Source organism: Dromiciops gliroides, chromosome 1, assembly GCF_019393635.1.
Source record: "Dromiciops gliroides isolate mDroGli1 chromosome 1, mDroGli1.pri, whole genome shotgun sequence".
NCBI classification, from domain to species: domain Eukaryota; kingdom Metazoa; phylum Chordata; class Mammalia; order Microbiotheria; family Microbiotheriidae; genus Dromiciops; species Dromiciops gliroides.
The window spans coordinates 367,218,003-367,362,181 of NC_057861.1; the positions used below are offsets into that span (position 1 = coordinate 367,218,003).

Genomic DNA, 144,179 nt, shown 5'->3' on the forward strand with positions numbered 1-144,179 from the left:
AGAATCAGCAGCTTGGAAAAGGAAGCTGAAGAAAACAAAGCCTTAAAAAATTCATTTGGCCAAATGGAAAAAAAGCTGCATAATCTCACTGAAGAAAACAATACCTTAAAAAATTAACTTGGCCAAATGGAAAAAAGGTGCATAATCTCACTGAAGAAAACAATACCTTAAAAAATTCACTTAGCCAAATGGAAAAAAAAGGTACATAATCTCACTGAAGAAAACAATGCCTTAAAAATTAAAGTGGGACAGTTGGGAGATAAGGAATCCATGAGACACCAAGAATCCGTCAAGCAAAATTAAAAAAATGAAAAAATAGAAGAAAATGTGAAATACCTCATTGGAAAGACACCTGATCTGGAAAACAGATCGAGGAGAGACAATCTGAGAATCATTGGACTGCCTGAAAGCCATGACCAGAAAAAGAATCTAGACACCATATTCCAGGAAATTATTAAGGAGAACTGCCCTGATATCTTAGAATCAGAGGATAAAATCATCATTGAAAGAATCCACCGATCACCTCCTGAAAGAGACCCCAAAAGGAAAACTCCAAGCAATATTGTAGCCAAATTCCAGAATTATCAGGTGAAGGAGAAAATACTCCAAGCAGCCAGAAAGAAGCAATTTAAATATCATGGAGCCACAGTCAGGATTGCTCAGGACGTGGCAGCTTCAACATTAAAGGACCGCAAGGCTTGGAATATGATATTCCGGAAGGCAAAGGAGCTTGGATTGCAGCCGAGAATCTATTACCCAGCAAAAATGTGCATTTTCTTTCAGGGGAAAAGATGGACATTTAATGACATTGGGGACTTTCAATCTTTCCTGGTGAAAAGACCAGAACTGAATAGAAAATTTGATCTCAACATACAAGACTCAAGAGAAGTTTAAAAAGGTAAACAGAGGGGGAAAAAAAAGTTACCCTATTAGGTTAAACTGTTTATATCTCTACACAGGAAGATAATACTCATAACTCTTAAGAACTGTAAATGTATTTGGGCAGAGAGAAGGACTTTATATAGAGGGTATAAATATAAATTGTCTTTGATGTGATGATACAAAAGAATTAAGGGGATAAAAAGGGAGTCTTTGGGGAGGAGAGGAAAGGGGAGGTGGAATGGGATGAATTGTATCATATGAAGAGGTGGAAAAAAACCTATTACAATAGAGGGAAAGAAAGGAGGGGGGACATGGTTTCAACCCTATTCTCATTAGATTTGACTCAAAGAGGGAATAGCATATACGTTCATTGGGATAAAGAAACTTAACTCATTCTTAAGGGAAACAAAAGGGGAAGGGAAAGGGGGGGACTGATAGAAGGGAGGACAAAAGCAAGGGAGAAAAGGGTAAAGAAAAGAGAGGGGGGTGATAAAAAGGGAGGGCAGATTGGGGGAGGCAGGGGTAAGAAGTAAAACGTCGGTGAGGAGGAATAGGGTGAAAGAAGGGGGGAAAAGTACAAAGGGGGTAAATAGAATGGAGGGGAATAGACAGTAATAATAACTGTGAATGTGAATGGGATGAACTCTGCTATAAAACGGAAGCGAATTGCAGAGTGGATTAAAAACCAGAACCCTACAATATGCTGTTTACAAGAAACACATTTGAAGCAGAGAGATACACACAGAGTAAAGGTAAAAGGCTGGAGCAGAATATATTATGCCTCAGCTAAAGTAAAAAAGGCAGGGGTAGCAATCCTTATCTCAGACAAAGTGCAGGCAAAAATAGATCTCATTAAAAGAGATAAGGAAGGAAATTACATCTTACTTAAAGGTACTATAGATAATGAAGTAATATCAATATTGAATATGTATGCACCAAGTGGTATAGCATCCAAGTTCTTAGAGGAGAAGTTAAATGAGTTACAAGAGGAATTAGATAGTAATACTATACTAGTGGGGGATCTGAATCTCCCCCTCTCAGAATTAGATAAATCTAGCCAAAAAATAAATAAGAAAGAAGTGAAAGAGGTGAATAGATTACTAGAAAAGTTAGACATGATAGATGTCTAGAGAAAAGTCAATGGGGATAGAAAGGAATATACCTTTTTCTCAGCAATACATGGCACATTTTCAAAAATTGACCATGTATTAGGGCACAAAAACATCATAGTCAAATGTAGAAAGGCAGAAATAGTAAATGCATCCTTCTCAGATCATGATGCAATAAAAATTACATGTAAGAAAGAGCCAGGGAAAAGTAGAATAAAAATCAATTGGAAACTAAATAATTTCATTCTAAAGAATGAATGGGCCAAACAAGAAATCATAGAAACAATCAATAACTTTATCCAAGAGAATGACAATAATGAGACAACATACCAAAATCTATGGGATGCAGCCAAAGCAGTGCTTAGGGGAAATTTTATAGCTCTAAATGCTTACATGAATAAAAAAGAGAAAGAGGAGATTAATGAATTGGGCATGCAACTTAAAAAGTTAGAAAAAGAACAAATTAGAAATCCCCAATTAGACACTAAATTAGAGATCCTGAAAATTAAAGGAGAAATTAATAAGATTGAAAGCAAAAAAACCTATAGAATTAATCAATAAAAGTAAGAGCTGGTTTTATGATAAAACCAATAAAATAGATAAAATATTGGTTAATTTGATTAAAAAAAAGAAAGAAGAAAACCAAATTACCAGTATCAAAAATGAAAAGGGTGAGGTTACCACCAATGAAGTGGAAATTAAAGCAATAATTAGGAAATATTTTGCCCAACTGCATGCCAATAAATTTGACAATCTAAATGAAATGGATGAATATTTACAAAGATACAAACTGCCCAGGTTAACTGAAGAGGAAATAAAATCCTTAAATAAACCCATATTAGAAAAAGAAATTGAACAAGCTATTAATGAACTCCCTAAGAAAAAATCCCCAGGGCCAGATGGGTTTACGGGTGAATTTTACCAAACATTTAAAGAACAATTAATTCCAATATTATACAAATTATTTGGAAAAATAGGTGAAGAAGGAGTTCTACCAAATTCGTTTTATGACACAAATATGGTGGTGATACCAAAACCAGGCAAAGCAAAAACAGAGAAAGAAAATTATAGACCAATCTCCCTAATGAATATTGATGCTAAAATCTTAAATAAGATATTAGCAAGGAGATTACAGCAAGTGATCACCAGGATAATACACTATGACCAGGTGGGATTTATACCAGGAATGCAGGGCTGGTTCAACATTAGGAAAACTATTAACATAATCAACCACATCAATAAGAAAACCAACCAAAATCATATGATTATCTCAATAGATGCAGAGAAAGCTTTTGACAAAGTACAGCACCCATTCCTAATCAAAACACTAGAGAGTTTAGGAATAGGGGGAGCTTTCCTTAGAATAATAAACAGTATCTACCTAAAGCCATCAGCAAGTATTATATGCAATGGAGATAAATTAGAGGCCTTCCCAATAAGATCAGGGGTGAAACAGGGATGTCCATTATCACCCCTATTATTTAATATTGTTCTAGAAATGTTAGCTTTAGCAATCAGAGAAGAGAAGGGAATTAAAGGAATTAGAATAGGCAAGGAGGAAACAAAACTATCACTCTTTGCAGATGATATGATGGTATACTTAAGGAATCCTCGAGAATCAAGTCAAAAATGACTTGAAACAATTAACAACTTTAGCAAAGTAGCAGGATATAAAATAAATCCACATAAATCATCAGCATTTCTATATGACCAACAAAGTCCAGCAGCAAGAGATAGAAAGAGAAATTCCATTTAAAGTAACGGTAGATAATATAAAATACTTGGGAGTCTACTTGCCAAGACAAACCCAGGAACTCTATGAACACAACTACCAAACACTCTTCACACAAATCAAATCAGATCTAAATAATTGGAAAGATATCAATTGCTCATGGATAGGCAGAGCTAATATAGTAAAAATGACAATACTGCCTAAATTAATTTACTTATTCAGTGCCATACCAATCAGACTACCTAAAAATTATTTTATACAGCTAGAAAAAATAATAACAAAATTCATCTGGAAAAACAAAAAATCAAGAATATCCAGGGAAATAATGAAAAAAAATTCACAGGAAGGTGGGTTACCAGTACCAAACCTGGAGCTTTACTATAAAGCGGCAGTCATCAAAACTATCTGGTACTGGCTAAAAAATAGAGTGGTAGATCAATGGAATAGGCTAGGCTCAGGAAATACAGTAGTAAATGACACTAGTAATGTAGTGTTTGATAAACCCAAAGACTCCAGCTTCTGGAATAGGAACTCAGTATTTGACAAAAACTGCTGGGAAAACTGGAAGATAGTATGGCAGAAATTAGGCATAGACCAACATCTTACACCTTATACTAAAATAAGGTCAAAATGGATACATGATTTAGACATAAGAGGTGATACCATAGGTAAATTAGGAGAGAAAGGAATAGTGTACCTATCAGATCTTTAGAAAGGAAAACAGTTTTTGACCAAACAAGAGATAGAGTATATTATAAAATACAAAATGGATGATTTTGATTATATTAAATTAAAAAATTCTTGTACTAACATAAGCAATGCATCCAAAATTAGAAGGGAGGCAGAAAGCTGGGAAACAATTTTTGAGGCCAGTGCTTCTGATAAAAGCCTCATCTCTAAAATATATAGGGAATTAAATCAAATTTATAAGAATCCAAGTCATTCCCCAATTGAGAAATGGTCAAAGGATATGACCAGGCAGTTTTCTGATGAAGAAACCAAAGCTATCTATTCCCATATGAAAAAATGCTCTAAATCTCTAATGATTAGAGAGATGCAAATTAAAACAACTCTGAGGTACTACCTGACACCTATCAGATTGGCTAAAATGACAAAAAAGGAAGATAATAAATTTTTGAGAGGCTGTGGGAAAATTGGAACACTAATGCATTGTTCGTGGAGCTGTGAGCTGATCCAACCATTCTGGAGAGCAATTTAGAATTATGCCCAAAGGGCTATAAAGCTGTGCATAACCTTTGACCCAGCAATCCCACTTTTAGGTCTTTTGCCCAAAGAAATCATGGAAGGGGGAAAGGGACCCACATGTACAAAAATATTTCTAGCTGCTCTTTACGTGGTAGCAAGGAATTGGAAGTTGAGGGGATGCCCATCAATTGGGGAATGGCTGGACAAGTTGTGGTATATGAATACACTGGAATACTATTGTGCTGTAAGAAATGATGAGCAGGAAGAGTTCAGAGAAACCTGGAGGGTCTTACGTGAGCTGATGAGTGAGATGAGCAGAACCAGAAGAACATTGTACACAGTATCATCAACATTGAGTGTTGACCTCCTGTGATGGACTATATTCTTCTCACCAATGCAATGGTACAGAAGAGTTCCAGGGAACTCATGATAGAAGAGGATCTCCAAATCCAAGAAAAAAAAAAGAAAGAAAGAACTGTGGAGTATAGATGCTGATTGAACCATATTATTTCTTTTGTTTTGGGTGCTGTTGTTTTTTTTTTTTTTCTTTCTATTTTGAGGTTTTGCATCACTGCTCTGATTCTTTCTCTTGTAACAGGATTAATGCAGAAATAGGATTAATGTTATTATGTGTATATATATGTGTGTGTGTATATATATATCTATATGTATATATATAGAGATATATAGATATAACCTATATCAGATTACCTGCTGTCTAGGGGAGGGTGGAGGGAGGGGTGGGAGGGAGAAAAATCTGAAATTGTAAAGCATGTATAAACAAAAGTTGAGAACTATCTTTACATGTAATGGAAAAAATAAAATACCTCATACATAAAAAAAAAAAAGAAGAATGCCCTCCAAACCCAACTCCACTTTTTAGCTGTGTCACTTAATCTGTGGTCACTTAATCTCTTTTAACTTCAGTTTAAAATAGGAATAATAAGGCCTGCTCGACCCTAACATAATAATAAGAGACACCTCCATTCCTATCGAAAACACTAGAGACAGGGGCAGCTAGGTGGCACAGTGGATAGAGCACTGGCCCTGGAGTCAGGAAAACCTGAGTTCAAATCTGGCCTCAAACACTTAACACTTACTAGCTGTGTGAACCTAGACAAGTCACTTAACCCCAATTTCAGTTGATTGCTTCATAGTGATCCCAATACGTGGTGTTTATGTGACTAATTTTTTAAGTACCATGGTTGCAGCAAAATTTTAAAGGCATTTTAAAATTAAACATTATATTCCAAAACATAAATCTACCAAAAAAGATATAAAAGTTTATTTCTTAAATTTAAACAGAAATGTGATTTTTAAATTCCCCCCCCCAAAGGGGAAGATTCACATCATTGTGAATCATCTTAAAAGATGAACTATTGCATTCAGTATTGTTGTAAATTACAAAATGCTTTCTGATATTGTAGAGATGACACTGGATTTACATTCAGAAGGTTTGGGTTCAAATTCTATTTGTTCCATTTACTACCAGTGTGATCCTTAGGAAAGTCACTTTGTATATTTCTGACCTTTGGTTTCTTCTTTGAAAAATGAGGGGAGTCATAAGATTTCCCCTGAAGATTAGAAACTACTTGAGAACAAAGACTATATCCTTTGTATCTTTGTATGTCCAGTGTCCAATGCAGCATTTTACCTGGAGTAAGAATTTAATAAATATTGAGAATTGATCACAATAACATGCTTCTCTTTGCAAGATTGTCAGATTCATGATGAGATTGACCTGAAAATGGAAGGTTTTAAATCAATCTCATGTCATTTGGTGCCATTAGTAATAGACATTGAACAAAATAAATTAAAAATATTTCACTGCAAAAAAAAAAGAGAGATAAGGAAGGAAATTACATCTTGTTAAAAGATATGATAGCTAATGAAGTAATATCAATACTAAACATGTATGCAACAATTGTTATAGCATCCAAATTCTTAGAGGAGAAGTTAAAGGAGTTACAATAGGAAATAGATAGGAAAACTATACTAGTGGAGGACCTGAACCGCCCCCCTGCCTCAGAATTATATAAATCTAACCACAAAACAAATAAGAAAGAAGTTAAAGATGTGAATAGAATGTTAGAAGAGTTAGATATGATGGATGTCTGGAGAAAAGTAAATAGAGATAGAAAGGAATATACTTTTTCTAAGTGGTACATGGCACATATTCAAAAACTAACTATGTATTAGGGCACAAAAACCTCACAATCAAATGTAGAAAGGCAGAAATAGTAAATATATCCTTCTCATATAATGATGCAATAAAAATCATATGTAATAAAGAGCCATGAAAAAGTAGACTGAAAATTAAATGAAAACTAAATCATCTCATCCTAAAGAATGAGAGGGTCAAACAAGAAAGCATAGAAACAATCAATAACTTTATCCAAGAGAATAACAATAATGAGACAACTTGCCAAAACCTATGGGATGCAGCCAAAGCAGTGCATAGGGGAAATTTTATAACTCTAACTGTTTACATCAATAAAAAAGAGAAAGAGGAGATCAATGAACTGGACATGCAACTAAAAAAGCTAGAGAAAGAACAAATTAAAAATCCCCAATCAAAAACTAAATTAGAAATCCTGAAAATCAAAGTAGAAATTATTAAAATTGAAAGCAAGAGAACTATAGATTTAATCAATAAAACTAAGAGCTGGTTTTATGAAAAGAAATAATAAAATAGATAAACCTTTGGTTCATTTGACTTAAAAAAAAGAAAGAAAACCAAATTACAAGTATCAAAAATGAAAGAGTTTAACTAACCACAAATGAAGTGGAAATTAAAGCAATAACTAGGAACTGTTTTGCCCAACTGTATGACAATAAATTTGACAATCTAAATGAAATGGATGAATATTTACAAAAATACAAATTGCCTAGGTTAATTGAAGAGAAAATAAAATCCTTAAAAAGGCGCATTTTAGAAAAAAGAAATTGAACAAGCTATCAATGAACTCCCTAAGAAAAACTCTCCAGGACCAGATGGGTTTACAAGTGAATTCTACCAAACATTTAAAGAACAATTAATTCCAATTCTACAAAAAAACTATTTGGAAAAATACACCATATTTGTGTTGTAAAAGTAATTTGGGAGAACTCCTTCTTCATGTATTTTTCCAAATTAAACCAGGCAGAGCCAAAACAGAATGAAAATTCCAGACCAATTTCCCTAATGAATATCCTTGCAAAAATCTTAAATAAAATATTAGCAAGGAGATCACAGCAAATGATCACCAGTATAATACAGTATGACCAGATGGGATTTATACCAGGAATGCAAGGCTGGTTCAACATTAGAAAAACTAATAATATAATGAACCACATCAATAACAAAACTAATCAAAATTATATGGTTATCTCAAGAGATGAAGAGAAAGAGTTTAACAAAATACAAAACTCATTCCTCTTAAATACACCACAGAACATAGGAATAGGTGGATTTTTCTTTAAAATAATAAGCAGTATCTAGCTAAAACCATTAGCAAATATTATATGTAACAGGCATAAGTTAGAGGCATTCCCCGTAAGATCAGGGGTGAAATAGGGATGTCCCTTGTCACCTCTATTATTTAATATTGTACTAGAAATATTAGCTATAGCAATAAGAAAAGAAAAGAGGATTGAAGGAATTAGAATAGGCAAGGAGTAAACAAAAAATTCACTTTTTGCAGATAATATGATAGTATACTTAAAGAATCCTAAAGAATCATCTAAAAAACTTCTTGAAACAATTAAATTTAGCAAAGTTGGAGGATATGAAATAAACCCACATATATCATCAGCATTTCAATATGTGACCAACAAAGCTCAGCAGCAAGAGATAGAAAGAAAAATTCCTTTTAAAATAATGGTAGATAATATAAAATACTTGGGAGTCTACCTGCCAAGACAAACCCAGGAACTCTTTGAACACAATCAGAAAATACTGTTCACACAAATAAAATCAGATCAATGTAATTGGAAAAAATACCAATTGCTCATGGATAAGCTGAGCTAATATAATAAAAAATGATAATTCTACCTCAATTAATTTACTTATTCAGTGTCATACCAATCAGACTACCTAAAAATATTTTATAGAGCTAGAAAAAATAAGAAAATTCATCTGGAAGAACAAAAAATCAAGAATATCAAGGGACCTAATGAAAAAAATGCACAGGAAGGTGGGCTAGACATACCAAATTTGAAGCTATACTATAAAGAGGCAGTCATCAAACTATTTCATACTAGCTAAGAAATAGAGTGTTGGATCAATGGAATAGGGTAAGCACAGGAGAAACTGACTATAGTAATCTGCTGTTTGATAAACCCAAAGACTCCAGCTTCTGGGATTGGAACTCAATATTTGACAAAAACTGCTGAGAAAACTGAAAGATAGTATGGCAGCAATTAGGCATAGACCAACATCTTACACCATATATGAAAATAAGGTCAAAATAGGCACAAGATTAAACATAAAGGGTGATGCTGTAGATAAATTAGGAGAAGGAATAGTCTAACTCTCACATCTATAGACAGGAAAACAATTTATGTACAAACAAGAGATAGAGAATATTAGGACATGCAAGATGGATGACTTTGATTACATTAAATTAAAAAGGTTTTGTATAAACATAAGGAATGCAGACAAAATTAGAAGGGATACAGAAAGCTGGGAACCAATTTTTATAGCCAGTATTTCTGATAAAGGCCTCATTTCTAAAATATATTAGGAACTAAGTCAAATTTATAAGAATGTGGTGACTCCCCAGTTGAGAAATGGTCAAAGGATATGAACAGGCATTTTTCTGATGAAGAAATCAGTTATCTATTATCATATGAAAAAATGTTCTAAATCACTATTGATCAGAGAAATGCAAATTAAAACAACTCTGAGGTACCATCTTACACCTATCATGTTGGCTAATGTGGTAAAAATTATTTCTGGTTTAGGCAGCTTTTGAAGCACCTCCCCTTTGGGGGGAGAAAAGATTGAATGCTCCCTGAAGGGAGGTTAGAGGGCACTTCCAGAATGCTAGCTCTGGAGTCACTTCTGGAATGCTAGTTCACGCTCTCGGTTTGGCAACTGCTGACCTAGTGGTATGTCCTGGTTCTTGGTCTGGCAGACTGTTCAGGTGTTTGGTGAGTTTAATTACCAAAAACCCTAAATTCCTTTGAACTAGCTAAATGAGAAATGGCCTGGGTTTTGAATAGGTTAAGTTCAGAGTTAAGAGTATTTATCTGTATTTCTATTTTCCTATTTCCTTATCTTTAATTTTTATTAGTTTCACCTTTGTTGTTTAATTAATTCCCAAGTAATAAAATCTGATCCTTTTGTGGACTAAAGCTTCGGGGCTCCTTTCTTATTGTCCTAGGAGAAATGTCTAAAAAGGGCAGTTCATAGGGGAGTGTTAAACCTAAAAGGTCCCTCATATTTCTGGGACCCCAATATTAAGGCGAGTCACCCAAATAATGCTCTGTATATCAAATTTTGGCCCTCACACTAATATGACAACAAAGAAAAATAATAAATGTTGGAGAAGCTTTGGAAAAATTGGAACACTAATGCATTGTTGGTGGAGCTGTGAACTGATCCAACCATTCTCGAGAACAATTTTTGAACTATTCCCAAAGAGGTATGGGACTGTTTGACCCAGTGTTACCAACGCTGGGTCTATATCCCAAAGAGATCATAGAGAAGGGAAAATGATGTAAAATTTGCAAAAATATTTATTGCAACTCTCTTTGTGGTGGCAAAGGATTGGAAATCAAGGAAATGCCCTTCAGTTTCACAATGGCTAAAAAGTTTTGTTAAATGAATGTAATAGAATATTATTGTGCTGTAAAAAACAATGAGCAGGATGAGTTCAGATAAACCTAGAAGGACTTACATGAACTGATGGTGACTGAGAGGAGCAGAACCAGGAGAACATTTTACCAGTAATAGCAGCATTGTGTGATGAATAATGGTGATAGACTTTGCCTTTCTCAACAGTGCAAAGATCCTAAACAGTTTCAAAAACTCATGTAAGAAAATGTTCTCAAAATCCAGAAAAAAGAACAGATTGAACCATATTGTTCTACTTTGGTGGCTTTTAAACAATTTTCCTTTTATTTTTTGGAAGTTTTTCCCTTATGCTCTGATTCTTTTTTCAAAATATAACTAATGCAGAAATATGCTTAATGTGATTTTACATATATAAACTATATCAGATTGCTTTCTGTAATGGGGAGGAGGAAAGGAATGGAGGCTAGGAGAAAAATTTAGAACTAAAAATCCTATGAAAATGAATGTTGAAAACTATCCTTATATGTAACTGGAAAATAATAAAACATTTTTACTAAAAAAAAAAAAAAAAAGGTTTAATGAAAATTGAAACCCATGGAATGAACTGAACAAAATAGTAAAAACTTAGCATTGAGAAGATAAGCTCAATGGCCTTTTAAACTGTTTGCATATTTAATATCTTATTCATAAAAAATTGAGTTCACACTTTACAAAATGATAAAGTAAAATGAGGAGAACCAATGTTTCTATAATCCTGATGTCACTGAAAACCCTTCAGTGTGGTGATGTACTAGATCAGAAGATATACATAATCACTTATTTGGAAGAAATAAGTAACAGCCATACATTAGTAATGTATTTTGGGGCTATATATTTCTCTTGAAATAGCCCAACTGCCCTCCTCTATTCTATTCATTCTTGTATCCTGCATTTCACATTAAATTTGTAAAGCACAGTACTCTACCCGTTGAATATGTAAGTATGGCAGGACATTTTAAAGGCATACTTAATTGAATTTATATTTCATAATTAAACACTTCAATAGATGGAAACTAATTTTAAGAAAAAGAAGTTTCACAATTTAAAAAAGATAGTCCATTGTATTTTAATCGTGACTCCCTTAATATAGTTCAAAACTTGCTTATAATCTTTGTGAAAAACGTTCTTTAAGGCATAGTGAAGATAATAAAAAGTAAGTTGCCTTTGATTGTGATTATTGTGCTGATGAATGAAAATCACATCTTGGATTTGTTTTTGGGTGGTGAGAAAAAGTAGGACTCGTAAAAGCTAAATAATGTATTAAGAAAAAAACAACTGTCATCATACTTTATTAATAACATTTAGGTTTACCTGCACTAACTAATGGGTTTACAAAGAGGCAAATAGAACTGAAATGACTAAACAACAATACAAGGAAGGTTAGCATTATGGTAACTTTGGCATTCATATTAAAAACGATGATTATATTGGTATTTTTGTGTGATATATGCCATGTTTGACTCCCCATGACAATCTTGCCCAATAGTTAGTAGTTGTGATACAAGCTTGCTCTTTCTCATGCTCTTTAAGATGTTATGAATAGTAGTTCCAAATTAAAAGTAACTTGGTGAGCTGTCAATCCCAGGTATCCATTCTATTTACTGTCATGGAGGTCCAGATGCCAGTGTTATGATGGTTAATTCCCCTTTAGCAAACTTGAATTGAGATCTTACATTGTCACATTTTAATATTTCTAGAAAGCACCAAAAACATGATTAACAAGAGTTATATTGAGTCCTTCAACTAGTAAACCATTTCTCTACTATTATATTTATTCTATCACTGAAAGCATTCACTTGACGTTATAGTCATCAAATTAATTATTAAAATTTTCTCTTTCCTTTTTTAAGAAAGGTATTGAGAATAACGGTATTTCCATCTGAAAAAAAATGAATGTTAAAGGAAACCATCTAGACATCTCCAGCTAAAAAGTTTAGGGAATGATAATGAAATATAAATAAGATGTGGAGTATCAGTTATTGTCTTTGTTTTTGTTTTTGAGAAAGAATATCTAACTTGACCAGGCTGGAAATGCAACAATTATCCAAAGCCCAATCCCAAAACAGATTGGCACACAAGCTTTATGCTTTTCTTTACTTACTTGAGCTGTTTAATCCCTCCTTTAGCAGCCTAGTAACACTGTGCCCCTGGGGCTTATCATATTGGTACCAGATTTTATGTGAATAACTGATCAGTTTTAGCTTTACTATACCTCAGAGCACTCTAATTCAGTCAATCCACCATCCTTACCTTCCCCAACAATAGTCTATACAACTGCCCATGACTAAGATTTCCTTTCAGTATTGATAAATATTTTCTTCCTTTTGAACACTGCATTGCATGAATATATGTGAGAAATCATTTGAGCTGTTACCATAAATAACCCTAGGGGCTAGAATTTCCATGCAATTTAGTGTGGTACAATTAAACCAACTGTTTTGGCAATTGCATTATGAAAGAGGAAGATCAACATAGGTGTGACTATTTAAAGGTGTGTATCAAGTACAAAAGCACTGAGGAAGTTACATGCATTTAAACATCTGCAAAATCTGGAGTTCTATAACTCTGGTTATACCACTTGTTCAGTCTTAGTTTATTTATGAAGCAGAAATTGCTACATTTGTATTATATAGCTAACAGGGCTATTGTGAGAAAAGTCCTTTGCAAAACATTAATCATGTTATAAGTGATAGGTGTTACAGTTGATCTTATTATTATAATTATACATAATAAGGATTGTAATTATAATTATTACTATTATTATTTCTAGTTGGATGACTCAACTAATATAGAACTCCCTTCCCTTCAATAATAACCTCTAGAGACATATATATAGCTTTATGATTTTTTTACTGTGCAGACGACCTGAAGTATTCCATTTCATTGGAAGAAGGGGCTAGTTATTACAAAATACTTATTTATCTTTAATTAAAGGCTTCCTTCCTTAACTTTTACCTATTAATCTTAATTTTATGCTCTTCAGGAAAAATAAATTAATTCGTTTCCCTTCCCATAGAAGGACCATTCAAATACTTGAAGCAAAGTTAATGCCTCCCCCCTGTATTGATACTATACAAATGTAGTTAGGTTCAATGTCAATTAATGACTAATAGTCTTGCTTATAATTTTAGAAGTATGTGGCTTTTTATTATTAATATATTTCCTAGAGTTTTCACATTCCTACAAAAAAATCACAATAGAGCTTCAGGGTGTATGGGGAAGAGAGAAAGTACCTGGGCTGGTAGTCACTTCTCCAAAGTTAGATTAATAAAAATTTCCTAGCTAAGATATTCACCAGCCTTCCACCAATATTCTATGTTTTCTTATGGTAAGAGATAACAACAAATGGTCAAGATAACTCTTTTAAATCTGAAAACTTAGCTAGCTGATAATGCTGATATTCAGCAAAAGAAAGACGATTCAGGCAGTTCTAATTATATGATGATGGCCCAATATGTAAAGTACAGTTTTCCATTCTTTCATCTGTCTGTAAATAAAAATAATCTAGATGTTCATAGACTATACACTATAATTCCTACACTTGGAAACCAACCATTTTATGTTCCATTTTCTCTATACTACTAGAGGACATAGAATCATTTAACTCAAATAACTTAAATTATCTTAATTAAAATATATGAAATATTCAACCTTGTTTAATAACAGCAGAATCCTTCTTTCACTAATGTTTCAAAAGCATTTTCATCCAATGAGCGAAAATGAAATTATCTGGATCATCAGCACAACAAATTCTAATATAATTTCTTTGATTCATTGTCATTGGTTCTCATAAGAATTTTACTGACAAGGGACTCCTGTTCCTCACTTGGTATCTGAAGAATGCATACATTTAATATGATAAAATATTACCTTAGTGAAGAACTATCATTACTTTGTATCACACATCACAAACTTTAAAATAAATTTTTGATATTGAAAATATAGCAAAGTTCCTAAAGTGAAAGGAAAAGTACCTACATGTACAATAATATTTATAGCTGCTCTTTCTGTGATGGAAAACAATTGGGTATTAAGGGAATGCCCATCAATTGGAGAATGGATAAGCAAGTTGTGGAATATGAATTAATGGAATATTATTGTGCTATGAGAAAAGCTGAGTAAGTAGTTCTCTGAAAAAATCTTTTGAGACTTATATGAAATTATGCTGAGTGAAGTGAGCAGAAGCAGAATATTCTACACAGTTAGATCTTCTCAGCAATACAATTATCCAAGACAATTACAAAAGATTCATGTATATATGTATGTATATATGCATACTATATATTATGCATGTGTATATACATGTATATACATGTATATATGTATGTATACATATACATACATACATACATACACACACATATATATACATATATGTATATGTATGAGAGAGTCAGTTTTCTTATTAATATCTTCACTTATGTTGATAGGATTTAGTTTTTTAATTGAACCAGCCTGGCAATTTCAGGTATAATTGCTACCTAGTCATAGCATGATTTTTGTGATATAATGCTGTAATTTCCTTGCTAGTATGTTAATTTTTTTACCAATATTCAATTTCATTAATAATTGCTTTACAGTTTACTTTCTCTGCTTTTGCTGTCTTAAGTTTAGATATGTGCACAATATTTGTGTCATAAAAGGAATTTGGTAGGATTATTTCTATTTTTTCCAAAAGAAAAATATATATAGTATTGAAGTTCATTGTTCTTAAAATATTTGGTTGAATTCACTAGTGAATCTATCTAGTGATAAGGATTTTTTTGTTAGGGAGCTCATTGATTACTTGTTCAATGTATTTTTCTAAGATGCAGTTATTTAAATATTCTATATTCTGGGATGGAGCCAAATTGGCAATGGGAAGCCAGTGAGTTTCCTGAGTTCTCCTCTGATTCCATGAGAAACAACATTATATATAGCATTTGAATTGTTTCTGGAATGACAGAATCTAAAAGACAGAGTGAAACAAATTTTCAGCTTAAGATAACTTAGAACTTCAGAAAACGCCAGTCTAATTTGGGAAAAAAGGGAATGCAACCCAGCATAGGTGGTATCCAGAAAAGCCAGCAGGCTCCTTGGTCCTGGTTTAGCAGGCTAGCTGTTAGACCTCCAGCCCCATCACCGAAGGCAAATTGCCATCCCCAGAACCTCATCATAACAGGTGTGACTAGGTCAGGAGACCCCACCACAATTGGCAAGCCTCAAACCCTGGAGGCCCCAAAGCTGAAAATCAGTAATCAGACCCCTAGCCCACAATGCACAAAGTTTTGGACAGTGCCCCCTAAGACCCAAGAGCAGAGTTCAAATTTTTAGAAATGAGTAAAAAACAGAAGAGTATCCTAGCCATAGAGAGGTACTAAGGTGACAGGGAAGATCAAAACACAAATTCAGATTAGGACAATATTGTCAAAATGCCTGTATGTGAAGCTCAAAAGGGGAATCTGACTTTGTCTCAAGCCAAAAATACCTTCTTATAAGAACTCAAAAATGATTTTAAAGATAAAATAAGAAAAGTAAAAGAAAAAACATTGAAAATAATGTGAGTTACACAAGATAGAGTGAATAGCTTAGAAAAAGAAGGATACAGAGAAGTGAGGAAAAAAATACCTTTTATGACATAAATATTGTGCAGATACCTAAAATTAAGACTGAGTGCCCTAAATACAATTGAAAATAAGGGAAAAATCCACTGAAGAAACTATTCTTTTAAACTACGTACAGGTATATCTCAGAAAAATCTAAAAAGACTTAGGTGGACTGATGCTGAGGCTTTCTAGGATCAGTTTTTTTTTTTTCCTGTTTGCTCATTTTGCCAGCCTATTTCTTGACTGTTAACTCCTTCTTAAACTGGGGCATTGTTTCCAGGGTACGCTGTCTCAAGCTTCTGGAAGGTCAAGGTAGTACAATTTTAGGAGAGGTACATTTACCACTCCCCTTGCCTGTACACTGGTCTACAAGAAACCACAGCCTGCTTGCCCTCTGACCCAAAAGAGAATCCTGTTCTACTATGTTTGCAAGCTCAGGCAAGCCTGAACGCCTCCCCCATCTGGGCCACCACTCAAAACTGTGACCTGGATCTTAGCTCTGGAAAAACAACAGAGTCCTGCCTCAGCACCAGGCAAGACTCCTGCAAACTCCCCCTGGACAGCTGCTTGATCTCTTCATCGTCCATGAGCTGAGTTCCAGAATCAGCCATATCCACAGCCAAGAGGATCCTCTGGAGTGGCCTGCCTGGGGCTTGATTTGCATGGCATAGCCTGGAGCTGGATCTGCATGGCAAGTCCATGGGGCTTGTGCTTCACTCTCAGCCAGGAACAACGGATCATTCCTATCGACCTTCTAAGCTGTGTTTGGATGGAAAATGTTCTCACCCCATCCTTTTCTGTGTTCTGCTGCTCCTGGAATTGTCTTATGGCCTTATTTGAAAGAATTTGGAGGGGTTTGGGGGGATTTCTCTGGAAGTCTATGCCTTTCCTCTGCCATTTTGGTTCAATCCCCAGAAGTTCTGGATAATAACTTTCATGCAACTTCCAAATTCAGGTCATCATTAATAAGTCTTTTAATTCCATACGCGACACTCATTCTTACAAGATTGTAGTGGTTCATTTCAGCTACGTAGAAATAATTTTAAATTCATAAATTTGAATGACTATATATGTGTGTGTGTATATATATATGTATATATATATATATATACACACATATATTATATATATGTATATATACCTGTATACTTGGTAATAAATGAGGGCTATTACACAACAGAAATCTATACTTATATGTCTCACTATAAGAATTTTATTCATCCATTCAGATAAGCTCAATTGAATTGACTAAGGCCAAGAAATGGACATGAAAATAAATGAATGATATTGAAAAGTCTTCACAATAGGAATGCCCAAATTTGATTACTTATTTCTAAGAAGCAGAGGAAATTATTATATTAAAGATAATTCTAATTTTTTAGCCCTAGATGAATATAACCACAGTGTTATCAATGAGAAAAATGGAGAATTCAAGATAGGGAATTAATAACCTCCCAAATAAAGAAATGTTTAATCTTAATGTGAAGAAGGCAAGACAAACACTTTTAAAATGAAAAGACTTTTATTATAATTTTTCCTTTGTTCTTAATGTTCTATTAAGTTTTTCAGAGAGATCTGTATAAAGACATTAACTTTTTAATAACTGGTTTGTGACTGGTGGACTAGTAAAAATATATCTTTTCTCAAATATCTATAAATTTACAAAATTTCCAAGAATCTTATCACATGAATATTCTACCAGTGAATTGTAGCACAGTCCATTTCCCTTCATTGATCAAGGCAAAAGGCATGACTAAGGGTGAGAAAACTGGAAATTAATTTGAAGGAGCAGAAGTGTCTTCCTTTCTTGTTTCCTATTTTAGGTAAAGAGTGTATGCATATGTCTCCATCTTTCACTTAGAAATTAGAAGTGGTATCAGGATTAGGCGCTCATACTTCTAGTAGAAAATAATTTCTTATTAGGAGTTTAGCAAGAATCATTAAACCATCCTCCATATACCTTAAAGAATATCACTTTTTGAGCCTATGTCCTACAAAAAGCAAGTTTAAGTTTATATTGTTATGTTCAACTTTGTATAACTAAACAAATATGGTCTTTACTGTGCTTGCTTGGTAGCTCAAAATGATACCAGTTAAAGTTGAATGAGCAATGCATGCTCAGTACTTTGACAAAAATTGCAGACTAAGGCTGTTCAAGTATTGCCTTAGTAGACAATTTTCCTCTCAAAATGTTTGTAAACCAACATTTTATATAAGAGATCTTAAATTTCAATTGTTTCTATCAACAGTGCTCTGCTTTTATGTTAGTATGGTAGTAGGAAAATAGGTCCATTATTTAATAAAAATTAAATCCCATCCAATTGTAATTCTTTAATACAAACATCTCAAGATATGTCATCCAGCATCTCTGTAAACACAGTGGCTGCCAATTCAATTTACTTAGTCATTTTAACATCCATTTTTCTCCCCAAGTGTATCAAGTAAACTATTTTTTAGAAGTACAATCCTTAATCAGCAAACTGTGTTGAATAATTTTATAGTCCTTAGGAAGTATGAGAAGAGTGTGCTATATTACCTAGGTGTGTCTTTGGATAAAATTGAACCCTAAAACACTATCAAATTTTGGAAGCTTCTTGAAAAGTAGTATCATGTCTTGCTTATAATATCAGGCATTACTGATTTGAACACCTTTTCAATGGAACCCTTTATTTTTCTTATTTTTTATTATAGAGAAAAACGTGGTATCATATAGTGTTTAATTTAAATTGATGGATAATAAGTTTTTGGATTGTTAATCATTAGCAATTTAATTTTTTTTCTCATACTTGCAAATGCTTTCCAGTAGAAAATGTTATATTTGAGTCCTCTCTATTAAATTCACCCTTTTCACAAATAACCTGCTTTTTTATCATTTTATTTCCCTCCTTTTTAGATGCATATTTATACTTTGAAATAAATAGTTAAAAGTTAATATTCTAGTTATCCCAATGGGAATTAAACTAGCAGCTTCCTTGACACACCTTGGATAGGTATTTCCTTTTGAACTTCTCTGACACAACAAAATTAACCCAATCTTTGAGTTCTTTATTCCCAGGCACAAAGGCACATGTATTGCACATATATCTCATTCTTCCTTTTTCACCCAATGACAAAAAATATAATGAAATATATAGTGCATTAGTTAATAGTTGAAAATGACTCTCATGAATATTTCCTTAGAATGGAGTAAAATGTGTTTGTTTTGATACTTGTTTCAACAAGCCTTCTAAAATGGTGAGTGACCTATACTGAACTCATTGCCAAAATAAACTGTGGAAAGCACTGTTACACAAGCCATGCTGAAGCTATCTTACAAAAACTAATAATTGATTTGTCTGACTTTGTCCTTCTCTCCTTTGGATGAAAGTGTTCCGGTACTGACTTTGTAACTGCAAAAGAGTCTTGCAGAAAGCTCTGTCCAGAGAGCCATGTTCTTCTGCAAATGTGATAATTGTCCCCATTTGAATACTCATTCATTTGGCCTTCATATGGATAATTAAGAACCACAGGACTGTGGTAATCACCTAACCACATGGTGCTCTAAACATTTGTAACATCCTGTTCTAATCTGATCAAGTAAATTGAATTAATTACCAGCTGGAGAAAGTATTTTTACAAAGAGAAAAAATCATTTGTGTTCTTCTATATTTAAAGGGGAGTGTCTATAATACAGCAGTTCAGTCAATAACTATTCTATTTTTAAATAAAATGTTGTAATTAGTGAGAAATGGCATATTGTGAGTTAATAGCTTGCTTTGAGATGAATTTGATTAAAATGTTATGATGTTTGAATGGAAGGCTTGATTTTTGCAGGAAAAACAAAATTACTGGAATAGATTTTCATTTTTAAGCAAATTTTATGCAATAGAAAGAGACTTTTGATATAGATCAGAAACAGGAAGAAAAATCAGTATTTGCTGTGCATGACTGATTAGGAAAAATAATTCTTTTGAATTTAAATAATTGACTGTTGAGCCAATGTTTACATTGAAATTAAATTGAATAATTCTAAAATTATTTTAATAATTCTCAGTTACAAAAGTAGGAGGATAGTCCTCATAATGTAAAGATGAAATTATGTAATATTTGAATTATTATTAAAATATCATAATTTTCCATGAAAGTTCTCCGAGGAACATTAAACTTCAAGGGACCAAAGAACTCAAATTGGTGCAAGTATATATATATATATATATATATATATATATATATATATATCTCCCAGTGAGAATAATACAATGAGCTGCTGCTCAGATGGTCAAATTGTTCTCTTTCTGCCACAGTCAAGTGGTTGTTGCCATATTTGAGTTTTATATTAGGGTGGTAATCCTTTTATAAAAGGTATGCCTTGAGAAACATCTCTCAGGTATAGATTAAAAGGAAGATAGTTGTGTTTCATTTTTTAAAAAGGAAAATGGGGCTTAAAAATGTAAACATCTGAAATGTCAAAGGTCAATGACAGATCTAATGGAAAGAGGAAAATCAATGATGTTGAAAACATTGAGACTTGGAGAGAGGAAAATTTTGACTAAAATATAGCACTGGAAAATAAACTTTTTTCAAAGAAATAGAATTTGTAAAAGATTGGAGTTGGGGAATATTAGAGGAGCAGACTAGTTTTGATTATTTCTAATATATGGTCATAGAAGGATTTACAATGAGCAGAAAAAGGAAAAATGGTCAAGATCATTTGAGTAAATGCAAAAACAAAAGTAATTTTTATCAGTGGAATATATACACAAATGTATGTACTTATACCTATATATTAATATATCTATACATATATATAGAGAGATACATATACATGTAGACAAACATCATGTATTTTTATATGTGTGTACATCAATTAATGTAAACACAAATTAGTAGTGTGAGATATAGACCCAGTAGGACAGTATGCATGCAATAGGACTGATGGAGAATTCAGTTTTTCATACTTTTACTGGAGTTTTCTCTATCTGAGCCCTATAGAGCCATTAATAATTTCTCAACTTTCCTAATGATAATTTCATATTTCAGAAGGTATAGGACCCAAGAAGATAAATCCTAGTCTAGACCTGAGTCTTACAAATGAAAAGGAACTTGTTTCTGTAGAAGAGATTACAAGAACCATGAGAGGAAGTGACCAGTTTACTTTAAATTTATGATAGAGAAGTACAGGTTAGCTGGGAATAGTATGACAGGTACAGTAGATTTCAGGAGACCGCATTTTAAAGGGGGCAGAGAAATAATGTCTAGGTCCACACAGAGTAAAATTGTATAAAAGTTAGTCCAGGAGGTCAGATAAACTCTCAATCATAAAAATCTGCAGACACAAATCAAAAGATTTCAATAGAACCTGAAAAAAGGAGAGGATCTCTCTAAAGACACATGTAGTTACTGAATAAATTCAACAACTAATTTACATTTTGAAAAGACACTATAGAAAATAAATGAATAATGAACAGTGGATGAACAAAAAAGCATGGGGTGGTTCCATAAAAGACTATCAAGAATATTAAGACTTAGAAGGATCAAGGAAAACAAGATAACAAACAAGAGAAAGGGTAAAAAACCCAACATATTGGTGGGGAAATAGAAAAGGATCTAAGAAGGGATTATATAGGAGGAGGCTGAAACAATGATGACAAGTAAAAGAAATAAAGTAGAAATATCCAACTTATCATATTCTGATTTCTTTTTGCCTACTAGAATGATACTTGAACTGGAAAGGATATGGGAAATGTGTCAAATAGGGAGCTGATAGTATTGAGGTAGTGATAAAGAATTAGTTGCCATTGATTAGTCTAAGTCATTAGGCTGAAATGAATTAAATCCTAGCATGGTAGTGATAACAGTAGTAGTAGTAGTAGTAATAGTAGTAGTAGGAAGAGGAGGAGGAGGAGGGAGAGGAGGAGAGTTATAATAATTCAAATATTAATAAATATTTTAGTGCTTTTTTGTAAACAATTTGCCATTCAATACACAGAAACAGGGAATTCAGGAAATAGAAAAAGAAAAGGATATCAAAGGGAAGAAACACTTGTTAGACACCTAATATGTACTAGGCATTGTGCTAAGGTGCATTAAACTTATTATCTCATTTGTTGCCTCCATATAGCTTTAGTCTTAGAGAGTTGTTGTCATGAATTTGGCTAGGATCACATAGATAGTGATATATCAAAAAGAGGACATGAACCACATTTTTCTGATCTCAAAGCTAGGTCTCTATCAATTATGCCATGCTGCCTCTTATTATATATATACACACATACATTTCCATATAGAATGTTCATTTTTCTATTCATTAACACTAAAAGTGTCAATGTTTGGTTAATGCGTTCAATTCATAATAAATAAACATTTTAATAAACAAGGGAACATTTCTGCACATCTTATCTATTTATCCATTTGATTAATGTGAGATATGTAATCAGTATCACTCTAATAAGTTTATAAATGAAAGAAACTGATTTTGAGAGAGACCAAAAAGTTTTAATGGAATTCACAAGTATCAAGGTGGCAGAAATGAAACTCAAACTCCTGATTCTAAAAGTACAACTTGCTTTCCACTTGTGAAATTTTATAGCGAAAACTAAAACATAAAGGAGGAAACAGTTATGAGGTAGTATGGAGATTCTCAAGGAACAATTCTTAGGTTTTGAAACTTCAGAGGAGAATGACAGTCTCTGGAATTTGGGGAAGGCTCTTGGATAGTAGCCCATGCCATGTGTGTGTAATGAAAAAATAAATAGTTCTTTGTTACATGCCTAATGGAAACCTCACAGTGGTGATGTGGTCCCTGGAATCCCCTTAACCTTGTAAATAGGGCATTCTAGCCTACTATACTGGCTTCATTTTTCACTATCAAATTTTTATCTCTGTGGAGAAAAAGTAGCTTACTCGATTTGATTCAATTCAATAAACCTGTATTAAATACCTGCTATATGTGAGATACTGTGATAATCATAAGTATGCAAAAAAAAAAGGCAAAAGACAACTCCATTTCCTCAGAACTTACACTCTAATGAGGAGACCAATATGCAAACATATACATATTTGTGCACATTTGCGTGTGTGTATACACACACAATAAAATAATAAATAAAGAAGGAAAGGCACTGGAATCAGGAGAGGTTAAGAAATACTTCCTCTGGGAGGTATAGTTTTGGAATACTGCGGCACTCAGCCCAAATGAACCCCACTGAACCATAAGCATAGTTGTCAGCATATAATCCCTGTGTTGGACAATGTATTCTTATAAACTAAATAAACCTATTATTTAACCATTCTCTCACTTCTGGTAGTTTGGTCTTCTAGTCATTTATATCATTCTAAAACATGAGGTTAATTTAGTTATCAACAGTCCTCTCATGAAATGACTACACTGCATTACCTTTATTTGTACCACATTCCCTCTAAGAGTTCTAAAACGAACTTAGAAATGTTAGAAATGGACCACATTCATGTATCTTTGCAAAACTACAGAAAATCAATACATATGTTGTTCTAAAATGGAAAAGAGGACCATTTCCACTATGGGGGGTCAATATTTGACTTTAATATCAAGAAAAGTCTATACTTTATATTAAAAGAATGGTTAAAAATAATCTAGAAAAGACATTATTCAGGATCATCAAGCACTACCTTTTTGTGCATTGCCTGTGTCAGTGTATACTTAAATCCCTAACTCTTCCTGTCTTCTCCTCCCCATCCTTCCTCCCCTCCCTCCCTCCCTCTCTCCTCTCTCTCTCTCTCTCTCTCTCTCTCTCTCTCTCTCTCTCTCACACACACCACACACACACACCACATACACACACCACAAAACCTTTAGAAATCATCATGAAGGATCACAACATACAAAAAAATTTAAAAAAACATATTGAATTATGACAGAATCATAATACATATATTTCTATGAGGAGTAAAAGTGGAATGCGTGACACTGTCCCCCTGGACTTTTCCTCTCCATTTTTATTACTCTGCAATGCATTGTGATAAATGTGAATGAAAGGCAGGCCTCCACACATGGAATGCTTCCAGCCCAAGTTCCCCACTCAAATTCAGTCAATCACACACAAGGGATCATATCCTTGACTTTACCATTGGACACAATGAAGGAATACCTTCAGAGATCAGAACCAAATTTACTATTCTATCAAATCCTTTTATCTTTGCAGATGTCCCTACTAACAGTATACACCTACATATACACCTGCTAAAAATGTTTATCCCATCTGAAAATCTGATTGCTATTCTACTCAGCATTTGCTGATGCCATCACCCTTCTATGACTTTACTTTTCTCTTTTCTATATCAGGTTTTAAGATAACCAATCGACTCTACCTTAATCTTCTACTCTTATACTCCCTGTTTGTTTTTTTGTCACAATAAGTTAACGACTATGTCTCAATCCCAGTATACATACATACACCACATGCATGTATACATACATATATACATACATACATATCTGTAGGTACAGCAGACATGTGCATATGAATATATATGTATATACTTTGATATAATGTATGTTAATATGTATAGCTAGTATACATGCACATACATATCTGTAAATATGCCACATGTGTTCATGTGTATATGTATATAGAGAGATACCATGTGTGTATATGTATATGCATTTGTGTATGTATTATGCATATTTATATGTCTAGGCAGTAAGCAAATGGATATATGCATATAAGTATCCTTTATACTTTATATACATACATATGTGTGTGTGTGTGTGTGTGTGTGTGTTGTGTGTGTGGTGTGAGCATGGAGAGAGACAGAGGGAGAGGATCTGAGAGAGAGAGAGAGAGAGAGAATGTGTGTGTGTATACATAGGATCTTTTTCAAGGTAATGGCACAGTTGAGGGCAGAAAGTGTTTTGATGAATTCAACTAAACCCAGGAACACAGAACAAGATGGAACAAAGGAAAAATCCTTCATCCTTTTGTATACTAAGGAGGCCTAATAACAGTTGCCTTTCCGTAGGTACTATTGTTTTGTTGCTATTCTAAATCCAATGTAAGTAAGAATGCCAAAAGGTAAATACTGAAGCCATCTTTTGATTCTTAATAATTAAACTCATTGCCTTTTGGTTGTTGATATGACCCAATTAATTAATTTTAACAATTCATCAAATAGTATATTTCCCAATCTAAATTTTTTATTGTTAATTCACAGGTCACCCTAGCTTGTGGAATGGTTTTGATTCTGGCAAATTACAATAAGGCAAGCATGTCTTTAATAACATATCCCAGGTCAACTAGAGTCTATTTTCTAAGCTCTTCCAGCCCAGAACAGTGTTCTTATGCCATCTGTGACTCCACACACAGGGATTTAAAAACTGAGCTTGGCTGATTGAGATGTTTTCTCCTCCACTGACCATCTGCCACAGGTTCTGGAACCTGGATTCTTTTTATTAGTTTTTTACATTAAAGGTCACGTTGGGTGAGAAGGGGTGTCTATTTCAAAATTACTGGGTGCTCTTTCTTTGAATGCTACTATTTCTGGCTGATGCCAACTATTCCTTCTGGCTTTCAGATATGGTATAAAGTGGAGGAATAAAAGTTCCATTAAATTTGCGTTGATTTACAAAGCCAGGAATATTTGCAGGAGCTTCAAACTGCTTTTTTTCTTTTTAACATAGGAGCCAAGAGAGAGCTTGAAGACTATTAGTTCTGCTGTGGAGCATAAGATGCACTGCAGTAAATACTGATTGTTGAACAAAAGTTCACAGAATGCAGCTATTTGAACTAAAGAATAAAAAGCACAGGGATACCCCAAAAAGCCAATTATGCTGGAGTGTACGAATGATAAAATTTAATGGAATTAGTCCAAGTCATTTTAAATTCAACTATTCATTTAAGGTACATATATTTTTATTTGCAACCCAATGACTTATAGTAGCCTTGGAATTAGTAGAGACCCAGGTTTAAATTTCCATACCTATTACATACTTTCTGGAAAAGGAACAATCTCTTTGGGCTTCAGATTTTGTCTCTCTAAACTATGAATAAGATTTCATATATTACATACCTACATGATTGTTCTTAGGATGAATAAGACATAATGTGTCTAATAGTGCTTTGTTTTAAGGTGCTATACAGGGTGTTTGAAAATTCTAAGTATGGTTTTAAAGTATAAAGATGGAGATAAAGGTAGATAAATCTTCTAATTAAGCTTACTTTCATAGCTTAAAAATGCACTAAGATTTGGATCACCCTATATAAATCTCAGCTGTTATAACAGCCAATGCCGATTTAGAAACCCCAAAGATCAATAACAGTAGATGTTTAACATTGTCAAGCCATTAATAAGAATAACATTTCAATTTGATTTTTAGGCAAAGTTCATTTATTAGCTAATAGCAGAGGTACCAGAATATAATGGCAATAAATGTTCTAGTTGTGCGAATTTTTCATGAGTCTTGAGGTCAAAAGTAGCAATCAAGGTGGGAAAAATAACATCAAATGGGGGGGAAATCCAAAATAGAAGCAAATATTGGTCTAGTTATGAATCAGTCAGTCAAAACTAAACAGCGTTCATTAATTTTAACCTACTTTTTGTCAGGCAAAGTGTTAAGGTCTAGAGATGCAGAGAAAGGCAAAATAAATCTCTGCCCCCGAGAAACATGTGTTTTAATAGTGGAGAGAACATATAAATAAATAGCAACTCACAAGATAAATTTAGATAGTATGCAAAGCGAAGATTAGAAAGAAAATCACTTAAGTTGCTAGGGATGAGGGGATGGGGAACGGCTTCTCCAAGAAGGTGAGATTGAAATGAGACATTATGTATATAGGATAATGCAAGCAGCAGAACTGAAGGGATAGAGTATCCTTTGCATAATATATAACCAATGGGGCAACTAGGTGGTGTGGTGGAGAAAGCACTGGCCCTGAAGTTAAGAGGACCTGAGTTCACATCTAACCTCAGACAATTGCTAACTGTGTGACCCTGGGCAAGTCACTTAACCCCAAATGCATTAACCATCCAGGGCCATCTCCATTCATCCTGATACATGTCTTCCCACAGGACCTAGATGGTTCTAGAGGAGAGAGTATGGTTGGTGAGTTTGCACAGCACTCCCTCACTTAAATCCAATTCACTGCATGCCATGACATCACCTCCTGATGTCACTGTTTTCTTCAAGAACAAAGGAAAAAGAACACTACCACCAATATCACCAATGTAGAGACAGGATATAAAATGCTGTGATGAAGTATGTCTGTGTATCTCGATTATTGAAAGTGTAGAAGGGAGAAAAGCATAAGAGATATGGAAAGATCAAGAGAGGCCAGATAAAAATGTGATTAAATACCAAATAAAGGAGTTTATATTTTGTCCTGAAGTTAATAGGGAACCACTGGAGACTGCTAATTTGGGGAGGTGGATGATCATACTTACACTTTAGACATCTAACTGGCAATAGAGTGGAAAAAGGTTTTGAGTATGGATAAGTGTGGGGTTTATTAGAAATCGATTGTATTACTTTAAGTGAGAGATTGTGAGTGTGTTAAGAAGGTAATTATATATGTAAAGAAAATGGGATACATTTTCTGAGAGATATTATGTAGATTAAAATGATATTCTTTGGTAACTGATTCAATATGTGGCGTGATTGAGAGTGAGAAAATGAAGATGACAGAGAAGTTGAAAGCCCAAAATAGTGTGATTAAGGTAGTACCCTTAACAGAAAAATGGAAATTCAGATGAGAGCATATGGAAAAGGCAATGAAATGAATTTTGGACATCTTAAGAAGAACTAATAGGGACCATAGAAGCAAGTCAGGGTGCAACTGGTTTGAAAAGATATAGATACAAATGACAAAAATATAAATAATGGAAATTATAGATGCATATTCTGATTAAGTTTATATTTGTAATGACCATCTGATCTACCTGTAAACTTAGCCTTTCAATTCCCCAAAATATCTATAGTCTAAGATCTAGGGAATCTAAAAGATATGTTTATAGTGATAGAGATAACGCAAAGAATAGATATCACTAGGCAAGAAATGACACATTGAAACTTCTGAAGGGTCAAAGAAGATAATAAGATGATGAAAAAAGCTCAGAAATATCACATAAAAAAGGTAAATTCTATAATTTCAGTATGACCATTTGAATTACATATGAAATAGGGCCCTGGAGATTCAATTGAGACTATAAATCAGTGATATGGAGGAAAATGGTTGGTTCTTCTGCTTTCCCCCAAAATCAACAACAGCTGCAGCAGTAAAAACAACAGTGATGACTACTACTACTACTACTACTACTACTACTACTACTACTACTACTACTACTAGTGCTACTACTATTCCTCTGAAATGTTTCATTCATTGATTCAAGAAATATTTGATTAGTAGAAAATACAATAAATAAATAAATAAAATTATATAAAGTTGAGTTCTAAGGGACCCAAGGCCTTCCAATGTATTTCAAAATGTATTTCGTGGTTCTATGTCCACAAGACATCTTATCCTGTGTTGTACTTGGCTGAGGATAATGGGGGCCATACATCAAGATAGTACCTGTTTGCCATATATTTTTCTCTTCCCCATGTGAGTACTCACAAAGGTACGTTAACTGCTCTGTGTAAGTCTATTGCTCTAACTGAAACCTCATGTACTATACTTTCCCTCTTCTTTGGCATTTAGAAGTTTCTTTAGACAAATATTTATTAATTTAGACACAGTTGCTCTTAAGACCAAGTAAAAACATTTATCTCTTTTATTCAGAATTTGGGTTTTCTTCCTAACAATAATTATGATCTATTACTTAGCCAAACTTTTCTCTCTTTCTGTTTGATATATAAATCTATTTGCTGCCTGGCTGTGTTACCCACATTGCCTTTAGTCAAATCATGCAATGGATTTTGAAATTCAATGAAAGACTGAATTTCCTGGAAATATTTTAGTAATAACATGGTCCATTTTGTTTTTGAATGTGGATAGACAGGCATTGGGAAGAAATAATAGGGGAAAGGGAATTTTTTTTGGGGGGGAGGCACTACTGTGTGTCTAGTTCTTCTGCTCTAAAATGTCTCTAGATTCAAAGATCTTCTTTGATATCTCCCTTTTCACCATACCTTAGTTTCACATTTGCTCCTAGAGGTGTGCTAGAATATTTCAATTGCCGTAACCTCTTCTTTTGCAGACTGTCAAAATCTCTCTCTCTCTCTGTCTGTCTCTCTGTCTGTTTCTCTCTTTGTCTCACTAACTGTGTCTGTCTGTGTCTCTGTCTCTCTATCTCTCTTTCTCTCTCCTTGTAATGCCTCTATCAGCCATCAGCCCTTGATAAAAAGAGGGGAATAATAATTGATCTATCTACTTTAAAGTATAAAGAAATGGAGGTTTAATTCAGGCATAGAGCATTCCAATGGTATCTCCTAACATGGAAACACTGGGGAGCTTATTCCCTGCTTCTGAGAAACTAATGATGTTGAACCTCAGTACCTCAAGAAGCTACAGGGAATATATACACATTTTGTAATTGGTTGAGGTAAATTAGGCATGTTAGAATATGTTTTTGTCTATAAAGGTATTTTTTAAAGTGCCAGGCAGTTTCATCAAACATTGCTTTGCATTTTAGAGAAGCTTAATGATTAAGTAACTTAGGACTATTAGTAAGGGGAGTATAACTTCAAGAGGCCAAAAGTTCTGTACAGTATTTCAACATGAAATATTCCAGATTTCAGATCATCAATGCCCTGGGATATAAATGAAGCAAAGTCTCTCACTGTGTCCTAGGATTCTGGAGTCTGGGTTTTCAGTTAGTGCAGGGACTATAATAAGGAGGATGAGGATGATTATGAATGTGATTACATGATTATTTTGATGAGGATAATGAGGATGATACACAAATACACACACACACACATATATATTTATATTCATAACAAACATTTATATAGAGCCTACTAATGTTCAGGCTAATTGGATAATCACTTTTAATTTTTTTTCCTTATCAAATTTATTTATGTAGAATTTTCCACAATTTAAATGTAAAAACAAATTTTTCACATTAATTTTTTAAAACTTTGAGTTCCAAACTCTGTTCCTCCTTTCCTCCCCAACCTGCCCTAAGAAATCAAGCAATACAATATAAGTTATACATATGCTATCAGGCAAAACATTTTCACCTTAGTCAGGTTCTGAAAGAACACTGACAAAATAACTTTAGAAAGAGGAACTAACAAAAAATATATACTTCAATCTGTACTCAGATACCATCAGTTCTTTATCTGTATATGGATTGCATTTTTCATAAATCCTTTAGATAGCATCCTGCTCATCATTTTTTCACAGTTACTATTGCTAATTGTATTACCCTCCATCCTATTCCCTCCCTTTGATATTTACTCTATTTTCAATCTTCTTTCACCCTATCCCTCCTCAAAACTGTTTTGTTTTTTGCTGACCCATCCCCCAATCTGCCTTGCCTCCCTTTACCTCTCCCCCCTTGTCCATTTCCCCTCCCACTTTACCACAGGGCAAGATATATTACTATACCCACTTGAGTGTGTATGTTATTACCTCTTTGAGCCTATTCTGATAAGAGTAAGACTCACTCACTCCCCTGCTCCTTCCTCATCTTCCCCTCCACTTCACAAGCTTTTTCTTCTTTGTTTTACTTTAATGTGAGATACTTTAGCCCATTCCACCTCTCCCTTTCCTTTTCTTCCAGTGCATTCCTTTCACCCCTTAATTTTATTTTAAAGATGTCATCATGGGGCACTTAGGTGACACAGTGGACAAAGAACCCTCCCTGAACCCAGAAGGAACCAAGCCCAAATCCATCCTCAGATATAAGCCACCCCACCCCGTCTGCCCCACGTAAAACAAGGACAAACAAAAAGTAAATGTTCCACAGATACCATCCATGAATAGTAAATTCACACCTGTGCCCTCTAAGTATATTCCTTACAGCTGCCCTAATACTGAGAAAGATCTTATGAGTTAGAAGTATCATCCTCTCATGTAAGAAAATAAACATTTTAAACTTTTAATATCCCTCATTATTGTTTTTCCCATTTACATTTTTATGCTTCTCTTGGGTATGGTATTTAAAATTCAAATTTTCTAGTCAGTCCCATTCTTTTCATCACAAATGCCTGAAAGCCCTCTTTTTCCTTGAAGTCCCATTTTCCCCCCTGAAGAATTATACACAGTTTTACCAGGTAGTTGATTCTTGATTGTAATCCCAGTTCCTCTGACCTCTGGAATATCATATGCCATGCTCTCCAATCATTTAATATAGATGGTAGTTCTTGTGTTACCTTGACTGTGTCTCCACAGTACTTGAATTGTTTCTTTCTGCCTATTTGCAATATTTTCTCCTTGACCTGGGATCTTTGCAATTTGACTATAATATTCCTGAAAGTTTTCTTTTTGGGATCTCTTTCAAGAGGTGATTGTTGGATTCTTTCAATTTCTATTTTACCTTCTGCTTCTAGAATATCAGGGAAATTTTCCCTGTCAAGCTCTTGGAAGATGATGTCTAAGCTATTTTTTATCATGGTATTCAGGTAGTCACATACTTTCCAAATGATCTCTCCTGGATCTATTTTCCATGTGAGCTGATTTTCCAAGGAGATATTTCACATTGCCCTTTATTTTTTCATTCATTTTGATTTGCTTTATTGTGTCCTTATAGCTAATTGTGATGTATAAAATTAAATGTGTGATGGTAACTGTGGTTGCAAGCTTTGTGTGATTGTTCCCCATCCCACCTGGGCCACAGCCCCTCAAGTCTGCTTCCTTGGAAGCACAGCAGTGCTCCACCTCAGCTCCAGTGGAGACCCCTGCTATCTCCCCTGGGCAGCCACTGTACCTCCTCTCCAGTCCATGAGCTAAATTCCAGAAGTGGTCACTGAGGCTGATGATTCCAAGATTTTGGAGGCCTTGCCTGCCTGTGGCTAGAGCTGTGCAACATGATAGTGCTCCCCTCTCAGAGTGTTACATCAGACCTTCCCTGTTGCCCTTTTAAGTTGTCTTTGGCTGGAAAATGATCTCACACTGTTCTTTTTGGGTTCTGCTGCTCCAAAAATTTTCTTATGGCATTATTGGGAGATATATTAAGAGATGGTGTGGGGAACTAAGAAAGTTACATTCTTTCCTCTGCCATCTTGGTTCCACCCCTGATAATCACTTTTAAAATATCTCATAACTGGAGGAAGCCAGGTGATACACCAATCCTGAATTCAGGAGGACTTAAGTTCAAATTTGGCCTTAGACACTTGACACTTACCAGCTGTGTGACCCTGGACAAGTCACTTAAACCTCATTGTCCCACAAAAAACAATTTCACAACTGAATCAAATTTATAAGAACATAAGTCATTGTCCAATTGAGACATGAGCAAAGGATATAAACAGGCAGTTTTCAGATGAAGAAAGCAAAAGCTATTTATAACTATATGAAAAATTCTAAATCACTATTGATTGTATTAGAAACATTATCTATAGCAATAAGAGAAGACAAAAAGGAGTTAAAGGAATTAGAATAGGCAAGGAGGAAACACAATTTTTCACTCTTTGAAGATGATATGATGGTATCATTAGGGAATCCTAAAGAACCAACTAAGAAACTGCTTGAAACAATTAACAACTTTAGAAAAGTTGCGGGATATGAAATAACCCCACATAAATCATCAGCATGTCTATACGTGACGAATAAAGCTATGCAGCAAGACATAGAAAGAGAAATCTCATTTAAAGTAATAGTAGACAATATAAAATACTTGGGAGTCTACCTGCCCAAGACAAAGCCAGGAACTCTATGAACACAATTACAAAACACTTTTAAGACAAATCCAATCAGATCTATGTAACTGGAAAAATATAAATTGCTCATGGATAATCTGAGCTAATATACTAAAAATTACAATTCTGCCTAAATTAATTTACCTATTCACTACCATACCAATCAGACTACCTAAAATTCATTTTATAGAGCTAGAAAAATAATAACAAAATTCATCTGGAAGAGAAAAAGTCAAGATATCAAGGGAACTAATGAAAAAAATGCACAGGAAGGTGGGCTAGCCATACCAAATGTGAAGCTGTACTATAAAGTGGCAGTCATCAAACTATTTCATACTGGCTAAGAAACAGAGTGTTGGATCAATGGAATAGGTTAGGCAGGGGGCAGCTAGGTGGTACAGCGGATAAAGCACTGGTCCTGGATTCAGGAGGACCTGAGTTCAAATCCGGCCTCAGACACTTGACACTTCCTAGCTGTGTGACCCTGAGCAAGTGACTTAACCCTCATTGCCTCGCCAAACTAATAATAATAATAATAAAAGAATAGGATAGGCATAGGAGAAAATGATCATAGTAATCTCCTTTCTGATAAACCCAAGACTACAGCTTCTGGGATAGGAACTTAGTATTTGACAAAACTGCTGGGAAACTGGAAGATATTATGGCAGAAACTAAGAATAGACCAACATCTTATACCTTATAAAAATAAGGTAAAATGGGTTCAATATTTAGACATAAATGGTGATACCATAGATAAATTAGGAGAGGAAGGAATAGTTTACCTTTCAGATCTATGGAGAGGAAAACAATTTATGTCCACAACAAGAGATAGAGAATATTATGAAAAGCAAGATGGAAAACTTTGATTTCATTAAATTAAAAAGCTTTTGTACAAACAGAAGCAATTCATTCAAAATTAGAAGGGAGGCAGAAAATTGGGAAACAATTTTCACAGCCAGCATTCCTGATAAAGGCCTCATTTCTAAAATTTATAGAGAACTAAATCAAATTTAAAAGAATCTAAGTCATTCCCCAATGAGAAATGGTCAAATGACATGAACAGGTTGTTTTCTGATAAAAGAGTTCAAAGCTATGTATTGCCATATGAAAAAATGCTCTAAATCACTATTGATGAGAGAAATGCAAATTAAAACAACTTTGAGGTACTACCTCATACCTATCAGATTGGCTAATATGACAAAAAAGGAAAATAATAAGTGTTGTAGAAGCTGTGGACGAATTGGACATTAATGCATTGTTGATGGAGCTTTGAACTGACTCAACCATTCTGGAGATCAATCTTGAACTATGCCCAAAGGGCTATGCGACTGTTCATACCTTTTGACCCAAAAGTACCACTGCTATGTCTGTATCCCAAAGAGACCCTAGAAAAGGGAAAACGACCCACATGTACAAAAATATTTATAGCTACTCTCTTTGTGGTGGCAAAGAATTGGAAATCAATGGAATGCCCATCAATAAGGGAATGGCCTAAACAAATTGTGGTATATGAGTGTATTGGAATACTATTGTGCTCTAAGAAATGATGAGCAGGAGGACCTCAGAGAAACTTGGAAGGATTTATATGAACTGAAGCTGGGTGAGAAGAGGAGAATCAGGAGGACATTGTACACAGTAGCAGCAACATTATGTGATGGACAATGGGGATAGACTTGGCTCTTCTCAGCAGTGCAACAATTCAAAACAATTTCAAAGAACTCAGGATAGAAAATATGCTCAACATCCAGAAAAAGGAACTGTGGATTATGAATGCAGATTGAATCATACTGTTTTCTACTTTTGGACTGTTTTTTCTTTTGAGGTTTTCCCTTTGTGATCTGATTCTTCTTTCACAAGATGACTAATGTAGAAATATGTTTGATGTGACTGTACATATACAACCTATATTAGACTGCATTCCATTTTGGGGAGGGAAGGAGAGGGGGGTAGAAAAGAAAAAATTTGGACAAAACTACAAAATCCCAGTGTAAACAAATGTTGAAAACTTTCCTTATATGTAATCCATAACTGGGAAAATAATATATATATATATATATATATTTTTAACAAAAGGACCCACATGTAAAAAATATATGTATAGCAGCTTTTTTGTGCTAGCAAGGAATTGAAACATTGAAGGGAGGCCATAAATTGGTGAATGGCCTGAAGAAGTTGTCACATGTGAATGTAATGGAAGGTGCTTTAAGAAATAATGATCAAGGGGCAGTAGGTGCAGAATGGATAGAGCACTGGCCCTGGATTCAGGAGGACCTGAGTTCAAATCCGGCCTCAGACAATTAACACTAATAGCTGTGTGACCCTGGGGCAAGTCACTTAAAACCCCCAATTGCTTCACTAAAAAAAAAAAAAAAAGTAATAATAATAATAATGATCAGTCAGATTTCAGAAAAAAAAACTGGAAAGACTTACATGAACTGATTATGAGTGATGTGAGCAGAATCAGGAGAACAATGTACACAGTGACAGCAACATTGTGAGATAATCTTCGCTCTTCTCTGTAATACAATGACCCAAGGAAATTCCCAAGGACTTATGATGGAAAATGCTCTCCACATCCAGAAAATAAAAATGGACTCGGAATCATATTGAAGCATAATATTTCAAGGTTTTCTCATGGTTTTTCCCATTTCTTCTGACTTTTCTTTTATAACATGATTAATTTGGAAATATATTTAATATGATTGTACTGTATACCCTAAAAATATTATCTCATTTTATCCTCAAACCAACTTTATGACTTTCACGATTCTTTGGAAACCTTCCCAATGTCAGTTCAGAAAAATTATATCAATCAGCAATGCAAATTTTGAATGTGAAAATGATGGGATTAATGCAATGTAGGGACTGAGCTAAATTAAGTCTCACCAAAGACTGTGGTGGTATTGGGGAGTATGTTTCTTAAGTGGTATGAAAAAGGTTTATACTTCATTCTTGCTTTATCTTTAAATATCTATTACGAAATGCTATAAGGGGTGCAGTGTTTAAATGGAACTGGTCCTGTGGTAATTAGCTCCTATCAATAGAGGGAACACATCCAGTGGGCTGCAGGTCAATTGCAGCAATAAAGAGACAACTTTACAAACTCCTCACAGTTATTCCCCCACCCCTCCCCAGATCATGAGGAAATATGTAGCCAGTATGATTCTAGGAGATTGAGTGAGATCACATGTGTTACATGATGAAAGCTCTCTATAAATCTAAATGTACTAAAGAAATGAAAATTATTACTTTAAACGTAAAAGTTTTCTGGGACAGATATTCCAAAATCACATTCAAATTATTTTCTAACTATAGAAGAACCTGCTTCATTTCAATTTACAACTATTTAAATGAGAAACTAGAAAAAAAAAGCATTTTTGTCTGTATTAAAAGATTGAAACAAGGTTGTAATATGAATGGTTCCAGTTTAACTTTTAAAATATTATTAAAGCATGCTAATTCAGTTCTAAACTTGGTTGGCAAATACAAATGGAATTTCTGACATGCCATTGCGGCTAAAACATTGCTTAATGAGTTAATACTTCAGAAAGTTTTTCATATTTGATGAATTTCAGTGGGACAATTCTCTTCTACACAGGCACATGAACAAAATACAATTGTAAGTTAAACATGATAATTTTCAATGTGTAATGGCTATAAAGCATATGTCTCTATAAACATAACAATTTTATATAAGGCTGTAATTTAATCATTATTTCACTCGCGACTTTTTTTTTCTAATCCTGTAACAAATTATTTCAACCTTGATAATTTTGGGGATGCCAAGAATTATAGCATTGTTGACATATAGAGGAAATATTCTATATAGAATTTATAGAAGAACAAGAACAAGAATAGCACAGAATAAGCAACCATAGGTGGTTTTCTATATTCACTGATGCAAGAAATATAAAAGACCATACACACTATTCCCTGCCAATGTTGTGTTCTTATAAATGTCCTCAAATTGAAATCTTTTATGGTACCCACCTGAAAAAAATGCTAGGCTCTGACATTGGTAATTGTCCCTCATGATCCCAAACATTACCCACTGTATTAACATAAAAGACTTCAGAAGGTAAAAAAATATGTGGACAGCTGAATTTTGGACAATGAACAAATGATCAATTATTACTTCATGTTTCAAGTTCCAGGTGAACTGGAGGATAGATTGTGTGCATCTTTATAAGATATATCACAGATCTACTGAAAGAGTAAAATATTGATAAACTAAGTAATGAATTAGAAAAATTTCACTTTAAAATCATTCTTTTTTAAAAAGTATATAATTAAGTTTTTATGTGATGTGACCATTTTAAAAAAACATAATATAGGGAAAAAGACCCACATGTACCAAAATATTTATAGTTGCTCTTTATGTGGTGGCAAGAAATTGAAATTTGAGGGGCTGCCCATTAATTGGGGAATGGCTCAACAAGTTGTGGTAAATGAATGTAATGGAATTCTATTGTGTTGCAAGAAATGATGAGCAGGAAGAGTTCAGAGAAATCTGGAAGGATTTGCATGAACTGATGATGAGTGAGATGAGCAGAACCAGAAGAACATTATACACAATATCATCAACATTGTGTGTTGATCAACTATAATGGACTAGATTTTTCTCACTGATGCAATGGTACAGGAGAGTTCCAGGGGACTCATGATGGAAGGGGATCTCCAAATCCAGAAAAAAAAAAAAAAAGAACTGGGAGTATGGATGCTGATTGAACTATATTATTTCTTTTGGTTTTGGTGCTGTTGTTTTTCTTTTTTAAGGATTTTTTTTCTTTTTGCTCTGATTCTTCTCTTATAATATGACTGAATGCAGAAATATGTTTGATGGTATTATATATATATACATATATACATATATATATATAACATATATAACATATATCAGATTACATGCTATCTATGAGAGGGGGAGGGAGAGAGAAAAATTGGAAATTGGAAATCTTATAAAACCAAATGTTGAAATCTCTCTACATGTTACTGGAAAATAATTTATCCAAAAAAATAAAATTTGTCTTGACTTGAAATAAGTATATGATATGGAGGTAAAGAATGGAAATTTCACTCTGGTTTATGCTTAATGATTTATTCTTGAATAAATTGAATAATAAATTGAATCAGTGAATCAATCTCATCCTAATGTGGATCATTTTTTACATTTTCGTAATCCTACATTATGTACTAGATTATTCTCTGATATTGTTTTTGTCATCTTTTTCATTTTTTAGGGGCACTAAGATCATTCTCACTCCTCCCTTTTAAATCATAATCCCTTTATTGTCTTTTCATCTCTCCCTCAAGTGAAAAAAGGAGGAGGACATGAGAAAATATGAAACAATGTCATCTTTTATTTTTCCTTTCAAGACAGAAACATTGTCCTAGATATTTGTTCTCCCTCCAATCCATCATCATCATCATCAACAACAACAACAAGATGACAGAAATTATGCTCAAAGTCTTTAATGCATCTGTGATCTCATGATCCTGGAGGCAATTCAAAGACAAAAAAAGTGTGCAACATGCCCTAATTCAGTTTACAATGTGATAAAACATGATGACATTCACTTTTAGTAAATAAAGTTCAAATAAGAATAGTTTATGTGTTGTGCAGTTACTTCATTGCTATGGGAAATTGTGGGAAGAAGAGGAATGAAATAAACCCATACAGCAGGTACTACACAGCAATCTCTATACTAAGAAGTCATGATCTCTCTCTGTCTTGTCCACTTAAGCATCATGATTGATGTGAACAAATAGAAACAGGGGGGTATAATATGCCCATCAAGGTGCAACAGACAGCAACACTATGGCATATTTTTATATAATAGCAGGAGATTTGGACTAAGTCTCTATACTTCTCTGTTCATGTGTGTACTCTGCATGTGCATCCATCTAATGGTAAATTCCATAAGGTAACCTCTAGGAAAGTGTATCAGTGTGAGTATTGGGAAAATCTTTCTTGTCATTTTGTTATACTACTATTTAATTATTAAAATTCTTTTGTTTTTAACTAATGTGCACTTTGGCTTAATAAGATATAGCACATCAATAAGTACATGCATGCTATGTTTTGAGATACAGATATATAAAATTCTTATAATCTTAGTAGCTTTATTGGGCCCATATATAAGGAGTCCTATTAATGCAATGGTAGGAAAACAAGAAAAATACAATGTTCTGAATTCAGATGAGAGAGATTATAATTTACTGATTTCACTCCTTCAATGAGAAGGTATCATTTGAACTAGAGTATGGAAAATGTATAAGACTTTTATTTTGTGAAACAATTGATAATATTCAAGTCGTAACAAATGCCATGATCAAAGATAGATGAAAAATCACTGATTTTCAGAAGTTAGTGAGAAAATTCAGTTTTACATTTGTTTGGAGTAAGAAGTACGGGAAAAAATATTTCAACAGAAGTTTTTTTTTTTTTTTTTGGCCAAATAGTGCAAGGTCTTGCATGTTAAGCTAAGGATTTTATAACTACAGTTTTAGATAGGTCAATCTGGGACGTCATGCCAGGAGTATTTTTGAGAAAAGTACTTGAGAGGGCCCATTAAGGCCTTGAGAGGCTTTCACTTTCCCTTATACCGTCTCAAGTATGTGATCCTATGACAATGTAAATAGACTCTGTCTGGCTATACAAATTTTTGACTGCATTCAACATGAAAAATGTTCTTAACACCATTTTATAGGCCACATTAATATTTTAGGAACTGAGAAGAGCCAAATCATGACAGTTTTATGAGTGCTTTACTATACCTCCTTTGACCATTATTTATGTGTAGGCCTTAATGTTACTATTTGATGCTTTCACTTTTGATCACCCTTCATCTTAGTATTTCCAAGTTTCAACTGGCAAATTTAATACTCATGTCAAATCAAAGTAATATAGCATTGACAATAGTTTTATGAACATAATTTCATTAAAGCCATTTTGGATTGTATTTTGCATAATTTCCTTTCTAGTGTTGTAACTATGAAATGAAAAATGATTGATCATTTCAATAAAATATACACACAAGTTTTTGTAATTCAAGTTTTACACTGTATTCACTCTAATTCTACCTTAGTTGAGGTATAAAGGCTAAAATTGCATGAAATTCTTTCCATTGTTACATGGAAATAGTGAAGTGAGAAAGCGGAATAGGCTTAGGAAGTTATATAATGATTTTGCTTTTGAGGAACCAAAAGAAAGCAGTCAAAGAGATGGAATATGGATAAAAACCTGAGAAGAGATGTCAAACCTTCAAATGACAGATTTCATTTCTATTTAGCATGCTCCCAGCTGCTCTCCTAGATTTCATGATCTCCATTACCTCATCATCTTGCAAGATGATGAACACTCTGAAACTCCTATTCAGTCAGGAACACCACATCACAGAGGATCATTCCTCCCTCTGATTGGAGAGGACAGAGATACGAGAGATCCTTTCATGTCTTCTATTTAAAGAGGGTCCTAAAAGCATTTCCCACTGCTGTAGAAAACTATTATTTCCCCATATTTTCATCATCTTCCCCTTCATAATTGTGTGGTTTTTAAAATTATTTTATGTTGCTTTGTTTTGTTTTGTTTATATATTTAGATTGTGAAGTCCTCAAGAGTAGGAATTGTATTTTGCCTTTTTTATAAGTATTTATTTTCTGCCATAATTTTTGGGTTTTTAAAATTTTTTTCATTTAATTTCTTTGTTTGTTCATTTATTTGTTTATTTTTGGGTGGGGCAATGAGGGTGAAATAACTTGCCCAGGGTCACACAGCTAGTAAGTGTCAAGTGTCTGCGGTCGAATTTGAACTCATGTCCTCCTGAATCTAGGGCCGGTGCTTTATCTACTGAGCCACCTAGCTGTCCCCACCTTTTTTTTTCTTATCTCAATTCTTAGCACAGTGTTTCCAACATATTTGGTGATTAATAAATGTTTATAGACTGACAGGCAGAGTTGGTAAATTTAAAACATGAGAGTAGATAAAATGACTTAGTAGTTTCATAAAAAGGGAATGGAGCCAACAAGTAAAGACTAGTCATAGTTACTATAAGAAATGCAAAAAGAATAATTTGGGACTGTTAGAAGTACCCAGCTGAGGTAATGTATCATTAATTTGTAATGGCTGAAAATTTCTCCCTTTGCCACAATCAGCCTTAGAAGAGGCACAGATAATTGACTATGCAGGTTACCCAGGGATGGATATTTATAATTTTAAAATAATGACATGTTAGTTGGAAAGGGCATATTATAGTAATGACTAGTGAAACATTTGAACCAGGGATTCAGACCAGCAGTGGAAATAGTTGAAGCCCAAGTAGATGAGATGTATTGGGAGAATAGAAGACATAGCTATATGGACAGGACTGGCAATTTCATTGGTAAAAGTCACTTTAAAAAAAAATTGTAAGACAATGAGGGTTAAGTGACTTGCCCAGGGTCACACAACTAGGAAGTTTCTAGTGTCCAAGGCTGAATTTGAACTCAGGTCCTCCTGAATCCAGGTATGGTGCTTTATCCACTGAGCCACCTAGTTGCCCGCAAAAGTCACTTTCAATGAGGAAGCACCCTCTTCCAGTGCAGTTTCACATCTTCTCTGCAATTGATAGCCTTTGGGAGTTTCCTAGGACAAATAAAAATAAAGGAATTTGCTCAGAGCCATACAGAGTGAGTTTGTGTTTGGGAAGTGACTTGAATCCTGGTCTTCTGGACTCCATGGCCAATTCTCTATCCACTATGCCACAATGGATAGATAAATAATAATCCTGGTGAAAAATAGGCTAATGTGGTTGAGGAAATTGTAAAAAGGGAGAAAAATACAAAGGCATAATCAATGAGTGAAATGAAATAGTTTGTTAGACTTTCTACATTTATGGATTGACTTTTAAGGTTATTATAATTGTACTTCTTAGATATTACTTCATATAATTATCTGACAATTTAAAAATATATTCTTCTTCCTAAATTGTATTATAATATTGTGTCTGTTTTAGTATATTAATGGAGTTCAGGTGGTTTTTTCTCCCTGTTCCTTCATCTTCACTTTTAAATGCTTCATTCTGTTGTCAACAATTTCATAGCACTGTATACATCAGGTCTTCCTAAAATTTTTCCATCCATGATCCCTTTTTGCTGAATAAACTTTTATTCAGCCCTGAGTATATAGGTATGTAAAAGAATTATACATTACCTTTTACTGTTGATATTTTTTCATAACCCCCACATGCAACTATATGACCCCATATGGTATCACAATGCACAGTTTAAGAAGTGTTGGTATAGATTACCTACATTTCTCAAACATACAAATAAGTTAAATAGAATGTAAAGAAGTACTTTTTTATTCCTAATGATCAAAGTCCACAATGGATTTGGTCATTAAATTCATTTTTAAAATAAGTTTATATTGATATTTTCTATTTCTTAAATCAAAATAGTTATCCCAAGTGCCCTTGCCCATGCTATAAGCCAGCCTGTGTGAAAATATATTTTATGGGGAAAATCAGAATAACCGATTGGTATAATGAAAAAGTACAATAACATGTGCAATGTGTAACACTTATAATCTCTCATAATCCACATGAATCCACTTATGAATGTCTCACCTCCACAGAAGGGAGGTTGGAAGAATCTTTTCAAAACTTGTCATTCATGTGCTACTAGATCTTTATAATTTTGCTACATTTACTTTTGCTTTTTGTGTGTGCAGTTCTTTCAATTTACATTGTTGTAGTTTCTCTGTATCTTGTTTTTTTGAATTTGCTTACTTTATTCTTCATAAGCTCATATAGATCTTTGTATGCTTCTTATTCTTTATAACACATAATTTTTTAAAAGAATGTAACATTTCACTATATACACATACCACAACTTGTTTAACCACATTCTAAAATTGATAGGCTTAAAAAAAAAACAAACACATTGCTCTAAATATTGTATTGTGTATAGTGACTTTCTTCTCATTGATGGTTTCCTAGGATTGTAAGCTAAGTAATGGGGTTTTTGATTTAAAGGTATGTATATGTAGTTACTTTATTTGCACAATTCAGATAGCTTTCCAAAATGGTTATAACTTTTGACAGTTTTACCAACAATGTGTTACTGTTCCTATCCTGCCACATTCCATTCAATGACTGTTACTTTTCTAAGTTGTTTTTGTCTCAATAAAGGTTCTATTCACAGTACAACATAGTCAGGCCCCAGAACACTACCACTATGCACAGGGTTCTTCCTCAGTCCACCCTATAACTCTTTTTTTTTTATTGAGGCAATTGGGGTTAAGTGACTTGCCCAGGGTCACACAGCTAGTAAGTGTTAAGTGTCTGAGGCTGGATTTGAACTCAGGTACTCCTGACTCCAGGGCCGGTGCTCTATCCAGGGCACCCTATAACTCTTAAGTAGCAATAGGTAGCAATCAACAAAGCTATCAAAGCTTCCTTGTCACTGTAGTGGTGATATGGGTCTGTGGGTAGCCTACTGTGGGTTTGAGGCTTTCCCATCATCTGGTCTTTACCTGTACTGCAGTCCTCATTGTGTGCAGGCTCACAAATCCTCACTATCCACAGATTTCTCTTTGTCTTTCTATTCAGTTCAGGCCTGGAAAATGACTTGCTGAGACTTTTTCTTTGTTTTTTTTTCTTTTTTCCCCCTCAGGATTAAGTCTGGGGCATTTTCTCTATCTCTTTGGAGGAGTTGCTGTTTGAAAATCTCATTCTACTTCTTACTATCCTGCCACTTTGGCTCTACTCTCAGTAACTTTGGAGAGAGCAGGTTTATTTGAATTATGAAGACAGAAGACAAACTGCAAGGATTTAAGGAGAGAATGAGAAGAAATAAATGGGAGACATTTACTGTCAAGGAGTTTAATCAGAAAAGGGAGAACTTATATAGGAAAATAATTATCAGAGACCTAGTTAGTATAAGCCAAGTTGAGTGCTTCATTAATAAATAAAGAATTTGGTAGTAGAGCAAGAAATTAAGAGAAGAATAATATTTTTTTCTAGGTTACCCTGTCTTTTTCCTAAGTGAAATACACATGTACAGGGAATACCAAAATCTTGGTGCATTTTTAAGCATTAATAGGTTAAATCAAATGAGATATTTGTAAAGCAGTTTGCACAGTTCCTAGAACATAGTAGGCAGTTACTAAATGTTTCACTTCCCCAAAGACAATATAGACAGACAGAAAGATAGATAGACAGATAGATAAATACACCTCTATGTGAATATAGTTAGTGCATGTTTTACTCAGACTCAAAGGGAAAGTATTTTTTTAAACACATATTGACAAGGAGAGCCTCTCAGCTCTGTGCATTGTCTCCAGTTATCCCCAAAGCCCGAAAAACCCTCTTTCCTCTACTTTATTGACTTTTCTGTCTTCTTTTAAGTCCTGATTAAAAACTCACCTTCTACAGGAAGTCTTCCCCATCTCCACTTAATTCCAGTGACATCCCACTTTTTATCATTTCCTATTCATTGTTTATATTCTCACTTTGTATATATTTGTTTACATGCTGTCTCTCCCAAAAGACTGTAAGATCTTTGAAAGCAGGGAAGTCTTTTGTCCCTTTTTGTATCCTTAATATTTAGAGCAATGCATGGACCATGGTAGGTGCTAAATACATGCTTATATGTTGGTTGTTTAATTAATGAGCATGGTCATTGTCAGTGGTATGGGAAGTGAAGGGAAATACAAATTTAGATTTGATAGAATCCCTCATCTGAGGTAGCTAACTAAGGAGGTAGGTAGCATAAACCCAAACAACTCATGCACAATAGTGAAGAGATAAAATGTATGAATTATTATTACAACAGTACAAACTACATGAATAAAACACAAAGGTCTTATGGGATCTTCAGAATTGGAAAGTTCATTTTCAATGGGTGATATCAGGGAAACCTGCTTACACTATGCAATATTCAAGTTGGAATTATTTTTTGGGGGGGGGAGGAAATCGGGGTTAAGTGACTTGCCCAGGGTCACACAGCCAGTAAGTGTTAAGTGTCTGAGGCCGGATCTGAACTCAGGTCCTCCTGACTCCAGGGCCAGTGCCCCATCCACTGTGTCACCTAGCTACCCCCTTTTTTTCAACTTGGAATTCTTAAAGAAAGGTATAAATTTGAGTATTCTCAAATAATGTCTGGGTTCATAGACTTTCTTTTACCCCCTAGATCTATTTTCCTCATTTCAAAGAGAATAAAAAATTAGGCATTAGCCAAGATATATTCAACTGATTCTTTTTTTGTTTTTTTATTTTTGGCAGGGCCATGGGGGTTAAGTTGCCCAGGGTCACACAGCCAGTAAGTGTCAAGTGTTTGAGGCCGGATTTGAAATCAGGAACTCCTGAATCCAGGGCCAGTGCTTTATCCCCTGTGCCACCTAGCCGCCCCCTCAACTGATTCTTGCTTTTACTTAAACCTGATTTGGAGCCCTTTCTCTCTTCTATGTAAATACAGTGCATATTATCAACACAAAGAAGTGGATTATTCATCTTAATAGTAAGCAGACATATGCCTTTGCTTTAGAACAATGTATATGAGAAGGGTATGTTTAAAGAATATGATACAATATCAAGAGGATTTAAAATTTAAGTGAAACAAGAGTTAGTCATTTAAAGACATTTAAGAAAGTAACAACTTTTGTATTAGTTTTCTTGTACAAATAATTGAAAGGATTTCCAATGGAAAATTATGACGTGATGATCAGTTTCTGGTATTGAAGTTTACACATACTGAAGCAGAAAAAACCTCATTTTTGGTGACTATTTTTTTCTCATAAATCAAATTACTTGGTTTTTAGCACTGAATAGACACCTTCATTGATCATTACCTAACAATATGATTATGCTATATATATTTCCAATTAATACATCATTGGGAGTCACTGTGTTTTGTTGTGGTTTTTGTCTCAATGATAATTTAGCCAATGAATATGAATTATATCTGTAAAGAAATAAATGGTTTTGCCTTTTTTAGCTGCACCTATGATCTTATCTTTATGAGCCACATAGTTCAATGATGTGTTTTCCCCATTCACAAACATCTTGTCTTTAAATCCATGATATATCTGCTATTTTTCCTGACATAGTATCAGCATTCCTCTTCTGCTGGTCCATGTTCTGGGACCCCTTCTGAAGGATGTCTGTTTTCTCACATTTCTCCCAAATCTTCAAATATCAACCTGCTTAATGTATATTAAGTGTGGATTCTTGTTGAAAAGAAGACAGGATGGGTGTTGAGTTGTAGTTCTCTCTATAGTCATCTTTGTGAACCTTTCTTCCAAACACATTTCCTTTCCTAGATTCCTTTATTCTGACACATCTTAATTTCAATTCTTACCCTTTATAAATATAAATATCATGTACCTTAAGTTTTTAGGGAACTTTCAAAATTCACAAATATGTGACTTGCCCCTTTTTTGCGAGGGTTTTTGAATGGAGTCAGGAAGGAGTTCTATGTATCAGATATAGAATCCTAGAAATATGAGCAGAAAAGATCTGCAAAAATCTATGTCATCCATTCAACCCTCTTGTAGCCCCCTATTTTGGACAATAAATATTTTTAATATATTGAATAAAATAAGTATAATCTCTTGGTCCATTGTACTTGTAAACAAAGCAATCCAAGAAGCTCTAGTTCAGAGGTATTAAATATATGGCTCATGGATTACATGGAACCATCAACATTCCTTAGTTCAGGCTGAACCAGATAAAAATGTAATTGGGAAATATTTAACAAAATAAATGATACTACCATAAGACATTGATTATAGTGAATATAGTTTTCCTCATTAATCTTTATATATGGTTTCTTGTCCCATTTCTATTTGAGTTTGACAGCACTGCTTTAGGTCATTTAAAATGGAAATGCTTCTGTGAGAGGGAAAAAAAAGATCACCTCTTTGAATTACAATCCTACTTGTCATCTTTCCTCTAAACATGAAAAATTCATTTTTTTTTCAACTGACTAAAAGAAACTAATGCTAAAAAGTATTTTAAATTCCCTCCAGAATAAGCCATTTCTCATCATGACCTACAGGTTAAGTTCTTTGTCCTAGTATAAACTTGAGGACATGTATATACGAAGTCCAAGTAAATAGTACCTTCAGGTGGGGATTATTATTGTTGTGGTGTTAGCACAAAATGGGATAACCTCTGGGGAAAAATAAAATTAATTTCATCTCTTATCTTGCATTTTCTTTGGCATTTTACTATATGCATCCTTTTTGAGAAAATAGATTGCGATAATAGATGCTCATTCTGAATGTTGACATCTTAATGAGTCTGTGTCAACAGTTTGTCTTCCTCTTGGGAAGAGGCAATTTTCAGGCTGTAAAGAAAATGCATATTAATCCCATATGCCTTACCTGTGTACCCTTGAAGCTTACTGCTCTTCTGCTAGCTTAGAACTGGCAATTTCTTTTTAGTTTTATTATCCTTGATATCTTGCTGAGGAGTTCAACACTGAACTGACTAGAGAGAGTGAAATATTGTTGGCATATTATGTGTTCAAGATTTTTCTTTGGGTCTGAAGGATGATGCAGTGTTGTGAATTTCAGTATGAAGAGAATAAGGATGAAGAGAGATTTGTGTGTGAAGTACAGCAGTTCTCAGGTCACATACTGGTTTGTGGTAAATGGAAATAAAAATGTAAAACATAATGATATTAAAAAAGAACAAAAATTTCAAAATAGATACATGAAGATTCTCCCAACAAAAGGACTGTTATAATTTATCAATTTACTTTTTTCTTCTATACCCCTTTCTGTTTTGAGCTGTTTAGAAATCATTTATAACACACATACAAAGACAAACACACAAGCACACATTTCAAAATGACAAGCAAATATTTTTCATAGAGAATAGTCTAGTACACACAATTGAGAGTAGCATTGTCTCTCTGGACAAATTGGTTTACATGAGGAAATTATTTCCCTCAAATTGGTGTAATATTTGGTCTTGAATTATTTTATGGATCTGAATATTTTACCCCTTTTCGAAAACTTGTTTATTTACAGGAAACCAGGTCAAAATTTCTTTCTATATGCCTATCTGCAGCTGGACTTAAAAGACAGAAAATAGTATCCTCTGTGCTTTAGAATTTCAGTGAATGTTTTTGAAGGTTTTCTTTTTTTGCTGAGTTAATTTGGATGATTACAAAGTCAAAATTAGGTTTTTTTTCTTCTCTTGGGAGTCCAATGGATGAAGGAACAACAGAGAACTGTCTATTGGTACATTTGTATTGGGAGAAGGATTGGTTCATCCTCTAGAGCTTCCATGAAGGAGTAATATGAAATGTGAGAATAAAGGCCATGATCTCTAACAAGGCCATCCCTTGATTATAGGCATCTTGTGGCAAAAAGCATAGTGTGCTTTATGATGTTTACTACTGTATCTATTCCTATTATTTTGCTTTTTGTTATTTAATCATGAATTTTAAAAATTGGGCTTTTTTGTTGAGTTGGTTTGCATTGTTTTTGTGTGCTAATAATGGAATAATTTAGTGAAACTATGACTTGCAACCTGTTATCCTCAAATTCTCACTCGCTTTTAGCCCCTATATCCAAACCATTGCCAAGTTATTGCAATTCTACCTTTATAATGACTATCTGCTGTTACTGCAATTAGTATGGTGCAGGCTCTCATCACATAAACATAGACTATTGTAGTAGCCTTCTGGTAGGTATTCATGTCCAAAATCTCTCCCTTTTCTAGTCTATCTCCCACTCAGCTACCAAAGTGATCTTTCTAAAGTATAAGTTTTATTATATAATGTTTGTGTTCAATAAAACTCCATTGGCCATTTATTATCAAATACAAAATCCTTTCTTTGAATTTTAAAATCCTTCATAACCTTGTCCCTGCAAATTTGTCCAGTTTTCTTATACTTTGCCCCGATGCTCACTAACATATTCTACAATCCAGGGGTATTGAACTCCTTGCTATTCCTCTCACAAGACATTCCTTCTTCTAAATGGGTTCGTTTTCACTGCATGTCTTCCATATCTTTAATTTTCTTTCTCTTTGTTTCTGCCTCTTGACTGTCTTTGCTTCTTTAAGTCACTGATAAAATCCAAACTTCTGCAACAAGTCTTTCCCGTGCCACCTGCATTGCTAAAGCTATTTCTCAGCTGTTATTTCATCTCTCTTTCAATAGACAGAGAGACACAGAGAGAGAGAGAGAGAGAGAGAGAGAGAGAGAGAGAGAGAGAGAGAGAGAGAGAGAGAGAGAGAGAGAGAGAGAGAGGGAGAGAGAGAGAGAGAGAGGGAGATAGATAGATGGATGGATGGATGGATGGATGGATGGATGGATGGGGAAATCAATCAAGTTAAATAGTTTATTTCCACGTCAACTCCCATATTCGGTTGTGAGTTTCTATGGGTCAAGGACTAGCATTTTTTTGTATTCTGAGTACTTAGCCCAGAACCTATTTTCATTAACACAGTCATAAACAAATAGCAGGCAGTAGTAATAGTAGGTATTAATAAATGATTTTTGGGGCACCTAGGTGGTGCAGTGGATAAAGCACTGGTCCTGGATTCAGGAGGACCTGAGTTCAAATCTGGCCTCAGACATTCAACTCTTACTGGCTGTGTGACTCTGGGCAACTCACTTAATCCTCATTGCCCTGCAAAAAAAAAAATGGTTTTTGACATGGTTTTAATATATAAAAGGGCAACAGACTTGTAACTACGAGCAGCTAAAAAAAAAAAAAAAGAATAATGCAAAGCCAATTTTGAATCATTTGGGCTGCTAAAAACCACACCTTTAAAGAAGATTGACAGACAGAAATGCAAAAGCTAAATTGTTACATTACTTTTATGGGTTTTTCTGTTTTTTTTTTTTGTTTGTTTTGTTTTGTTTGTTTTGTTTTGTTTTGTTTTTAGTGAGGCAATTGGGGTTAAGTGACTTGCCCAGGGTCACACAGCTAGTAAGTGTTAAGTGTCTGTGACCGCATTTGAACTCAGGTCCTCCTGACTCCAGGGTCGGTGCTCTATCCACTGCGCCACCTAGCTGCCACTGCTTTTGTGTTTTTTTAGAGGGGCAATGAGGGTTGTGACTTGCTCAGGGTCACACAGCTACTAAGTGTCATGTTTCTGAGGCCAGATTTGAACTCAGGTTCTCCTGAATCCAGAACCAGTGCTTTATTTACTGCACCACCTAGCTGCCCCCCAATACATCAGTTTTGGCAACAGAAAATTCATATACAAACAATCCTGCCTAGACTTTTTGAAATCATAATTGTCTGATAAACATTATTATTAATATGAAGAACAAAATCACAACTGTATTATATTATAATTATTTGAAGAATTCTATTTTATCTAAAATATTATAATTTGCATAAACTCTAGCCACAACTAACTGAGGGAAATATTATTATATATAGCATTTTTGAAAAGCCAACTTCCTGATTGTAACTTGAAACCAAGAAATGGATAATGAAAAATCTGAAATATTTCACAGAACATAGTTTCTGATACTTATATGCTATATATAGATGTAATGGGTAATTACATGAATCTTGAGTAACATAAGGAACCACCCAGTATAATTTCCCTTTATAATTTTCTGTATATTTTAATATATTTATCAATATATCATAAAGCAGTTATGTTATTGATAGTAAACTATTTGGCACTAATGGTTTTTGACAATGATAATTCATATTTATATGAAAATTAAATACTTACAAAGTAATTTTCAAAATAATCATGTAAGTTTGATAATCCAAATATTATTGCACCAATTCATACCTGAAGATGCAAAGTGTTCAAGTGACATGATCATAGAAAGACCTAGGGAAAATACCAGAACACTTTCCCATACTGACTTTCATTTGTAGAAAAATTCTAATAGACTTGTCATGTAGGAGATCCACAGGCAGTAGGGGGTCACACTACAACCAAGTATGATCCAAAACAGATTAAAATATAATTAGAAAATATTTAATAAAGTAAGTAAAATAATAAAATATAGATTGCATTGGAATTTAAACTTTGAAAATGTAAGCCCTAGGGATTCTTAAACGTGCGTTAGTAGTTTCTCTTCCATCTTAACTGAAAACCAGCGGCCTAGTAACCTTTGACTTCCTGTCTGTCTGTTTTTATTTTTTTTAAGCAATAGGAAGAGAAATTCCTGTGCCAAGATGGCCGAGTGAAGAAGCAACCAACTAAAACTCTCCCAGATTTCCCCTCCAAACTGATAAAAAACTGACTTTGAAGCATCCCAGGAACAGGCAAAAAGCCTACCAGGCCATCGGGAAGCATATGTCTTACCTGGGTGGGAGGGAAGTGAGATGCAGGAGCAGCAAGAGAAGCAGCAGCTTCTGGGCTCATAGCAGGGGGCCTGAAGCAAGGGTTTGAGCCTGGGCAAATCCACCAGTTAGGCTCCACCCACCTGCAATAAAGGGATGGTGATAATACAAGTGGGAGGGTTGACTGATAAAAGGCATTGATAATAATTAAAAGACTTGTGAGAAGGCAGAGTGTAGGGGTCAGAGTGGGGGAATAAACAGGTGAAAAATAGCATGGTGAGAAATAAAAAGTTAGTAGTCATAACTATAAATGTGAATGGGATGAAATCACCAATTAAAGAGAAGCAGATAGTAGAATGTATTACAAACCAAAATCCTACATTCTGTTAATTACAAGAAACACATATAAAGTAGAGAGATACACACAGGGTACATATAAGGGCCTGGAACAGAATCTACTTTGCTTCAGCTGAAGTAAAAAAAAAAAAAAGCAGGGGTAGCAATTTTGATTTCAGACAAAGGAAAAGTAGATCTAGTTAAAAGAGAAAAAGAAGGAAAATATATCTTGCTGAAAGGTACCATAGGCAAAGAAGTCATACCAATACTTAACATGTATGCACCAAATGTTATAGCATCTAAATTTTAAAGGAAAATTTGGTTGAGTTACAAGAGAAAAAAAAAAGATATTAAAACTATCTTAGTGGGATCTGGGGGTGGAGCCAAGATGGCTGAGAGAAGCCAGGAAGTTGCCTGAGTTTTCCTGTGTTTCCCTAAAAAAAAACATTAAATCAAACCTCTAAACAGATTCTAGAACAACAAAACCTACAAAAAGACAGCAAGACAGAATCCTCCTACTTGAGATAATTTAGAAATCTTGAGGGAAGGTCTGTCTCACCTGGGTGAAAGGGGAGGGCAGCTAGCACTGCTCTGCTCAACTGACAGCTCAACTCAGCACAGCTTGGCTCAATGGGCAGTCCAACATTTCAGCAACTCAACACAGCTGAGAGTGAGGCAGCTGAAAGTGCTGTTGCTAAGAGCAAAAAGAAGATTGCAGCAGTGAACCCTGTGCCCCAGGATCAGATACACATCTTTATAAGCTTAAAAATAGGCTACAATGCAAGAAATAAACAAAAAAGGACCCTTACCATTTACAGCTTCTGTGGTGAAAGGGAAGACTAAAACTCAAACTCAGATGAGTTTGTCAAAATGCCTATGAGTGAAGACCTAAGTGGTAACATGATCTTGTCTGAAGACCCAAAAGCCTTCTTTGAAGAGTTCAAAAAGGCTTTTGAAAACCAAATGAGATAGGTAGAAGAAAAACTGGGAAAAGCAATGGGAGAAATGAGAGTTACATTGCAAAAAGAAGCACAAAAATTAAGAAAAGCAAATACTTAAAAAATACAGTTGACCAAAAGAGAGAAAAAAATGGCAAAATGGGAGAAAAAAAATTGGTCAAGTAGAAAAAGAGGAGCAGAAGTTTACAGGGGAAAATAATGCCTTAAAAATTAAAATTGGACTGATGGAAGCTAATAACTCCATAAGACACTGTAAGGGGCTAAAATTCTAGCTAGTCTGTATAAAATATCTAATGAGTGGTCACCAATAAATTATAAGCTTTAACAAGAGTTTAGACTTTTAAGAATTTGTTAAGGAGGAAAAAAAATTGGTGAAGAGAGAGAGAAAGAGGCTTAGATGCCTATATCTATCTATCTCAGGGAGTGCTCATTTTAGCTCCGCTCTCCATGAAAGTCCTTACAAAAGAGAATGAACCACACCTCCTTCATCCCACAAGGTTCCATTGAAACTGGGAATGTTCCATAAACTTGCACACACATCTCCAAACTAACTGGCTGGTAGCTTTGATTGACAGTACCCTCAAGTAAACATCACTTCCTAACGCCAAGGAAAGCCACATGGCTTGCCTTCAGATGTCTTCTCATGGTGGAGCTTTCCTACAGTAACTCTACAGCAGGTGGCATTATTCCAATCGTTACAACACCAATATTATGCCAAGCAAAATCAAAAGACTGAAAATATAGAAGAAAATGTGAAATACCTCATTGGAAAAACAACTGACCTGAAAAATAGATCCAGGAGAGAAAATCTAAGAATTATTGGGCTACCTGAAAGCCATGATCAAGAAAAGAGTGTAGACACCATATTCCAGGAAATTATCAATGTAAACTCCCCTAAAATTGTAGAATCATAGGATAAAATAAGCACTTAAAGAATCTACGAATCAATCTTCAAGGAATATTACAAACTCCAGAATTATCAGGTGAAGGAGAAAATACTCCAAGCAGCCAGAAAGAAACCATTTAAATATCATGGAGCCACAGTCAGGATTGCACAGGACATAGAAGCTTCAACCATAAATGATCACAAGGCTTGGAATATGATATTCAAGAAAACAAAGGAGCTTTTATTACAACCCATAATCAACTACCCATCAAAACTGGGCATTCTCTTTCAGAGGAAAAGATGGGTGTTCGATGAAATAGGGTATTTCTAAGATTTCCCTAGAAAAAGACCAGAACTGAATAGAAAATTTGATTTCCAAATACAAGACTCAAGAGAAATATAAAGAGATAAACAAGTGTGTGTGTGTGGGGGGGGGGTGAGGTTGTTCAATGAGGTTATTTGCTTGCATCCCTATGAGGGAGGGTAATACTTTTACTTCTTGGGATCTGTATCTCTATTAAGGTATTGTTATTAAATTGACTTTGATGTGATGATATAAAGAAACTCAAGGGGCAGAATAAAAGAAGACTAGGAGGAGGAGAGGAAGGGGGAGGTAGAATGGGGTTAATTACATCATATGAAGAGGCACAAAAAGGACCCATTATAATAGAGGGAAAGAAGGGAGGAGTGAGCATTGTTTCAAACTTACTCTCAACAGATTTGATTCAGGGAGGGAATAAAATACACTTTCATTTGTATAAAGGAACTTAGCTTACTCTTTAAGGAAAAAAATGGGGAAGGGGAAAAGTGTAGTATTTATAGAAGGGAGGACAGATTGAAGGAGGCAGTAGTCAGAAGAAAAACACTAGTCTAAAGGAATAGGGTAAAAGAAGGGAAAAAGAGGACAAACAAAGGGGAAAAGAGGATGTAGCGAAAGAAATCGTTACTAATCTTAACTGTGAATGTGAATGCAATGAACTCTCCCATAAAATGGAAGCAAATAGCAGAGAGGATTAAAAATCAGGATCCTCCAATATGTTGTTTACCAGGAACACATTTGAAGGAGAAATACACACAGAGTAAAGGCAAAAGGTTGGAGTAGAACATATTATGCTTCAGCTGACATCAAAAAAGCTGGGGTAGCAATTCTTATTTTAGACAAAGCAGAAGCAAAAATAGATCAAATTAAAAGAGATAAGGAAGGAAATTACATTTTGCTAAAAGGTATGATAGATAATGAAGTAATATCTATACTAAACATGTAGCACCAAGGGGTATAGCATCCAAATTCTTAGGGGAGAAGTTAAATGAGTCACAAGAGGAAATAGACAACAAAACTATACTAGTGGGAGATCTGAACTTTCCCTCTTGGAATTAGGTAAAGCTAACCACAGAATAAATAAGAAAGAAGTAAACAGAATATAAGAAAAGCTAGATATGATACATATCTTAAGCAAACTGAATGGGGATAGAAAGCAATATACTTTTTTTCTCAGCAGTACATGGCACATACTCAAAAATTGAACATGTATTAGGGCATATAATCCTCATAATGAAAATTAGAAAGGCAGAAATAGTAAATGTATCCTTCTCAGATCATGATATAATAAAAATTACATGTAATAAAAAGCCATGGAAAGGTAGACTGAAAGTTAATTGGAAACTAAACAATCTCAAACTAAAGAATGAGTGGTTCAAACAAAAAATAATAGAAACAATCAATATCATCACCCAAGAGAATGGCAATAATGAGACAACAAACCAAAATCTATGGGATGCAGCCAAAGCAGTACTTAGGGGAAATTATATATTTCTAAATGCTCACCTGAATAAAAAAGAGAAAGAGGAGGTCAATGAATTGGGCATGCAACTAAAAAAGCTAGAAAAAGAACAAATTAAAAATCCACAATTAAATATTAAATTATAAATCCTGAAATTGAAAGAAAAATTAATAAAATTGAAAGCAAGAAAACTATAGAATTAATTAAGAAAACTACAAGCTGGTTTTATGAAAAAAAACTAATAAAATAGATAAAACTTTGGTTTTATCTAAGAAAACCAAATTACCAGTATCAAAAATGAAAGTGCTCACAAACAGCTAGGTGGAACAGTGGATAAAGCTAGGGCCCTGGATTCAGGAGGACCTGAGTTCAAATCTAACCTCAGATACTTGACACTTACCAGCTGTGTGACCCTGGGCAAATCACTTAACACTCATTGCCCTACAAGGAAAAAAAGAAAGGAGTGATTTCATCACCAATGAAGTGGAAATTAAAGCAATAATTAGATGCTATTTTACCCAACAATATGCTAATAAATTTGACACTAAATGAAATGGATGAAAAATTACAAAAATACAAATTATCCAGGTTACCTGAAGAAGGAATAAAATCCTTAAATAGGCCAATTTTAGAAAAAGAAATTGAATAAGTCATCAATGAATTCCCTAAGAAAAAAATCTCCAAGGCCAGATAGATTTATAATTGAATTCTACCAAACATTTAAGGAATAACTAATTCCAATTCTATACAAACTATTTGGAAAAATAGGTGAAGAAATGTTCTACCAAATTCCTTTTATGACACAAATATGGTGTTGATACCTAAACCAGGCATAGCCAAAACAGAGTAAGAAAATTTCCCTAATGAATATTGATGCAAAAATCTTAAAATATTAGCAAGGAGATTACAGCAATTCATCACCAGGATCATACACTATGACCAGGTGGGATTTATACTAGGAATGTAGGGCTGGTTCAACATTAAGAAAACTGTAAATGTAATCAACCACATCAATAACTACTCTAACCAAAATCATCTGATCATCTCAATAGATGCAGAGAAAGCTTTTGACAAAACACAACCCTCGTTCCTAATAAAACACTAGAGATCATAGAAATAAGTGGATTGTTCCATAAAATAAAAAGCAGAATCTACTTAAAATCATCAACAAACTTTATATGTAATGAGGATGTTAGACACATTCCCAATAAGATCAGGGGTGAAACAAGGATGTCCATTATCACCTCTATTATTTAATATCTTACTAGAACTGTTAACTTTAGCCATAAGAAAAGAAAAAGGAAATCAAGGAATTAGATTAGGCAAGGAAGAAACAAAATTTTCACTCTTTGCAGATGATATGATGATATATATCTAGAATCCTAAAGAATCGATTTAAAAACCATTTAAAATAATTAAGAATTTTAGCAAATTTTCAGGTTATAAAATAAACCCACATAAATCATCAGCATGTCTATACGTGACCAACAAATCTCATCAGCAAGAGATAGAAAGAGATATTCCATTTAAAATAATGGAAGAGAATATAAAATGCTTGAGAGTCTACCTGCCAAGACAAACCTAGGACCTCTATGAAAACAATTACAAAACACTTTTCACACAAATCAAATCAGATCTAAATAACTGAAAAAATATCAATTACTCATGGATAGGCTGAGCTAATATAATAAAAATGACAATTCTACCTAAATGATTTTACTTATTCAGTGCTATACTAATCAGACTACCTAAAATTTATTTTATAGAATTAAAAAAAAATAACAAAATTGATCTGGAAGAACAAAAAGTCAATAATATCAAGGGAACTAATAAAAAATGCACAGGAAGATGGACTAGCCTTGCCAAATTTGATGCTCTACTATAAATTGGCAGTCACCAAAACTATTTGATAATGGCTAAGAAATAGTCATGTATCAATGGAATAGGTTAGGCACAGGAGCCACTTTATTAAATGACCATAGTAATTTACTGTTTGATAAACCTAAAGACTCCAGATTTGGGGATAGGAACTCAATATTTGAACTCCATGATCATACTTAAAGAAACCCTAGGCATGCCACACCAGAGGAATTTAACCCCCAAGCCTCAGAATCAACTGCAGCACCACAGTCTTCTGTAACAGAGTTTATGGTTGGGTGAGAGGGATGAACGGCTGGCCAGGGGGGAAAGTGAAGGTGTATCAGCAGGCTCTAGGGAGGAATTCAGCTGTTCCACTCCAGCAGGGAACCAGGAAGAAATCCTGAACAGTGGGAGGACAAGGTGGGGGAGGGGCACAGGCTCATAAAAGCTAACAACCACCACAGCACTCTGCTGGCTGCTTAACTTACGAGTTGGCTTGAGGTTATCTTTGGATCAGAGAACAGGCCAGGCAAGAGAAAACCTGCCCTCCCTCAAACCAAAACACCTGGGACTCTCTGAATCTAGGGAGAGTAGTGTAGACTAGAAGCAACCCCCACCCTGCAGTGGGGAACTAAAAGTCTAGGAAAAGATGAGCAAGCAAAGAAAGTGCAGAGCTTTAGAAAGTTTCTGCAGCAAGAAGGAAGATCAAGGCGCAACCTCAGAAGAGTAAAACAACTACAGGTCACCCACATCCAAAGCTTCCAAGAAAAATATGAACTGATCTCAGGTCATGGAAGCTCTCAAAAGGGACTTTGATGAGAAAGTAGGAAAGATAGAAGGAAGATGTAGAGGGAGGGAGGAAAGAATTGACAGAGAAATGAGAGCAATGCAGGAGAGTGATGAGAAAAGTCAATAGTTTGAAAAGTCAAATGGATAAGGAGATAAAAAAAAGCTGTCTGATGAAAATAATTGCCTAAGAATTAGGATTGAACAAATGGAAGCTAGTGACTTTATGAGAAACCAAGAAACGGTAAAGCAAATCAATTGAATGAAAAAATAGAGTGCAAAGTAAAATATCTACTTGGAAAAACAGTTGATCTTGGAAATAAAACCAAGAGAGATAATTTGAAAAACCTGGAAAGCCCCAAATGAACTGAAGCAGAGACAAATGTACTGTACACAAAATAACAACATTAGCCTAAGATGATCTGCTGGGAAGCACGTAGTTATTTTCAGCAAGGCAATGATCCAATATAATTGAAGAATTTATGAAAATTGCAATATACCTACAGGGAAAGAACTGATGGTATCTAAAAACAGAATGAAACACATTTTTTGACAATTCCTTAATCTGAAGTTTTGTTTTTGTCTGTATTCTCTCACAACCAAGCTAATGTAGAGTTGTTTTCCATGAATACTTATTTATAATTTCTATTGAATTGCTTCTGTTCTTCAGGTGGAGATGGGAAGGGAAGGAGGAAGAGAAGTTGGAACTCAAAGTTTTTTTTTTTTTTAATTTATATTGGGGCAGAGCCAAAGTATTTTGTTTTTGTTTTTAATTTGTATTGGGGCAGAGCCAAGATGGCAGAGAGGAATCAGCAAGCTGCCTGAGCTCTCCTTATGTTCCCTCAAAAAGAACATTAAATCAAGCCTCTGGACAGATTCTGAAACTACAGAACCTGCAAGGAGACAGAGATACACAGTCTTCCAACCAGAGATAATTTAGAAGACTTCAGGAAAAGTCAGTCTGACTCAGGCAAATGGAAGGCCCAGCACAGGGCGGCAGTGCAGTGCAGAGAGGGTTGGGGCAAGTCAGCAGAAAGCTGTGGGCCACAGCCAAGCAACTGGGGGCCCTGGATCCTGGCTCAAAAATTTGGTGGCTCAGCAGGACAGTGGAAAAACCCACCAGCACCAGCTGAGAGGGCAGGTTGCCAGCTGGAGGGCCACACACAGGACAGGCATGACTAGGCCCACTGATCCCAGCATGCTCAGCTAGGAAGTCCAGGGTGGGGGAAATCCACAAACCATAGAAGCCTCAGTATAAAAATCTGGTGACACAGCCCCTATTCCCCAACACAAGAAACTCAAAACAGGGATCCTGGTGCCCCCAGAGCAGACCTCAACTTAAAAAACAAACAAACAAACAAACAAATAAATAAGCTTCAGTATGAACAAGAAACAAAAAAGAGCTCTCACCATTGAGAAATTCTGTATCAATAGGGAAGAAGCAAACACAAATTCAGATGAACACAATAATTTTAAATTGCCTACATGTGAAGCTTCAAGAGGGAAGTTAAATTGGTCTCAAGAACAAAAACCCTTTCTGGAAGAGCACAAAATGGATTTGAAAAATCAATTGAGAGAAGTAGAAGAAAAAATGGGAAGAGAGCTCAAAAAGGACTTCCAAAGTTAATTGAGAAAGGTAGGAGAAAAAATGGGGACAAAAATGAAATCAAAACAAGAAAATTACGGAAAAAAAAAATCAACAGCTTGGAAAAGGAAGCACAATCTGGCCAAATAGAAAAAAGGTGCATAATCTCACTGAAGAAAACAATGCCTTAAAAACTTCATTTGGCCAAACGGAAAAAAAGGTGCATAATCTCAATGAAGAAAAGAATGCCTTAAAAATTAAAATTGTACAGTTGGAAGATAAGGAATCCATAAGAAACCAAGAATCAGTCAAGCAGAATCAAAAGAATAAAAAAGTAGAAGAAAATGTGAAATACCTCATTGGAAAGAAAACTGATTTGGAAAAGAGATCGAGGAGTGACAATTTGAGAATCATTGGACTGTATGAAAGCCATGCTCAGAAAAAGAGTCAAGACACCATATTCAAGGAAATTATTTAAGTAGAACTGCCCTGATATTATACAATCAAAGGATAAAATTGTAATTGAAAGAATCCACTAACTACCTCTTGAAAGAGACCCCAAAAGGAAGACTCCAAGGAATATTGTAGCCAAATTCCAGAATTATCAGGTGAAGAAGAAGATACTCCAAGCATCCAGAAAGAAGCAGTTTAAATAGCATGGAGCCATGGTTAGGATTGCTCAGGACCTGGCAGCTTCAACATTAAAGGATCACAAGGCTTGGAATATGATATTATGGAAAGCAAAGGAGCCAAGAGTCTATTACCCAGCACAAATGTGCATTCACTTTCAGGGGAAAAGATGGAGATTAAAGGAAATAGGGGACTTTTAAGGTTTCCTGATGAAAAGATCAGAATTGAATAGAAAATTCAATCTTAACATACAAGACTCAAGAGGAGTTTAAAAAGGTAAACAGAGGGAAAAATGTTACTCAATTAGGTTAAACTATTTACATCCCTACACAGGAAGATAATATTATAACTCTTGAGAACTGTAAATGTATTTGGGCAGAGAGAACTATACACAGAGGGTACAAATATTAATTGTATGATGTGATGATACAAAGAAAATTAAGTGGTTAAAGAGGGAGTTTATGGGGAGAAGACAAAAGGGGAGTTAGAATGGGCTGAATTACATCATATGAAGAGGTGAAAGAAAAACATATTACAATAGAGGGAAAGAAGGGAGGGGTGAACATGGTTTCAACCCTACTCTCATTAGATTTGATTCAAAGAGGAAATAACATATACGTTCATTGGGATAAAGAAACTTAGCTCATTCTTTAGGGAAGCAAAAGGGGAAGAGAAGGGGGGAATGATAGAAGGGGGGAAAAGCAAGGGAGAAAAGGGTAAAGAAAATGGAGGGGGGATAAAAAGGGAGGGCAGATTGGGGGAGGCAGGGGTAAGAAGCAAAATGTTGGTAAGGAGAAAGAGGGGGAAAGAAGGGGGAAAAAGTACAAAGGGGATAAATAGAATGGAAGGGAATAGACAGTAATAATAATTGTGAATGTGAATGGGATGAACTCTGCTATAAAATGGAAGCAATTTGCAGAATGGATTAAAAACCAGGATCCTCCAATATGCTGTGTACATGAAACACATCTGAAGCAAAGACATACACACAGAGTAAAGGTAAAAGGCTGGAGCAGAATATATTATGCTTCAGCTAAAGTAAAAAAAAAAATCAGGGGTAGCAATCCTGATGTGAGACAAAGCACAGGCAAAATATATCTCATTAAAAGAGATAAGGAAGGAAACTACATCTTGCAAAAGGGTACTATATATAATGAAGTAATATCAATATTAAATATGTATGCGCCAAGTAATATTATACTAGTGGGGGATCTGAATCCCCAATTAGATACTAAACTAGAGATCCTGAAAACTAATGGAGAAATTAATAAAATTGAAAGCAAGAAAACTATAGAATTAATCAATAAAACTAAGAGCTGGTTTTATGAAAAAACCAATAAAAGAGATAAAATATTGGTTATTTTGATTAAAAAAAAAGAAAGAAGAAAACCAAATTACCAGTATCAAAAATGAAAAGGGTGATGTTACCACCAATGAAGTGGAAATTAAATCAATAATTAGGAATTATTTTGCCCAACTGTATGCCAATAAATTTGACAATCTAAATGAAATGGATAAATATTTACAAAAACACAAACTGCCCAGGTTAATGGAAGAGGAAATAATATCCTTAAATAAGACCATATTACAAAAAGAAATTGAACAAGCCATTAATGATCTCCCTACGAAAAAATCCCCAGGGCCAGATGGGCTTACAGGTGAATTTTACCAAACATTTAAAGAACAATTAATTCCAATATTATACAAATTATTTGGAAAAATATGTGAAGAAGGAGTTCTACCAAATTCGTTTTATGACACAAATATGGTGGTGATACCAAAACCAGGCAGAGCAAAAACAAAGAAAGAAATTTATAGACCAATTTCCCTAATGAATATTGATGCTAAAATCTTAAATAAAATATTAGCAAGGTGATTACAGCAAGTGATCACCAGGATAATACACTATGATCAAGTGGGATTTATACCAGAAATGCAGAGTTGCTTCAACATTAGGAAAACTATTAAGATAATGAACCACATCAACAAGAAAACTAACCAAAATCATATGATTATCTCAATAGATGCAGAGAAAGCTTTTGACAAAATACAGCACCCATTCCTCATAAAAACACTAGAGAGCTTAGGAATAGGTGGAGCTTTCCTTACAATAATTAGCAGCATCTACCTAAAACCATCAGCAATCATTATATGTTATGGAGATAAGTGGGAAGCCTTCCCAGTAAGATCAGGGGTGAAACAGGGATGTCCACTATCACCTCTATCATTTAATATTGTACTAGAAATTTTAGCATTAGCAATCAGAGAAGAAGAAGGAATTAAAAGAATTAGAATAGGCAAGGAGGAAACAAAACTATCACTCTTTGCAGATGATATGATGGTTTATTTAGAGAATCCTAGAGAATCAACTCAAAAATTACTTGAAACAATTAACAACTTTAGCAAAGTAGCAGGATATAAAATAAATCCACATAAGCCATCAGCATTTCTATACATGACCAACAAAGTCCAGCAGCAAGAGATAGAAAGAGAAATTCCATTTAAATTAATGGTAGATAATATAAAATACTTGCGAGTCTACTTGCCAAGACAACCCCAGCAATTCTATGAACACAGTTACCAAACACTTTTCACACAAATCAAATCAGATCTAAGTAATTGGAATGATATCATTTGCTCATGGATCAGCAGAGTTAATATCATAAAATGACAATTCTACCTAAATTAATTTACTTATTCAGTGCCATACCAATCAGACTACCTAAAAATTACTTTATAGAGCTAGAAAAAAATAATAACAAAATTCATCTAGAAAAACAAAAAATCAAGAATATTGAGGGAAATAATGAAAAAAAATGCACAGGAAGGTGGGTTAGCTGTACCAAATCTGGAGCTTTACTATAAAGCAGCAGTCACCAAAACTATCTGGTACTGGCCAAGAAATAGAGTGGAAGATCAATGGAATAGGCTAGACACAGGAGACAGTAGTAAATGACATTAGTAATGTAGTGTTTTTGTAAACCCAAAGACTCCAGCTTCTGGGATAGGAACTCAGTATTTGACAAAACCTGCTAGGAAAACTGGAAGATAATGTGGCAGAAATTAGGCATAGACCAATATCTTACACCTTTTACTAAAATAATGTCAAAATGGATGCATTATTTAGACATAAGAGGTGATACCATAGGTAAATTAGGAGAGGAAGGGTGATACCATAGGTAAATTAGGAGAGGAAGGAATAGTCTAACTTTCAGATCTTTGGAAAGGAGAAGAGTTTATGACAAAACAAGAGATAGGGAATATTATGAAATGCAAAATGGATGATTTTGATTACATTAAATTAAAAAGGTTTTGTACAAACAGAATCAATGCATCCAAAATTAGAAGGGAGGCAGAAAGCTGGGAAACGATTTTTATGGTCAGTACTTCTGATGAAGGCCTCATTTCTAAAATATATTGGTAACTAAATCAAATGTATAAGAATCCAAGATATTCCCCAATTGAGAAATGTCCAAAGGATATGAACAGGCAGTTTTCTGATGAAGAAATCAAAGCTATGTATTCCCATATGAAAAAATGTTCTCAATCACTATTGATTAGAGAAGTGCAATTTAAAACAACTCTGAGGTACCACCTGACACCTGTCAGATTGGCTAATATAAAAAAAAAAAGGAACATAATAAATGTTGGAAAAGCTGTGGAAAAATTGGAACACTAATGCATTGTTGGTGGAGCTGTGAACTGATCCAACCATTCTGGAGAGCAATTTGGAATTATGCTGAAAGGGCTACAAAGCTGTGCATACCCTTTGACCCAGCAATAACACTGTTGGGTCTTTTTTCCAAGGAGATCATAGAAAAGGGAAAAGGACACCCATGTTCAAAAATATTTATAGCTGCTCTTTTTGTGGTGTCAATGAATTGGAAATTGAGGGGTTGCCCATCACTTGGGGAATGGCTCAACAATTTGTGGTATATGAATGTAATGAAATTCTATTGTGCTTCAACAAACGATGAGCAGGAGGAGTTCAGAGAAACCTGGAATTACTTACATGAACTGATGATGAGTGAGATGAGCAAAACTTGAAGAATATTATATACAGTTTCATCAACATTGTGTGCTGATTAACTGTGATGGACTGCATTCTTCTCACCAATTCAATGGTACAAGAGAATTCCAGGGGACTCATGAGGGAAAAGGCTCTCCAAATCCAGAAAAAAAAAGGAACTGTGGAATATCGATGCCGATTGAACCGTACTATTTCTTTTGTTTTTGGTGATGTTGTTTTTCTATTTTGAGGTTTTTTCTTATTGCTCTGATTCTTCTCTTATAGCATGACTAATGCAGAAATATGTTTAATGTTGTTATGTATGTGTATGTGTGTATATATGTAGCATATATATGTATATTGTGTATGTGTGTGTATGTGTATGTGTGTATGTGTGTATGTATATGTATATGTGTATATATGTATGTGTTTGCGTGATAACCTATATAAGATTGCCTGCTGTCTGGGGGAAGGGAGAGTGAGGGAGAAAAATTTGAAATTGGAAATCATATGTAAACAAATGCTGAAAGCTATCTCTACACATAACTAGAAAATAATAAAATACTTTTATTTTTAAAAATTGATATCAAAATTTGCTTTTGCATGTAATTTGGAAAATAAAATAAAAAAAAACAAAGAAAAAGAAAAAAAAGTGGTTGCCTTTAAAAACAATAATAAACCTTTTCATTGAATGTTCTGAGTTCCGAATTCTATCACATATTCCTTCCTCCCTTTCCAACTCCCTGAAGTGGTAAGAATTCAAATATAGATTATACATGTGCAATTATGTAAAACATTACGATATTAGTCATTTTCTATAAAAAAAACTTGAATAAAAATAAAATGAATGTGTAAAAAAAGAAAATTAACCAGACATTGATGACTAGAGAAGAGGGCCAGCCACCCAAGAATGAGAGACTCAAATGCAATATTGATACTGCACATATATTTTTAATACTAAAAGTTATTTATGAAAAATGTATGAAAAGAAATGGAGAAAAGTTACACAGACTGAGAAAGAATGGAGAGGAATAAAAGGTTTTAATGGTGAAGTGCCCATTCTGATGAGTTCACAGATCCCCCTAAGGGAATAGAATAAATCAGTAAAAAATAGTATTTAACTCTACTTCTAGGTAGAAAGTACAATTAAAGTATTCAGCTATTATTTGGGGAAATGAGGAAAACCTATTTTGAAAAATATAGGTGGCAGGAAATGTGGGGCTAAATCTGGGTGCTGCAAAAGTCATGATATAAATACAGGCCTGTTGCTCTTCCTCTCAGGTTACTCTGAACTTGCAGATATAAGTTACAGATGAAGAGACTGGTGTATTAGCACATTAGCAGAGGGAATCTGTCAAAATGAATAGGCAGAGATTGAAAAGCAAAAAGCTATTATTGCTTTTTTTAAAAGTTAAGTTGTGACCCCAAAACAATAAAGCTAAAAACAAGTTGAAGAACTAATCATGATTTTTTCAACTTAATGAAAGGTGGTATCTTTTAAAATTAACCTCAATACTTATTCATTTCATCTTACCTCTATGCATTAATTTTAAGCTGCTAAAATTGTTTTTACCCTGAATTAAGATGTGTGAAAAGCTATAAATCACTACTTTCTTTGCACCTGGAAAAAAATGAATATACCTTCTTCTCAGTAGTACATGGGACCTACACCAAATTTGACTATGTATTAGGGCTGTAACGATTGGAATGACGCCACCTGCTGGAGACTTACTGTAGAAGAGTTCTGCCCATGAAGCGAAAGTCTTTGAGGGCAAGACCAGGAGTCTTTTCTTTGGCGTCAGGAAGTGACGCGGGCTAGTGGGAGGAGGAAGGAAGAGACTGGGGCTCACTCTTACTCTCTTTCCTCTGGACTCTGGTGGAGAGCGGAGCTAGAAATGCCCTCTCCCTTTAATAGACAGGAATCTAGGCCTTTCCCTCTCTCTTTACCAAATTCTTATTCTCCTTAATAATGCTTAAAAGTCTAACTCTTGCTAAAGCTTATAATTTATTGGCGACCACTCATTAGATATTTTAGACAGTTTAGCTAGAATTTTAGCCCTTAACAGGGCTTAAAAACTTTCATCCAGATACACAAAAGCAGAAATTGTAATTGTAAACATCCTTTTCAGATCATAATGCAGTAAAAATTACATTCAGTATGGGACAATTGAGAGATTAAAAAGCAATTGGAGGGGGCAGCTGGGTGGAACAATGATTAAAGCACTGGTCTTGGATTGAACAGCATTCAAATCCAGCTTTAGACACTTGACACTTACCAGCTATGTGACCTTGGGCAAGTCACTTAACCATCTTTGCCCCACCAAAAAAAAAAAAAAAGCATTTGGAAATTAAATAATCTGATCCTTAAAAAAACAAGTGTGTGAAAGAACATATAATAGAAATTTTTCGTGATTTCATTAAGAAAATGACAATTATGAGACAACATATCAAAATTTATGGGATGTAGCCAAGGCAGTTCTTACAGGAAAATTTACATGCCTAACTGCTTACAGCAATAAAATAAAGAAAAAGCAAATCAATGAATTTGACATTCAGCTAAAAAAAGAAAACAAACAAAAACTAGAACATTAACAAATTGAAAATCCCCAGCTAAACCCCAAATTGGAAATCCTGAAAATCAACGGAGAGATTAATGAAATTGAAAGTAATAAAACCATTGAATTAATGAAAAAGTCTAGAAGCTGCTTATAATATAAAAATTAAAAAAATGATAAACCATTGGTAAGTTAACTAGTCATTTGATTTCTTCTTCCCTGCCACCTAGATTTTTCAAAATAGGTTTTCCTAGTTTCCCAAGTAATAGCTGAATACTTTAATTGTACTTTCTACCTAGAAGTTGAATTAAATACTATTTTTTACTGATTTATTCTATTCCCTTAGGGGGATCTGTGAACTCATCAGAATGGGCACTTCACCATCATAACCTTTTGTTTCTCTCCATCCTTTCTCAACCTCTGTAATTCTTGTCAAATTTATTGGCATATAATTGGGCAAAATTGTTCCTAATAATTGTCTTAATCTTCTCTCCATTGGTGGTGAGTTCATGCCTTTCATTTTTGACACTAGCAATTTGACCATATCAATAAGAAAAGCAACAGAAATCATATGATTATCTCAAGAGATGCAGAAAAGGCCTTTGACAAAATATAGCACCCATTCCTATGAAAAACACTAGAGCAGGGGGGCAGCTATGTGGTGCAGTGGATAGAGCACTGGCCCTGGATTCAGAGGACCTGAGTTCAAATCTGCCCTCAGACACTTGACACTTATTAGCTGTGTGACCCTTGGCAAGTCACTTAACCCTCATTTCCATGCAAAAAACAAAAAATCCAAACCAAACCAAACCAAACAAACAAAAAACACTAGAGAGCCTAGGAATAAAAGGAGCTTACCTTAAAAAGACAAGTACTATTTATCTAAAACTATCAGTAAGCATTATCTGTAATGGGGATAACCCAAAAGCCTTCCCAATACAATCAGGAATAATACAAAGTTGGCATTATCACTTCTATCATTTAATATTGTATTAGAAATGTTAGCTATAGCAAAAGGAGAAGAAAAAGAAAAAAAAAAGGAATTAGAATAGGCAATGAGGAAACAAAACTATCACTCTTTGCAGATTATGTTATATTTAGGAAATCCTAGAGAATCAACTAAAGAATTACTTTAAATTATTAAAAACTTTTGCAAAGTTTCAGGATACAAAATAAACCCACATCAGTCATCAGCATTTCTATATATTACCAATAAAGTCCACCAGCAAAAGAGAGAAGAGAAATTCCATTTAAAAGAAATGTGGCCAAAATAAAATATTTGGAAGTCTTCCTCCCAAGACAAACACAACAACTATATGACCAGACCTACAAAACACTTTTCACAGAAATACAGTCAGATCTAAACAATATTTTATAGATCTAGAAAAAAAAACAAACAGAATTCATCTGGAAAAACAAAAGTTCAAAGATATCATGTAAATCAATGAAAAAATACAAAAGAAGGTGGTCTAGGAGTACCACATTGCAAACTGTATTAGAAAGTGGAAATTATCAAAACAATCTGGTACTAAGAAATAGAGGTAGGTCAGTGGACTAGAATAGATAGAAATTACACTATAGTAAATGACTATAAGGGGCAGCTAGGTAACACAGTGGATAGAGCACCAGCCCTGGAGTCGGGAGTACCTGAGTTCAAATCCAGCCTCAGACACTTAACGCTTACTAGCTGTGTGACCCTGGGCAAGTCACTTAACCCCAATTGCCTCACTAAAAAAAAGAAAGAAAGGAAAAAAAAAGACTATAGAAATCTAGTATATGATAAACCCAAAGATCCAAGCTTTGGGAACAAAAATCTATTATTTGACAAAACCTGCTTGGAAAACTGGAAAAAATATGGCAGAAACTAGGTATAGATTAACATCTCACACCATATACTAAAATAAGATCAAAATGGGCACCTGATTTACACATAAAGGATGATATCATAAGCAAATTAAAGGAGTGTGGAATCATTCATCTGTCAAATTTATGGGCAGGGGATGAATTTATGACCAAAGAAGATATAAAGAATAAAATTAAATGCAAAAGAGATCATTTTGATTAAAAATATTTAAAAGCTTTTGCACAAAGAAAATTAATGTAACCAAGATTACAAGGGAAGTCAAAAATTAGGAAAGAATTTTTGAAACAAATATCTCTGATAAAGGCTTTATTTCTCAAATATATAGAGAACTGAGTCAAATTTATAAAAAATAGAAGTAATTCCCCCATTGACAGTCAAAGGATATGAACAGGCAGTTTTTAGACAAATAAATCAAAGCTATAATCATATGAAAAAATTCTTTAGATCATTATTGATCAGAGATATACAAATTAAAACAACTCTGAGATATCACCTCACACCTAGCAGAGTGGCAAATATAACAAAAATGGAAAATATTGAATGTTGGAGGGGATATGGGAAAGTGGGTATGCTAATCCACTGTTGGTGGAGTTCTGAAAAGATCCAACCATTCTGGAGAAAATTTGGAACTATGCCCAAAGGGCTATAGAACTGTGCATACCCTTTTATCCATCAATACCTCTGCTAGGTTTATATCCCAAAGACATCCCACAAAAGAGAAAAAGACCTATTTGTACAAAATATTTATAGTAGCTCTTTTTGTGGTTGCTAAGATTTGGAAATCAAAGAAATTCCCATCAATTGGGAAGGGCTAAACAAGCTGTGGTATATGGTAGTAATGGAATATTATTGTGCTATAAGAAATCACAAGCAAGATGACTTGAGAAAGGCCTGGAAAGGCATGTATGAAATGACGTATTGTGAAGTGAGCAGAAGCAAGAGAACATTATACACATAGATAGCAATATTTTTTTGATGAAGAATTGTGAATGACTTGACTATTCTCAATAATACAATGATCTAAGAAAATCCCATGGGGTAGCTAGGTGACACAGTGGATAGAGCACCAGCCATGTATTCAGGAGGACCTGAGTTCAAATCTGGCCTCAGACACTTGACACTTATTAGCTGTATGACCCTGGGCAAGTCACTTAGCCCCAATTGCCTCACTTTAAAAAAAAAAAGAAAAAGAAAAAGAAAATCCCAAAGGACTACTGATGAAACATACTATCCACCTCCAGAGAAGAAACTGAGATAGTTGTAACAGACTAAAGCATTTTATTTTTCACCTTCATTTTTTTCTTTAATCAAGTTTTCTTCTATGAAATGATAAATATGGGAATGGTAATGTTTTATATAATCATACAGATATAAACCATATATGATTGCTTGCCTCCTCAGGGAGGAAGTAGGAAAGGGAGGGAAAGAGGGATAAAAATTGGAACACTAAACTATAAATAAAAATGTTTATTATTTTTAAAAGAAATTAAAGGAAACAACTTTTTGCATTCATATCGGAGCTTTTGGTAAGTCTAAAATAATTAAATTTCATTATATTCTTTTCAAAATTTCTTATATATAAAGCTGATTCCTTTCTCTTTATCATTATCCCAACAAAATTAGCTTATTTTTAGATGTCATTTGACAAGTATTTTAATTCCAGCAATGAAATTTCTCAGTTTTGTATCAAAAGGAAGGAAAAAATGAAAGAAAATCACAAGCTAATGAGTTGAGGGCAGCTAGGTGGCACAGTGAATAATTTGCTAGTTCTGGAGTTGGAAGGACCTGAGTTCAAATCCATCCTCAGACACTTACTATCTTTGTGCCCCTTTGCAAGTCACTTCACCTTTTTTGCCTCATTTTTTTCATATGTAAACTTTATCAAGAAAATCCCAAAATGGGGTCACAAAGGCTTAGGCACAAATGAAACAATTGAAAAACAGCCATGGGTTATGAGTCCACATAAAGCAATATCTTTACATATATGTGGCAGTAGTTAACCCAAACCTTTTTGGGACCTTTATAAGAAAAAAATTCTTTGTTAATTTTTAATCTGATAATTATTTCTTCAGTTCAGTACCAGGTCACAGAGTGAGCAGCTGGTGTTAACTGCAAATCCCTGGATAAAACTATTTAGAATATTTGCCTGGAGAATAAAAAAGTTGCTTCCATCAAGGCTTATTTTGCCTCTTTTTATCACATGGACTGTTCCTAGAAGGGCGCACATTCTGTATTTTTAGACATCTTTGTTCTTGGCTTTGCTATCATTAGCCTACCAGCATATACATGACTTCTTCATGTACAGGAGCATCTCCAATGACTCCAGACTGGTAAATTCCTTAAATAAGGGCAAAATGTTAAGTATATTAGTTCTGCAAACTTTGAATACCTTGGGCACATTGCTATGTAGTTTAAATATGTGCAGTTTGAAAGGTATAACAATATTTGAATAAAAACAGCTTTATTTAAATGAATTCTGAATGAATAACCAATAGGAAAAAACTTTGCCTTTTTTTACCATAATAATTACTCAAGAATCCATAATATAGAAGTAAAAAGAAAAAGAAAAAGGAGAACAAGTTCCTAATATTACACAATAGTAAAGATTTACAATTTAAATTTAAAAACTATATATCCATTTACTCTGTGTGTTTATATATTTGTGTGTGAATGAGTTTGCTATTAAGTTGTTTCAGTCATGTACAACTCTCCTTGGCCTCATGTGTAGTTTTCTTGGCAAAGATACTAAAGTGATTTTTCTTTTCTTTCTCTAGCTTATTGTACAGATAAGGAAACTAAAGCAAACAAGGTTTAAATTACTTGTTTTGGGTCATATAGTATCAAAGGCCAAATTTGAACTCAGGTCCTCCTGACTCCAAGTCCAACACCGTATTCACTGTGCCAACTAGCTTTCCCTTTGGGAATGAATGCATGAATTTTAAAAAAAAGTAATTATTATCCAAAACGCTGTGCTAAGTACTAGAGATATAAATAAAAAGACAATCCCCATTCTCAAGGAGGTCACATTTTAATTGGTAAGAGAAAATACATGGATGATTTCAGCTTCAAATCAAATAGAAAGGTCACATGGTCCTTATAGTGTAATGGAAAAGTAGATTATAATTCCTTGTCTTTCATTAGTCAATCAATAAATCTTTTTTCATTATATAGTATGTGCTAGGCACTGTACAAAGTGCTGGCTATGCTAAAAGAAGGAAGAGATGTTAGTGTTATTTCCATTGATAAAATAATTTATTTTTGAGATATTGAGTTTTTTGATAGTTCCAATGCCTTTGTTTCCAAGAATTCCTTTCCTGAATCTTTGGTAGCTATAATTTTAGTATTTCCAGGAGAAATTGCCAGGATGCATTTTCACAGGGTTCTCTTCCTAGGATAATAGCTAAGTTGGGCCAGAATTGAAGCTGTTTCCAAGGCTCTTGGGTTCAATAGCCTGGGCTATCTTCATCAGGGCTTAAGAGAAAATGGTGGCATGATAATAATGATAGTGTATGTATCTGGTAGATGTTACCTTCTGTTTTTCTTTCAAGCTTCTTTATGTTTAGCTTGGGCTGGCTTATTGGCCCTGTGTATAACACTAGCTGGATATAGCTGGCTGCTTCTCCACATTAGTTGCTTCTCCAGAAGATTGCTATGTGGACTGGACTGAAAGCAGGAATATTGATCTGGGTGATACTGTCACTGCAATGACTACTGTTCCTATCTGAGGGTTGGTGGCAGTTGATCAGCAGTTGCCTTTTGTGCTGACGATGACATTTATCTCCCTCCATAGATTTAATATGAATTTTTTTATTTCTTTGTTTTAATTGATTTTTGCTCTCAATGATAGTTGTTGGGGCTGATCTAGATGCAAATTTGATGGTTTGGGCTGAGAGAGACACTGCTATTCCTAAAGTTCCTTGGTTCATGATTTCATATTATCCCTATCAGCATCTGTGGGGGAGATCTTGGTCAAAGTAGTCATATTGGTTTGAATCACCTGACACACACTGCCTCTCCCTCAGGGAACCTCTCTACTTTAGAAATATATGCATGTGTGCATATGTTTACCTGTGTGTGTATGTATGTATTCTGTGTGTACATATGTATGTGTGTGTGTGTGTAAAGCCTTATCTTGCCCTCCCTTAGGATCTTGGTACAAAAACAGCTTTCTTTATGAATATAACTGATGAAAAAATAAAATCAATAACAGGTAGGTTATAATAGGAAGTTTGAAAGAAGAAAACAAAAAATTATAATCTTGTGTAACCCCCCAAAAATGCTTTCTAATAGCACAACTTAAAATACTTTTTAAATAGCTTTGGTGTAGAAAAAACTGTTTTGACATTTCAATAATAAATATTTTAGATGAGTCATGAGATGATAGAAGGTTTATGGAACTGAGACTAATGGAAGTTATATTCAAAAAAGGTAGAATTAATGAGATTTAATTGGGTAAATGAGTTGTAATTTGAATATAGATGAATAATATGCATACAATGTATTCATATGTTAATAACTTAATTGTAGATTCAATTTTTTATCAATTTAACTACCATTTATGAAACTTCTACTATAGTCATAGCATTAGTGAGAAAATGAGTGATACAGAGAACTTACTTTCAAGGATATCCAAAGTATAAAATTGAAAGTCAAGTACATATGAAATAATTTTCACAAAAATCCCTTAAAAAGAAGGAGTATCACGCGAGACTTCTCATAGCAAAGAGGATCTCCACTGAGTCTTAAAGAAGGTTAAAGTTACTAAAATAAAGAATAATTAACATAATGTCACATAAGTGATAGGCCTAAACTATTTATGTCTAGTTTTCTATATAACAATAGTTTTCTATTGAGCCATCCCTTGTGACTGAGATTTTTAAAGAAAGAGAAAAAAATCAGTTAAATTAAGCCAATAAAGAAATTCAATTAATTATATTGACAGAATGACTAGAACAGAACATCTGAGTTCAATTTCAGCCTCAGTCACTTAGTAGTTGTATAATGCTGGCCAAATCACTTTGTCTCAGTTTCCTCAATTGTAAACTGATTTAATATAAGTTTGAAGGAGAGTGAAGAATATAGGGTAATTTCAAGTTTGTTAACCTAAGTAATTGATGGTAGGAAGAATGGGGCTTCCCTTGATACAGGAATGCCCCGCTGCCCCAAAATAGAAAAATTTGTGTTTGTGGATGGGGGATAGATCATGAGTTCTACCATTAAGTTGACTTTCAAAGGTTTGGGAGATATACAGGTAGAAATATCCAAGAGACAGTTAGTTGGTGATGAGTGATTAGAGTTGAAAAGCGAGATTAGGATTTGATTTGCAGGCCTGTGTCAACTTTATAGAGATGAAAATTAAGCACATGGAAACAAAAGAGATTATGAATGAATGAAGAAAAAGAAGAAACATAGACTCAGGATAAAATCTTGAGGGGTCATAGATGACAATTTAGAAAAGGAAAATGGAGAATGTTCAAATAGTAAGAAAAATATGAGGATAATTTCATGAAGAGCAGGAGGGGAGGGGAGGGTACTGAAGAAAAGATGTGGTCAACAGTGGTAAAATGTTAAAGAACCAAAATAATAAGGTTTGTGAAAAAATTCAGTTTATTTTTAAAGCAATGTGAATATTGATAGCCAAGGAGAGAATACTTCATTTAAGTGGTTAAATGTGAGTGTGTGTATGTGAATATGTGTGTGGTATGTGTGTTTGTTTACCCTACCAGTTTAGCTCTAAAACGATAGACATAGATACACACATGCATACATATATATGCACACACATATATACAGACTTATACACATCATATATATATATATATATATATATGTGTGTGTGTGTGTGTGTGTATATATAGATATATAGATATATAGATATATAGATGGTTAAGTGACTTTTTTTTAAAGATTTTGGAATACCTGGTAATTTTTGTAGAAAGTAGGAAAGTTGTTAGTTAATAAGGATAATTTTTATATTAGAGATGGTTACTCAGAAGGGCCAAGCTTCCAAAGTAGAAAAAAAAAAGATAGAGGTAGAGGTTAATGGCAAAATCTAGAGGTTAGTCTAGGGTTGGTAAAAAGCCATTTCTTACTTAGAAAACCAGAGCAAATGAGGAAAGATTATGGAATGATGTAGAAGGGGAATCAAATGTAGAATAGGAGTGAATTAATGATACATTGTCTCTAGTGTATCTATAAAGTCTGACATAAGGTCTTTTGATAGTAGATCCTGGCATAGGAAACTTGTAGAAAGAAGACATGTTTTGGGAAAGTTGTTGAATTGAATATGATAGAAAATTTAAAAAAAGAAATTAAAGGGTTTATTTGGCCATAGTTAAAACAGGAAAAATGTATATTTATACTAAAAAATCAGTATTATTGTATGACTTCCAAAATTCATTAAACAGTTTGCAAAGGGTTGTGGAGAAGGTGGAAGGTAGGAGTAAATCACAATTGAGTTTAGTAAGTTCTGAGCACATGGAATTCAAGATTCAGAGGCTCTATGTTAGTAAACCAGTAAATGTTAGTATCCTCCATTCAGATGTGTCTTTATATTTATTTATTTGTGTACATGTTACTTTCTTCCATCAAATACAATCATAGGGACAGGAAATATTTTATGTTTTGAAGTGGTTGTTATTGTTGTTATTTTTATCTTTGAACATTCAGTATCCTGCACAGGTCCCAGAACTTAAAACTACAAGCTTAATAAAATTCTTGTTAAATTGATTTGGTAATGTTCAAGAATGAGAAAGTACTGAATTGAGACCATGAGGGAATGCATAAGGACATTTAGTTAATTTCTTATCTTTACTTCTTTTCTATCCCTTCTCTTCCCCAGTAAATTACATAATAAAAAGATCCCTAGACTAAATGTACCCTCTGTAAAAGCTTGAAACTGTATGTGAATTTAAATAACTATTTTTCATATTCTGTGTGACTATCAAATTTAGTTTACATTGTGTTTGCATTTTTATCTATGGGATGAATTTTTTTAAATATATGTATTATAAACATAGAATAATGCAAAAAATGTTACATACCTATATGGAAATATGCTTGCAGTGCAATTTGATAAAATATTTAATCATGTGTAAAAGTGTTTTTTTTTTTTGGTTGTTACCCTTTTTCACCTAGTACATAGATGTCATAGACAAATCATGATAAAGAAATGACTCAATAACATTTTTAAGGTTACTTTAGAACTTTTTTTTGCATTCAACTTGAAGAAATAACTTCTGTGAGAGATCTTCAGTGGCTTTCTATACAATCCTCAATTTAAAGGAAAATAGTCAATTTTTGTGTTCTATTTTTGTGAGGGGTTTGAATCAGTATGGATAAAGTTCTATATGGAAACAATACAGCTAAACTTTTTTTTTTTTTTAATTTAGAGTCACTTTGCCACCAAGCATCATAATATTAATTATTTTACTCATGGTCACACCAGTAGTATTCTTAGTCAGGGAGTGAATACATATAATCCTTCCTCCAAAGACAAATGATTAATCACTCTGCCACAGTGTTATTAGCCCAGGTCATACCAAGAATAAAATAGAACTTCTAAATAGGAAGCAGTATACCAAGCCATTCTGTTAGTTACCTACTTGTAATCTGTTCCATATGATTTGCTTACAGTGTATAACACTCAAAGGTAAAAACTTAGCTTCATATGCATTTCCTTTCTTTGCTGAGTGCTTTATTCTGACTATAATAGTATGACTTATTAAACCAAAACCTTACTTATGATAACATAAAACACACACATACATATGTGTATATATATATATATATGCACATATATATATATATATTAAGAGAGGTGATAATTGCTACATTATTTGAAGTTTCCAGTCCTTGCTCAGCAAAATAATTTTAATTTCATTTATTTTTAAAGGTGGAAGTATGTGTTTCATAATTGTATTCCATTCAGTTTCTTTTGAATGTATTAAAATTCAGGACTAGAATGAACAACTATAGATAAGTGATGCCGATATCAAGTTTCATAATGATTTGTCACAGAACATTTAGGTTTCTGTCACTGATGATTTTCATTATTCTGTTGGAGATGAGAAGACTCTTCTTGCTGTTTTCCTTCTAATTTTGGCTACATTGACATTGTTTGTACAAAATAATTTTATATTTCATAAAGCTGATATTAGCTATTTTACGTCCCAATAATCATTATCTCTTGTTTGGTCATAACCTCATTCCTTATCCATAGATTTGACAGGAGAAATTTCCCATACTACCCTATTTTTTTTTAGGATATCATTCTTTATTGAGCAATAATTTTTCCATTTTGACCTTATCTTAGCTTTCTAGTTTTCCCAACAATTTTGGACAAATAGTGAATTATTTCCCAAAATATTGACTCTTTAGATTTTTTAAATATTATATTACTAAGAGTTTTTATTACTGTGTATTGTGTACAAAATATATTAAACTGATACATCACTCTATTCATTAGTCAGTACCAGATTTTTATCATGATTACTTCTTTATAATACAATTTGAAATCTGATACTGTCAGGCTGCTTTTCTTCACATTTCCAACCTTTTATTGATTTTTTGATATTCTTGACCTTTTGTCTTCCAGATGAATTTTGTTATAAATTGTTTCTACCTCTATAAAATGATTTTCTGATAGTCTGATATGTATGACACTGAAAAAGTAAATCAATTTATGTAGTATTGGCATTTTATTATTGAGTTGGTCTATCCATAAGAAGTTATTTTTTTCCAAGTATTTAGATCTGTCTCTATGCCAAAAGTGTTTTGTTATTATATTTATGCAATCCATGGTTTTTTCTTTGTACATAGACTCCCAAGTATTTTATAATGTTTTCAGTTATTTTAAATGCAATTTCTCTTTATCTCACTGTTGGGTTTTGTTGGTAATATATAGAAATGTTCATGATTGCTACATACTCATTTTATATCTTGCAACTTTACAAAAGTTGTTAATTTTTTCCACTACTTTTAGTTAATTTTTAGGGTGTTCAAATCATCTGTAAATAGTCATAATATTTCCTCATTGCCTATTTTTATTCCTTAAATTCCTTTTCCTTTTCGTATTCACATAGTTGGCATTTCTAATACAATATTAAACAATGATTTTGAGAATGGACATCTTCTTTTCAAATTTGTTCTTATGGGTAATATTTTTAATTTGTCCCTTTTATGGATAATATTTGCTATTGGTTTTAGCTAGGTACTACTTATCATTTTAAGAAAGACTCCATTTATTCCTATGCTTTCCAGTGTTTCTTAATAGGAAAATATGTATTTTATCAAAATAATTTTTTTCGGGGAAGCTAGGGGGTGCAGTGGATAGAGTACTGGCCCTGGAGTCAGGAGGACATGAGTTCAAATCAGAAACTTTAGCTAAACTCATTCAGATCCAATCCAAAGGTACAATATAGATAGGACTCTTTTATTATCTCAGTGAAGTAAGGAGACTCTTAAGCCACAACCATCTGAATGTGCCTATGCCCCAGAGGGGGTCTGTTTCCAACTACGCCCCAATGTCATCACAGTATAGTTTATTTTAATATGGACCACACTCAAGTCACATCAATTAATGGATTTGAATGATACTGTCCAAGTAGCTTTGATCAGTGTGTAGCCACACTCCTCTATCAAAAGAGGATAAAAGTCAGGAGCACAGGAGACTCCTAGCCATCACCATCTTAGCACTCACTTTTGGTCTTGACCTACTGTTTGTTGGTGAGCACTCTCTTCTTAAAACAGTGTAGGTTTAGGGCATGTACTCTCTTAGGGACAATATGGCACTGGGGGGGGGTCAGCTTATGTTTGGTTAATACTCTACTTACATGCCATCTGCCCTCCCTTCTTTCACCCCTCCCATCTTATCCACTTCCCCTTCCTACTTTCCTGCAAGGTAAGATAGATTACTATACCAAATTGAGTGCATTTCTTATTCTCTCTGAGCCAATTCTGATAAGAGTAAGGCTCAATCACTTGCCAGCACTCTCCCCATCTTCCTATCTAAATAGTAAGCTTTTTCTTACTTCTTGCCCCAAGAGCTAGGATCTTAAGTTTTCTCAAACCCTGTTACTGTCATAATTTACTTCTATATAAGTTGAACCTAACTTTTTCAATGACAAAAAACAAACAAAAAAAAACCTTTGGTTTTTACCCAGTAGCAGATGGTTTTTATTATCACATCTTTGTAGGATACTTCAAGATGTGATGGTGCTAGACCCCCTTCCTATTTTTTTTCATTGCCTGAGATCTAAAGAAGCTGCTGACATTCCTTTTGCCACAGGTATATGTGCTCATGACAGTTCTCTACCAAAAAGTCATAGCCCTCTTCTGCCAACAATCTAATTTCTATTAGTCAGGAAAATATATCGCCTTGGCCTTTTGTTGGCTCTACCACTCCAAAATTTGATTTGAGGCATCATTTTAAAGTTGTTTGGAGGAGTCTGTTGAAAGTATTCAGATGGCTTGCCACCACTAATTTCACATATCTCCTCACCAGCATTATGTTTAATATACTTTAATAATAAATACTTACCAGGGGCAGCTACATGGTACAATGGATAAAGTACTGGCCCTGGATTCAGGAGAACTTGAGTTCAAATCCAGCATCAGGCACTTGACATTTACTAGATGTGTGACCCTGGGCAAGTCACTTAGCCCTCATTTCCCCCAAATTTATAATATTATTAATCACTTACTGCCAAAATGGGTGCAATAGCCATTAATTTATAAGTAGCAATATTTAAGAAAAAGCTAGTTTGCCCCCAAATAATTTAACTAAAAAAGTTTGGCACCCAAATACTTTAATAACACATCACAATATATGGTATTTGTGATATATTGCTATAATCACCTACATAGTATCTTATTTAAATTTTCATATCAATATTCATTAGAGAAATTAGCTTATATATTTTACTACTTTTTTGGACACCTTGGTTTAAGTATTATATCATATTTTTGGCTGGGTGGAGCCATGATGGGGTAGGAAAGGCAGTGACTTCCTGAGCTCTCCCCAAGACCCCTCCAAATACCTTAGAATAATGACATAAGATAATTGCTGGAGCAGCACACTCCACAAAAGGTTGGGATGAGATCATTTTCCATCCACTGACAGTTTGGAAGTTTGGCATAAAAGGTCTGTTGTACCAGGGTAAGAGTGGAGAACAGAGGAAAACATGGAAATTCAATGAAAGAGAGGACTTTCAATCATTCATGATGAAAATACCTGAGATGAATAGAAAATTTGACTTTCAAATACAAGACCCTAGAGAAACAGGAAAAAGATATTATGAGGGATATTAGAAGTTTAAACTTTGTATATACCTACATGAGAAGGTGATGCTTATAAATCATAAGAACTTTCTCATTATTAGTGCAGCTAAATGGAGTATATTTAGATAAAGAGCACAGGTGTGGGTTGAATATGAAGAGATCTTATCTTATTTTTTTTTTTCTGGGCAATGAGGGTTAAGTGATTTGCCCAGTGTCACACAGCTAGTAAGTGTCAAGTGTCTGAGGCTGGATTTGAACTCAGGTACTCCTGAATTCAGGGCTGGTGCTTTATCCACTGTGTCACTTAGCTGCCCCGATCTGATCTTTAAAAAATTTAAATTAAGGGTTGACAGGAATTCACTGGGGTGAAGGGAAAGGGTGAGATGGAATGTGGTAAAGTATCTCACATAAAAGAAGTAAGAAAAAGCTTACTATTTAGAGAGGAAGATGGGGAGAGTGCTGGCAAGTGATTGAGCCTTACTCTTATCAGAACTGGCTCAGAGAGAATAACAAACACACTCAATTTGGTATAGTCATCTATCTTACCTTGCAGGAAAGTAGGAGGGGAAGTGGATAAGATGGGAGGGGTGAAAGAAGGGAGGGCAGATTGGGGGAGGGGGCAGTCAGAAGCAAAACACTTTTGATAAAGCCTAGGGAGAAAGAAGATAGAAAATAGAATAAATATGTGGAGGAAAAAGGATGCAGGGAAACACAGCAATAGTAACTTAAAAAATGAAACAGAGGCAAGAGCAATGTAAGATGATGAGGAGGAGCAGGAGGAAGATGAAAATGATGATTGAGTGATGGTGATAAAACCCATGGTACTATGGTTTGCTGGGCTATTGTGAAGAAAATTCTTTGTCACATATAAGGTACTATGTAAATGTTAGCTATTGTTGTTGCAATAATCAACCTCATGTGTTTATAAGGAAATCTCTCTTTAAAGTACTATATAGGGGCAGCTAGGTGGCGCAGTGGCTAGAGCACTGGCCCTGGAGTCAGGAGTACCTGAGTTCAAATCCGGCCTCAGACACTTAACACTTACTAGCTGTGTGACCCTGGGCAAGTCACTTAACCCCAATTGCCTCACTAAAAAAACAAAACAAAACAAAAATAAAGTACTATATAAATGTAGTTTACGATAAAAAATTACTTAAACCTCCCTTTCTCAGAACTAGATAAATCCCAAAAATAAATAAATAAGAAGGAATTTGAGGTAAATACAACTCTAGAAAAATTAAACATGATAGACAATTAGAGAAAACTAAATGGGGAAAGAAAGGAAAATACCTTTTTCTCAGCTACACACAAATTGACCATGTATTAGGACATAAAAATCTCACAGTTAAATGCAGAAAGGCAGAAACAGTACATGCATAATTTTGAGTTTATGATGAAATAGATTTTTTTAAAAGGGCCATGGAAAGAAATTTCAAAAATTAATTGGAAACTAAATAATATCATCCTAAATTATGATTGGGTCAAACAATAAAGCATAGACATAATCAATAATTTTATCAAAGAGATTGCCAATAATGAGTTGACAGAGAAAAAAATATAGAATGCAGCTAAAGTAATTCTTAGAGGAAATTTTATATCTCTAAATGCCTATGTGTATAAAATAGAGAAAGAAGAGATCAATGAGCTGGGCATATAACTAAAAAAAAGCCAAAAATAAAATGAATTAAAAATCCCCATTTAAATACCAAATTAGATAATCTGAAAATCAAAGGAGAAAATAATGAAATTGAAAATAATAAAACTATTGAATTAATCAATAAAATTAAGAACTGGCTTTATGAAAAAAATAGATAAAACCTGTGAATTTGATTTAAAAAATGAAAAAGAAAAACAAATTAACAGTATCAAAAGTAAAAAGAGTGATTACATCACCAATGAAGAGGAAATAAAAGCAATACTTCAAAGCTATTTTGCCCAAATATATCCCAATACATTTCAAAATATAAATGAAATGAATCAATATTTTTAAAAAAACCTAAATTGTCCAAATTAAAAGTAAAGGAAATAATTAAGTCCATTTTAGAAAAAAGAAAAAAAAAATAACAAGCCATCAATGGTTTGTTTTGTTTTGTTTTGTTTTTACCCTAAGAAATATCTCCAAGGGTAGGTAAATTTTACTAAACATTTAAAGAACAATTAATTATTTGAAAAAAAAAAAGGTGAAAAAGAGGTCGTACCAAATTCCTTTCATGAGACAAATATGGTGCAGATACCAAAACCAGGAGTAGCTAAAACAGAGAAAGAAGATTATAGGCCAATTTCCTTAATAAATATTGATGCAACAATTCTAAATAGAATATTATTAAAGAGATTACAGAAATTTCTCATTAGAAGAATACATTATGACCATGTGGGATTTATACCAGGAATGCAGGGCTGGCTCTATATTAGGAAAATTATCAAGATAATTGACTATATCAATAAAAAAGCTGAAATCATATAATTAACTCAAGAGATACAGGGAAATTTTTTGACAAAATACAGCACCCATTACTTTTAAAAACAGTAGAGAGGATAGGAATAAATGGAGTTTTCCTTAAGATGATAAACAGAGTCTAACTAAAACCATAAGCAAACATTATATGTAATGGGGATAAGTTAAAAGCATTTCCTATAAGATTAGGGATGAAACAGGGATATGCATTATCACCTCTAACATTCAATAATGTACTAGAAATATTAGCTTTAGTAATAAGAGAATAAAAGGAAATGAAAGGAATAGGCAAGCAGGAAACAAAACTATTGCTTTTGCAGATTATATGACCTTATACTTAAAGAATCCTGAAGAATTAACTAAAAGAAAACTATTTGACAGAATATAAAATTTTAGAAATGTTGCAGGATATAAAATAAACCCACAAAAATCATCATTTCTATTTCCAACAAAGCCCAACAGCAAGAGATTGAAAGAGAAATCCCATTTAAAATTACTATAGACAATATAAAATATTCTCTAGTCTACCTGCCAAGGCAAACCCAGGAACTACATGAAACACAATTATTTAGTAATAGTATTCACAGAAATAAAATCAGATCTAAACAAATGTAACCATATCAATTGCTTATGGGTAGGCACAGCTAATATACTACACACAACAATTCCACCTAATTTAATTTACTTATACATTGCCATACAAATAAAGTTATCCAAGCAATAATTTACAGAGCTGGAAAAAAAAATAAGAAGATTCATCCAAAAGAACAAAAGGTGAAGAATATAAAGGGAATTAAAAGGAATCAAAATCCAAAGAAGTTGGCCTAGCCATACCAGATCTAAAACTATAGTATAAAGTGGCAACCATAAAAACTATTTGGTAGTGGCTAAGAAATAAAGTGGTGCATCAGTGGAATAGGTTACACAGAAAAAACACAGTAACAAATTCATATAGCAATCTCCTGTTTGATAAACGCAGACTCCAGTTCTGGGACAAGTACTCACTATTAACAACTCCTGGGATGACTGAAAAATAGTATGGCAGAAACTGGGCATGGACCAACATAGTACACAGTATACCAAAACAAATTCAAATCGGGTACATGATTTAAACATAAAGGGTTATAAGATAGGAAAATTAGAAGAGGAAGGAATTGTTTCACTGTAAGATTTACGGAGAGGAGAAGAATTAGTGACTAACAATGAGATAATAAACCTTACAGAATCCAAAGTGATTATTAACTCACTCTCTCTTTCCCTCTCATATATATGTGTATACATATATAAAAACATTATATATATATGTATATATATATACATATATGTGTGTATATATATATAACATGCAGCAAGAAAAATGAGAAAACATAGAAAGAAAACTATAGCTTGATGTAACTAAGTAATATTGATTAATACATTGTTATTGTTTATTCTAGGAAATCATTAATTATGACAAAGTGGGATTCATATGGGAAAAATGCTGAGCTATTGCTGCCAATTGCTTAGCAAATGCAAATGGATTTCATGAGATCTCAGACTACTTCCCCTGAATCTGGACATGATGTAAATATTAAAATTTCCAAATATTTTCTTCATACTTTACACTCCAGAAGTGTTTTGTACATGTTTGGCATTCACTATATGTTTGCTGAATTGAAAAGGATAAGGTTCCTAATACTGGCATAAAGACTATCTTTTAACTGATGAATTTAATTCAATTTAATTCCATAGAAATTTACTGAAGAAATGCTGTACACAGTAGTCTTCTGTACCAGCCATTGTGTATACAAAGATGGTGGAATGGAAAGGCTGATATATTTGGAATCAGAGTGTTTGAATTTCAATCTCAGTTCTGATACTACTTATATTATCTTGTAATGTCACATCACATTACAGATTCTTTATCTGTAAAAGGAAAAGATCCACGTACAATTTCAGAAACCTTTTCCCCTCTGATCCTTTGATACTATGAAGGGAATTTTTCTCATGGAAATTACAGTGTGATAGAAAGGGTAAGACAAAAATATTACTATATGTAGGAGAATGGTTAGGATAAAAGAAGACCAGGAAAAGTGTTGTAAGAAATACGAAGAGAGGGATCATGAATTAGTGATGTTTTTCTGTGTTTTGTTTACCTTTATGTGTGATATATACTTAATAATTTATATTATAAATTATCCTTTATCAATATATCATGCTTGCAATTTTATGTCCACATTTCTCTGTTTTGCTTCTTTTTATAATTACTTCTTTCTAAAGCTTTTCCTTTTTATTAATCGCTACTGGTTTCTGTTCAATATTTTCAACTAGTACCTAAAGTGTTAACAAATACCTTTATCCATTGAACATAGTAGGTTTGTGTTTGGTGTTTGCTGAAAGAATGCATGAATAACTAGAATCATATTTGGTCTTTTCTTTTTTCTGTTTCTCACATCTCTAGGTCACTTTGCCTATAATCTATTATTACTGGCTATTTGTTTTTGCAGAATCTCCATGTTTGATATCTATGAATTTCCTTTCTGCAATGTTTGCTCTCTCTTCCAGGCCATTAACAAAGATATTAAAAGAGGTCAAGCCTAGCACCAATACTGCTTTTCTACTTTGAAATTTAGTGCTGATGTAGAGGTTATAGCTGATTTAATTCATCAGAGTTTATTGATGTGAAATTAGAATATAGCATTTCAGCAAAGAGCTTTTCAGTGTATATCTGAAAGTAACAGATCAAATACTCCCTAGAGAAATGCTATACAAAATATGTACCAGGTATTAATATGTCAAAAGTTTATAACAATTCAGAGAATAGCGAGGTAAGAATAGACATGATAAGAGTTAAGGGACTTTTTTGTCATAAAAGAATCCTGGAATTGCAATGATCTAATTGAATTGAATATGTTTGGCTGGGGTAGGGGGTGGGGAATAACTCGATTGGAGATGGGAAATTGGCTTGAAATCATATATGATAATAAACCTTATACAGGTATAATAAAGAATAATTTATATGATACTATTACTAATAATAATCATATTTATGTGTAAAGAATTTGCCAAAAAGTTAGAGTAAGGCCTTCTAGATTTCCTCCTTTCTCTCCATGATGAAAAAATAAAATTCATTTGAAATGTAAGCTCTTTGATAAGGTTTGAAATCAGCTGGCCCTGGGAACTCCCCTTACCTTTTTAAGAATGTATTATATGGGGCAGCTAGGGGGCACAGTGGATAGACTACTTGCCCTGGATTCAGGAGTACCTGAGTTCAAATCCGGCCTCAGACACCTGACACTTACAAGTTGTGTGACCCAGGGTAAGTCACTTAACCTCTATTGCCCTGAAAAAAAAAAGAGTGTATTATGGTGGCAACTAGGTGCTGCAGTGGATAGAGCACCAGCCCTGGAGTCAGGAGCAACTCTGTTCAAATCCAGCCTCAGACACTTAACACTTACTAGCTGTGTGACCCTGGGCAAGTCACTTAACCCCAATTGCCTCACTAAAAAAAAACAAAAAACCCAGAGTGTATTATGAATGACTGAGTCAAAGATAGACATGCTCTTTCTTCATTGACTTCCACATACCACTTCAATTCTACAAAAGTAATACCAGATACCAAGGAGCTGAAACCTTTGAAAGCAGGAGAGAATTAGAATTAAGAGCCACATAGTGTCAAGGGGAATACAGGCAGAATGTAGACTTAACTCTAGTGTAGGGAGCCTACATTTACACTTGTTTCCTCAGAAGGAAAATAAAAAGCAGGTGCCCAAGAGAGAAGGAGCCATGTGACCCAAAATATGGTGGAAAATGGAGGCAGAGGAAAAGCAGTATAGATTTACTGGACCAAAATTATAGGAGCAATGACAGAGACATGCATTTCAAAGACTAATCTTTTAGGCACTTTTGATGGAGTTCCTGGAACTAGTAGAAGCTGGAGGCAAGAAATAAAAAGGGGAACAACCATATTATAGAGAGATCAAATAGGACCTTGAACTTAAGGGTTTTTTTAGCGATATGAATTTTGTAGGCTTGAAAGTGTTTGAAGTTCTAAGAATCCTAATTATTTATTCCATACAAGACTTTGAGTCGAGGGGAAAAATAGCACCCAGAAACATCTCCCCTCACCTTCAGTTGCAGTTTCTTATTCTACAGTATTAAAGACAATTTAATTCCTAATGACCTTCATACAAAATCAGATTGCAATGAGATTATGATATGAATGACTATCTAATTCTGAATTCTCAAATTCCAGGAGAGAAAACTTAGATTTAAAGAAGTTAAGTGTCTTTCCCAACATTACATAAGTAGTAAATATCAAAGCCAGGATCCTGATCCGAGACCTCAGCATACAAATATAAAACTATTTCCAAATGAATAAGGTGTATCACATCAACAGGGTCCCATACCCATCTTTGGATCCTCCCTTTTGAGGAAAAACCATTCATGTTTTCTTCTCTGGCCTTGACCATCATGGTTCCAATGACTTCTCATTGTTCTCCTGTTGTCATTTTCTCTCATTGGTGAGTTCATCTCAGAACCTCCAGTTTGGGGAAAGTTCAAAGTCAATTATTCCTTCTTCTTGAAACTTAGCCATCAGGATAATTCTTTTGCAGCTAATCTTTTATATGTTACAATGCCCAATTAGAATGTGGTGAGCTCCTTGTAGGCAGAGACTACCTTTCGTTTTGCTTGGAATTGTATCCTAACTCTTGGTAGAGTGTATTTGCTTAACAAATGAATCTTGACTAATACATGGTATTAATATCATACTATTTTGAAATAATTTGTTTATATCATAGAAGATAAAAGTTTTAAGGGCCTCTTGGCTAATTAGATGGATGTCTTCTAGTGCAAGCTAGGGAAGATCAGAACACTAAAGGAAAGCAAGTTTTTTAAGTGAGAGAAATAGGCATAAAAGTATAGCTGTTATGCTACTTGGAGAAAGCCAATTTATCAATCTATTATTATATATGAAATACTTGTGTACCTCATATAAGCTACACACAGCAATGGTGAAATCCTTTATTTTACCATGATCTACATGCATGCTTATTCTAATTTCAATGTAAATAACTCTATTAAAATAATTCATTATAAGATCGAATTATAATATTTTATTATTATATCTCTTCATATGTCTTACTCTTGTGAATCCTACTCTTTGTCCCCCACAGTGACCTCGAATGCTTCTATCTCTCAGTAGTCTCCAAAGTCATCATTCTTCCTTTAGGTACATTAAAGTCCCTTCCCGATTTCAATCATTTGAAGAGTCAGTTCAACTGTAGACTATATCATGTATTGTCACATGCTTTGCTTTCTTCTATCAGAAACTATACTTTTCCAAACTCCATTACTATGTCATTTGGGCTATTTACTTACTTAGCTCCTATTTGCATTCTACTGGATGAAACTACCCTCCATCTTTCCTGTATTTAAACACAAAGCCCACCTCTATTCACTCTATTGAACAGCTAAGCTGTCTTATTTACTCATCCATCTTCCTTTGGAGTGGCTATTTTCTATGCTAGGATTATGCTTCTTCCTAAATTCTATTTTGTAAAGACACTAGTTTCCTTTAAGCCTCAGCTCAAGAATTTGGTACTGGTTAAGAAATAGAGTGGTGGATCAATGGAATAGGTTAGGCACAGGAGTAAATTACTTTAGTTATGTTCTGTTTGATAAACCCAAAGACTTCAGCTTCTTGGATAAGAACTCAGTATTTGACAAAAACCACTGGGAAAACTGGAAGCTAATATGGCAGAAACTAGACATAAGCCAGCATCTTACACGTTACACTAAAATAAAGTCAAAATGGGTACATGATTTAGAAATAAATGGTGATACCATAGGTAAATTAGGAGAGGAAAGAATAGTTTGCCTCTCAGATTTATGGAAAGGAGAAGAGTTTATGACCAAAGAATATATAGAAAATATTATGAATTGCAAAAAGGATGATTTTGATTACATTAAATTAAAAGGTTTTTGTACAAACAGAAGAAATGCATCCAAAATTAGAAGGGAGGCAGAACGATAGGAAACAATTTTTATGGCCAGTACTTATGATACAGGCCTCATTTCTAAAATATCTGTAACTAAATCAAATTTATAAGAATCTGAGTCATTCTCCAATTATGAAATGGTCAAATGATATGAAGAGGCAGTTTTCTGATGAAGAAGTCAAAGCTATCTATTACCATATGAAAAAAATGCTCTAAATAACTGTTGATTAGAGAAGTGCAAATTAAAACAACTCTGAGGTACCACCTGGCATCTATCAGATTGGTTAATATGGCAAATAAAGGAAAATAATAAATGTTGAAGAAGCTGTGGACAAATGGGAACACTAATGCATTGTTGGTGGAGCTGTGATTTGATCCAAACATTCTGGAGAGCAATTTGGAATAATTCCCAAAGGGCTATAAACCTGTGCATACCCTTTAACTCAGCAATACCACTCTTAGCTCTTTTTTCCCAAAGAGATCATAAAAAAGGGAAAAGGACCCACATATACAGAAATATTTATAGCTGCTCTTTTTGTAGTAGCAAGGAATTGCAAATTGAGGGGATGTCCATCAATTGGGGAATGGCTGAACAAGTTGTGGTATTTTTTTTTTCCTTTTTAGGGTTCTTTTTTTTTAATTAATAAAGTATTTTATTTTTTCCGTTACATGTAAAGATAGTTCCCAACTTTTGTTTATACAAGCTTTACAATTTCAGATTTTCTCCCTCCCTCCCCTCCCTCCCCCTACCCTAGACAGCAGGTAATCTGATATAGGTTTTATATATATATATATATATATATATATATATATATATACATAATAACATTAATCCTATTTCTGCATTAGTCATGTTATAAGAGAAAAAATCAGAGCAATGATGAAAAACCTCAAAATATAAAAAAAACAGCATCAAAAACAAAAGAAATAGTATGGTTCATTCAGCATCTATACTCCACAGTTCTTTTTTTTTTTTCTTGGATTTGGAGATCCTCTTCTATCATGAGTTCCCTGGAACTCTTCTTTACCATTGCATTGGTGTGAAGAATATAGTCCATCACAGTAGATCAACTCTCAATGTTGATGATACTGTGTACAATGTTCTTCTGGTTCTGCTCATCTCACTCATCATCAGCTCATGCAAGACCCACCAGGTTTCTCTGAACTCCTCCTGCTCATCATTTCTTACAGCACAATAGTATTCCATTGTATTCATATACCACAACTTGTCCAGCCATCCCCCAATTGATGGGCACCCCCTCAACTTCCAATTCCTTGCTACCACATAAAGAGCATCTATAAATATTTTTGTACATGTGGGTCCCTGTCCCCTTTCCATGATTTCTTTGGGAAAAAGACCCAAATGTACTATTGCTGGGTCAAAGGGTATCGACAGCTTTATGGCCCTTTGGGCATAATTCCAAATTGCTCTCCAGAATGGTTGGATAAGTTCACAGCTCCACCAACAATGCAAATTATTTGGAAAAATAGCTGAAGAAAGAGTTCTACCAGATTCGTTTTATTACACAAATATGGTGGTGATACCAATTCCAGCAAAGCAAAAACAGAGAAAGAAAATTATAGACCAATTTCCCTAATGAATATTGATGCTAAAATCTTAAATGTTTAATGTGATTATACATATATAATATATATCAGATTTCTTGCTGTCTTCGGGAGGGGGAGGGGAGTAGAAAAAAATTTGAAACTAGAAATAATATAAAACTAAATGTTGAAAATTACCTCTACATGTAACTAGAAAATAACATACTACTTTTATGATAAAAAAGACTCAGCTCAAGAGCCTTGCAGAAGGTTTTTCCCTATCCTCCTTCTGGTAGCACCTTCATTCAAAGATTATCTTCCATTTGCTATATATCTTAATACTATTGATTTTGATATATTTTATTTTCCTCTGTTAGAATGAAAGTGCTTTGATAACAGATTTTTATGCGTGTGGTTTATTTATATCTGCAGGCTTAGCATAGAATCTAGCATTTAGGAGATGTTTAATAATATTGATTTTTGATTAGTCAGTGGAAATGAAGAAATAATCTTTAAAGAATTCACCCTTGGGGGAAAAAAAAACAAAGAATTCACCCTTGAAGAAAAAAAATCCCTTTGGCTGTAATTCAGTAGTTTTAACTTTGCATTTTAACATGTTTATAATTGTTTTAAATTGCTTATGTTTGAGTTAAATAAGCAAAGTTTATCTTAAGCCTTTTTTATTTTATTTAAAATTAGTCTATTGGTTCCTAGTTGATTTTTTATTTTTCTCTTTTTCACACATAATTTCCTCTCAATTGGGAAATAAGAGGGAACTGATCAGGGAGTGATTTTCCCTTTCTTACATTTAAATTAAATTGAAGAAAGAACAAGTTTGGTATCTCTTTTTAGAGATTAGGCCAAGGCTCATAAAACACAAGACACTCTGATTAAAATAGTTTTGCCCAGGAAGTAGAAAGTGAGGAGGAAATGAGAGATGTGTTATAAATCATAATGCCTATTAAATGCTAGAACATTAAGAAATAACCTTTTATTTCTTTCAGAACTTCTGCTCTCAAAAATAGCAATCAGGCTAAACAAAGTAATATTAAGAAGGATGGATTTCCTCAACATGTCTTGATTAAACTGCTCTTTGTCTATTTACTCATATCCATTTGCAAAGCATGTTAAATTAAGAAATTTTAGCGTGATATAACAATGCAATAATCATGAAGAAGTGAATTCTATAACATTTAAACACTACTGTTACATGTAGGGAGAATGGGTGGATTTTTCAACCTAAAACTTTTATTTACATCTTCTAAGTCTTCTTAGCTTCAGCCAATCACTCCAACTTGTACTCTGATCCAAGCATCTTATATGTAACCCATGACATAAATGACATGGGTACTTTATATAAATGTTTTCTAATCTTTTGGTTCTACACAGATACATGGAAAAATATCTCCCTTTTTGCCAGCATACAATGTCTGATATCACAGTAGGATATTTCATTGAAATAATGAGAAAACTAAATAACACTTTAAACGAGTGGTCATTCATCTTAAATTCACAGATGTTATTGGCAAGAGGCATTTATATAATCTCAAATATACAATTTCCTCTAATGAATGGCATTTCAAAAATACTTTTTATGTTATAGACTCCTTTGGCAATCTTTTGAAAGCTTTTGTTCTTTTCTCAGAAATTTGTTTTGAAATGCATAAAATAAAATACAAAGGAAGCAAAGCCTATTCAAATGTTGCTAACAGATGATAGATAGATAGATGTAGATAGACAGATAAATAGATATTAGCATTGAATATAATATAAAAGCACAATTAACTGCAAACAAGTTTGTTGTTTTTGTAGTTTATCATTCCAAATGCATCATGAAGGGATACCTTGACTTGTTGGTGATTTGATCTAAGTGGAGTTATACAAATAGTCAGAATAATTCTTTCTTCTAGAATCATAGGTGCTCAGTGTCAAGACAAAAGTCAAGAGGACCAATGGCAACTCAGATTGTTATGGATGAACTTGCTTTGCCTATTGGAATAAATTGTTTTCATCCTCCCATTCTAATGAAATAAGTGGTCATATGCTTGGGGTTCCTTCTAACTCATCAATGGGTTGAAAGCTTGACAGTTGCCTTCTACTTAATTTATGCCATCTGCCAAGGTGGGTTTGCCATAACTCTACTAAAAGTGAATTAATGGGGCAGTTAGGTGGCTCAGTGGATAAAGCACCAACCCTGGATTCAGGAGGACCTGAGTTTAAATCTGGCCTTAGACACTTGACACTTTCCAGCTTTGTGATCTTAGCTATGTAAGTCACTTAACCCCCATTGCCCCTCCAAAAAAAGAAAGGAAGGAAGGAAGGAAGGAAGGAAGGAAGGAAGGAAGGAAGGAAGGAAGGAAGGAAGGAAGGAAGGAAGGAAGGAAGGAAGGAAGGAAGAAAAGTGCATTATTGTGGTTATATTTTCATAAATGCTCTGTCTTCCCAACATGCAATATGCTTTACCATCTTGATTTAGAAACAGCATCTCCTCCTCTTTCCCACCAATAACTAAGACTAAACTCCTGTTTAGCATCTCTTATAGGTGAGCTGTTGCCTTATCTTGCCAGAATCAAGTTGCCATACCATAAACTAACCCTTTCCCACTCCCTTTATTTATTGTCTTACTCTATTCGAGTATAAACTCCTTGATGGGAGTGTTTGTGTTTCTTTCTTTCCATGGCTCTCACCCAACTCTCAGCTGTAGTTACAAGAAGCTGCAGCATGCACAGGTTAAGAACTCATTTGACTAGTTCCTCTAGTGGGAATTTATGTAAATCATATCTTTGATTCTCTCTGTTAGTCATCAAGTCTGCTCCCAATATCAAAAGGATTGCTTCACTACTTTAATTTCACAATCATTTTGTTTTTTGTTTTTGTTTTGTTTTTTTTTTTAGTTTAGTCTCTCTAGTAATATGAGGAAAAAGCTCAATGGCATCATTTTAATATAATTCAATCTCTAGAGTTGATCTGTTGTCATACTTGAATTACATGTTCTAATGTTCTCTCATCATCCTGGTCACCTCTTCAGAAGATACTTCTTCTCTCTCTCTCTCATATATATATGTGTGTGTGTATGTATATATATGCATATGTATAATGTGTATGTGTATATATAGGCATACATACATGTATGTATATTTGTACTTATACATATATATTATATATATGTATATGTGTGTATGTGCATATATATGTATATGTTCATTATTTTCTTAAATGATAGAATGAAATATATCAAATAACATGTCATAAGACTAAAAGAGATTTGAATGGGAAAATAGTAACTTTTGGGGGGCTATCATGTGTAAAGATTGGAATGATGCCACCTCTTGGAGACTTACTGTAGCAAAGCTCCGCCATCAGGGGAAGGCCTCTGAGGGCAAGCAATGTGGTCAAGGTCCTTAGCTTCAGGAAGTGACGTTTTCTCGTGGGTACTGACTATCAAGGCTACAGCCAATCAACTTGAGGAGCCTCCCATTTCTGGGAGGGGGACACAAAGTAGGAAGCAGATGCTGGTAGAGGGGTTCTGTCTCTTTCGGTTCCTGACCTCGCCATGGTGGGTCGCATGATAGGGTCTCTTAGAAATAGATTTGTACCTTTCTCTCTGATCCTAATGCTCTTTAATTCTTTAATAAATGCTTAAACATTTAAATACTCTTGCTAAAGCTTATAATTTATTGGCGACCACTCATTAGATTTTAGATAGTTTAGCTAGAATTTTAGCCCTTACACATGCCAAAATTTAACTGATTTTGAGATTAATGTCTACTCAGCCACTGGTGAAGCTGATTTTGTGAACCTAAATGTAGAAGTTTACAATTATTACTCTCTATCACTTTTTCCTTTACAAAATATTAAATGACTTGATCCAATCTATTCTTTCTCTGAACACTTTAAATTATACTCCTCCCACACATACATTGGAAGCAGATTGATGGCTCAGTGTATAAAAGGCTGGGACTTGAATACCTGAGTTCAAATCTAGCCTCAAAAAATTACTAGTTATGCGACCTTGGACAAGTTGCTTAACCATTGTTTATCTAGGAGGCAGTAGATAGAGCATTGGATCTAAAGTCAGGAAGACCTAAAATTCTGGCCCCAGGCATTCACTACCTGTTACTTAACCTCTTTTTGCCTTAATGCACTAGAGAAAACACTGGCAAACTACTCCAGAATCTTTGCCAAGAAAACCGAATGGACAGTCTTGTTGATAGGTTCATGAAGAGTTGGACATGACAAAAACAATAATCCCCAAAGTTGAAAGTGGGGGTAAGTCTATAAATTAATTTTTTGTCTTTTATCATTCATCTACACGAGGAGTTATTTTCTACCAGTGTTATCATCAGGTCTATTCCAACCATTACGTATTCCTGAAAGTGGGAGTCAGATAAAAAATAGAAATTCCCTGTACTATTTACTTCCATTTTGGGAAGATGAAAGTATTAGTAAAATAAGTCACAAATTTATTGACATTCTTCTTTTAGACAAGAATAATTTCAAACAATATTGTGCATAATAAAAGGCCCCAAATGATAAAATAGGTATTGTTTATGGTATTTTTTTTAAATCAGAACTCTGTTAATGAGTAAGAAATAAGGGCAGTTAAGAATCAGGAATTTAATGTAATGCCCAACCAAGAGCAAAGGTTTAATACATGAGAGAAAAAAATACATTTATATTTGGAATGGGCCATAAAAATCATTATTTTATAGATCATGAAATTGAAACCCAGATAAATTTTGAGTTAGTTATTTTAGTAAAATTTAGAACTGAATCACGAATTGGAGCCAGGTCTTCTGATTCTAAATCTTGGGTTCTTTCTATTACTCCACACTGCTATAGCCAAAGAGAAAGTATGGATGGGATTCTTACTTATGTGAAATAAGGTTGGGAAGGGATGGTAGTATAGCCACCATGGACTTAGATCTTATGACTTATTTGTCATTTGTTTGGTCAAAGTTAGATCAATATTTATTAAAAATCAGATTTATTTATTAGTTTTTCATGTGTATGTGTGTGTGTGTGTGTGTGTGTGTGTGTGTGTGTGTGTGTGTGATTCCATGAAAACCATATCAGGTCAAAGTCAAGAACCTAATAATTTATGACATCCAGGAAATTGAATGTAGTGGCTGCCAAATGTGTAAATGTGTAGTATAGTCTTTAGAGCATATACTTAGAAATATGAAGACAAGGGTTTGAGTCCTATATGATTCTGGGAAAATAATTTACTGTCTCTTGGTTTAATTTCTTAACAATAAAATGACGGGATTGCATATAATGACAGCTAAGGTTTTTTAAAGAATATAAACAAAGAAGTTCAAAAACCAGTGAAAGAGAAACTGTTTGACACTGTGAGAGCAAAACAAGCACTATGGACCTAAGCCCATGCCCTTCCATTCACATTTCCAGTTGGAATATCTATTATCCTCCAATTTTCCAGAAGTCTTTCATCATTCTCTCCCCACAACCCCTTAACATGATTAAAAATCAGTTGTGAAATCAAGGCTCCTCAGATCTTTCCCTCAAATGGCTGGTCCTAATAGACACAAATAAGAACCAAATAAAAACCAAACCTAAACAACAACAACAACAACAACAACAACAACAACAACAACAAAACACTACTTTAGGGCCATTCACAAGGGTACTTGATTTCATCAGCAGACCTATTTCTGTCATTCCATCTGAATGGCTTTTGTTATATAAGTATGTCTCTTCAATAAAGTTGACTTTTGATCTGAACTATTTGTTTCCTTAAACTGGGCAAGTTTTATTCCAAACCTTCTTGAGTTTTCATCAAGGCAGTGTTTTTTGTTTTTTTGTTTGTTTTTATTGTTGTTTTTTGTTTGATTTTATTTGTTTATTTTTATTTTTATTTTTTGTCTTTTTGGCAGGTCTCCATATATGATTTGGAGACTTTATAAATTTTTTTCTCTTCTAAGAATGTAAGTAATATTCACCATGAGAATTTCAAGGGGCTCTCAAAATACCCATTTTATCTTCTGGTAAAGAAATTTTGACTTTCTTACCAAATGAACAAAAGCCAAGGAAATCAATCAATCAATTAATCAATCAATTTCTCTTTCTCTCTCAGTATGTTTACAGAATGGGGTGGTGGTATTCATGTTAACTGATGAAGGGTCAGATACCTAAATGCATCAAATATTTATATCTACTTGTATATATGTATGTATATATGTGTATGTGTATATACATACATATTCAGGACATTTTTTAAAATTCAGAACAATTTAAATTCAGTACATATATATATATATATATATATATATATATATATATATTCAGGATATTTTAAGTTCAATTTACATTAATAACACTTTGTTAAGTTTAGACAAACAATGAAACAATAAATTAAACTTTAATTTGTAATGTCATGGATTTCTGAAGTGTAAAAACTCACAGTGGACTTTTAAAAATGGGCTCTTTGAGCAGGATCATACTGGCTCTAATATAACCCAACATATACTCAAGTCTTAAATACAACTATGGCCTCTGGTATTAATTTTCTGAGGATTAATCTAAGCTTTATTCATTCACTCATTCCCCCAGTTGGCTGCCAGTTGATGAAAAATTCAGCTATTACAATTCTCAAAGACTAAGCATTTAAAGGGTGACAATCAGAAATTACAGAGAGAAGCAACAGTGATGGTACTGTACATACTTGAAATATATCTAACACTGAACTGGTGTCCAGGGAAATAGGACTATGGGGCACTTTTACCTCTTCCCCTCTCTGTGAGTTACACTACTACTCCTTCAAGGCAGTGACATTCTCTTCTTCAAAACCTTCATTCTCTACTGTCTGGTAAGGGGCTTTCCTCTCAAACTAGTCCTAGGAAACATGAGTAAAATGGTAGTTACCTGCTTTAACATCAGATCAGCTCATTAGCTACCCACAACCACTACTTCTGAATCGTTTGTCTTCAGGAATCATAGGAAATATATTCTATCTGCCCTGGGATCTTATTTTTAATCAATAACAACTTTACCTAATGTGTCTGTCTACTTAAGTTTAGATTTTATGACTTTATTGGAGTAAGGAACTTCTGAGAAAGCCTCTCTCTGGAAGAATATCTGTAACATAGTAATTTTCCTGTGGCACTGAGATATTGAGCACCTTGCACAAGTTATACAACTAGAATTTGTCAGTACTAGGTTTTAAACCTAATATTTGTTGTCTCATGTGACAGGACAAGGCAGACTTTCAGGGGTCATTATGAAGAGACCATTTTGATTATACCATCAATTCACTAACCATCTGAACTTTTGCATCTTTGAACTGCATGTTTTGGAGGTAGCTCAGTAAGAGAGTGGGCAAGAGCAATTGACCTAGAGTTAGAAAGACCTATGTTCAAATTAAGTCTCATTCAACTACTAGTTTTGTGGGCAAGTTATTTAATCACTGTGTGCCTCAGTTCCTTCCCTTAACTATAATATTGGGATAATATCACCTACCTTACAGGGTAGTTGTGAGTATCAAATTATATAACATTTGCAAAATGCTTAGCACAGCATCTGGTAAATAGTAGACCATCATTCCCTTCCCTTCCCTTTCCCAAGTTGCAGATTGAGGGGAGGAGATCCCTAGAAATGTGTTTCTATAATGGGGCTTCTGCATTCTTCTGAGATGCACATATAGAAACAACTTCATAGAAATAAGGTCATATGACCATACAACTTATTGCTAAAAGGAGCACTAAAGATCATTTGTTTACTCCCCTCTCATTTTATAGATTAGGAAACAAATATCCACAAAAATCACATAAAAATCAAGTTTTATTCAAATCATCAATATTTCAACTAAATATGTCCCATTCTTACCTCAAAAGAGATGACAAAATTACAAAAAAAAAACCTAATAATAACCAGAGAATTTTCTATAGACTAAGGACTTACTGATATTGGTAACTTTTTAAATAGTTCATTGAGAAAATACTTGCTATAAAAATAATAAATTAATACCATGGACCAAATATATAATACTGAATTAGAAAGGGAAATAAACAGAGATTTAGAGAAGTTAAAAATTACAAACCCCTTTGATTACTGAATAAAAATACATAAAAATATTTCTATTGAACTTATTTAAATTAACACCTACATTCCTTTTTAAGCATGGAAGTGAGTTTTAGTAATATTGGGAAATAGGACTTAGAGTTCAAATTTTAAATAATTCAAATTGTTTATTGGTTATGATGAGTGGGCTTACCATTTATGTAGTCCCTAGTGCTCTACTTTACATACAATAGTTGTACAGAAGCTGTTGAGTGACTAATTCAACAGTTAATATTTCCATCAACCGAAATTATTGGAGTTTTATGCTTGAATCAACTTTGTTATTAAATAACATCATTAAAAGACAAAGGGAGAGTCTCTTGAGTAAGCATGTGGCAACAGGATTTCAAAAGGGGAAAAAAAACAATTATAAGAGGGAAAATGTCAAGTTAATTTATAAATAGCTAAAGGGGAGAGATTCTCATTCAAATTATTTTTCTCAAGTACATGAGTAGTTTTAAAGACTTTAAATCCCACCTCTTCACAGTTTTTATTACAACAAGTAAAATTTTTCCACCTTTCTGGGCCATAGATTTGTCCATACAAAGCTTTATACATGTATAATCACAACACAAGCTACATGGATCAACATTTCAATTTATACAGTAGTGTAAACTCATTGGCTATTTTCTGAATTGCAGGCCACATGTAAATCATGCCCTGCTAATAGCTAATCATTGAATATATAAGTCATAGTTATACTGAATGCAGCTCACAAAAGTCTATAGGTAGATTTTGAGTGTAACCATTTACACCTCAGAAATTAGAAAATGGTACAAATCAGGGCTTGATTTATTATTGTGACTGTACTTAAAAATATGATGGAGAAAATATTAATAATTCTGATTAAACTTAACAGCGGGTCATGAGTACATTTATATTTCAGAAAGCCAATCATTCATCACTTTTCCCAGCATGCTCCTGGTTTCATTCCCTTCCCCATTAACTTTAACATCATTTTCTCTTGTTGGAGCAGAAAGAGAAATGTCTAATTAGAGGATCTGCATTCAAATTCCACATCTTCTACTTAATACCTTCATTTCCTTGAAAGAGTCACTTAATTTTGCTGGACCTCAATTTCCTCAACTGGAAAATGACAAGGTTCAACTTGATGAACTCTGATGTCCTTTCTAGCTCTATGATCTCATTTGTGTTTAAAATAAAATTTACCTAAAATATCTGAAATACAAATGAATTTGTAGATATATAGATATGTATTGTCAGATGACTGGATAAAAGTGAAGTCTAAGTTTTTACATTCTAATCAGACTTTGTTAAAGCTACATGCAAATATCATGAGTTCATCTTCATTTTCTAGCTCTGTAAAGTGGAATAAATACTGTCTTTGGACCTAGAATACTGCTACTTGCATCTTGTTTGATTTTATCCAATTCATTTATAGTCACTGAACCACCATTTCTTCCTGTGTCAAGTTGAAATAAAACGTGTGATATCTACCCCATATTGTTAATCACAGCATATTTAGTACAGAAATATTGGGAAGGTAAGTTTCAGTTGAGAAATGAATAACATTCAATGAGATTATATGAGTAGAAATATCTAAGAAAAGATATGTGAGCACTGTTTTCTTCTAGTATGTGAAGCTGATTAACAAATTAAAGAGGGCTCTGCTTTCATAGTCTCTAATACTTTAATAATCATTGATGAAAATTGTTTTATTCACTTCTGAATTCATTAATCCATTAAAATATTGTGAGTCTCATGTGAGCAAAGGCATAAGCCAAGATTTAGAGGAGATAGAAAGTTAAATATGATGTATACCTACTCTTATGAAGCCTGTAACCTACAAGAAAAGACATGCACAATTACCTGTAAACTCCCAGAGAGCAAGAACTATATCTATTTTGTTCTAACATGGGAACAACACAGTGCCTTGTTCATAAAACTTACCTAATCAGTTTTAATGGATCTTTAATAAGCAACTCGTTCAACTTTCATTGAACTAAATAAATACATGTGAAATATGAATCAGGTTCACAAGGGGAAAAAACACACTAAATAGAGAAAGAACATAAGGATCAGGATAGATTTTCTGGAGAAAGTGGCATTTAAGCCTATCCTAAAAATGTTGCTTCAGAGAAGAGATGTTCAGAAAAAATATTCCAGGTATAAAGTATAAGGTGAATAAAAAAGAAAGGAAGGAAACACTGTGCTATGTCACAGAAGGTGGCTGGCTAATGGTAACTAGTATGTTAGAGGAATTTTAGGAGACTTAAAAAAAAAAGTTGTTTACTTTTAGTAGTTTATTCTGTAGAGTAATAAAGAAAATTATCTAAGGATTAAATGAGCCTAGGTCTCACTTAAGTAAATAGAATCTTGTAGGCAGATAAGAAATAAAGGAATTGAGTGAATATAAGTGAGCCTGGGGATGGAAAAGATGCCATAAATGGGAAGCCCATTCTCTTCTTTCCATGGTACGTAGAATCACCACAGGACACAACCATATTCTCCAAAATTAAGTGGCAGCAGTTCCCATAGAAAATGTGATAAGGAAGATAATGGCGTTGGGAAGGAAGAAAATAATAGTAAATGCTAAGGTGAAAAGTCTCTGAACTAATCCTGGCTGGTATGAATGCCTTATTGAATAACTGTTTCACATCATCAATAACATTAGAATGCATATCATGGATTAGATGTCTATGTCTTCTGAATAGAGCTTATCCCTTGGAAAGGGTAAGGTACCTGTGAGATCAATACTTTACGAGTTTAATTGGCATATCTTGATTCCTTGGCTCTCTATTGTCTTGCTGACTTTGTTTCATAGTTTTTCAGTAATTAGACTAATGATTTAAACAATTTGTTGTTTCAACTAGAAATTAGACTTCTTCTGGTCTATTCTATCTTATAACAATTAACTAATTCCTATTAAAACTGAGCCATTTAAATGCTCTTTCTTGCTGACTAAAACTGAAAACATATTAAAAGTGCATTTGGGGGGGTATTGAAAATTTGAAGGACTATATCTAAGATTATTCACATATCTATAGATGTATTGTTTTTGTTACTAATGTGAAAGAACAACATCCCATGTACAACAATTATTGTACCAAAGGCAGTTTTTCTCGTAGCCCTTGACTTCAGTGCTTTATTAATATAGAATAAGATGCTGGATATGGAGTCTATAGATCTGAATTCGAATCTGACTCATATTTACTCGTTATGAAACAGTGGACAAGTCACTTACCTCTGTATGCCTAAATGAGCTGGTCTACAAAATGGAGATAATAATACTGGCAGTAAGTACCTTACAAGGTTGTTATGAGGCTTAAACAACATAATGTATGAGAAGTATTTAGTAGTGATTAAAGTATTTTTTAAGTGACAGGTACTATGCTTATTCTGTAGATCTCTGAAAAATTCAGTCTGTCAATCAGCATTTCTTAAGCACTTTCCAGGTATGAAGTGTAACACTAAACTTCAGAAAATACAAAAAAGGAGAGGGGAAACAGACCTTACCCAGAAATGGTATACATTCTAATCAGGAAAATACCATATAAATGGTTGCATATAATATACATGCAGAATAGTTGATGGTTTTGTGAAATGAGTATGCAATGGAAGACTGGCTAATGAGGGTCCAGTTTCCATTAACATATCAGGGAAAGTAACAAAGGATCATCTAGATGAATTCCAATGTTGCCCTTAGCTATATGTTATTGCTTTGAGGTCAGAAACATTGAGATTCATGGAGGAAGTTTCCCATACAAAATGATGGGGAAAAAAAAGAGAATAGAGTTTGGTTCTATGGCAAGAAAACCCTCACATGTATAACACTTTAAATATTGCATAGTACTTTCATTTAACCTCCTAATACTCTAGGAAACTCACTAAGGAAGATACAGGGGAGATGTTAGCAGAAATTGTTTCCTTGTGTGGGTATTCCCTATACCTACTGAGTCATAGGTACAATCCATATTTTCTATAAAAATAAGTGATATGGGGGGCAGCTAGGTGGCGTAGTGGATAAAACACAGGCCTTGGATTCAGGAGTACCGGAGTTCAAATCCAGCCTCAGACACATGACACTTAACTAGCTGTGTGACCCTGGGCAAGTCACTTAACCCTCATTGCCCTGCAAAAATTAAAAAAAAAACAAACAAATAAAAAATAAGTGATATGACTCACATTTTACAGCATTTAAAAGTAAGTAAGGGGTCAACTAGGTGGCACAGTGGATAAAGCACCAGCCCAGTCAGGAGGACCTAACTTCAAATCCAGGCTCAAACACTTGACACTTACTAGCTGTGTGACTCTGGGCAAGTCACTTAATCCTCATTGCCCCACCAAAAAATGTAAATAAAATACTTTCCTCTCTCTCTTCCCCCTTCCCTCTCCCTCTCCCCCCACACTCTTTCTCCTTTACTCCCCCTTTCTGTCACTCTCTCATACACAAATACACATACCTATATACCTGTGTATATGGTCATGTAAATTGTATTTTCCCTAATTGTACAATCATCATATTATTGATATAAATCTGGAAGGGTCCCGAAATCTCATCTAGTTAACAATAATATTTAGGTTTAAAAATGAAGAGGCATTAATGACCTCAGAGGACACCTAATCCAAGTTCTTCATATTAATCATAAAGAAAATGAACCCAAGAATGAAATGGGACTTACCTAAGATCATATCATTAGGGGTAGAGATAGAATAGGATTTTGTCACTGGGAAACAGCAAACAAGAGTACTGCATTCGTACAAGAAACCTCTTCGGCAGACAGCATGGCATCTGAAACACAAGATAATATATTTGGAGCTCTAAGTGATATTAGAGACTACATTGTCTTATACCTTTATTTTAAAGATTAGAAAGCTATAGCCATGTGGGCAACTTGATAAAGGTCATAGCTAATAAGATAGCAAAACTGGCAGTAAAACCTCAGCATAATGCCTTCTAATCTAGTTTTCTTTTTATCATGCTATGCCACCTTGTAATAAAAGAAACCTAGCAAGAAGTTGACCATCATTCGCTGGCATATGCCAGAACAACTCTTCCTTTCATTTGGAGTACATCATCTTATTTGGCCTTACCTTTGTCCAGCTTTCGCCAGGGGTATAAGCCATGTTAAGACTGAGCTGAGGAAAAGAAGAAAAAGATTCTTTGAGAGTTTTAAAAACTTTGCCATGTGGATGTTTTGTTGGGTTTCCTTTTGTTCCCTTCCTTCCAACTGACCTTGGCTTGAAGATTAAATCTTCAACACTTAGTTTTCCTACATCTCCACAAAACTGAGACAATCTAATTAGGAAATAGCCCACTTATCTTAGTATTCTATTTATTTAGAGGTTTCTATGAGGTGAAGTATTTCTTTAATTATATATGAAGCCTCCTTTCCAGGATAGGGATTGAAGGTAGGTGGTAGGTGAATTCACATTAAAAAATCCTCTGAAAATTGATTATGCAGGTTCAGAATTCAGCTTTGTCTCATTCACGATTAGACAAGTGAGAGTTGACTCCCCTCCATGATTTTAAATGTCAAATATATTTTTATTAAACCTAAGGACATAGAAGGGAACAATCAAGCTGATACTACTTAACCAAAAATTAGAAAACATTGAGTATGATTCACCTCCCTCTCCCCCACCATGGGAGGACAGTAACTTAGTACAAATCCTGTCAGGGTCTCTTATTACTTATGTTCCTTAACATAGATAATACACTTAATTTTTCTGGATTTTAGTTTCCTCATTTATTAAATAAGGTGGTTGGAGCAGAGTATCTGGACTAATATTTCCATCAGATCTAAGATGTTTGATAGCAGAGGATGTTTACTAAAAATCATTGATAATATGAACTTCAATGTAAACAAATCTTTATGGGAATTCTAAAAGAATCTTCATGGTAAAATGATACTTGAGTGTTAGGAATAGAAGTTCAATTCTCCTCTGTAGTAAATATGTAGGTTTTGTATCCAAAAGAATGTTAGGGAAGGACTAAGGACCTGAAATACCTCCTTAGACTTCACTCACTTTCCTACCCTCCCCCCTTCCCTCCTTTACTATCTCTTTGCCTTCTTTCCTCTCTCTCTCCCTTTTCCTTTGCTTTTCTTCTTTCCCCTCCCTCCTTACTTTGGCTTGATACTCTTTCCTGTCCCCTCCTCACATGGTTGCTCACAGCTTGGCCCTTATAACACTGGGAGAAAGGGAATTATCACACTGTCAAGTTGAAAACTGTACAATTAAACCCAGGAGGGCTGAGACCTTAAGCATTATTTATTGTTGCTTCCTCCATTATCTAATACTCATTTGATTGCCCCAGAAAAAGAAAACTGTTTTCCTTATATCAGATAATTGTTACTAGAATCCTGTATTTACAGAAAAGAAAAAGGAGAGCTTCTACTTCAAATTCTTGATAAAATAAAGAAGCAGATTCAAAAAGCAATATAAATCTACCAATGTCACATATGCAATGGGTCAGGGTTTTAAAAGGGAATGTGCTAGGGGGCAGCTAGGTGGCACAGTGGATAGAGCACCAGCCCTGGAGTCAGGAGTACCTGAGTTCAAATCTGGCCTCAGACACTTAACACTTACTAGCTGTGTGACCCTGGCCAAGTCACTTAACCCCAATTGCCTCACTTAAAAAAAAAATTAAAAGGGAATGTGCTGGTAAATGTTTATTACCTAGGTCTCCAAAAAGTGTTAATGCAAGACACACTTTTAAGTTTTACCTGCATTGTTGACCTTTTCCCCATTAATTTCTTAAGTCCAGACAACAAATTAAACAATAAATTTATCTCCGATTTGTAGCATGTGACTTTTTCCATGAAGTAATAATTCACACTAAAAATTTAACAATAGGCTCTCACAATCTGGTTCCAGTAGCATACAACATATGTCATTTTAACTGACACTTTTTAAAAATTCTAAATACAATAGGTTTTCTACTGTACTGACTTAAAGGTCTGATACTTGTTATATTAGAGATGAGTGACTCTCTGAAAAAAGACACACTAATAAGAGTTAAAATTATGTCCACTTGCTCTCTTGCCCAATTAGTGCCCATGGCTAATGCCCTTATCAATATGTAAAAACTTTCATAATTGTTTTTAAAAACATCTACAACACACAAAGATACACAGGTCTGTGCATGTATTTATATGTATGCCATAAATATATGATAAATAAAATAAATATATGTATATGCATACAATTCATTCATTTTAATATCAAAGATGTTTATGTTAAACTTTTAATTTCAATATCAAGGAGTTTAAAATTAATCAAACATATTAATATTTAAATTTGTGCTTCCTTTCTCCTGGTCTGCCAGCCATTATTTTAGTTAATATTTTGAGATATTTGTTAATAAAATCCTTTAAGTGATAAAACAAATGTCTTGTTCCATCCTTTATATTAGCATGACCAAAGCTTTCTTTTATAATATGTTGGGTTTCTCAGTCCACAATGATACTTTTGCCTTGAAGTAATAGGAATAACCAAACCAGCAGAATAAAGCTTCATGTGCAATTGAAGAGCTTCATCTTCAGAGTTATAATTCTGAAGGCTTCAGACTTAGAGAAAGATGGAAGAGAATGTTAAATAGCAATGAGTAAAAACTAAGTATTTAAGTAATAAGAAATTCTGCCTATAAATTTCATTCTTTCAAATGTTGCTGCCAAAATTATATTTTATAAAACTCCTTATTAAGGGGAACAATATACTTTGTGAGAGGGATTATTTCAACCGCATACATATAACTGCAGGATAAATGCAATTGATAAATATATGCATCATATATACAGATAAATATATTGTATTTAATATAGATGCACATAAATGCATACCTGTATTCAGACACATATATGTATACATTCATGTATTGTGCATATATAATTATGCCTATACCTGTACCCATACAAATATTGCATGGGTGCACACACATATATACACATATGTGTATATATATGCATATGTGCATGCATGTATATATTTGTGTTTGTGTGTATGTATGTGTATATATGAATATATGTGTTTATGTATGTCTTTGTGTGTATATGTATGTGTGTATACATACACACATACACAACTGAGAGGCAATGTTTTTATAGAAGTGTCATATACTGAATCCATTATAGCCTAACAAATCTTTGGATATTAACCCAGAATACAAACAAATTCAAAGTCTCTAATAATCAAAAAAAGGGCCTGAAATACCTCCTTAGACTTCACTCTTTGACACCTTTGACATACCACTGTTTACCTACCAAATTGACAAAAATAGCTAAAATACAAAATTCAGAAGTTTTAAAGAAGTAGAAGGACTATTATATCGGTAGTAGAATTATAGATGATTGAAAACCTATTAGAGAATAATCTGTTCAAGTACAATGAGTATTAATACTTACACTTGAAGCTAGAAACCATAGTTATTGGAATTACATCTTAATGGTATTTTTTAAAAGGTGGGGGGGGCTACAAATCTAAATATACTTAGAGCCAATTGATTTATCATTTTAAAATGAATATTTTGGGGGGCAGATGGGTGGCGCAGTGGATAGAGCACCAGCCCTGGAGTCAGGAGTACCTGAGTTCAAATGCGGCCTCAGACACATAACACTTATGAGCTGTGTGACCCTGGGCAAGTCACTTAACCCCAATTGCCTCACTAAAAAAAAAAAAATTAAAAATGAATATTTTTTATATTCAGTGGCTAGGGGAATGGCTGATTAAAAATATAACAGTGCATTTTAATTGCTAATAAGATACAAAAATATGCGAGAGTTTGAGGTAGTAGAGTAAGCAAATTTAAAAGAACAGTACATATTTTGATTACATTCATTAAACATCGATGATAAAGTTTTATAAATATATAGAGTGGACAGACTAGAAGAAATAAAATTATTCTTTTTTGATAAACATTTCCTATTCATTTTTCTAAACAAGATATAAATCATTTTCATTTTAAGTTTTAATTTGCTAATTTGTTTCAGTTTTTTCTTATTTGTTTGCTTTAAAACAAAACCTTTGAAATTATATAAACATAAATTAAAGTTTTCAGTACTTTCAAATTTCTTCTATGTTTTCAGAAATAGAAAGTAATGGATCTCAGTTTTTTAAAAATGTATCAATGACCTTTAAAGTGAGATAGATTTTAGCTGGCTTCTATTTTATCCAGCAACCACAAAGGACCTCTATCCAATTAATTCACATTAGTGACTTATTGCCATGTGCTTGGGAAGAATAGGTAACTTAGAATTTAAGATAAGGCAATTTTGTGCCTCTGAATCATTCTAGTGAATTATTTTTTTCCTTCCTTGCCTAGTAATACTCTATTTGGGTTCTTGCACTTGTGTAAAACATTTAAGAAAGGAGAAAACCTGGGATTTCTCTGTCTCTGTTTTTGTGTCTCTCTCTCACATTGTTATACTCAAAATCAAACAATCAAAACTGGAAAAGGCATGTGTCTAGACATAAATTATTATATTTACACGATTTTATCAGTAAATGCTAATATTGAGCTCAATGATTTGTGGTGGAACAAAGGACCCAAGGTCTGGTAGTTACCTAAGTTTCTTTCTCAGTTGTAGTTGATAAGTAGCAGTTAGGAAAGATGAAAGTGAAGCAAAAAATCATCATTTGGCTGGTCCAGCAGACTTTAAAATGGAAGAAATCTGCCCAAAGCATCTTCACTGGGGAAAGGAGGTTTTATACAAAGCTTTCAGGAGAGACTAGATGGCAGAGAGAATCAAGGAAGTTTCCTGAGCTCTCCCGAGTTTCCCTCAAAAACAACATTAAATCAAGCCTTTGAATGGATTCTGAAATAACAAAAACTACAAAAACACAGAGAGACACAATTTTCCAACTTGAGATAATTTAGAAGACTTCAAGAAAGGTCAGTCTTACTTGGGCAAATGGGGAGCACAGAACAGTTCAGTGCAGCATAGTGCAGAAGGGGTTGAGAAAAGTCAACAAGAGGCTCTTGGCCACCACACAGCATCTGAATCCCCTTGGTCATGCCTCCGCAGGCTGGTGGCACAGCAGGCCAGTTGTGATATACACCAGCACCAGCTGAGAGGACAAACTGTCAGCTAGAGAACCACACTCAAAACAGGTGTGCCTTTGGCAATCCATCCCAGCACAGGTCAAAGGTTAGGACTGTGAGGAATCCACAAGCCACAGAGGCACCAGTGTAGAACTCCAGTGACCCAGCACCTATCCACTAGAACAAGTAGTTTATAACAGTGGCCCCTATGTCTCAGAAGGAGAACTCAACTTTAAAGGTTCTTTTAAAAATATATGAACCACCATATGTGTAAAAAACAGAAAAGGGTCTTTACAACTGAAAGCTTCTGTGTTGACAGGGAAGACCAAAAGACAAATTCAGATAAAGACAATACCCTCAAAATTCCTACATATAAAGCTTCAAAGTGGAACATGAATTGGTCTCAAGATCAGAAAGCCTTCCTGGAAGACCTCAAAAATATATTTTTTTAAATCAAATGAAAGAGGTAGAAGCAAAAATGAGTAAATAAATGAGAGAAACAAAAGTTACAAAAGAAAATAGGAAAAAAGAATCAATATCTTGGAAAAGGAAACAGAAAAATTGACTGAAGAAAACAATTCCTTAAAAAATACAAGTGGCCATATGGGGAAAAAAATTGGTCAAATGGAAAAGGAGGTGAAAAAACTTACTAAATAAAATAATGACATCAAAACTCAAATTGGGCAGATAGAAGCTAATAACTCCATGAGACACCAGGAATCAGTCAAACACAATCAAAAGAATAAAAAAAAAATAGAAGAAAATGTGAAATGCCTCATTGGAAGGACAACTGATCTGGAAAATAGATACAAGAGAGATAATTTTTAAAATTTTGGACTAGCTGAAAACCATGATCAGGAAAAGAGTCTAGACACCATATTCCAGGAAATTATCAAGGAGAACTGTCCTGATGTTGTAGAATCAGAGGATAAAATAGTCATTAAAAGAAGTCATTGGGGGCAGGTAGGTGTCAGAGTGGATAAAGCACTGGCCCTGGATTGAGGAGAAACTGTTAAAATCCAGACTTGGACACTTGACACTTACTAGCTGTGTGACCCTGGGCAAGTCACGCAACCCTCATTGCCCCACAAAAACAAAACAAAAAAAAAACAAAAAAAGAAGCCATTGATAATTTCCTGAATAGGCGTTAGGATTCCAACCAAGAATCAACTACCAAGCAACACTGTTCATTATCTTTCAGGGAAAAAGATGGACATTCAATGAAATAGGAGACTTCCAAGGTTTCCTGAAGAAAAGACCAGAACTGAGCAGAAAATTTGATCTTCAAATACAAGACTCAAGAGAAGAATAAAAAGTAAACAGGGAAAAAAGTTATTCAATAAGTTTAAACTGTTTATATCCCTATGAGGGAAGTTAATACTTTCAACTCATTAGATCAGTAAATCTATTAGAGCATGGTTACTAAATGGACTTTAATGCGATGATATAAAGAAACTTAAGGGGCAGAATAAAAGGAGAATAGGGGGAGGAGATTGGAGGGGGGATAGAATGGGGTGAAATTACATCATATGAAGAGGCACAAAAAGCCAATTACAATACAGGGAAAGAAGGGAGGAATGAGCATTGTTTCAAAATTAATTTAATCAGATTTCGTTTAAAGAGGGAATAACATATACACATATTTGGATAAAGAAACTTACCTCACTCTTTTTTTTTTTGTAGGGCAATGAGGGTTAAATGACTTGCCCAAGGTCACACAGCTAGTAAGTGTCAAGTGTCTGAGGCTGGATTTAAACTCAGATACTGCTGAATCCAAGGCCAGTGCTTTATACACTGCCCCACCTAGCCTCCCACCTCACTCTTTTGTATCTTTCTTCTTTCTTTTATTTTCTTATATAGAATTTGATTTTCCCAAATTACATGTAAAAACAAATTTTAACAATGATTTTTTTTTGCAGGGCAACAAGGGTTAAGTGACTTGCCCAGGGTCACACAGCTAGTAAGTGTTAAGTGTCTAAGGCTGGATTTGAATTCAGGTCCTCCTGAATCTAGGGCCAGTGGTTTATCTACTGCACCACATAGCTGCCCCTGGAATAAACTTCTTGTGTTTGTGCGTTTGTGTGTGTGTAGGGCAATTGGGGTTAAGTGACTTGCCCAGGATCACACAGCTAGTAAGTGTTAAGTGTCTGAAGCCAGATTTTAACTCAGGTCCTCCTGACTCCAGGGCAGGTGCTCTATCCACTGCACCACCTAGCTGCCCCTTAACATTGATTTTTAAAACTTTATGTTCCAAATTCTCTTCCTCCCTCCCTCCCCACACAGCCCCTTGAGAACTCAAGCAATTAAATATAAGTTATACATATGTAGTAATGCAAAACATTTCCATGGATGTTGCTAGGTGGCACAGTGGATAAAGCACCAGCTGTGGATTCAGGAAGACCTGAATTCAAATCCAGCCTCAGACACTTGAGACTTATTAGCTGTGTGAATGTGGCCAAGTCACTTAACCCTCATTGCCCCACCAAAAATCAAAGAAAAAAAAAGGAAAAAGGAAAAAGAAAAATATTTCCACATTAGTCAGGCTGTGAAAGAAAACAGACAAAAAAATAAAAACTTTAGAAAAAGGAACGAACAAAGAAATTCTGCTTCAATCTGTATCCAGATACCATTAGTTCTTTCTCTGCAGATGACTGCATTTATCCTAAGTCCTTCAGAATTTTCTTGGATCATTGTAGTGCTGAAAATAACTAAGTCATTCACAGCAGATCAACTTACTATATTGTTGTCATTTTGTATACATTGTATTTCACTTTTCATCAGCTCATGTAAGACTTTCTAGGTTTGTCTGATAACATCCTGTTCATCACTTTTGTTTATTGTATACTTTATTTGTATAGTATGCTAAAGAGAGATTTCCTTAAAATAAACACATTATGTTGATCATTGCAACAACAAAAATAGATAACATTTATATAGTACCTTAAATCTGACCACTAATTTTCTTCACAATAGCCTAGCAAAGTAAGTAGCATATTTTATCATTATCATCATCATTTTGATCCTCCTCCTCCTCATCATCATCTTACATTGCTCTTGCCTCTGCTTCATTTTTTTAAAAGTTACTATTTCTTTGTTTCCTTGTATCCTTGTATCCTTTTCCCTCCACATATTCTAGTTTATATCTTTTTTCACCCTTCACCTCCTCAAAAGTATTTTGCTTCTAATTGCCCCTTCCCTCAATCTGCCTTCTTTCATGCCTCCCCTCTTAGCCACTTCCCCTCCTACTTTCCTGCAGGGTAAGATAGATGACTATACCCTATTGAGTGGGTATGTTATGCCCTCTTTGAGCCAATTCTAACAAGAGTAATGCTCACTCACCCCCCAGAACCCTCACCATCTTCCCCTCCACTGCATAAGCTTTTTCTTGATTCCTTTATGTGAGATATTTTTACCCCATCCCACCTCTTCCTTTCCCTTTCTCCCAGTACATTCCACTCACCACTTAATTTTATTTTTTTAAATATATCATCCCTTCATATTCAAATTAAACCTGTGCTCTGTACCTAAATATACTCCATTCAGCTGTCCTAATAATGAGAAAGGTCCTATGAGTTAAAAGTATCATTTTCTTATATTGGAATGTAAACAGTTTAACCATTTAATATATCTCATGATTTATTTTTCCTGTTTACCTTTTTATGTTTCTCTAGGGTCTTATATTTCAAAGTCAAATTTTCTCTTGATCTCAGTCAGGTCTTTTCATCACAAATTCTTGTAAGTCCTCTCTTTCACTGAATTCCTATTTTTCCCCTGAAAGTTTATACATAGTTTTGCTGGGTAGGTAGTTCTTGGTTGTAATCCCAGTTCCTTTGCCTTCCTGGAATATTATATCCCAAGCCCTCTGATCCTTTAGTGGAAAAGCTTCTAGATCTTGGGTTATCTTTATTGTGCCTTCACCATACTTGAATTGTTAATTTTTGGTTGCCTGCAATATTTTCTCCTTGACCTGGGGATTCTGGAATTTGCCTATAATATTCCTGGAAGTTTTTATTTTGGTATCTCTTTCAGGAAATGATTGGCAGATTTTTTCAATTTCTATTTTACCTTCTGTTTCTAGACTATCAGGGCAAAATTCCCTGACAATTTCTTGGAAGATGATGTCTAAGCTCTTTTTTGATCACGGCTTTCAGGTAGTCCAACAATTTAAAATATTTTTTTCATGGAACTATTTTCTAAGTCAGCTGTTTTTCAAAGGAGATATTTCACATTGCCCTCTAATTTTTCATTCTTTTGGTTTTGCTTTCTTATGTCTTAATTTCTCATGAAGTCATTAGCTTCTATTGTTCAATCCTCATTTTTAAGCAATTATATTCTTCAGAGAGCTTTTGCACCTCCTTTTCCATGTGACCAATTTGGCTTTTTAAGCTGTTAACTGTTTTTTTGTCCCTGAAACTCCTGTATCACTCTCATTTCTCTTTCCATTTTTTCCTCTATCTCTCTTACCTTATCTTCAAAGTTCTTTATGAGCACTTCTGTGGCCTAAGACCAATTCATAATTTTATTGGGAGCTTAGACTTTGTTATATTCCTCTGAGGGTGTATTTTGATCTTTCTTGTTAAAAAAGAAACTCTCTAGGATCAGCCTCTTTTTAAATTTGCTAATATCACAAGCCTATTTTTTTACTTTTAACTCCTTCCTAAGGTGGGGCACTACTTCCATGGTACATTGTCCCAAATTTCAGGGAATCCCATGTGGTACGATTTCAGGAGAGGCATGTTCCCCACTTTCATGGCCTATGCTCTGGTCTGTAAGCAATCACAGACCTGCTTACCTTTTGACCCAGAAGAGAATCCTGTTCCATTGTCACTGCAAGTTGTCTTGCCTGTGCCTCTCCCGCACTGGGATGCCACTCAAGAATAAAGTCTGGATCCTAACTCAGACAAAAAAACAGAGCCCCACCTCAGCACCAGCGGAGAGCCCCATAATCTCTCCCTGGCCAACTGCTTGACCCCCTCATTGTCAGCTGATTTCCAGAAGCAGCACCTGCTTCTGGACTGCCTGGGACTGTAGCTGTGCTGCACAGCATGAGGCTGAGCTTCCCTCTCACCCTGGTACAACAGATCTTTCCTGCTGACCTTCTACACTGTATTTGGGTGGAAAATTATCTCACCCCATCATTTTGTGGGTTCTGCTGCTCCAGAAATTTTCTTATGGGTTTATTTGAAGGTATTTGGAGGGTTCTGGGACGGAGCGCTGGGAAGTCACTGACTTTCCTCTGCTATCTTGGCTCTGCCCCACTGCTTGATTTTTAAGAAAGTAAAAGGGTTAAGGGGAAAGGGTGGTACTGACAAAATGGAGGGCAAAAGCAGGTTAGGAAAGGGGAAAGAAATGGAAGGGGGCTCATAAAAAGGAGGGCAGATTTGGAGAAGCAGGAATCCTAAGCAAAATATTGGTGAGGAAGAATAGGGTAAAAGAAGAAAAAAAAAGTACCAAGGTACAAAATATGATGGAGGGAAATAGACAGTAATCATAACTATGAATGTGAATTGGATGAACTCTTCCATAAAATAGAAACGAATAGCACATTGGATTAAAAAACAGAGGCCTACCATATGTTGTTTACAAGAAACACATTTTGAGGTTCTACTCAGTGCAGCAACAGCCCTCTTTCCTGCAAAGCATTCAGCTATGACCCCTCCCCAGTAACCACGTTGAAGGAACCCCCAATAGGCATTAATTTCAGCACCACTTGCTCCTGTCTGAGAGTATTCCAACATGGGGAAGTGGAGATCATTGCTAATTACCAAGGAAACGGGACAACCCTAAGTTACGTGGCCTTCGCTGACACAGAATGTTTAGTTGGTGATGCTGCAAAGAATCAAGTTTCAATGAACCCCACCAACACAGTTTTGATGCCAAATATCTGATTGTTTGAAGATTTGATGATTCAGTTGTACAGTCAGACATGAAGCATTGGCCTTTCATGGTGGTAAATGATGTAAGCAGGCCTAACGTCCAAGTAGAATACAAAGGGGAGACAAAAAGTTTCTATCCAGAAGAAGTATCTTTTATGGTCTTAACTAAGATGAAAGAAATTACAGAAGCTTACCTTGGAAGACAAATGCTGTGGTCACAGTACCAGCCTATTTCAACAATTTCCAACATCAGGCCACCAAAGATGCTGGAACAATCAATGGTCTAAATGTACTCAGAATCATCAATGAGCCAGCTGTTGCTGCTATTTCTTATGGCTTAAACAAAAAGGTTGATGCCTAGAGAAATGTATTGAACCTTGGCCTTGAAAGTGGTACTTTTGATGTCTCCATTCTTACCATTGAAGATGGCATCTTTGAGGTCAAGTCCACAGCTAGGGACCCTCACTTCGGTTGGGAGGACTTTGGCAACTGCATAGTCAACCATTTCAGTGCCAAGTTCAAGCACAAGCCCAAGAAGGACATCAGTGAGAACAAGAGGGCTGTTTGACATCTGTGTACTGCTTGTGAACATACATAAAAAAAGAAACACATTTGAAGCAGAGAAATACACACAGAGTAAAGGTAAAAGGTTGAAGCAGAATATATTATGTTTCAGCTGATGTTTAAAAAGCAGGGGTAGAAATCCTTACCTCAGACAAAGGAAAAGCATAAATAGATCTAATTAAAAGAGATGAGGATGGAAACTACATCTTGCAGAAAGGTATCATATATAATTAAGTGATATCATTAAGAAAAATATTTGCACCAAGTGGTATAGCATCCAAATTCTTAGAGAAGTTAAATGAGTTACAAGAGGAATTAGACAGTAATACTATACTAGTGGGGGATCTGAAACTTCCCCATTCAGAAATAGATAAATCTAATCACAAATTAAATAAGAAAGAAGTTAAAGAGATGAATAAAACTTTTAGAAAAGTTAGATATGGTAGATTTCTGGAGAAAATTGGTTGTGGATAGAAAAGAATATACCTTTTTCTCAGTGGTACATGGCACATACTAAAAAATTGACCATGTATTAGGGCACAAAAACCTAACAGTCAAATGTAGAATGGCAGAAATAGTTAATGCATCTTTCTCAGATCATGATACAATAAAAATTACATGTAATAAAGAGCCATGGAAAGATAGACTGAAAATTAATTGGAAACTAAATAATCTTATCCTAAAGAATGATTGGGTCAAACAACAAATGAAAGAAACAATCAATACCCCCATCCAAGAGAATGACAATAATGAGACAACATACCAAAATCTAGGGGATGCAGTCAAGGCAGTTCTTAGCAGAAATTTCATATCTCTAAATGCTTGCATGAATAAAAAAGAGAAACAGGAGATCAATGAATTGGGCATGAAACTTAAATTGCTAGAAAAAGAAAAAAAATCCCTAATTAAAAACTAAATTAGAAATCCTGAAAATCAAAGTAAAGATTAAAAAAAATTGAAAGTAACAAAACTATAGAATCGATAAATGAAATTAAGAGCTGGTTTTATGAAAAAATCAATAAAACAAACAAAAGTTTGTTAAATTTGATTTTAAAAAATTAAAAAGAAAGTCAAATTACCAGTATCAAAAAGGAAAGGGCAAAAAAACAAAAAAAAAACAAAAACACACACAAAAAAGAGGGGGGGGGTGCGCCTAGGTGTCGCAGTGGATAAAGTACCGGCCCTGGATTTAGGAGTACCTGAGTTCAAATCTGGCCTCAGATACTTGACATTTGCTAGCTGTGTGACCTTGGGCAAGTCACTTAACCCCCATTGCCCTTCCAAAAAAACAAAAACAAAAAAACGAAAGGAGTGAATTCTCCACCACTGAAAGGGAAATTAAAACAATAATTAGGAGTTTTTTGCTCAAATTTGACAATCTAAATGAAATGGATGCATATTAATAGAAATATAAACTTCCCAGATTAACAGAAGAGGAAATAAAATCCTTAAATAAGCCCATTTTAGAAAAAGAAATTGAACCATCCATCAATGAACTCCATAAGAAAAACGCTCTAGGGCCAAGGTGGAGAATATTATAATGAGACTGATAAATCAATTTATTTATACTATACATATTACTGTCTTTCCTTTCCTTATTTTAGAGATATCTTTCCACTACTCTGGTTCTCTCCCTGTGGTCATTTACAATATTTAAATAAAACTTGGGAAACTGAGTCACTGAGTCTTCTAATTCTTTTGGGACGACTCATGATCAATTTGACCCCAAATTCTATCCCATATCAATTTAAGGGTGGAAAAAGTCTTAAACAATTAAAGCAATACAAAATTGGAATGGCTTATCTCAAGAAATACTTAAATTAATTAAATTTAAAGTCTTCAAAAATAGATTTGATAATCATTAGTGTGCATTGTAGAATAGATTCTAGTTCAAGTAAAGGCTGAGCTAGATGACCTCTGAGTTCTCTTCCAAGTCTGAGATCCCATGAGAGTGAAATCAAGTTGGAAAAATAGCAAATTTACATATGGAGGGTTAGAACAATTCAGGGCATTATACCTTATGAGACATGACAAATTTAAGGTCAATAAGAAATGCTTCGAGGGGGCAGCTAGGCGGTGCAGTGGATAAAGCACCAGCCCTGGATTCAGGGGGACCTGAATTTAAATCCAGCCTCAGACACTTGATACTTACTAGCTGTGTGACCCTCATTGCTCTGCAAATAACAAACAAAACAAAGCAAAAAATAAAGAAATTCTCCAAGAGTTTTGAAGAGCAAGATCCTTTCAGACTTCAGGCTGGAGTGGTTGAAAGAGGCTTCACAGAGGATAAGTATTAAAATCATAAAATAACTTCATAGAATATTGAATTTTTTGTCTGAGTTATCTAAATCGTATCTTTGACTATCATATTGCAAAAAAATATATTGGGCATTTCCTGATGCCAATAAGATATGTGGATTTTTTTTCCCTTCTCCAACACAAAATATATCTATCTTTATGAGAAATTAAACATTTTTCCTGGCACAACACCAAAGCTGTGTAGGAGAAAAATTCTCCATTGGGTGATCTAGTAAAGGAGGGGAATTTGTCAATTTCTGTGTAAAATTTCAGTATGTTTTCCTTTGAAGATTTATATCAACTCTTGCCTTCAATTTTAGGCTTGTAAATCAGGCTAGATATATAAGTCATTGTGCATTAAATAACTATGTATCTTCTCAATTTTATCATCTCACTATAGAGAGTGTATTAGGGACAATAGAAAGAATGCTGGACTTGGAATCATAACACATACCTTGTTTAACATGTGGCCCTGTACAGGATATTTAACCTCCCAATACTCACTTTTCTCATGTAGAAAATGAATGCTTATACTACATAACATCCAGGGTTCATTTCAGGACTCAAATATCTTAAGTAGATGCAAGCAGGATTTTTTTTTCTCTAAAGCCACTACTGTTAATTTTTTATCAATGTCTTAAAAAATTCCCTATATAGAAACTCAACAACCATAATCCATCCTCTCAATCATAGGATAGATTTATAAAAGGTCTGGGTTTGAATGTGTGAGAAGGAGTTTGGTAAGTAATTAAAAGAAAGGAATTGTATAAATACTTAGACCAAATTAAGGCTAATAAGTACATTTACATAAATTACTTTTGCATATGTTATTCCCTACCTTTCCTCATAATTAATTTCTGTCACTTTTCCTTTTCACACTGATTTTATCTTCATTTACAGAAATCACTATTATCGTCTTCCATTTCATGTAAATGACAATTACCAAAACCACATGAGACTTGAAGTCAGTGTGACCTTAGTGACTACATTTACTTTGTTTGGGATTCAGTTTCACAATCTACAAAATACTCTTGGAACAGAAGATCCCTGAGTTACTGCCAAGAGATAATATTCTATGATCAAGTAAACATGTTCTTATAAAAAGTTTACTATGTGACAGACCCTGTGTGAAGTTCTGAGAATAAAAATGCAAGCAAAAAGAAAGGCACATTTCTGACCTCAAAGAGCTTACTATTATGAGCCTAGCATAACCCAGAAGTTCTCTGGGGTAAATCAAAGAAACTTCTCCTTGAGAAAGTAAACCAAAGACATACCTAAAGAGATATGTGGCAAGGAATCCAGACTGAGCTAGCTCCAGGACCCCCATCCTTCATTCCAGTCTCCCCCACCCCTCAGGGAGATAAGATTAGGGATGGCTTCTGCCTTTGTGGCATGAGGAGGACAGAGATGGCTTGAGAGATCAGGAGCTGCCCCTCATCCAACTTCCCTCAGCTGCCACCAGTGGGGGATGTTCCTCCCCCAATAAGGGGACTTTCCACAGTCAGATGACCCCTCCCACCCCCCTTCAGCCCTCTATAAAAGGATTTCTCTCTCCTGCTTGGGGAGATATGTATCTCAGAGACAGGCCTCTGTGCCATGTCTTCTTCCCATGAGAAGTCCAAGGATTTCTCTCTTGATTTCCTTTCCCTAGCACCCTAAATAAACTATTATTTTATCCTAATTGGATTTGTGTGCAAGAAGGTATAATTTTTTAAAGAGGAAATCCTAAGAACCCCTATCTAAAACCCTTACCCCTCTAATGGGGGAAAGGAAACAAATAAAAATGAACTGAAAAGTATGGAAAGGGATGTGTTGCATAGTACACATGCCAGGTTTAGGAAAAGTAAACAAGAAAGAATGAGCAAGGGGCTGTTAATCTGGAAATTAAGGAAACAATCAATATAGGAGAAAATAAGACCTGCGCTGAAGAACTATAGCTCATGGTATTGCAAAGCAAGAAGCTAGGAATACACAGATGGGAACCAAGGATAGGGTTTTTATGGGGTAACAGAACAAAAGGGAACCAAAAGACTACTTCAGAGTTACTTACAGCTACTTAATGTAAATGAACCTTTGACAAACTGCTCCTGAGTTAAGTATAGAAACTATTTAACTCTAAATAGAAACTACTTAATGTAGGTAGAACCTTTTGCATAATAACATGAAGTTCAAGGAGTAAGGTGGGCATCATTGGGAGGGGATAGTTTTCTTGGGGGAGATCCATAATTTTGTCAAGAATCTGGAATTAACAAAGATTGGGTAGCTCCAGGCAATTCATTGGCCTAGAATGGAGAGTAGGTGGGGATCACTCAGTTCTCAGTAAATTTGTAGTTATCAGGGCTAACCTGACCACTTTCTCAAAATTAAAGTGAGGGAGAAATTCACCAGAGTGACAGGGAAGAGGTATCTTCCAAAGTGAGAAAATTAATGGAATGTGGAGGAGAAGTCTAGATACTGAGGAACAGAGCTTATAAGGGAGTGAAGGAGGGAGTAATCAATAATTTAAACTTAGGTCAATTTGATTATTACACTTAGATCCAGCACATATATCAGTTGACTGACTCAAGGTAAAGCAGATGGTGTATTTTCTGCATTTGGAGCAGAAGATTCATGTATTCATCTCAGTTCTATTATTAATTAGGAAAGCTGTTCAAACTCTGAAAGCCTCAATTTCCTAACCTGTAAAATTAATAAATTAGACTAGGTGACTTCTACTATCGTCTCTTACAACTCTACTATTCTGTGGTAATATGATTTAATTTACCATGGCTAGTCATGAGAGGAAACTGTACATTAAAGAAATTGATTTACCAGTGCCATTGTTTGTGAGTGCTTATGATAATATGTGGTGAATCAAATTGAGGCTTTAAGAAAGTTCTTGTCTAGTTTGACTGTAGTTTAATAAATCCTTTCAAAATTTGTAAATGTAACAGTTACAAGGACTTCCATAACATGGGCTTCATCTTTTAGGGATAATAACTCTACTGTAAGCTGCCATGACATGAGTTAGGGGGGAAAAAGAAGAATCTCTTCCCATCTTCCAGTTAAATGCAAGGAACAATTACCTTTGAAATTATTTTGTAGTTTTGTCTTTCCTCTTCTTTAGTGAATACTTCTCAACATTGTCTTTGGATAAAGACCACTAGCATATGATGGACAATCTTTTAGTCATATATGATTAGCTGATGTATAATTACATTGTTTGAACAATATCTTTAAAAAGTGAAAATATTTCTTTGTATTTCCTTCAAGATCTTTACATATAAAAATATTTCTTTAAGATGCTTTAAGATCTGATACCTATCCTTATATTCTAGATTGTCAACAAGTGAACTGGAAGGGTTGGGGTACGAATCAATTGGTCATCATTTTGAATCAGCCCTTGTCACCCATACAGAGATTACATTCTTTGGGGGTAGGATGGGGATCATGTACTAGATATATTCAAAGTAAATATAGTAAAGACATTAAAGGAGTGAGCTATATGATCCACATATGTTGCCCAAATGCGTAATTCATTGTTAATGTATTTAATGTGTTTATGCACTATACCACTTCATAGATTTGTGAAAATGTATATTCCAGTTTTTGAAATTATCCTTGTTGTTTTTCTTTAATTAGAATATATTACTTAACAATTTAAAAAATCTACTTGTGACAACATATTTTAAACAAAAGTTTAAGAGTGAAATCTTTGCTATATGTTTTTTATAATGAAAAATACTACTTGAAAGAAAAAAATAATTAAGGAGTATTGCGGAATCATGTTGAATGAATAAAGATTAAGCATTTTTAGACTTGTATCATATACAAAGAACTCACTAGACCTTCATTGCTAGAGTCAGGAAGACCTGCATTAAAATCCAGTCACAGACACTTACTGGCTGTGTGACCATAGGCAAATCACTTTTCCCCTGTTTGCCTCAGTTTCCACATTTGAAGAAAAGGGCAAACCTCTCTAATATCTTTTCCAGATAAATGCAAATGAGCTCACAAAGAATAGGACACAACTGGAATTACTGAAAAACAACAACATTTTTAAAAGAATTCTTGAATATTGTCAAGTGAAAAATGCCAGGACTAGATAGGAAAAAAAAATCTAGCTAGAAAACAATTAATGTGATTTTAAAAAATTGATATGGAGGGTTTATTGGACAGCAAATTCAACTTTAGTCAACAGTGTCTACAAGCCCGAATGAAAAGTTACCAAATCTTAGGATGCATGAATCAAGGGTTAATACCTAGGACTGTCTTAGTTGAATTCTGAATGTTGGATATATTAAAACATTAGAAGTAGTGTTTGCTATTCATATTGTAATATTTTAGGAAGAGCATCAACATGGTGAAATGTGTTTAGAGGATGATGATCGTGGTGGTAGAAAGTATCATGCTCAAGCCATGTAATCACTTTAAGGAATGTGAAAATAGAAAGGTAGGCAGCATAATTATGATCTTCAGTAAGTTGAATGAATTTTATAAGTAATAGAATTTATATATAATCGAGGCAGCAGGTAGCTCAAGGAATAGAGTACTGGACCTGGAGTTAGGAAGACCTGAGTTCAAATCGAGTTACAAAGAACAACTTCCTAGGAAATAAAGCAATCTGAGAATGGCTCATGCTGCCTCAAGAGTCCTGAGTACTCCTTTCAGGGAAGCCTAGATAAGCATGTGATAAGGATATTGTAGAAAGCACTCTTCTTTGGACAACAGGTGAACAAGATGGCCTCTGAAGTCCCTTCTAGCTCTCACATTTTTTTGATTGTATGACGTTTTTGTCTCTGCTGTTCTAGTTACTGATTAGATTACCTTAAATATATCACTTCTTATACCAAAATCTCACTTCCTTTTGCTATAAAAAGAGAGGTTCAGAAGAAATATAAGTTTCTTAAGGGCAAGGAGTGCCTTTTACCTCTTTTTGTATCCCAAGCACTTAGTACAATTCTTGTGGCACATATTAGGTGCTGAATGAGTGTTTATTGTTTGCTTGATTGAGATATCTCAGATCCCAACCAGATTAGCCAGTATCAATCAACTATGTGCCAGGCACACAGGTAGCTGTGGCTCTAGCACCAGCACAAGCAGTTGCCAGGCTGCATCTCCACAACACTTCTTTCAAGGATGAAACTGAGAGCATAGGGCTGGAAACATTGTAATTTCCAAGGGCCGCAGGTTCAGAACCCCAGACTGTCTCCATCAGAGCCTTTGAGGAAGTTATTCTCAAGGTTTGGAAAACGCCTAGCACATTGTGATGTTTAAAATCTAAATTGTGGTCGCCTTAAATCAGAAGCTTCAGCTCCAGTCTAGCCTAGAGTTCCAGCCTGGTTGGGTTCTTCCTGAAGTCCTCCTCCAGGAGCCTGCTTTAATCAGGAACACCTTTTCACAAGCTGTATGTGGAAGCTTTTTTATACATCTGGAACAGAGGCTGTCCTTACACACTGCTTCAAGGTGATTGGTTGGCATCATCCAAATCCATTGTCTTTGAAGGTGTTCTCAAGTTGAGTTCACAGTTTAGTTTCTGAGAACAATACCTTCTTAAGGGATAGCCAGGTGTGATATCAATCCAATTAACTTAAAGTAGGCTTAATTAGCAGTCAATCACTCTCACTTGATTCAATCAGTATAGATTAATCTCCAGGTGGGTCTTTGAGTATCTGCTAAATCCCATTATTTCATCACAACATGATGGTTTTGATTTTCAAAAAAAATCTATTTTGAGGTGTCATACTGCCTCAGCAAGGTCAGATTGACTACCCTCTATATGGCATTTGATGGGCATGTCTTATTCCTTCCCCATAGGAGTTGTAGAGCCAGAGGCTATATGTACAATATTCTGTGTTGCCACTCCCAAGGTTCCTGTCTTATCAGACTGGTTGGCAGTTGGTAAAGAATTGGTATCAATGGTAATAATAAAGAAACAAAAACAATTACTCCATCTAGGAGTTGACATTCTTTTGTATGTGCTAAAGTGTGTATCAGCATTAGTAGATAATTTGTAACACACAATTTGCAAATCATTTCTTCTGCAATGCTAGATTATTGTTCTCTGCCCTAACCTCATTAGAAGATTCCTTTAGTACTGATTGCTGGGTCTGTTTATTGACCTAGAAATAGTTAATTCACTTGACTTAATGACCCATAACCTGAAACTTATTTTCTTTCTGGCATTGCCCTTGAGACATTATTTATACCCAAATTTTTGCTACTACTACCTCATTTAACTTGTCTGACATACAGTTTCCTCATCTGTAAAATGAGGAAATGAACTAGCTGTTTTCTCATATCCTTCCAAGCCTCAAAACCTGCAAAATCCAATCAAAGTTATTTACTCCTGATATTTACATATGAAATTTAAATAGTACTCACAGAAATCTACATCATAATTTAACAGAATTTTATGAATCTAATAAACACATATGTTGTAACTAATAAATTGAATGAGATTTTTTATTATGTTATATAGAAGTCTATTACGGCAAAAAGAATCAGTATATATTACTCAAATAGATCTGCGATCTCATCAATCTATATACATATTCTTTTCCTAACTCTGATTACTTGTCCATGGCTTAATGATATAAAGTCTACCATACTTTTTGGATTGACTTCTCCACCATAGTCTCATGATAATTACTTTTAAACTCGCCTATCCTCCCTTTTTAAACTTTCTTTCATATGTTGTCATGCCCATAAGATTGTGAGCTCTTTTAGGTAGAAATGGTCTTTCTCTTTCATGTTTGTATTCCAAGCACCTATTTTTTCATGTCCATCCCTGTACTGCTGTACTTCTTTGAAGGAATTTAAAAAGAATACATTAAATAAGGAATGAAAAATATGTATATTAAGCAGTTTTTTATGTCCAAAAGAGTAGACTGAGTTCTAAGAAAAAAAAGCAAAAGCAAAAAAGCATCCTACCCCCAAATAGCTTACATTCTGATGAGGGTGACAGCATAGCAAAATTATAGCCAGAAAGGGAAAACAAAAGTTAGAGGAATGGTGATTTGTAGCATCAAGGATTAGAGTGATTTCATCAAATATCTACAACTTCAAGCAGAGCATTTGAACAGAGTGGGTAAAGGGAATTCATACTGGGAAAATACAACGGCCACAAAAAGAGCGGGTGAATACGAAGTGAAGTAAAACATGAATGGGATCTATCTGAAATAATGGGCTAGGTGAGGCACTTCCAATCAGAACAGGGAGGATCTGGTCCAGAAAATCCTGAGATAAAAATATTAAATTCTCCATGGCATAATCTTTGGTCAGCACTATAAGGTTGCTGTAGAAAAATTACTTAGGAAAGTTGACATTGAACTTTTTTATTGTATTTGCATCCTTACCAAAACTACAGTCTCCCTCCCCATTATACACTGGGTGGCATTTATTTTCTTTTCTGTTCATTTCTTTGATATTCATTTCAGTTTTCAGAAACTCTTGTGATATATGTCTCTTACTACCAACACCAAATTCACTCTTAGAAACATATGCTCATGAAAGAAGCTATGACTTAACTGAAAATCACTCAGTATCCAATGTCACAAGAAACAATCGTTTTTCATTTTTGTATCTCCTTTACCACCACTAAGGCCAGATTATACTGTTCATGCCTTTTGTTTGTTTGTTGTGGTTTTTGTTTTCCCCCTCACTAAAAACTTGACTAATGCTTAGTAGTATACCACCCCTCTTCCCTTATAAAACTCAGTCGAGTCTGCCACAAACAGCTTGAACTGGCTTGAGAGAGCCAGTTTAGAGTAGAAGTATTGGAAAATACTACAAAATAGGGTTGATTGATTTTTTTTGGTGATTTTTTTAAACTTAAAAAATCAATAAAATGTGAATAATGCTGATAAAAATTTGTCATATATGTATGTATATGTGTATGTTATATAGCACATACATATATACACATATGCACACTTATATGCATGCACATACATGTATACACCACATATACATACATATACATATATATATATATATATATATACATACCACCTATAAATATTATTTCAGGAGGTTTGTTGCAAAATATTTAGCAAAAGACTTCTAGGAAAACTCATATGAAAAAGGATTTGGGGACAGCTAGGGGGCACAGTGGATAGATACTTGCCTGAATTCAGGAGGACCTGAATTCAAATCCAGCCTCAGGACACTTGACACTTACTAGCTCTGTGGACCCCTGGGTAAGTCACTTAACCCTCATTGCCCCTGAACAAAAAAAAAAAGAAAGAAAAAGGATTTGTCACATTTTTCCACTTACTACAAAAGAAATCAGATAAGGTCTATGGATATAGACCATACTATAAATACTATAAATATTTTTTAATAACAACTTTCCCTCTTTTTTACTAGGGCAAAGTTTGCCTTAAATTCTCCATCTTCAGCATTCTCCTCTTTAGTGACTCTCTTTAATCTTCAATAGGCCCCACACTTTTATGAAAGTCTTTTTGTTTGTTTGTTTGTTGTTTGTTTGTTTAATTTGTTTTGGCTTTCTGTCTCCCCCCTATCCCACGTTGGGTAAGTCCAACTATTTTATATCATTTGAGCCCAAAATTCTGCATAGTGCCTGATCTCTCTGTTATTTATCATTAAATTAGAATATAGTTTAATATAAACCATGGAATATAATTTAGATTTATTTTTCCTTCAAAGTATTAAATCAATAATCTTATTACAAACCCTTATATACTTTTGTAATTAATCTTCATTTTTTCTTTTATCCATAAACCAATTTATTTCTTTAAAAATAGTTTCTAAACATAGAAAATTAGTCTCCATTGCTTATATTCTCATCCTTTTATATTCTTGTCTCTTTCTCTTTCTTAGATTGTTTATAAAAGAAAATATTCCCACTCTATATCTTTTGTTTCTCTCTTTATACATTCATCCCCATTTTATTCTATTTTTTCATTCTTTTGATTCTATTTAACTGAATTACTGCTGTCCATGAGTCATTAACTTCCATCTGCCCAATTTGAATTTTATGGCATTATTTTCTTCAGTAAGTTTTTGCATTTCCTTTTTCATATGGGCGCATTATCCTCCATGTTGCCCAAATTGTATTTTAATGAATTGTTTTCTTCAGTCAATTTTATGCTTCCTTTTCCAAGCTGTTGATCATTTTTTTTCCAAAAATTTCTTGCCATAACTCTCATTTATTTTCCCATATTTCTTCTTCTACCACTCTTATTTGATTTTTCAAATCCCTTTTGAGTTCTTCCAAGAAGGTTTTTTTTGTGTTGAAACCAATACATCCTCCCCTTCAGGTTTCATATGAAGGTAGGCATTTTGACAGTAGTGTCCTCATCTGAGTTTGTGTTTTGGTCTTCCCTGTCACCACAGAAGTTCTCAATGGTAAGGATCCTTTTCTGTTTCTTATTCATATTTTAGCCTTTTTTTTTTTTTTTTTACTTTTAAAGTTGAGGTCTGCTCCTGGGGCACAGCACCCACTGTTGCAAACTTATTGTACTGCCGAATAAGGGCCTGGTCACTGGCTTTCTACTCTGAGGCCTCTGTTGCTTGCAGATTCTTCACTGCCTTGGCTTGAACCCTGTGCTGGGATGGCTTGGTTTAGTCCTGTGGGTGGTTCTCTAGCTGACAATTTGCCCTCTCAGCTGGGGCTGGTTGGTCTTACAATTGGCTTGCTGCACCACCATCCTGCTGAGCCAGCAGCAAGGGGCCTAAGCTGCTGATCAGTGTTGTGGCCAGGAGCATCCTGCTGACTTGCCCAGATACCCTCTGTGCTGCATTGGGCTGTGCTATGCTCCCCTTTCACCCAAGTGAGACAGACCTTTCCTTAAGTCTTCCAAATTATCTAAAATTGGAAGATTGCGTCTCTCTCTTTTTGTAGGTTCTAAAGCTCCAGAATCCATTTAGAGGCTGGATTTAATATTTCCCAGGGGAAACTCAGGAGAGACCAGGCTTCTCTCTGCCATCTTCTATATGTATTCATTCATACACACACACATACACACACACACACACACACACACACACACACATAAAAACAACAACACACACACAAACACATACACACCCTACTCATTTTGATTATCTCGAATAATTCTCCTTTTTTTGAGAATTATATTTTTGATTGTTGACTGGATTCTTCTTTGCAAAATATGCTATTTGGGGATTAAAATTAAACTGTTTTGGTTTGCAAATTAATCTCAATTTCATTCTTTTCTTTGATTTCTCATAGCTCCAGGTAAATATTGAGCTATTTGAAGTCACAATATTTTATAAGTAAAAGCAACTTTTTTTCTGACTGATTGCAATGTATAATGTTTGGTATGAAATTATGAAAGTTGACCACTATGTGCTTACAGTTACAGGTATGGTGGTCATCTGTGTAAGGGTCAATAAGTATTTAGATATTCTCTAGAAAGCATTGCATGCTTTTCTTGTAATACTTTCAGTAAAATAGTATAAAATAAATTTGGGGGTATTATTTTTGGAAGAAATATTAAGTAAACTCGGCAAATATTACCCTGAAGATTAATCACTTTAACTTGGATAGAATATGTGTATTCTTTTTAAAGTTTGTTTCTTTTTTCCACTTCTGCTAAATTTTCTTCTGCTTCTATATTTCTTAGTTACACATTTTGATTTTCCTTTATAGACCCTTATAGCTTTTTTTTTTTTTTTGAGGCAATGGGGGTTAAGTGACTTGCCTAGGGTCACAAGCTGGTAAGTGTTAAGTGTCTGAGGGCGGATTTGAACTCAGGTCCTACTGACTCCAGGGCCGGTGCTCTATCCACTGCACCACTTAGGTGCCCCCCCTTATAGCTTTTAAAACATTATTGAGGGGCAGCTAGGTGGCACAGTGGATAGAGCACCGGCCCTGGAGTCAATAGGACCTGAGTTTAAATCCGACCTCAGACACTTAACACTTACCAGCTTGTGACCCCTGTGCAAGTCACTAAATGCCAATTGTCTCACTGAAAAAAAAACATTATTGAGGGGGCACCTAGGTGGTACAGTGGATCAAGCAACAGTCCTGGATTCAGGAAGAACTAGGTTCAAATCAGGCCTCAGACACTTGATACTTAGAAGCTGTGTGACCCTGGGCAATTTATTTAACCCTCATTGCCCAACCTCTCCCCCCCAAAAAAAAAAGATTATGGAGTATGTGGGCTAATTTTTCTATCCTGTTATTTGTCTTCTTTAAATCTTGACTGTGGAATCTGATGTTTCAATTCCCTAATTGCTACAACAATTCATATACATACATACTTTTCTTTTCTTTTCTTTTTGCAGGACAATGAGAGTTAAGTGATTTGTCCAGGGTCACACAGCTAGCGAGTGGCTAGTGTCTGAGGCCAAATTTGAACTCAGGTCCTCCTGAATCCACGGCCAGTGCTTTATCCACTATGCCATCTAGCTGCCCCCATATACATACATACTAATAAAGAGAGATATAGATTAGAAATAGATATATATTTTCCCTGTGTTTGTATATGTATATAATATAGATGTGTGAGTATATGTATATATGAAATTTCTTGTTAATTGTTCCATAACATCTGGGGTGTTTGAAATATGCTTTTATTTTTGTTAGATTTTTTATTGATGTAGTTGATTAAGTTGATAGTTTTCCTAATGCTGAACCAGGAATTCATCACCAGGATCATACAATATGACCAGGTGGGATTTATACTAGGAATTTATGGCTGGTTCAACATATACTCATGAAGGTCCCTGGTTCTCACAAGGTAGAGAATATTATGAAATACAAAATGGATTTTTTAGATTAAATTAAATTAAAACGGTTTTGTAAAAACAGAAGCAATGCATCCAAAATTAGAATGGAGGCAGAAAGCTTGGAAACAATTTTATAGCCAGTGTTTCTGATAAAGGCCTCATTTCTAAAATATATTGGGAATTAAATCAAATGTATAATAATCCAAGTTATTCTGCAATTGAGAAATGGTCAAAGGATATGAACAGGTAGTTTTCTGATGAAGAAATCAAAGCTATCTATTGACATATGAAAAAATGCTCTAAATTACTATTGATTACAGAAACACGAATTAAAACAACTCTGATGTACCACCTGACTCCTATCATATTGGCTAATATGACAAATAAGGAAAATAATTACATTTGGAGAAGCTGTGGAAAAATTGGAACACTAATGCATTGTTGGTGGAGCTGTGAACTGATCCAACCATTCTGGAGAGCAATCTGTAATTATGCCCAAAGGGCTATAAAGCTGTGCATACCCTTTGACCCAGCAACACCACTTTTGGGTCTTTTTCCCAAAGAGATCATAAAAAGGGGAAAAAGACCTACATGTACAAAAATATTTATAGCTGCTCTTTTTGTGGCAGCAAGGAATTGGAAATTGAGGGGATGCCCATCAATTGGGGAATGGCTGAACATGTTGTGGAACATGAATGAAATGGAATACTATTGTGCTATAACAAATGATGAGCAGGAAGCTTTCAGAGAAACCCAGAAGGACTTAGATGAATTGATGCTGAGTAAGATGAATAGAACAAGAAGAACATTGTCCACAGTATCAACAACATTGTGTTTTGATCAACTGTAATAGACTTGACTCTTCTCAGTAATACAATGGTCCAAGATAGTTCCAAAGGACTCCTGATGGAAAATACTCTCCAGTCCAGAAAAAAAAAAGACCTGTGGATTCTAAATGCACATTGAACCATACTATTTCTACTTTATTTTTTTTCTTTTTTTGTGATTTTTTTCTTTTGTTCTGATTTTTCTTTCACAGCATGACTAATGCAGAAATATGTTTAATGTGATTGTATGTATATAACCTATATCAGATTGCCTGCTCTCTTGGAGAGGGGGGGAGGGAGGGAGAAAAATTTGAAACTAGAAATCTTATAAAAACAAATGTTGAAAACTATCTCTACATGTAACTGGAAAATAATAAAATACTTTTATGGAAAAAAAAAGAAAATAATGATTTTGCGTTCTTGTCAATCCACATCTAGCTATGGAATATTTATTCTAGGGCTACTTCCAAGTCAGCAGGTATGACCAGAGAATACTTACTATATAATCATGGTAAACCTAAGCTGCCTTGCACCTCAAGATCAGGGAAAATTATATTGTTATTAATATGGAAACTAATGTTACTACAGTTTTGTGAACCTGCACTGTTCTTGGGTTAATTGATTAAAGTACCATCTCTTTCATTCTTGAGTAATAGTGCACCTGTCTGTTACTTTTTTTCCCAATATTTAAGGAAAGTGTAGCAGTCAACTTGCTGTCTCTGAATTATAACGACAAATCAGTAAAATCCAACATTTTAATGAACTATTTCAGCAAATTGATTCCATTTCTTAAGGAAGAAAATCTCATTTGTGAGCATTTTCCTCTCGTTAGTAATCTTTCTCCATTTTACAATTATAGGAATAAAGAGTAGTCCCACATTAAATTACATATCAAATAGAGCTTCCTATAACCCCAACTTCAGTGCATGTTGTAATTTAAGTACTCAGATGAAGGAAAAAAATATAGATTTTTTTTTTTTACCAAAACGACCATAGAATTTAGTTGTAAATATGTACAGTTTAGTTATATGTATGTGCCATATAGCTGAGAAAACATCAGAAAAAGATAAAATAGTGGAGTAAAGTTAGAACCATTTATTCTTTAGTACAAACAACATGTTTCAAAGTCATTTAGCCCAAAGAAGATTAAGTTATAGTTAGGAAAGAATAAGAAGCCTCTATTCTCCATTTAATCATTTTTTTTTTCTTTTTTGCCAGAGTTTGACATTATTTACCAGAGGGTGACTAAGATTTTAAAATTAAATATAAAGATATATGAAATTAGAAGACATTCCATGGACTAGTGAGGAAAAAAATGTTTTTGTAAGTTGTTATACTTATCCCCAAGCTATGCTTAGCATAAATTTCCATATGACTCACTATTACCAAAACCATACACCCTGGGATACTGTGCCTTTCTGTGGACCAAAAATAGTAGAGTGATTAGTTGGGTACTAATTACACCTATGAAGAAAGTTAATCAGAGACATGGGGAATTTGTCATTATTGTATCTGTTCAAAATATGTTAGAATGTCCAACAGTAGCTTAGAATAATTTCAACAGCTAATTAGTCAAAGGTATTTTAAAATATCACCTATATTATTAAAGATAAAATTAAAAGATTTGAATGTTTCAAACAGACATGTAGCTAAATATTACTTATAGTTAGTTACCTAATGAAAAATAATTTTAAAGCAAAAAATAATTGTTGAATGAAACAAATAAGTCACTTAATATTACAATTTTAAAGAAAAGGGTAGTTTGCATTTACCAAATTATATTACACATATCATAACCCAAGAATGAGAAAGTACAGTTATTTACCAATTCCACAATGTAGATGAAGGAAGGGAAGAAATGGGAATAAGTATTTATTAAGTGCCCATTATGTGCTAGGCACTGTGCTAAATACTTTACAAATGTTATCTTATTTGTTCCTCACAGAAATCCTATCTATGTAATATGTGTTAATAATATCATCTCCATTTTACAGTGAGGGAACAGAGACAGAGAGTGGTTAGAACATTTGCAGAGGGTCATATAGTGAATGTCTGAGGTTGGATTTGATATCAGGTTTTCCTGACTCCAGCCAACATTCTATCCCCTGCACCAAATAGTGATATCTAACTCAGACACTGTTTTAGATGCTGAGGGTTTTTCAAGAATGAATAAATTATGGTATCTTTACACAGAGATTTTAATATAAAGTGAAAGGATATCCATGTACACAAAACTACAATAAAAAAGGAAACAGAATCACAGAATATTAGAACTTTAATGTGCCTTAGAGGAAAAAGCAGGAGAACAATTTCATTTTAATAAGAGAAAAATAATGTCCGTGAAAAATAGAGTGATTCCAATAGAAAGTCCAATACAAGTGCAGGAATAAAATCTGTATCTTTTCATTGTAAAGCAAGGTTCCCTTCATTTGCCTCTATACGTTTGCTGGAACATAAGAAAGATGATAATCCAAAGATTTGAAAATAAATCTTGTGTTGTTTTTTTTTTTTTTTTTTGCTAAGAAGAACTGAACTCCTTTCCAAAGTAGAGAAATTAGTAGCAAAATATTTCAAAAATAGTACTTTGCTCATTAATTCAAATTTTTACTTTCCTTTTATATATCCAACATGAGGCAAGGAACCAAATCACTATTAACATAAAAATGTATTTGATAATGGGCAGCTAGGTGGTACAGTGGGTAGAGCACTGGCCCTGGATTTAGGAGGACCTGGATTCAAATCTGGCCTCAGAAATGTGACAAGTACCAGATGTGTGACCCTGGACAAGTCACGTGGCCCTCATTGCCCTGCAAAAACAAAACAAAACAAAATGCATTTGATAGAACTTTTAATCTAAAGTACATTACCTATAGATGATTTTTTTTTTGGTGGGGCTTTGGGGGTTAAGTGACTTGCCCAGGGTCACACAGCTAGTAAGTGTCAAGTGTCTGAGGCCAGATTTGAACTCAGTTCCTCCTGAATCCAGGGCCAATGCTTTATCTACTGTGCCACCTAGCTACCCCCTAGATGAATATTTTAATAGGTAGCATACAGGGTTAGTTTCCAGTTTGTAGCTCTAGTTAGATTTAGATTTTTCTTTGTTTTAATGAAAAGCATCTGGATCCTTATACAAAGTAGAAAATTTTGTAAAACATTTTCTAAGGTTTTTATAAGAATTTAATTTTTTTCAATTTACTCAAAAATTTAGGAAAATTCTTTGGGAATTAATTCTTTTCTGTACTTTAGTTCATTTATATCATAAAAATAAACCATATTCTTTGGAGTGATTTTATATCATAAAATTTAAAATGAAGACTCAGAGATAGAAGGGACTTCAGATGTTTTTTAATCTAACTCCTTTCTTTTTGTAGATGTGAAAATTGGGACTGAAAAACTAAGTGCTTTGACTAAGGTCACTCTAGTAACAAACATTAGGAGTGCAAATAAAACCTAACTTCTCTGACTCTGGAGCCAGTCATGTTCCATTTTACCCATCTATAAGACTATAAACAATATAGTTTTCTGTAGTAAAAGAACTAAACTAAGGAAACAAAACATAAAAGTGGTATAAAATGAGATGTCCTGAAAATTATCCTAGTCATAAACCATTGTGGGTTGTGGTACAAAAATTGTTGATTTAGAAGCTAGTAGACTTCAGTTTTGTTTTTTTCTCTATCATGATAAGAATTTGGATAACTGGTATCTCTAATTCTTGGGTTTATTATGCATATAAGTGAATCTTTGGGCTAAATACTCTTTAGAATCTAATCCATTTCTCAAACTCTGGGAGGTGTTTGCAAAAAGAAACCAAGTAGGGGGGCAGCTTGCTGCCACAGTGGATAAAGCACCAGCCCTCAATTCAGAAGGACCTGAGTTTAAATCCTGCCTCAGACACTTGACACTAGCTGTGTGACCATGGTAAGTAACTTGACCCTCATTGCCCCCCCCAAAAAAAAAGAAACCAAGTAACTTTGATTCTCTATAGAGTTAAATGAATTGCCAAGGGTCACTCACCTAGTACGTGTCAAGTGTCTGAGGCTGGATTTGAACTCAGGTCCTTCTGAATCCAGAGCTGGTGCTTTATACACTGTGTCCAGCTGCCACTCTCTATATAACTTTTTGTTTGTTTGTTTGTTTGTTTTGTGTGTGGGGGGGCAATTGGGATTAAGTGACTTACCTAGGGTCACACAGCTAGTAAATGTTAAGTGTTAAGTATCTGAGGCTAGATTTGAACTCAGGTCCTCCTGAATCCAGGGCTGGTGCTCTATCCACTGCACCACCTAGCTGTCCCTCTATATAACTTTTAAAAGTGATATTTAAAATTTGATGTTAAAAGTAAGACATACAAAATGATTTTTTAAAATCCTATACTACGTTCTCAGTGGATATGATTACTCCCTTTCCAATGAGATCATAATATAAGATTTTAAAAAATAATTGTGGGGGCAGCTAGGTGGTGCAGTGGATAGAGCACTGGCCCTGGAGTCAGGAGTACCTGAGTTCAAATCCAGCCTCAGACACTTAACACTTACTAGCTCTGTGACCCTGGGCAAGTCACTTATAACCCCAATTGCCTCACTTAAAAAAATGTGTATCTGCATACATGTACATTCATCCAGCAATCCTGTCATCTAGACATGAATTTGAATGTTCTACAGAAAATTAAATAATTTGTAAGTCCACTTTCTTAATACTAAGGTAAAACAGTATAGAGGATAATGTCTGGGAGAGGGGGGATGCACTTTATTCTTACTGTTATCTTAAAGTAAATATCACAAACAAAGGCATTTAACAATGAAGAGAAAACACAGTAGAGACTTTATGTTGTTCCACTAGATAAAACAGATTTATTTGATCCCTTTATGCCTATAGGGTACCTGTTGGACAAATGTAAGACTATATATCTTTTCCTGCTCATAAACATCTTAATTAGAAAATCCTAGACATAATAACTAAATTTGTATACTGGGATTAAAAAAAGAAAAAGAATCAATAGTACTGTGACAAGATAAATATCCCAGAGAGAGTACAACACTTGAAGCAGGTTAGATTCCCTAGAAGGAGGGACCTAGTCTGGCCCACTGTATTAAAATAATGACAGGGGAGGACACAGAGCCAAGATCAGAAAGGAAAGGCAATGACTCCCCTAAGCTCTTCCCCAAAACCCTCCAAATACCTTCAAATAATTCCTTAAGGGAATTCCTGAAGCAATAGAACCCACAAAAGGGAAGGATGAATTAATTTTCCTGCTAAAAACAACTTAGAAAGTCAAGATGAAATAGCTGTCCCACCCAGATGAAAGTGGAACTCAGTCCACACCACTACAGATATATCCCCAGGAAAGCAGGAACAGGCCTTTGGAGCCACTGAATCATTATCAGCAGCAGCAACTGCTTCTGGAAATCAGCACAAAGAGGGTAAGGGGATCAAACAATAGGCCAGAAAGTAATTACAGGGTTATTTTTGCTAGCACTCAGTCAGGACTCCGTTGCTTTGCCCATACTTGGATCCAGGTCACAACATGGCATGGCAGTCCCAGGGTAGGGAGGAGCACTAGCACATCAGAATTTGTGGCCACAAGCTCCTCATAGATAAAGGGAAGAAAAGATGGCTTGTGGTTCCTTGCCGACCAGAGCACAAACCAGAAGAGTAGTAAACATACCTCTCCTTAAATCATACCAACTTTAAAGAACTGAAAATTTACAAATCCCTTGAAGTATCTCTGAAAATATGTGCACAAATTCTGTGAAGCTTGGGATGGTTTATCCTCCACCTAAGAAGCACTTTAACAAAGAGTTAAAAGTCAAGAAATAGGCTGGAAAAAATGTGACTGTAGATTGTTATTATGGAGACAAGGAAGATCAAAGTACACCTTCAGAAGCGGAGAACAAAATCAAAGCTCCTACAGCCAAAGCTTCCCAAAAAAATATGAATTTGCCTCAGGCCATTGAAGGGCTCAGAAAGGACTTTGAAAATAAAGAGAGGTAGAAGGGAAATTGAGAAAAAGAAATGAGAGTAAGGTGAGAAAGTCATGAAAAGTCAACAGCTTGGTAAAGGGGAAACAAAAAAATGTGAAAGAAAATAATACCTTAAAAACAGATTAAAACAAAAGGAGTACAAAAAAAACAATGAAGAAAAGACTGCTTTTAAAAGCCAAATTGGACAAATGGAAAAGGAGGTACAAAAACTTATTGAAGAAAATGACTCCTTACAAATTAGTGTTGAGCAAATGGAAGCTACTGAATTTATGAGAACTCAATAAAGAATAAAACAAAGGCAGGGCAGCTAGTGGCACAGTGGATAAAGCACCGGCCCTGGATTCAGAGGGACCAGAGTTCAAATCCGGCCTCAGCCACTTGACACTTATTAGCTGTGTGACCCGGGCAAGTTGCTTAACTCTCACTGCCCTGCCAAAAAAAGAAAAGAAAAGAAAAGAAAAAACACATTAAAATACAAAGCCATAATAATAATAATAATAATAATAATAATAATAATAATAATAATAATAATAAATGAAGGCAATGTGAAATATTTCAATGGAAAAACAACTGACCTGGAAAATAGATCCAGAAGAGATAAATTGAAAATTATTGGACGCCTGAAATCCATGATCAAAAAATGAGCCTAGACATCATCTTCCAAGAAATTGCCAAGGAGAATTTCTCCAATATTCTAGTTTCAGAGGATAAAATAGATATTGATAGAATTCACTGACCATGTCCTGAAAGAGATCTCAAAATGAAATCTCCTAAGAATATTATAGCCAAGTTCCAGAGCTCTCAGAACAAGGAGAAAATATGACACGCATCCTGAAAGAAACAATTCAAGTATTATGGAGCCGGTCAGGATAACACAAGATCTAGCAGCTTACACCTTAAAGGATGAGAGGACTTGGGATATGATATTCTGGGAGGGCAAAGGAACTAGGATTACAACAAAGAATCACCTATCAAGAAATACTGAATATAATCCTTCAAGGGGAAAAGTAGACATTCAATGAAAAAGAGGACTTTCAAGCATTATTGATGAAAAGACCTAAGTTGAGTAGAAAATTTCACTTTCAAATACAAGAATCAAGAGAAGCATATATAGGGAAACAGAAGAAAGTAAACATAAGGGGGATATTAAAAGCTTAAGCTGTTTACATTCCTACTTGGGAAGATAATGCTGGTAACTCATAAGAACTTTCTCAGTATTAGGGCAATTGGAGGGAGGATATTTAGACAGAGGGTACAGGTATGAGTTATATATGAAAATATTATGTCTTCAAAAGTAAAATGAAGGGGTATGAGAGAAATGCACTGGGAAAAGGGGGAAGGGAAAGGTAGCATTGGAGGGGAAAATGGGGGAGGCTTTGGGGAGATAGAGAATGTTACTCTCATCAGAATTGGCTCAAAAAAAGAGTAACAATCACATTAAAATGGATATAGGAATCTATCTTACCCTGAAAAAAGTAGGGGGGTAAAGAGGATGGGGGCTGTGATAGAAGGAAGGGAAGATTGAGGGAGGAGGCAGTCAAAAGGAAAACATTTTTGAGTATGGACAGGGTGAAAGAACATAGAGAAGAGTAAATGACATGGAGAGGGAATAGGAGGGAGGGAAATACAGTTGGCAATAGAAACTGAATTTTTTTTGAAAAAAGTTAGTCTGCTAAAAGCTTCATTTCTCAAATATATAGAAAACTGAATTAAATTAAATAGATATATTAAAATAAAAGACATATGATAAATGATAAAAAATATGAAGAGTTTTAACCAGCAATATATATATATATATATATATATATATATATATATATATATATATATATATATATATATATATATATACACACACACACACCAGATTTTTTCTAGTGGCAAAGAATTTGAAATTGAGGGGATGCCTATCAAATGGAGAATGGCTGAACAAATTGTGATATGTGATTGTGATGGAATAATATTATGCTGTAGGAAATGATGAGCAAAATACTCTCAGAAAAACCTGAAAAGACATACATGAGCTGATGCAAAGTGAAACATACTGTATACAACATAACAGTACTATTGAAAGGTGATCAGCTATGAATGACTATGCTATTCTCACCACTACGATGACCTATGGTATTCATCCCCAGAGAAATCACTGATGGAGTCTGAATACAGATTGAAACATTTTTTAACTTTATTTTTCTTGAGTTTTTGTCTGTTTTATTTCACAACCTGAATAAAATGGAAATCTTTTGCATGACTACACATGTATAATTTATATTGAATTACTTGCCTTTTTAAATGGGGAGGAGGTAAGGGAGGAAGAGGATTTGGAAAACAAAGTTTTAAAAATGGATGTGAAGGGGCAGCTAGGTGCCACACTGGATAGAGCACCAGGCCTGGATGCAGGAGGACCTGAGCTCAAATCCAGCCCCAGACACTTAACACTTACTAGTTGTGTGACACGGATGGGACGAGTCACTTAACCCCAATTGCCCTGAAAAAAAAATGGATGTAAAAATTGTTTTTACATGTAATTAGGGGAAAATAGAATGCTAAACAAACAAAACAGCCGAATCCCAAACTGCCCTCCAGGCCAAGAACCAGCACACGTGTGCACCACCACAGCTAAGTTTAAACAACCAGAGAGCCCACTTCCATTCCTCCCTCAGTTTTTAAACTGGCATCCTGGAAGTTGGTGCCCTCAGACAAGGCATGCTTGGCCAGCTCTCTGGGCAGCAGCAGGCGCACAGCCATTCGTCGCGGTCTCCTTCCCAAAAGGGCGGTCCTGCAATTGCTGCTTCAGTAGCATGCGCTCAACTCTCAAATGATTCGCTAAAACTTCCGGTTTTTACCACATTCCCCCCCTTTGTTTCATCTGAAAAATGAATGGGTTTGCTCAATGAAACAGCCAAAAATAATATCCTATGCTAATAATATATTCATATCAATATAGAAAAAGGGAGAGAACATATGTGCAACAAAAGGAGAGACAGGTATACGTAAGTCCATGGTATGCTTACGATGGCGACTATGTAGAGCACAATTGCTAGACACAGTCCAGTTTTGTCCTCTCTCCCTCCTAATATAACCTAATTTAACTGAACTTGTTTTCTTTTTCTCTCACTCAGTCTAATCACCTGTCAGCCTGGTGGGCAGCTTAGATCTAAGATTATTCATTTGTATTTCTACTTCCCTATTTCCCTAATTGGTATCACCTTTTGTTGTCTAATTAATTCCCAAGCAATAAATTTAATCCCTCACAGATTTAAGCTCAGAGGCTTCTTTTTCTTAGTGGTCTGTGAGATATTTATATCTATATAGCTATATCTATGTCTATAGATATATAGATATATATGGGAAAAGTTAAAAGGGGAAGTTTAATGCTCATATATCAATTGTTTTTTTTTTACTGTTTCATCAAGGAAACACCCTGTTTCGTGAAGAAACAAAGCGGGGACTGTAACAATTAGAAAGACACCACCTGCTGGAGACTTACTATAAAAAAGCTCCACCATGAGGTGAAGGTCTCTGAGGGCAAGACCATGCATCTTTTCTTTGGCATCAGGAAGTGATGTTTGCTTGTGGGAGGAAGAAGGGGGGGCCTGGCACTCTTACTCAGGCTCTTTCCTGAGAACTCTGGTGGAGAAGGGAACAAGAAATAGGCTCTCCCTTTAATAGATAGATGAATGTAGGCCCCTCTCTCTCTTTACCAAATTCTTATTCTCTTTAATAAATGCTTAAAATTCTAACTCCTGCTAAATATTATAATTTATTGGTGACCACTCATTAGATATTTTAAAGAGACTAGCTAGAATTTTAGCCTTGTACAGAAATAACTCTGTTGGAAACTGCTAGGATTATCCTAGAAGAGGTCATTGACCTAGATTTCTACAATCTTTCTGAAATTACATAAAGTAACTTCTCAACCATATCTGCCAGTACTTTCATTACTCTAGAATATATTTCATCTTGGCCAAGTAACATAAAGGTTTTAGGGAGAACCTTGGGCCTTGCAATATCTACTTTCCCTGGAAGGCAGCAGAAAATACATTTCCCTAGAGAAATCTGACCCTGGTTTTAGAAAGGGCCAGTTCCCCAAAATTCCTCATCTTTTTAGGCAGAAAATGTTCTAGTTTACCAATAACTATATGCTCCTTTTACTAGTAGCCACTTAGGACCTGGATTGCGCCAGTTACCTAGTGGATTGTAAAGTCCGTTACAGCGATAAACTAATTCTTTATTCATAATGGGTATCATTTTCCTATAATCTACTTCATTCAACTATTGTCCATTTAAATGTCATTCTACTTGGCAGAGAAAAAAAAAAGCAAAATATAAAAGTTGGAAAAGAGTAGAGGTTCTCTCCTTTCTCTGTATTCATTATTATTTTCCATCATTTTCTCATGCATTCTAGAATTATGATCTTAGTCCTATCTTGAATATCTCTTTTCTAATATACACCCATACATATATATATATATATATATATAATGCAATATAAATGCATAGTATATGTACCTAATACAAGATATATGTGTACACGCACACTCACACACACACACACACACACACACACACACATGAATTTCCTTTTTTGTTGTTCTTAGATACCTTTATCCACTTAAGGGTAGCCTAAATTTTATTGCTCCTGGAAGTATTTTATAAGAATGTGCCAATTTATTTTTATTTGTCCCCAGAGTTCACTATAATTCCCATCTTAGCAATCAGTTATTTTGTGTTAAGATTCAAATTTAGTATAGAAATACACATTATTGCTTTTAAAGCACCTTTTAAAAGATGAAGTTATCTTGAAATAACTCAACATTATTAACATATTTGCTTGTATCAGCAAAAGTGTGCCCAAAACATCTAGAATTGAATTGCCTTATTATTATTCTATCAAGCCTCAGTGTTCCTTATAACCACTTTCCAAATTTCCAAGTGCTTCTTCCTTCTCTCAATGTGGTCTGCAGTAATTTCTGTAATTAATGTTAGTTCTGTGTTTGTCTTCATTCATTGTTATCTGAAAAATTTTGCCATCCTTTCTTCCTCTGGTTCCTGAATTTCTTCACATGAGTATATTTTCTTAATATAGAATGTTACCATTTTTCAATCCCTTTACTTATCCTGTTCCTTATCATGTTGCTATGCCTTTTCAGAGCTGCATCTGAGTTTTACATATTATCCCACCCTTCTCAGTGAAAGGCAAGGTATCCAATTTGCATCCTTGAATAAGGAACTTGTTTCTTTTCCGTATTTTGTGTGTTTGTTTATAGATATTTAAAAGCATATTTTTAAACTAAAATTATCACATAGTTTATCTAAAAACTAACAACATTTAGCCTCAAAATATTACATTTGTAAAATTTATTTTGTAATTCAATTCATCCCTCTTAAATTTCTTCCATTAGATTTAAGCCAATGTCCCAGGCTGTTGAAATATTTTTTTGGATATTGACTCTCTTATCCATAGTATTAGCTATTGCTCATAATTTTTTGGCAAGACATTTACAAATGTTATGATATTCATTGTCAAATGGATCATGCAATATCCCCCTGCCCACTGAAACCCAGAGATATAAAATTAAAATGTTATATTAATTATAGCATCTATATTAAATATAGTATCTCATTTAGACAAGCTAAATGAGATAAAGGAAATAGAAATATACTTAAATGCATTATAGTTAGTAAATCAATACTACCATTTTATATATACACATATATAGTCCTTATAACATAACGTAAAATAATTTAAAAGAAAATTGAATTGAATTGTAGGAGAAATAACAAAGAAGCCTGTAATAGAATAAAAGAACAAAGAAAGAATAAAAGAATAAATCTATTATTTGAATCTGCAATTAAAAATTAAACAATAAATCAAAATCATCAACTAATAGAAAAATATAAATTATACAATTAAGGAAGACATTAATAAAATTGAAGAGAAGATGACTATAATGAACAATTTTTTAAAAAACAGTTTTCAGGTGGAAAACTAATAAAAAGTAAATAATTATTTAACCTGAATTTTAAAAGGAGAGATAAAATCAGTCTTTAAAATAAAACTCAAAATAGAACTTAATAATAGAAAGGGAATTGAAAGAAATTATTGGAAATAACATTGTGCAGTTATTTCCTAATAACTTTGAAATTAAGGATAAGTAGTTACAAAATATAAAATAACCATATTAACAACAACAACAAAAATAAATTGACTATTTAAATAACCCAATATCAGGGGTGGGTGGGAGTGGGTATTTGAACAATTAAATAAAAATTGAACAAATGTTGAAAAAGCCATTAAAGAATTCCCAAGAAGGGACCTTGATTTCATACCCTTTATGGGTAAATTTATTGATATTAAATACCATGTTAATGAAAAACAAAACATAACAATTATGCCTAGCAAAACAAAACTAATTCCTATATTTGCTTTATCCAAATGTATTTGCCTCATTTTACATATTTAGTCATTCAACTCTCTTTCAGGAGGGGGGTAGCAATACAAAATTTGTCCTATGATAATATGATTGATCACTGTTACAATACAAGATCTTATAAAGTTTATCAAATTAACAATAGGAATAATTTTAAAATGTCAATTCACAACACATGGCGAAAAATTGGAATTATTAGAAACTATTATACTCAATTTATTGTCAATAAAGTTAACAACTTAAATAAAACATAGGAATATTATAAAGTTATAAACCTTCCCCCACCTGATTAGGAGAACTAGAAATAGAGAGTGTAAAAAACCGAGTCCAAAAAGAAGAAATTGAACAAGACATATATGAATTCCCAAAGAGAGAACTAGAAAACAAATAAAGAGTTGAATCTGCGAGTGAATTTTATCAATTATGAAAAGGACACTTAATTGCAATAATACACAACCTACTTGAAAATGAAGTCACAATGGAAGTGCTCCTACCAAATTCTTCCTATAAAAATGTTATGGTCTTAATACCTAAATGAACAAGGGTCGAAACAAAGACCAAAAATATAACCAATTAACATAGTAAATAACATGTAACAAATTGTATGCTATGACCAGATTGGAATTATGTCAGGAATACAAAGTTCATTCAATATTAGAAAATGATAAAATAATCAACCACATTAATTTTTTTAAAATCATGATCAGGGCAGCTAGGTGGTGCAGTGGATAAAGCACCAACCCTGGATTCAGGAATACCCGAGTTCAAATCCAACCTCAGACACTTGACATTTACTAGCTGGGTGACCCTGGGCAAGTCACTTCACCCTCATTGCCCTGCAAAAAAATTTTTAAAAAATTTTTAAAAAATTAAAAAATCATGATCATAAAATCATATGATTATTTGTATAAATAGAAAAGCGTGACAAAAGATAGCACTTATTTCTGTTTAAAAAACACTACATTAGAAAACAGAAATGAATGGAGCTTACCTTATCATGGAATTTAGCATCTAACTATATCCATTAGTATAATGGAGATATACTATAGAGTCCTTTAAAATTAGAGGAGGGGTAAAGCAGGGATATCTATTGTCAACCATATTTTTGTTGTTGTTTCTGTTGTTCATTTGTTCATTTTTTATTTATTTATTTTGTAAAATGAGGTTTAAATAATTGCATGGTACCAGGAAGAGTGTGTACCAAAGTGTACCAAAGAATTCAACCTGAAATTGGAGTGTACATCTTAAAATGTGGTAGTAGAGTAGGGGTGGGAGTGGGGAATCAACAGAACTAGGGATGGAGAATCATGGATTAAAATATAATGTCCATAACATATCCACATTATTCACTACAAATTATTCATGTAGATAAAAAAGTAATCTACATGCTGACCAAACACACCGACACCCCCCCACACACACACTCAAGCATACATGTGCACATACCCTCTCTCATCATTCTGTATGTATTTATACAGTTTTTATTACTGTAACATATATTCCTGTCACTCCGGGGGAGAGGGGTAGGGAAAAAGGGAAGATGGTCCTCTGCAACTGGTGGAATGAGATTCACAAAGATTAGAAAAGAAGCCCACAAGGTCTACAAAAATGTGCAGAGGAGGAAGGAAACAGCAGTAGAGAAGGTACATTTAAATCGTTTCAGTCCAAGAGGAATACAGAGCTCAGATGCATAATGTGGGATAAAGGCACAAGGAAGGTGAAATTGAATGGATGCAAACACTTCCTTCTAATAAAACCATTTTCCATTTTTTTGCTTTCATTTTTGCAGGTTCTTGCTTTTATTGTTGTTGTTTTTTTAAGCAAATAAATTTCAAAGGCAATAGTGCAGTAGGGAATGATTGGCAGAGAGCCATCTTGACCTTAGAACTAGGGACTGGGATGTACATGGGAAAGAAAGACAAAGACTGGAATGTGAGATATTTGGTTTGTCATTGATCCCAGATTGGTTTCCTAGACAGACAATTCAGCGTAGGGATATTAAAAACAAACAAACAAACAAACAAAAATAGAGCCTTAGATGACCTCTACTTACCTCTCCTTAGGCCCCACAGGATAAGAGAACTCTGGGGACACATTTCTCCCCCCATTCCAAAATTCATCTAGTCTATGAGTTATTTCAAGTGGTCATGATAATTATAATATACCCCAGCTGAGTTCCCTGTAGCAATGCTTAAGTCTATTTACACATTTTCTTCTCACCTCTGCCTAGAGGTTCATTTGGGCTTTACTCTGAGAGACCAAGGCAGGACCTCTCTGCACCTTCCCAAATAAAGAGAGCTGGGATGTTTTACTAGGCAACCCTATAGCCACTTCAATGACTCAAGAGCCCTGGTTTCAGGAAAAGCAAGGGTTTGACGCTTGAGCAGCATTCCAATCCCACAATACAAAAAACCTCACACAGCATCAACGTGTTTTGTCCTGGGTAGATTGACAGAAGTCGAGGGACATTACTCTTATTTGGGCATGAGTCTATCCATATGCTTTGCAGCCAGAGCAATAGAAAACAAATAGTAAATTTTTTTCTTCCCTTTAAGGGAAAAAAACAACAA

General features: G+C 34.3%; 1 pseudogene; it reads left to right on the forward strand.

Moving 5' to 3' along the window:
• The first annotated feature begins 52,307 nt into the window (after positions 1-52,307).
• On the forward strand, positions 52,308-114,406 carry LOC122749286 (annotated as a pseudogene).
• Positions 114,407-144,179: the final 29,773 nt, after the last annotated feature.